The sequence below is a fragment of the Urocitellus parryii genome, unplaced genomic scaffold, assembly GCF_045843805.1.
Source record: "Urocitellus parryii isolate mUroPar1 unplaced genomic scaffold, mUroPar1.hap1 Scaffold_692, whole genome shotgun sequence".
NCBI lineage: Eukaryota > Metazoa > Chordata > Mammalia > Rodentia > Sciuridae > Urocitellus > Urocitellus parryii.
The window spans coordinates 1-103,683 of NW_027554131.1; the positions used below are offsets into that span (position 1 = coordinate 1).

Genomic DNA, 103,683 nt, shown 5'->3' on the forward strand with positions numbered 1-103,683 from the left:
GTTTACACTAGATTTAGTGCTAATGATGTGGGGCAGACCTCATGGTGGACTTCTTTTGACTTCCACGTTATTACCTAGAGTACAAGTCAGAGAAGGGACAGTCTTCTTCCCTTACGACTTTTGTAATTTTGGTTCCCTTTATCTTTGCAACCAGTATGCCTAATACTCAAAGATTCATGAGGTTATGATTAAAAATCTTCTGGTTTTGGCCCCATTCTCCTTTACAAATAGTTAGGGAAGTTCATCCCTTAGATTTACACCCAAACTTCGATTGTTCTAAAATTCTTTATTGCTTCTAGGTAGTAAAAACTTCTAGAGTCTCCATATACATGGTGCCAGTTATTAAAAATATCTAATTTATTGCTACTGTGTAGCAATTAAAATTTTAAACTTGAATGCAAGCTAATTCTTTCCCATCACCTGAGTTTGCTGCATTAAGAAATGTGGTCTCTCTCTTTCTTCATGATTGTGGAATATCAAACTCAATGGGAAAGGGCCAACAGATGCAAATATTAAAGGCTTAGATTCACTAAGCAGAATATTAAAAGGTGAAATGTAATATGAGCTAAGCAGGGAGAAGTTGTAAAAAGTTTCCCATGAAAAATTTTTTGAAAAAAAAAATCAAAGGAGCCAGGAGATGTAGGCTCAGGATGCTGAGGTGAGAAGATTGGGAGTTCAAAACCAGCCTCAGAAAAATCAAGGCACTGACCTGGGGTTGTAGCTCAGTGGCTGAGCCCTTGCTTCACATGCATGAGGCACTGGGTTCAATCCTCAGCACCACATAAAAAAATAAATAAAATAAAGATATTGTGTTCATCTACAACTAATTTTTTTTAATTTTAAAAAAATATTTTTTAAAAATCAAGGCACTAGTCTGTGAAACCTTGTCTCTAAAAAAAAAAAATACAAAATTGGACTAGTGATGTGACTCGTGGCATAGTTCCCTTGGAGAATTTTTGAAGCACTTACTTTTCACTATGATGTTATAAATAAGTCAGGGATTATTTATATGGTACGTAGATTACATGTTTTTGTTAAAAACAACTGTTTTTTAAAGTTTCTTTTTATAATTCATCAAATAATATTTTCAAAAATTATTTAACTTGTAACTGGGGTACTAGTTTCACAGCAATTTATTCAGTTTTCATATGATGATGATTCACCATAGGTCTCTTGAATATTCAATTATATAAAACAGTTATCAATTAATTTCAGTTAATATTTAAGAAATATTTGGACTTTGAAGACAAATGGCTACAGTCTTACTGATTTCATAAATTTTTCTCCTGATCCAAATCCTGAAGACGAAAAAAATAGAATTTATCTTTGTAAGGTAAATTCGATGAATTTTTTTTTTTTTGTATTTTGGGCCACACTACTAATTACTTGCTCTAGTCATATTTAATTAATTATACTCAATTATGAGACTTGAATAAATTTTTAAATAAGTAGTATAAACTGATTCAAATAGTTGCACTCAAATATTTATATTGCTTACCTATTTAAACACATTATTTTTGCAGCATAGTTAGTGATTAATTCCTTGTTAATTGAGTTTTCATGCTTTATAAATCCTCTCTGTTGAACATAATACGCAGTTTAAAGATAAACAAGGCCAGAAGAATTTGATTTATCAACCTTGACATGAACAAGATGTGGATTAGATTGGCACTAAATGCTTTCTCATGTTTGAAAAACTAACCACAGTCTTACATTAATTGTAATGCTAATGCACTTTATCCAGATTAGAATTTTAATTTGTTTACATGTTACATTGACAGGTTGCTTCAGAGATGGTCAACATTATGAAGAAGGATCAGTAATTAAGGAAAATTGCAACTCCTGGTAATGAATTTAAGTGACACAGAACAGAATTGTACTGTCTATGTATTTTTTTCTTCAAATAAAAGGAAGATTTTTTGAAACAAAACATACATTTAAATACAAATAGACAAAATTAAGTATGTATACACAAAGTCATATTCCATAAGGCATCATACACTTGTAAATTTTATAGGCCTATTTATTGAATGTTGAAAATATAATCATGCATGTATCTTTTAATACCTGAGCTTGATGTTTTGTTTTTGATAATGAGCCTTGATCATACAGCAGTTTTGCATTAGGTATGCATCTTAACAACAAAAATTTTAATATACTTCAGATTTTAATATACTACAGACAAGCTGTGTTTTTAGCATGACTATATAGAAAAACATGCTACTTTAAAAGGCTTAGACTATAGAGAAAATTTCTCCATACAAGGAAATCAAATCTACTTGCCAAATGATCCTGTTTTAAAACTTTAGTATCTATGTTGCCATATCATTTATTATTTGCTGAAGCAGAGGTTAAGAGCCCATTGAGTGGTTGCTAATACCTGTTTTATGATGTATTTAGCCAATAATCAAACAGCCATATGGTTAACATTAATCATGAAATTATGTTTTATATCTTTACAATGTACAACTCTTGATGTTAATTCTGAAACGTACTCTATAAAGGCCAGGCCACATTTGTAATTCTTGTATCTTTATAGCACATGCTCAGGACAGCAGTGGAGATGTTCCCAGCACACGTGCCTGGTTCGTCCAGAGTTAATTGAACATGTCAATAAAGGAGACTATGGGTGAGCTGAATCTTGCATTACCAGTTTCTTGGCCCTCCTAATTACTCCTCATATCTCAAACAATTTTTTTACTTACTCCTAAAAATGGTCATTATTCAAAAGAAAGAGTGGGGAAATTGGGAGTGGAGATAAAAGGTGTGTACACTTAGAATGCAAAAGGTGAATAATAAATAATTAAATTAAAATTAACAAATAAAAAAGAATGGTACAATCTAGTATTGAATCATTTAGGAAAGAGAAGTGTCATGGTGTGGGTGTGGGGAGTAGAGGAAGTATTACACTGAATAAGTATATAGGCAAAATTAGAATATTGGCAATATTGATTTATCACACTCATCATTTTCTTTCTGCTGCTGTATCACCAAGCTAATCCTGTGCTCAGCTATCCTAGATAGGACACAACCTTCATAGGACAGTATTCTATCTGGATGATACCTCAAATAACAAGTTAATTTAGACAGTCTCTCTAAAGTGACTGATATTTAGCCAATTCACTTATAGCTCATTCAAAAGACAGACTGAACCACTTTGCTAGTAATATAAAGATAGGAATGACTTACACTTAATCATCGGAAAAATTGTTTGATGCTCTTCCATAGATTAAAAATTAGGTGGCTTCACCACTTACATAGAGAGAATGAAGATGTAGGCACCAGCACAATACAGAACTGAGAGAGGGATAGGCTGGCCAATACCTGTCTCAAAATTTCTCCACTACCATTGATCAAATCTCTATATATTTCTATGCATCCCTTGATAACATCTTCCACACTCTGTACAAGGCTTCATATAAAAAGATCCATTGTCCAGCTGCTATAAAAGTGAAGTCATTCTGAGATGTTTGTTTTTAAAAATAGATATCTCATTCTCTTCTACACGTAAAACACTTTGTTTCCCAGCACAATGGGGACACTGAAGTTCAATGTGCCCAAAGTATTTTCCTGGAAGACAAAATACAGAAAGTCACTTTTGTTGATATTAACATTTAAAAATTCATTCTCCATTCTTCTCTGTGTTTGTGGTTAATATTTTAGGTGATAACTTGATTACTGTTAAGTATTTCTAGGAAAAACCAATTACGGTTTTCTGTGGCTAGGTGACATATAAATTTTCAAGGAACATGGTCTTGACAAATGAATTGAAAAGGTTCCTAAGAGGATTTAAATGCTGGACGTAACTAGCACATGCTTCCAAGAAACTGTGGTAGATAAGCCCATTGTTATAGAGTACATAAGAATCCACAGTAGAAAAAAAGTATAATTAGGAGCACAGAAGTTGAGAATTTATTGGGAATGTTGCCTTCCTTGGGAGAAGGAACATTTTTCCCCATTATTTGTTTATTTTGAGCATGTTTTAAGGTTTTTTGTTTTGTTTTGTTTTTGTTTTTGTTTTGTTTCGTGTTTGGTACCAGAGATTGAACTCAGGGGTACTTAATCACTGAGCCACATCCCAAGCCCTATTTTGTATTTTAGTGAGAGACAGGGTCTCAATGATTTCCAAAGAGTACATGACTTAAAAAGAGTAATAAGGGAAGGATATTTGAGGAAAAGGAAACATGCACAGACCAAAAAGAAAAAGTTAAAAGAAACAAGATATGAAGAAAAGGAATAAAAGTAAAATCATTCACTGGGAAACAAAAGTGGAAAATTTCTTATATTTAAAAGAAAGTTCTAATTTTCTGCTGTTTGTTATTCTCTATTCAGGAAGCTCAAATTGGTTTTGTGTGAAAAAATATTATTATATTATATTATTCAATATTTATTAGTGCTTTTTAAAATAACTTATAAACAAATATAAACCTTTGCTTTAAAATATTTCTTTCCCGAATCTAGGCAGTATTTTAGATTCCAGCCTTTATTGATTCCACATAATGTCTATCAGTGCTTATTTAGTCCCTGCATTATTTTTCAAGACAATCAATTAACATTAATAAAATGTGTTCATTTGTGGTATTGATGAGGATGCAATAATTTCTGTCTTGGAGCAGTTAATTTAGCTGAGGCGCCAACATGTCAAGCTCTTGTAAAAGGATTTCTAATGATAGGGCAGAATGTAGGACCAAATCAATGGCACAAATCATAATCTGCAAATTAGTAGAATAAAGGGAGACCCACAACTGTTTTTGTTATTTGCTCCATGCACGAAACCCTTCTGGAACTTAGCACTTTAAAAGCCACAAGCTTTTCATTTGTTCATGTCAGTAATTTGGAATGGACTCAACTGAGGCTCTTGCTGGTCTCTTCTGGGCTTGCTCATATATCTATTGACTTCTTTGGGAATTGAGGCTGAACTCTCAAAGATGGCCTTACTTCTGTTTTTGCCTGCTGGTGCTGGTTGCCATCTGTCTCCAGCTGGCTTGCTTTGGCTTCATCACATGAGGGCATTGTTCCAACAGGGTGTGGATGGAATCTGTGCAAGCTCTGTCTTGAAGCTTAAGCTTGACAGCTACACAACATCAATTCCATTGCTTTCTTTGGGCAAAGCAAGTGAGTAGGCCAATCCACATCTAAAGACTAGGCAAGTAGATTCTCTCTTGATGGAGAAAGCTACAAATAATTTGTGGCCATTTTGAATCTGTCAAGTGTCTAAACTTGATTTTTTTTTTAATGACTTCAAAATCTAGTATAGAGGACAATTTGGCCTAGATTTTGCATATGTTTCTCAAAATCAACATATGCCAAACTGAAGGGATCAACCTTGACCTATCCTTGGTGACTGTCATCTGCCTCCATCTGGCCAACCAAAATATTTGAGGTTAGCTCAATTCCCCCTCACCTTTTTTTTTTTTTAAACTATGTCACCACATCCTACTAATTCCCACATACAACATTTTAGTGCATTTCCTTATCACATATCGTTTGAAATGACCTGATTGTCTTTCTGTGTTCAGTTTGACTAAATTCCAGTCTATTCTTCATATTTTCATAGCTATCTTTCCAAAATAAAGCCTTGATTCTGCCACTTTTGTTCTTAAAAATCTTTCATTTCATTCCTTCTGAAAAACAATTATTCTTAGCATGAATGACTGTCTAGATGTAAAGGTTTTTCACTACCACACCTTTTATACCCTTTCTAGCCACCCCCCCCATCCCCTCTCATCATTTAACTTATCTGCCACTCCCTATGTGTGCAAACTAATTCCAAATCTTCATGCTTTGCTCAAGAGTTACCTCTGTTTAGAATAAATGTTCGCTTTTCTTCACATTTGGCCTCCAAATTCATTCTCATCCTTCCAGGCTAAGCATTAAATTCACTTTCTATGAAAATGTGCCAACTCCTTCAGGCAGAGTTATGTTTGAATCCTCTGTTCTGATCACATTTTGACCTACTGCTAATGAAGTTGCCATATTGAAATCATTTCTTTCTTTCTAGTCTTTGTCAGGGTACGAGCACCTCGAGGGTAGAGAAAGTTTTTCATTTTTGTGTTTCTGGTATTTACCAGATGAGATGACAGATAAGTTAAGAAGGTTCTATAAAAGCTAAATTGGATTAAGGAAAAGTGATAAGTCCAGATCAAGGAGAACAATGCAGGTTAATAGGGCCTTTAACAGTTTTTTGAAACTATATCACAGTAAAACACACATTTTATTTTGTGATCTAGTATACATACACATACAGGAACATAAAACGGTTCTTAAAAATAGGTTCGTAAAGTAGGGTTCCTCCCTTTTTGTGGGGGGCACTGGGGATTGAACTCAGGGCCACCCAACTACTGAGCCATATACTCAGCCCTATTTTTTTTTTTAATTTAGAGACAGAGTCTCACTGAGTTGCTTAGCATAAAAAGCCTTGCTTTTTGCTGAGGCTGGCTTTGAACTTGAAATCCTCCTGCCTCAGCCTCCCCAACCCCCAGTGTTACAGGCATGCACCATTGCACCCAGCTCCTCCCTATTTTTAATGAGATCTAATATTTCCTATTATTTTCCTATATTTATTTAGTTTTTGTGGCCCTGGGGATTGAATTCAGGGCCTTGTGTATGTTAGGCCAGTGTTCTACCACTGAGAGCTCTGCCATTGAGCTACCTCTCCAGCTGCCTTCTATTTTTATCTTATTTTTTAAAATGCTTATTCCTACTCACTCAATTGAGTGCTTAATGAAGTGACCCACAGATGTCTCTGGCCTGATACCTGCAAGCTGTTAGTGTAGGACAATGAAAACATACTTTACTGATTTCACAATTTTTTCCAAGGTGGATCCTGTTAGTCTCTCAAATAATTCCACAGTATCTAATATATTCAGGGGTTTTCTTATTGAAATTCCTTAGGTGGAAGAAGATTTTACTTTAAAATCATAGCTATAAGGTGGTTTAAAATTTATGACTTAATGGGCCTTATGAAAGAAGAGCATTAACTTGCCAGGCACATTATTAAAACTTGAGTGGCATTTATAATCATTTGTAAGAACCTATCACATTGTACATAATTTTGATTATAAACAAAACAGGATAAAATTTATACTTGACTTAAGTAGTAAAACTATCTTGCCCTTGAGTTGTAAATGATTCAAATAGGCAATGAATAAATTACTTTTAACTTTCTCATTTTTCATCTACTGTCATCTTTTAAAGAAATTTTGCTTTCAAATGTCAATATTAAATTTGGAAACAGTACATTTATTTTTTCTAAGAACACAACATATATCTAGAAAGAAATCTACGTTTTGTTACCAAACTTCACATCAGTTTATTTTATATTATTAGTAGTAATTAATAGTATTAAGGACTTTACACAAATTAACTCATTTAACAAAAGGTAGACCATTTCAACATCTAATTAATTATCACAGATGTAATTTTTTTAAAAAAGCAACCATTTTGCTTGCAATTTTTCATGGCACTTCTTTTTATTAGCAAATTTCTTTTCAAATCTAAATTATAAAGAAAACAGATACCTACTTAATCAGCAAGTGCATTTGAGTGTATGTGTGTATATATTTTCGTTTGTAAGGCAGATGGACAGCGCAGAACTACAGCCAATTCTGGGGAATGACTTTAGAAGAAGGTTTCAAATTTCGCCTTGGCACCTTGCCACCCAGCCCCATGCTTCTGAGCATGAATGAGATGACAGTAAGTGCTTTTCCTGATTCACATTTGTGCATGTGTTTGCATAGGGGTATTTCATATGTATGTCCAAAGCAATTCAAAGTAACTAAAATATTGAGTTGTAAGCCTTTGAAGTTACAAAAATACAATTTCTTTATATCAATTTGAAAATATTTTCCCAAAATGGTTGTTTTATCATACAAAAGTCTCATGTGAACTTTGAAAGTTCAATTACACATAATGTCCTTTAATAATGAAGGGGGGTTGCCTATAGTTTCACAGAAAAGCATATTTTTTTATGACAGGTTGTTCAGCTTGTCAGTGCTTTCTCAAGTCCTCACTCTTATTTTATTTTTAACTACAGAGTTATTCTGTGAGTTTATCTAAACTCTGTTTTGATGCCTGTTGGACTACTCAGTATCATATAAGATTGAAATAAATGCTGGCAACTTTAAACATGCTTGTTACGATGATTAACAAAATCTTCAAAATCTTCAAAATTTCCATTAAGAAAATACCTTCACTTTTTCAGAGTGACCTGGAAAACTTCTTTGTAAAATTGCCTGAGTGTCCAATAGACTTACGCTTTGTTCTTTGTATTGGTTTTTGTTTTCCTTTGTAAGATGTATTATTATCTGCTAATGGAGAAGCTGCATAAAGAAATTTCTATTTCTCTAGGTAAACTTCTCACTCAGAGAGCTGCAGCTCTCCACCCCAGTGTGTGGTGTTACCCATTACATGTACTTTCTAGTTGAGATGTTGATTCTATGCAATGCTGTCACTGATGCCCAGGGCGGGTGGGACTTCAGGCCACTGAGTGCAACTTCTCTAGTCTGCAATGAAGAAATCAGGCTCTGGCTGCCTAGATGCTCTCAGCATCTGGAGACAGCAGGGTTTTTGTTTGCAGCTGGATGAGTTGTAAACCCACTTGTGACTCATTAAACATTTCACCTGAACTTAATTTCACTGAATTTACAGAGCTTTGATCACCTGAATTATTGTTCTAATTCAAATTCTAGTAGCAAGATCTGTTAAATTATAATTAATCTCAAAGAAGATAATAATAACTGACTTTTACTGAGTGGTGTGTTAAGCTCTTTTATTCTTTATCTCATTTAATTTCCTTAGCCACTTGATGTCATCAGTACTATCATTACCCACATTTTAAAGACAAGCAAATTAAGATGTAGAGAGGTTAAGTCACAATGATAGTCAGAGAGGCTAAGAGCCATCACAGAATTAAATTGCAGATCCAGGACATCTACAAGGATCTGTTCCCCAAAATAGTCCTTAGCATTCCAGTAGAGTCAGTTAGCTTTGGCCGATTCAGATTCAAAGCAGCAAAAGAAAAAAGAAAAAAAAAAGCCTTTTCACCTCTAACCAGAGATAATTTTCTGAAATGATCAGTTTAAAGATATTTTTGGACCTTTGCTACAATCAGTAAGATAAAATCTTTGGCGTAATAGTTCAGATTCATGATCTTTTAGTGACCTAATTAAAAGATCAGTTGAAAAGAGTCATTTTTATTATAACAGTTTTATTTTCTCTTTTTTGTCCCCATCTGGGAAAAAAAGAAGCAGCATTGTTAAAGAAAATACTTACCCATTATAAGTTCTGTTCTTCCACTTTCTTTGTTTTGAGGGCCATGTTGGACTAAACATTTATTTAGGAGTTTCCTCAGTATTATTCATAACATTTCCCTTCTAAATTTTAATTTTTGTAGCTTGGAAGGATTTATAGTCTAGAGAAATGAAGTATATTTCTTTCTCAAGTTGCCATTCATTGTAGCAGAAAAAAATCTAATTCTAAATCATTTATTGGCTCCTAGGGATTTATTTGCTAAAAGGTTCTGTGTTGATATATAAGTGAAAATTCTTAATGATTAATACTTTAAGAAAATTTAAAATTGTTAGTGGTATAAATTAATGCATATGGTTGCCAAGTAATTCCAGGAAAGCAATAAGGAAATTCCTGGCCTCTGGGGAGTTCCATTAACTGCTAATGATGTGAGGCAAGAAAACAGCTTCTTATTTCTAGGGCATGGTGGCTTATGGACTGTTTCTGAGTGATGGAGTTGTCCTAATAACTGGTCAAATAAAATAAATCCCCAGAAATATGACAAGGTAATTCGGAGACTTTGGAGAGGCCTTTCTGGATGATAATTGTTTGGTTTAGATATGAGGTATCCTCCAAAAGCTCATCTGTGAGACAATGCAAGAATGTTCAGAGGTAAGATGATTAGATTATGAGAGTTGTACCCTAATCAATGGACTAATCTACTGATGTGGATTAAATGGCTGATAACTATTAATTAATAGACAGGTAGGGTACAGCTGGAGGAAGTAGGTCACTGAGGACATTTCTATGGTGTTTATACTCTGTCCCTGGTGAACAGAGCTTTCTCTCTTTGCTTCTTGTTTGCCATGTCCTGAGCTGCTGTCATCCACCATACCCTTTTCCCATGATGTTCTGTCTCATCTTCCACCTGGAGCTATGAAGTCATTGGATAGATTGAACCTCTGAAACCATGAGCCAAAATAAACTTGTCCTCCTCTATCATGTGTGAGGCACTGGGTTTGAGCCTCAGCACTGCAAAAACAAAGCTCCTTAGAGACAGTGTATTCAGTGCAGCCAGTATGCTTGGTTCTCATTCTGGCTGCTCCACTTGTTGCCTCTCTCTTCCTTCATAAAATGGGGACTGTGGTATTACCTAGCTCTTAGGGTTGTATGAGTTCCATGAAATTCTGGGTGAGCAGTGCTTATCAAAGTACTTAGGATACAGTTAGGCATTGTTTAGAAATAAGCATTGTTTCTCTCCCTTGTATTATTAACTTCTAGAGAAAAATAGGATTCTGAAACAGGTCAATTCTTCCAGAATTTAAGTATCCAAACCTTCATCATTTGTAGCATTTTATTTCATATAGAGAAGTGTAGGCATTGATTCATTGGTTCTGATGGAGATTACATATTTCTGATGAACCTGAAAATTTTTCTGTTATGCTCTCAGATCAAATCAAATCAACTCTGCATATGATTGTTTTTCAGACTAGCAAACAAGTACTTTTGAATTTGGAATATAGCTCTGAAAAGCCTCCCTGTGTTGTATTTCATTATAAATATTGAAAATATTTTGAATGAAAAAAGACTATTTTCACCCAGAAATGTGGAAATTAAAAGGTTACTTTTATATGTGGCTCAGTTTAAAAAATATAATAGGGTTTTTTATTATTATTGCTAACTCCTCAGAAAGAATAATTAGGTATTATATCTAAGGTGGAATGATTAAAAATTAAGACTAGCATGATATTTTAAGCCTATAGACCTATACTATGTCATGTGACTGGTGTAGGTAAAAATATTATAATTTTTTTAAGTTAACTAGCAAAACATGTTTTCTCAGTCACTCAGTATGAATGAGTTTAGTTGGATAAATTAATAAAGAAACATGTTATAATTTTTCTGTGGTTTGTTAGAAATTAAGATTAAATAACTTTATAAATAAATATACAATATTTATATAATATATAGCTATTATAAACTTTAAAAATCACCACCAATTTTTAGGTGAGAAATTTTTTTTAAAATCATTAAATCATTTGGATAATTTATCATTACCTAGATAACACATAGTTGATTAATTGGATTTATTTCTCTAGTAATTAGTTAAAATAGGAGAAATTTATTTATTTTTTCCTTACCTCTATGAAATATTTCAATGATGGCAAGTACTAAGACTTGAGAAATACCTTTGGAAAAGTCAAATCTTTCCAAGTTTAGGTTTTGACTAATCCTAGGTTATTGAAAACAAATTTTAATTATGAATAACTGACCAAATGAATATCTTCAACTTAACTCCAAGAATATGGACCCTGTGTAAATAGAAGCCTCTATAGAAACCAAAACATTGACTACAAAAGTAAAAAATACAGTTCTGTAATTATGTATTTTACATAACATTGGACAAAAATAACCATATTTTCCCATAAAATTGATCTTTGGCTCCCACATACATGCATATAAGGCATATGGGCTCAGAGTTCCAAAATACAGTCAGTGGCATTGGTGGAGGACATGGGCAGATTTGATAGAGTCCTTGTTTACATATATGTTCACTTAGCTCACCTCATAATCTTCTCATGTAGTTGAGAGAAAAGCCAAGGACAGAGGAGGATGACAGTTATTTTAACTGACATGGAATTAAGGATTTTAAAATTAAAAAATCATCAAAACATTTACTTATGTCTGTATCATCAAAACATTTACTTATGTCTCTCCAGTCTCTTTTCTGTTACCCCCCTTCTCAGAGTGGAACCCCAAACCCTTCATAACCTTTAGAAAAGACACATGCCACTTCACTCCTTGTTCACCTGCTCTTGTGGCAGAATGATTGTCTTGTGTCTCAAATCGGTTTTCCAGCTTTCAGTTTTGTCTTTCTATACTAGTCACAGTCAGATGAGTAGCACTGTGATATAATTGAACACGACTTGACCAACGCAGTGGGACTAAATTGATCACTGCAGGACAAATCTTCAAAAATAAATGTGAAAATTTATTTTTTCGTCTGTATGAACAAATACCTTGGGCTGATAAAAAGTAGATTCCTGAGGTGATCTCGTGTGTTGATTTAACAGTTACCTACTCTGGCTTTCCCATACCTGGGTCTGTCTTTTCCATATATACTGTTTCTTCCCAAAGTCTATTACACAAAACACTTGAGGCTTTGATCCGCTTCATAATATAAATGATAGGAAGTGAAAAGAAATAAAGTATTTTGTATTGGAAAAAATCATGAACATTATTTTCACTTTTTAGAGCCTCACATAATTTGGCATTTTGTAAAACCACATTGCAGAGAAGACAAATATCTATTTAATTTTCAAAAACAATTGTTCCTTAGAACTGTTTGATTAATCAGCTTCTTCATTTTTAATTACCTGTTAAAATCCCTCAGGGCTAGTGTTCTAAGAAACTCATTTTAGGAAATGTGGCTCATCCATTTTCAGATATATGCGTTCTTCACTTTTTAACACCTCTGAAATTGGAATGCTTTCTTAACATTTGATCATGTGATGGGGTCAATGAAAGATGGCATTACCCTAGTAGCTTTAATAATTCTGTGTGCTGTTTTGGTCATGACTGGGCTTAGCTGTGAGGCACAGAAACTGAAAGTGACAGTGACGTAAACAATGCAGACATTGATGTCTCACTAGCAAATCTAGAAGTGGGTTGTCCTACAATGGAATCGTACAATGGGGCTGAATATCCAGACTTCTTTCTTCTTTTTGCTCCATTGCACAGGGCCTTTATTTCCAAGGTCATATGAGGGTTCAACAAAATTGCTCCATGTCCATCTCTACTGCCCAAATTCCTGCCAGTAACAAAAATCAAAATATCCAGAAAAAAACAGTGAAAGTCAAGAGCCAGTCGTCTCTTAAAGAAACTTTTTATGGCTTTTTCATAAGCCTGAAAATGGTAATAATAGCAGAGAGGTGTGGGAAACAGTCATTTTGCTGTCTTTAGAAGAGGGGCTAGGACCTGCCATAGAACAATCACTGAGTATTGATATTTACAAGATCATTGAAAATTACTCTATATTTAGAAACCAGAGAAATATCAAAGGATAAGTCTTTAAATGTTAAGGCATGAAGGCAAATATCATTGAAGATGAGAGTTTCATTTAGCCACTAGCAACCAGAAAATTAGCCCTTTCTTTCTTAATATCAAATAGTTTAGAAAAAAAAATTCTTGATATTCATAGCCACTGACCTCAGACTGCAATCACAACAGAATTATATTTTCTGTTGCTTTATTTGAGTCTCAGATGTCTCTGATTATCCAATAAAAGTGGGACAAAAGTACAATTAGAGCTGGAGGGGGCAATCCACATAATGGATTGTGTATAGGTGTAGGCTCAACAGTAAGGATGTACAGAGTATATTCTGAGGTGGTTGATAAAATTGATCAGTTTGTCTCAAGCTGCTCTCTGATTGCATTCTCATTACTCCTTCAGAGATTTTACTTTAATAAGATGTGGGAGTTATTGGAGATTGTTTATCACTGTGCTTAATTCTCATATTTGTCCATAAGATCTTTAAATTCTAATTTTTAAATAAAAACATTAAAGAAAAGTAAACATTAAGTTTAACCACAAATTTGGCTAATACATACTTGAAAATATAATTAAATTATGATTGAACTTTTTTCAACGTGACAATATAAAGAATTAAAATTTCTCACATGGAAGAGTGGAAATTGTACTTAAAATTAAATTGATATTTTATTTGAAACACCAATTTTGGAATTTCTTTCACTCTTAGATGGTTCTTTTGATTCTTTTCCTTTATTAAATTATCATTTGACAAAAATACAAATTGTGTAAACTTTAAAAAAAATCTATCATTCATTGAAACCAGAGTTCTATTACCAGTTCCTAAAAGTTGTTATTTTGTAAGGCTTACCTTAATTTGTGAGTTATAAAAGCAATCTTATTTTTTAGAGGATTACAATATGTATGGAATAATGAAATATAAAATGTTCTCTGCATTTAGTATATTAGATTATCTGATATCATGAAAGAAAAAGAATCTCAAGATAATATGTGCCTGATCCACTTAAGTGCCAGAGGCTTATTTTTAGAAAACGCAATATTAAATGATTAGTAAAAATCTTTAAAAATTCAATATATGAACTTTATGAATTCATCTGGATTAGTGGATTCATAAATATGTTTTCAATAAAAATGTCATTTTGAGTGTTGTTTCTCTATGCCTTATTTTATTAAGAAGGATTACCCAGTCATACTTTTTATTTTTAAGGAATAAATCATAAAAGCAACAAATGCATGCTGATATAATAATTTAACTTAAAGTGCCTTCAGGGAAAATACATTTTTAAGAGATGAAATTTACCTGATATATATATCCTATTATTATTATCAGATTGATTGTCTCCCATGTGCAAAGCACTGTGGTAGTCTTTGTGGAAGTCACATTCTGAAGAACTTAATGCCACTGAAATGTGTATAGAGTAATAGTTATATCTTTATTGCTTCAGCAGAGCAGAAGGGATATATCCTAGGTGTTATTAAATTGGAATTCTAAAGTAATAAAATAATAACTGACGCTCCACTTATTTTTCTGGAAACTTGAGGCAACTTCATGATAAATGCCTAAATGCACACTGATTGGTTGATAATAAAAAAAAATGTGAAGGTATGTGTATTTCTACCCCATTTAGAAAGATACCTTGGAGACAGAGTTTTTATCTCTGAAACTACTCTACTCAGAGCAATAAATTTGTTCTCCTCCAACTTTGAAGTTCTATGTTATCGTCCATCTAATGGCATTAGAATCCCAAGTCACGTTTCTTTTTATAAAACTACTCTTTAAGTTATCATGCAGGGACTGTACTGTGATCCGATGATGTTCTTGGCACTTTATTCCATTATCTAAGTAGCAGTGTTTTTATTAATGGATGCAAGATTTAATAACTTTCTTATCAGGTGGTAATAGTTCTCTAAATCAAAACTGAGTGCTCCTGTTAATGTTCAAATTTATAAATTATTTTGGATGGATACCTTTTAAAGAGATATGTAAATTCTAAATCTTCCTGGCTTTAGACTTAGAAGCTATTATGTACTTGTCAGAAATAATTCCTTGGAAGATATCAGATCAGTAGCTTCACTTGTTCAATTTATAATCAGAAAATTTTTAAACAGGTAAAATTTTATCTTTTACAGACATTTTACTTCTGCTACAAGGTAGTATATCTCTGTATTTCTGATAAAGTAGAAAAATTATAGAAATGGAGAATGATTTTAAGAACTCTAAAACCTGGATATAGTCCCAGGAGTAAATCTTATTTAGCTTAGAGTCCTTAGCATGGCTTAGCTTTCAGAAATCAGTTACCTTATCCACAAAAAAGAGTCAACAATATTTGCTCTAATTATGCCACACAGGGCGGCTAAGAATATTTTAAAAAATAATGAATATTAAAAGACTTTGAAAAATTTTAAAATACTCTCAAAAATTTATGAGCAAGCACGTGTGTGTGTATGGGTGTGGACATGTAACCTAAGAAGAAAATTTAATAAACAAATCCTCATTTGGTTTGATTTCTGATTTTTTGGGAAGTGAAAGTCATCACTCTCTAGTACAGTTTAGAAGAGAATATGGTATGGTGCTACAGATTTTGTTTGAGATATAAACAAAAAAAATTTCATAACATTTAATGTGCAGTCTTGGAAAGACAACAATAAAGATTGACTCAGGCTTTTAATGTGGACTTTTTGCACATTTGGTATTACACACTTTTTAATCTCCAAAAATTTAATACACATCAACCAGTTCATTTTGGTTTAGTTTCCCAATAACTGGTGTAGAATTGATGTGTTCCTTGGGCTCCAAGTGTGTTAATAGGTAGTTGCTATAAGTGCATCATCTCAAAGCCAATTTCACCTCAGAATCACACTTACTCTCCAAAATGGGAGAGACAGAAAAGAAAACATTCTTTATGAGGACAAATTTAAATAACCTCATGTGGTCTTTCACATGGATGAACAAACTCTGATTCAAGATGACAGAAACTGTGGCTGAAATTTTGCACTGCATGGTAACTCAGAAAAAACATTCTATGTATTGTTCTTGTGATTTTGTATTATAATTCCACACACTGAATTGCCATTTTTAAACACAGAGTGAAGTAAAAATTCTATATAATTATACTTTATTCAGAAACTTGAATATACAAGAAAATCGAAAGACAATTATAAGCTTTATTAAAAGGCATGATATCTTCTTATAAAGGCTGTTGGGATACATTTGAGAAAATCTGATTTATCTGACTTTCTTTACTCTAGGCTTCTTTACCTGCCAAGACAGATCTTCCAGAGTTTTTTATTGCTTCTTATAAGTGGCCTGGATGGACTCATGGGCCATTGGATCAAAAAAATTGTGCTGCATCCTGGGCATTTTCCACCGCAAGTAATAGTCATTTTAATTACTTCCTCATAAACTCCCTTTTCACTCTAGAGCCTAAGAGGGTAATTAAAAAGGTTTTTAAATTAAAATATTTAAATATTAACATATGGTCAATTAAAATAAAACCATACTCTGGCAAGAGAAAACTATCTGAGGAATATAAGTTTTAGTCTAAAAATTGATCATTAACATCTAATTTTAGATACAGAACGAATTCAAAGTTTAACAAAGTAAAGTTGCCAGAATTTGTTCAATTTTTGAGAGTTAAAGCCAGATAATAAGAAGAGTATTAAGGTTCCTCTGCACCCATAGAATTATCTGTACTCCTGACATGAATATACACACCCTCACATAATTATTACATATTTTTTAGTAAGTTCACCATATATGTATGTATAAATGTGCATATATACATATATATATTTAGCTATTAGACTATTCTGAAGTAAAGCTTAGAATTAAATTATCAAATATGTTTTGTCTCATCTGAAATAAAAATAATTCTGACTCTAAAGTGATATAACTGATGTTTACATAAAATTAACTTACAGTTTTATATTAATGTTGATCCAAAAATGTAAAGAATGCTTCTTTTATAGCTACTTTAATAGAAGTTCATAAGTCCACTAAATAAGTTACTCAGGCTCACCCTAAGATTTTATGTCCAAAATTATCCTCAAAAAAGTACAGATTGTATTTCAGCAATTCAAAAAAAAAATTGACATGATGAGAACTGGACACTATCAAAGATCTTGAGTTCTAGGCTTTAGAGATAATTTCAAAAGAGTGCTCAAAAACAATTTAAAGCACTGAAAACATTACAAAGTAAATGCATAGGCTCTTGGAGCAGCGAGCTGTGAAGTAGGCTGACATCTTTGTCTATATGTCATTGCTTCATGGTATCAGTGAGTTACTCCAGAGATGCCCTTAGCAGAACTGGAGTGTTGGCCACGCTCACCTCTGGAAAGGCTGCATCTGTTAATTTAACATTGCTGCCCAGACCTCCTGTGTAAATGCTCTCTGGAGCTCTATTGTTTGTATTTACCAAGTTACGGACTTTTCTAAGACCTGTTTCAGATGGGTTGGGGAAGATTTAATCATTTACATCATTTGCCCACTTATATTCATGTGGTTAATGACTTACACCTCCAAGGTGATATATAACAACTTTGCCTTAAATTTAAGCTAGATTAGTATTTCTGGACATTTAAGGAAAGTTATTAGCAGTGAAAACTGAGAGAGACTTGCTAGGCTGATTTGGAGGCTGTCTTGGTATCTCTAGGTCACAGCTTCACAGATAGCCTTAGCACAGAGCCAAGTCTAGATTGTCCTCCCACCTAATTCAAATAGTTCCCACAAAGACTATTTGAAATTATTTTGTGGTTTCAGAGGACTCTGTTTTGTATTTCATGTAGTACGTATGGTAAATTGGATCTATTATATTTGTATGTGTGTGTTAAATTTTAAAAAAAATGAACTAAGTTCTAAAGATATACAGAAAATTGTATCCGGAGGTAGAAGTTGAAATAAGATAAATATTTTAAAGAGAAACTAAAAGCTACAACATGGAATAGAAGAAAAACTCAAAGTATGTACATATATAGAAAAAGTTATGTAACCAAATAAAATTCAAGCATTTGACAGAAGCTGAAGAGGTAAAGGTGTTGGAATGGTGGGAGTTATATGTGCCACAGAGTAAATTTGGAGACAGAATAAAACAAACAGGGAAAATAATAGTGTGTCTCAGAGGTAACATTCAATAAAATTTTCAAAAAGAGAGCAGAAAACAATAGACTAAACTGAGTTATTCTTAAATTTCCTGACCTTTTTCAAGCATTTCAGGTAAATTTGGATGAAACTTTCAGTGAGATCCAGAAATGTCTATATAACATAGAGCAACATATTGCATAACATTATGATTTAACACACTTACCTTTTAGTGGAAATCTAGACTGATGGGGCTTAAGGAAATTTTAGAGGTCCTCCTTTTCAATCCTCACATCTTATAAAGAGAGCCCAGTAGGTTAGGTGACTCACCTAGAGCCAAAACAGGAGACACGACTACTATTGACACCATGAAAGTGTACTTTGAACAAATTAAATTTCACTAATATTTAAAAATTTACATTCGACTCTGAATCCTTGCAGTGAATGTCAAAGCATCAAAGGATTTCTATTTTCTTTTATGATACAAGGAATTATTCCCTTGAGGATTTCAGAAATATTAGTATAGTGCCATTTACTCCTAATGAAATGTATCCTAGCATCCTCAATAGACAGAAATTGAGAAGGAAGTGGAGGTTATAGATTTAATACTTATTAAGCATATAAACTGTATTAGCACTTGCACTATGGAAAGGTACACATGCTGTAGTTACATAAAATTCATATACAGAGACACTTTTGTAAATGCATTATTTAAAATGAATTATTTTAGAAAAAAACTTAAATGAGTATTTTGAGGGGTTCCAGTGCACACATAATTTTTTTTTAGAAAGAGAGAGAGAGAATCTTTATTTATTTATTTATTTATTTATTTATTTATTTATTTATTTATTTATTTTGTAGATGGACACAACACAATGCCTTTTTTATTTTTATGTGGTGCTGAGAATTGAACCTGGGTCACGCCTGTGCTAGGAGAGCACTCTACCGCTGAGCCACAATCCCAGCCCCCACACATAATTCTGATGGGAAGAAAATTGACTTCCCCTGAGAAAAAGAATGAATACAAAAAAAAAAAAAAAAAAAAAGAAAAAAAGCTATCTGTTGGCTTTAACTAAAAGTGAGTAAGGGTTAGCCTGATAGTAAACATCAAAAATGATACTGTTATAGTTATCCAACAACAAAAAATCTGTTTTTAAAATACTACTCACCCTAATTTTTTCATGGTCGCATCATTTACAATATCATGAAATCATGTTCAGAATGATGACATGTAGATTTCTGCTACTAGTAGGTTAGTTTTTCTAGTCTATTATTCTATGAAGGCAGAATTATATATTTTTTTAATTCTTGCTCATTGTAATTTTTAAGGCTACCATGCTTTTGACCTAGTAGTGCTCAATAAGTGTATTGAGGGAGGGAATGAACTTATGGCTACTACAATGCCAAGGAATTTTTTAAACAGAATAGTCAATCATAAATGATCACTGTGTTTCTCAATATAACTAGTAACATTAATTAATAGCCATGATATTAATAATAGTTAAAACTGTATTATAAATTGTATAATACATATCACTAAGTATATGTAGTGTCGGACCGCCCTCTGACAGAGGTTGAGGAGAATCACTAGACCAGCTAGTGAGTGTCTCCAGGCTGAGCGAGAGGGTAAGTGTCCCGACCCAGCGTGGCCTGGCAAAAATCACACCGAGCCCGGAGTTGAGTCGCCGAGATGGCGCAGAAACTCAGTTTATTGTGGAGGGAGAGGACTTATATAGAGAGAGGAGAAGGGAGGTGGGGGCAAAGGTAAGGGCCAATCAGAGATCGGAGAGTCCCCCCGATAGGGGTAGCCTAGGCACCCCAGTTACAGAAACAGAGCCCCGTTACCCTAGTTACAGAAACAGTACCCCATTAGGTATGTGTGTCCCATTGCTGGGGAGTTATTCTTTGTGTTTGCGGAAGCCATATCTTGGGGCCGTTCAGGCACGTACATGGAAGCCATTTCTCAAGCTCTAACTGTCACATACATGGAGAATCACAAAATCAGAATCATAAGACTGGGGATTTCTTTCCCCAGCAATTGCACTTCGGTGGTCAGCAGAGGTCCCAACAATGTAGTATTATATATAATCTACATAATTACTGTAACTATATCATTGTGTGTCACTGACTAGTAATATTAATTAATTATAACAGTTAATGATAGTTTTAAGTATATTTAGCTAAAAACATACTCACTTTGTATATAAAAGTGATGTCTATGTTTACTGAAATAAGATTAAGATAATTATTTTCAACATATTACAAGCATAAAAGTGTGCTATGTAGCTTTAAGGTATTAGATAAATTTATAATAGTTTGAATTAGCTGAAGTATGTTCTCCTGGGTAGTTAAATTAGATATCAATTTAAAAAGAAAGGATTCAGTTTACTCCAATATATCAAATTAACATGGGTGAATTTTCAGTTAATATTTTTACAATCCATTTTCTTAATTTCTCCAATTTACTTACATTCATTTAAAAATGTATTTAACCATAATTACATGCAAGATACCATGTCAGAGATAGAAGTATAAGTAACATATTGGCCTCAAGAAAACTGGCACTTGACAGATTCCTTAATGACAGGTTCAAAAGTATACAGAACATGAAAGGAACAAGTTAGCAAAGCTTTCAGTTTCCTAAGTTAAAGGAGTAATATCAATAGAATACAAACATCATGACTGAAATTATGTTGTTGTTGAACTGACTGAAATACATAGATCTATAAATGACATTGGTTCTTAATCTCAAATAATGTACAATTTTGAAAACTAAGGTTCCAACAGAAAAGGATATGTGAATTACTAGAAGCATCATGTTGTGTACCATTTGAGTATTAATCAGTATTCTATTTGAAACAGGTGTGGCAGCTGACCGAATAGCAATTCAGTCTAAGGGTCGATACACAGCCAATCTGTCCCCTCAGAATTTGATCTCTTGCGGTCCTAAGAACCGTCATGGATGCAACAGTGGAAGCATTGATAGGGCCTGGTGGTACCTGAGAAAACGTGGGTAAATAGCTGCCCAACACGTGTTTCTAGGATTTTTATGAATGTTGTCTCAAGTGACAATAAGGAAAATGTTTTGAGATTTCTTTTTTTTTTATTTTTACAAAACACAAAAAAGAAGAAAAATCTAAAAGTATGACACACACACATATATAAATACAAATAAATTTTACTTTTCTATATATACTGTATGTGGTATTTTCTGAGATAAGAAGTCATTGGAAATAGTTATTAAAGAATGTGTATATTTTTATCTAAATTAACATAAATTTTTCTTTTGACGACTCAAACAAGCATTTTCTTCTTGCTGTTCTGCACCAAGTGGTTCCAGTGAGTTCCTTCAGAGGGAATGCAGTAATCAATGTTGCTGATTCCTCAATTGTGCCTTTTAGTTAGCTAGGTCAATGAATAGAGATAAAATTCGAGGAAAAATTATATTAAAAATCTCAGAAGAATAACACAAAAAAAGTAACTTAGAGTTGCTTCAGCTCATCAGTGCCATTACTGTGTTCATCCTAGTTGGTGAAAATTCTCAGGTTGCAAATCCTTACTCTCACAGCTGACACCAGTACAGCACCATGTGGCTACTGGAGAGCTGATCTGCTTCAGAGCTGATTATTTGGCTAAGGACTGCACCTGACAACTAGTAGAATGCGGAGTGACTCCCATTTTTCATCATCCAGTCAGTGGCCTTAACTTGTCATACAACAGTTAAATGTTATGAAAGAGGGAAAGTGTCAGATATTGATAGGTAGCATTAAATTGTTAACATTTTTTTTCATGTAATTTGCCTAATAAAATGGTGATTTGAATGGGCAGCTTGGGCTGAAATTTTCCTGGTATAGTAGAGTTTGACTGGCTTCTGTTTTATGCTATGATAAAGATAAAAGATTTTCGGGAGTTTCAAAATATAAATTATTATTGATATCAAATTAAATCTCATTGTATTAGTCTGCTTGTGCCCTCATAACCACATGTCAGAGTCTGGGTGACTTAAACAGGGATTATTTTGTCTCAAAGACTGCAAGGTCCAAGGTCAAAGTGCTGGATTATTCAGTAGGAGGCAGAGATTCTCTTCCTGGCTTGCAGGTGTTTACCTTCTTGAAGTGTCCTCACCTGGTGGTGAAAGAGCTCTGGTTATTTCCTTTTTCTTCTAAGGGCACAGAATCCCATCTATGAGGGTCCCACACTTAGGCTCTCATTTGAATTAATTATGTCTCAAAGGGCCTTACAACTCCAACATGTGAATTTTAGATTCACACAATTCAGTCTATACCACTCAGCATTTAATATCAATGTAAATGTGGCATATTTTATGCTTTGTTTTCATCATGTTTCTTGCTGAGATTTTCATACTCTGTTGGACACTGTCACATTTTTTTGAACCAATTTTAGTGGATTTTTTAACGGTCATTTCAGCACTAAATATATATAAAATCAATTATGTAGTTTCAGTTCCCTTATTATCCACCTTTGTATTCAATAGGATTATATTATATTTGGAATCAAATAATTTGCACTTTGCTAAGTTTACTTTCAAAATCAGAAATCAAAATATTTAAAAAAATTTTTTGTGCATTGTGTTTATCTCATAAGTTTCTACTTTAAATGTTATATAATTGTTATACTATTTCCCCCAAGTATCATGAACTACAGACATATAATCATTAAAGTCTTATGAAAGATAGTATCTGTAACTTACATAAAATATCAACAAATCATTAAAAAAACCCTTAAATGTACATAATTTTTCTGTAAATAACCAAAGTGATTGTCTTTTTATATCTAATTAGACTCTTATACATTATTATACATAATTATAATCTATATTTTAATATTACCACCAGCTTTATTAATGGCTACTTTTCATCCTCAGGTAATCCTATATTGAAGATAGAATTATTTATTAAAAATGGATTGAAATAAAATTTCAAAAATAATAATAAAGAAATAATACAGGGGTAGAGAGCAATGCAGTGTCATTGAGCTGCTATGTTGGAGTCAGTTGATATTTTTAAAATTATGCATGTAGTTAACCAGCAAAATTTATGAATGTTTAGTTAAGCAAAATTGAACATAGACAGAATATTATGGCATTTCCCTAAATACTACCTTTGTTTTTTGCTTATTTCTCATAGACTGGTATCTCATGCCTGCTATCCACTTTTTAAGGACCAAAATAGCACCAATAATATCTGTGCCATGGCTAGCAGGTCTGATGGGCGGGGAAAAAGGCATGCCACCAAGCCATGTCCCAACAACATAGAGAAGTCTAACAGGATTTACCAATGCTCTCCTGCATACAGAGTCTCTTCCAATGTAAGTCTAAATAGCAAGAACTAATAATGGCTGACATCCTCAAACATATATAGCTCTGTTGTTAATATTATTTAAAAACTTTAAAACTATTAAAAATGAAATATTATATTTTCAGATTTTTTTTCTTATACTGTCCATTAAAGACTTTGAGTACAGTTTCTGTTTTTTCCTAATATTAGTGTCAAAATGGGCTTAGTTTACAATATGACCAGGAAAATAAAGTTCTTAAATTATGTTTTATAGTGTGTGTGTGTGTGTGTATGTGTGTGTATGTATACAAACTTGATAAGTAAAGCTAAGTCAAACCTGCTTTCATTGAATTTTTTGTGGTGGTGCTAAATTTATCAATCCTTTACTCCCCAAGATAATGGAAGTGAGCATAGTCACAATAGGAAATAGTCTTAGATTCCAGTTTGTCATGTTAAAATCCTAGGCAAGTTTTATTCCATGATAGCAGTGTCACCTGGCCTTCTTGACTCCAAAATATCTGACTCCTCAGTGACTCACAGTAATCTCCAAAATACAGTCCAGTATTTTTACCATGGTAAACAGGTTTTCTATGAACTGAGTCTATTCTACTATTTTTATAGATTCATGTCCTGCCAGCATTTTTCCCTGTGCACCTGCACACAATGCTTCTGATGTATCTGTCTCTTTTCTCCAGATACATCACACTCATCCATGCATATGTAATTAGCTAGGTGATAATTTCTGTGACCCAAGGTGTTAACCCACTGTTCCATCTGGTGAAATGTTACACAAATGTCAAAGTCTAGAGCAAAATTTCATCATTTTTTAAGTTTTACTGGACTTCTAAGTGGGATTAATTTCCTTTTGTGGTTTGTCGCCATAACAATCTATGCTTCTCTCAATAATATCACTTATTATATAATAATGAAATTAGTTGTATGAATGTCTGTTTACACCACTGAGATATAAATACCTTGAGGATGGGTGCATAGTCAGTGTTTGTTTCTATCATAGTTTCTAGACTGTACTTTGTACTCAATATATACAGAAGGGAGGGAGGGAGGGAGGGACGGAGACAGGGAGGGAGGAAATTCCCTGCCTCCCTATTGAGGGTACAATGGGTAGCAACACAGAAATATTTGTACTGAAGCTGTACAATATTTGTACTGAAGCTGTTGTAAGAGTGGGAAACTTAAGGATCCAAGACTTTTGAACACTAGATTAACTTTTAAAGGTCCAACTTTGCTATTTGCCACTTAAATTATTTTTGGCCATTTACCTAACCCTTTTAAGTATTCAAATAATGGTTTTATTGTTTGAAGGGTTTCTTTCTCTATTTTTAATGACTCAAGAGAAATTTGAATCATAATTATTTAAAGTTGAGAACACCTTAGGCTTGCTTTATTACCATATGCATAAATTTCACATAATCAATCAAAAATAAAGATAAAAATTCAAACCAATAAAATAAAAATGTGAATTATTGAACACAGAAAATGGTTGTTGAGAACCTGTTTCTTGCCAACTCAAGCCAGGGGCAAGACAGCAGTAATCAATACAGCTCCTTCTTCTCCTCATGCATGAATGTTATAGTTTTGTACAATGAGTTTACTGCAGCTTTCCAAGATTAGAACTGCACTGCAGTAGTTTATATATTTATGTGTTTGTGGATTCATCAAATCTGGTTTGGTGTCAGAAATTGAAGGCAATGTCATCTTTGCATTGATTATGATGGTTTCTCACCTTGTTCTTTAGTTAGCAGTGTTTTTCAGCAATGGAGGATATATTTTATTCATAATGCTTATGGCAGAACTAAATCATAAGAATTAAAGGAATCGATGGTTCTATGGAGAAGAAAAATCACTAGCAATATCTTCACATTTTTATGAATGGATAGAAAGCTGTTTGGCTCTTGCTGTAGATGCAATGTGATTGTGTGCTCATTGTTGCCTGGTTTAACATTCTGCATTTCCCCCATCTCAGTACAAAAGAATGTCAAAAGAATAGAATGTTGAATAAATAAAACTGTGCATGCTTCTAAAATTGTACAATTGAAAATAAGTATAGGTGATGAAAAGAGAACAAAAGTAGAAATCTGCATGGAGTACAGTTATATAAATTCTTTAAATCCTATGGTAATGTGTTTTATAGTAGATAAAAAAGGCCTTACCTCTTTTGAGACTATTTGAACAGCATCAGGAAAAAAAAAATGGAACTTTAAAAAATGAAATAAAAAGTGGAAAACTTAAAAAGTTATATTTGACTTTGGAATATGAATTTAATTTTAGTATCTACCAAGTGCTAGTGAAATTAGCCCTTTTTTAATATAATCCATGTCAAACTAAGATAGACTAGCACTGTTTATCATTATCAGACTATATACATTTAGTCCCAATTAGAAAATCTTCAATTCACATCCTTTGGAAAAGAACTTTAAAGTGTTCACCCTGAACTGTCCAATTCCTTCTACAAAGTGGCATACAATATAGAAAAGAAATAGTGCAGGTGAGGGCATGAAGGAGAGTTTTAGGAAGCATCAGTTCTACTTTTTAAATAATACAACACTGGCTTAGCTCTGTAGAGCAGAGAGGATGAAATCCTGTCAGAGTATTCTTCTGCCAGGATTTTGCTTTTTGTTCAAACTCTGCAAGGAAAGGTTTGTATTTATTTGTAAGGGTTAAGGAAAATTGCTTTAAGCCCAATTTGCTATACTCACCTTTCTCTGCTAGCTTAATTGGGATTTTGAGAAGGTTGTGGTGAAGTACAACATTAGTGGAGAAATAGCAATCATTGATCTACTGCAGTGGCCCTTCCCTGCAAGGGGCTCCATTTCTGGTAACAGTGCCTTTGTTGAATAAGGCTTGAGTGGCATTTAAAGGTATAATGTGTAGTCAAGTAATGTTCTAAGTAAGTAAAACTTGTTTATAAGAGAATAGGAAAGTATTATAATCAATCAATTAAGTAGAAAAGAAAATTATGAGGGAATTAAACAATCTCTTCATAGATTTAGCTCCTTGAAATTTATTCATTCATTGTTTTGGTAGAATTTCTGGAGACTTTTAAAGATGATTTTTTTAAAACTCTGCCATTCTCCTGTTGGGTTTTATTTTAGCCATAATGCAAGTCCATGAGGATTTCTTTCACTATAAGACAGGGATATATAGACATGTTACCAGCACAAATGAAGAATCAGAAAAATATCGAAAATTTCGGACACATGCAGTCAAACTTACTGGGTAAGGCAGTTCCTTTTTCTTTTTTTAAATTAATTTTTTAAAATTTATAGATGGCAGTGTAATGCATTACAATCCTTATTACTTATATACAGCACATTTTTTCATATCTCTTGTTTTATACAAAGTATATTCACACCATTTGTGTCTTCATACATGTACTTTGGATAATAATGTCCATCCCATTCCACTATCATTTCTAACCCCATACCCCCTCCCTTCACCTCCAACCCCTCTGCCTTATCTAGATTTTATCTATTCCTTCCATGCTTCCCCATTCTACCCAACTATGAATCAGCCTACTTATATCAGAGAAAACATTCCTCATTTGTTTTTTGGGGATTGGCTAAATTCACTTAGCATTATCTTCTCTAACTCCATTCATTTACCTGCTAATGCCATGATTTTGTCCTTTTTTATTGCTGAGAAATATTCCATTGTGTATATATGCCACATTATTTTTTTATCCATTCATCCATTGAAGGGCATCTAGGTTGGTTCCACAGTTTAGCTATTGTGAATTGTGCTGCTATAAACATTGATGTGGCTGTGTCCCTGTAGTATGTTGTTTTTAAGTCCTTTGGGTGTAGACCGAGGAGAGAGAGAGCTGGGTCAAATGGTGGTTCCATTCCCAATTTTCCAAGAAATCTCCATACTGCTTTCCATATTGGCTGCCCCAATTTGCAGCCCCACCAGCAGTGTATGAATGGACCCTTTCCCCCACATCCTTGCCAGCACTTATTGTTATTTGTATGCATAATAGCTGCCATTCTGACTGGAGTGAGGTGAAATCTTAGAGTAATTTTGATTTGCATTTCTCTAATTACTTAAAGTCTTCTTAAATTCTTAAAAGCTTTGTTATTTAGAAGCTATTGGTACATTTATGGAAAATGAAACTGAACATAATAATACTTAAGGTATTTAGATACTGGAATTCCCCTTTGTGAGAGAGATTATTTTACCAATTGAAAAATTATCCAAACCTGGCCATTATTTTGTCATTATTTTAAAAAGAGTGGAATAAATCAGACATAATTTTCCTATGTTCAAATGTGAATACATGACCAGTGAAATTTCACATTATGTACAACCAAAAGAATGGGATCCTAATTAGAATAGGTTATTCTCCCTGTGTATATATTATGTCAAGAAAATACACTCTACTATCATGTATATCTAAGAATAAATTAAAAAAGAAGATCATGGAAGCCTAACTCAATATTCTAGGAAAGATGATCATCTCCTGCTTCCCACTTGTGAATATGTTCTTAAGAATCTGTTCTAAGGATAAGGGAATGGATTTCCCTTTGAAATATATTATTGGAGTAAATTCTTATATCTGACATAATCAAGGAGAAGGTGCAATTCTGAAGTGTATTATAATCAAGGGAGAAAATTTTTAATGGAGTTACAAATGTTAGTTATTAAGTAGCAAGAGAGGGTAAGGTCATCTTTAGCTTGATATAAGGTTTTTAAAAATATTTATATGAGAATTGAGGAAATTGCAGTGATCAAATTTGAAAGTAAAATATATTCACCTATGCAAGGGCAAGAAACAAAGTTTATAATTTTGTTTGGTGGTTGGGTCTCAGGGATAAATAATTTCACAAATAGGGCCTGAAAGACAGACCATTATAAAACCAATTCACCCCACCCCCCAAAAAAACACTTCCCCACTGAACCTTCTCAGTCTCATTCTGATTGTGTCTCAGTTTGCAAATTTGTTCTCAAAATATCTCACTCTAATTCGAAGAAAATGTTACAGAAAAGTTTTGTTTGTTTCCATCCAAAACTCTCTCTCTCTTCATCTTTCCTTTTTTGTAAATAATTTCATTCTTAGTTGAGCTTGTCATTCCCCCAAAATTTACTAAGCCTGCAGAAAACAACCTCACCTACAACAAAATTGTTATCTTCTACTGATTTTGGAAACCTGATTATAATTCTAAGGTATATTGACAATCTATCCGTCAGGTGTCTCCTTAACCCTCAGTTCTCACTTATTTAAAATACTCCAGTCTTTCAATTACAGAATTATCACATGTCTTTAATCAAGGATCCAAAAATCTATGACTTGTCTTGATTCAGGAATGTGAAAATATATGTCTTAGAATTGAAAAATACAGTACTTCATGTAGGATATTGATTTAAAAAACAAAAGCTAGGAGAAAAGATATGTGATATATGATTTTGCCATCTAGAGATAACCTCTATTGAAAATTTGGAATACTTTTATCTATATCCTAGTTAAATAACAATAAGGAAAATAAAGACAACAGAAAGAAAGAAAGGAAAAAAGAAAAAGAAAGAAAGAAAAAGAAAAAATTTTCATGTGAAAATAGGGTACTAGAGTATTAAAATTTTATAAGAAGGAAATTTTTGCTAATGTTTTCATTAGCAATATATAAAAATGGTAGCTTTTCAACATTCTTTCAAGTGATGGGTGTTTCCCTTTTTCATTTTATTAGGTCTATTCTGCATAGTCACACCATTTTAGAGTCCTATGGCAGTTCCTGGTACCTAGCTTTCTTAAGTTGAATGGAACAAGTGCATTTAACTAAATATATATATTTTAGTTATACATGACAGTAGAATATATTTTGATATATTTATACAAGAATGGAATATATCTTCTTCCTGCATTCTTTATAGAAATTTAATCACAAATATGTGCATTTCATCTCTAGCACTTCCTATTTTTCTACACATAACACTCTTCTCCTGTGACCCCAACATTTCTTCATATGCTTGCAATGTGTTATTATTCCATTTACCTTCAGCGCTATTTTTTTCTCTTCTCCTTCATGCCCACATAGTCTTCCTTACCTGGTTAAAATCCTACAGTGAATCTTCACTCTCCCCTTCCACACATGCCCTGGACTCTTGTCCCTTGTTTGACATAAATTAGCTTCCAGACTTCAATTCTGGATTCAATTTGAATCAATCTGTTTTGTACCTGCATCTGATCATATTTGATAAAACTTGCAACTATGTTGATTCACTTTAATTTATAATGACACATTTCAAGTAGGTGTCTAATACTATCGGTTAATCATGTTCTGAATGACTATTTTGTTTATTCTCCTACTCTTTAGGTGATTATCTCACAACTTGTTCTTTTTCCTTGAATCTCCCAACACCTCCCCGCCTCTTGTTCTTCATGATAACCTCGTGTTCTATTTCCCTGAAAAGACTGAAGCAATCAGAAAACACTTCCTGGAAACATAAATGCCACCACCAGTACATACTCCCTCATAATCATTCTTCTACCTTTTACATAATTGATCCATCCTCACTCCAGTCTGAATTTTTCTTTGCATATTGTACCCTAGTCCCTCTCAGCTATGCAGAGACAATTTCTCCTTTTTCTTCTCTGTAATCAGTTTTATTTATGTTATTACATGCTGGTGTTTCTTAGATTAGAAGAAGAAAAAGCTCCTTTTCTTTTGACTTCACCTTTTCCGTACTTCATTTATTCTCTTCTTACAGCAAACACCTTGCAAGATTAGCCTGTACTCACTTTCTTTTAACACTTCTCCAATTCTTTGTTAAACCTCCCAATTACTTTCTCACTATCCCTTATTTTCCTCTTCTCAAACAATTATTTCGAGGTTCTCAATGGCCTACACCTTGTTAAAAATCCAGATTTTAACAGGTTCCAGAGTTGCCCATCCCCCCATATGGTTTTTCCTTGTTGTCTACAACTTCTCAGTGTCTTTTGCTAATGCAATATTTTTTCTTTTCCTATATATCTGTGCTTCACAGTGCTGGGATGCCCTGGTCTTGGGTCTTTGTCCTTCCCTCCTTTCTGTCCTTACTCATATAATCTGGTGAATTTATCAGTTCCAAACTCATCCTGGCTTTAAGCACCATATAGAAGCTAGCACCAACTGAATTATATTTCTAACCAGGACTTGTCTCCTGAATTCCAAATTTACATGTTCCCAGGTCTATTTAATATCTCAAACCTGCATGCACATTATTAGGGAAAGAGATGCTTCAAACTTAGCACTTCTAAAACAGAACTCCCAATTATCCCTTTATCCTTGTGAAATAGCATCATTTTTTTCCATTTTAGTCGATGACAACTCCATATTTCCCTATGCTCTGGTGAGAAACCCTGGAGTTGTCCTTTATTCTTTTCCTCACAACTAACTTTTAACTTTTGATTCCAGAAGCCAACCATTTTTTCCCTCTGAACCTCCACTGCGGTGCCTGAGTCACCATTAGTCAATATTTTGTACCTGGATTTCTGAAGTCACTTCTAGCAGGTCTTTCTTCATTTACCTCTTCCCTCTGGCAGTCTATTTTCAACATAGAAACAATGATTTTCCTGTTAAAACTTTACTCAGGTCTTGTCACTCCTTTGCTCAGAACACTACATGATTTCCCATTTCCTTCAGTGTAAAAGTCAAGATTTTTACCATGGTCTACATGATCTGAGAACCTACTCCCACCCGCATCAACTTTATGATCTCAGCTTCTACTCCCCTGTAACTTGTTCTGCCTACTTTAGTAGTTCTGTACCGTGTCAGCAACACCCACCTCACTCAGGATCTTACTTAAAATGCTCTCCTACCGTATATTCAATTCCTTAGTTTCTCTGCCTCCATCTCACCTCTGCTCAGATCTCACTTCTCAGTATAGCCCTCTCTCTGAATTTCCTATTTAATCTGCTACTTTTTCTCTGCTCCAGCAATCCTGAACTCCTTCACTTGCACTATTTTTCTAAATGGTCACATAGTCATCGCTTTCTAACACAGTGTATAATTTAATTATCTTTTAACGTTGATCATTTACCATCTATCTCTAGTACTAGAATGAAGCTCCAAAGAGCAGATGTTTTTACTTACTCACAGATGTTGCCAAATCACCTAATGCATGGGGGAAACCATAATATACTTAATGCTTTTTCTATTCAACAAATTAATTTTTTTAGCTTGTATTTTGTGATAGTTCTCCTTTGTTTTTATTCATCTTTAAGTAGGGTAACTATTTCTTCAAAAGTAGAGTAGGTAGTAGTTGGAAAGAGCTGATGAACTCCTCAGCTTTGATTCAAGGTTGTATATGTTGAACCCAAACTCAACAGATGGACCCTTGCTTTTGTTCTGGAAATATTTGGTCCTTCATTATAACTCGGAAGGCTTGGTGGGACTTATAATAACCCTCCTGCAGGAATCTGCTGCCATGTGCTATTCTTTGCCTTCCTTTTCACTTCACCCTGTGTCCTCTTTCAGTCATTACCTCTGAAAGGCTGGTTGGGACTCTTTTGGTGCAACCAGCTTCCCTGTGATTTCTTTCTCAATTAGCCAACATGGGTAGTGCAAATGGGTTATGGCATCTCATTGTCATAGCCTGAAAATGGTCCTTGAGAATAGCTTGAAAAGAATTTCTGGAATGTCTTACATATTTTAATGGGAGAATTTTTTTCTCTTTAGGTCCAGAGGTAGAGGGAGAGGATAGTGGTGAGTGCCATCTCTCACCACCAATTCTTATTTTTTGGTACAGTACAAAATGAGTTTTTCTATTATTTCTCAAAGTTAGGTTTTATGATTATGTCTGCTGCATGATTCATTAAAGATAGAAACAAAAGATATTGAGGATTTGAAACTTGTTTCATTTTTCGGCTCTTAATTGATCAGTGACTTTTCAGGAAGATAAATGGAATGAAACTTCTTCATACTGTGACTGGTACCTGAAAATTCAACTCTACTTTGATTTCATTTTTTATCAGTCTGAAAGTTGCATTTTTCCAAACTCCTGATATATGTTTCATAATTAATTTTTGTTTTCTCAGTAATGTTCTTAATCTAGAAAATAATTTCCACTAAACATTAGGTGATGGATATAATTTTTCCTATCATTCCACAAATTCTCTAAATTACAACACTGACATGGAGCCTCTCTTGGTTTATTCAAACCCAAACCGATCCTTGGTCATCTCTACCACCTATGTAGTCATGCTAGTCATATTTTCTTCACTCTACTCTTATATTCATTAATGCTGAGTTTGAAAATGATATAAATCTGTTTGCATTTAATCTCTCTGCCATTGTTTCTATATTCCTCGTATCCAGTGTATCAATTGTAGTAGTGTTTTTTACATTTACTTTCAAAAACTCCTAGAAAATTGGGATCTTTATAAATTTGCCTCACAACATGACAATTAATGAGGCTAACCTTGTCAGTAGGGAAATCGCTTTGGGGGGATATATCTAGTTTTTTTCAAATTTTTTTTTTTTGTCACCTGGGCACTGTTATGTGCTCCAGAGCAGTAGATTTTCATTTATTTTCCCATTAACAATTCCATATTTGGTAATTACTGCATTCAGGAAATTAATGCATCAGTGAATTAGAGCATAATCAAATAGCTCAAGGAGGTTAATGTTCCTTATCAAAGAACTTAGTATACTCCTATGAAGTGCCTGACAAATTTATCTCAACAAATTGTTTTCTGCCCTTTCTGGAGAAGACAAAGCTATTAGGTTTGAACTTGGGAAGAAAAAAGGAGATGAATTTAAGCTTTTATCAAGTGCCCAACACTGGGGAACACAAGGAGGATTAATATTTAGCCTTAATCTTAAGGAGTTTAGAGAATGAGGCAGATACATCCACAACTGATTCCACCATAAGTTGATACAGCTTTATGCTCTGGGTATATATTCCCACATCCATAAAGCACAGGATGGGGGTAAACTGCACAGGATGCAAACTTGTAATTCCTGGCTTACTCCTTATTGCCATCCTTTCTCTTTTCTCCAAAACCTCTGTCCATCCTAATTATAGATGCTATATTTATAGAAGCATTTAATTGAATAAAAACCCACATATTTTGAGACTTTTATACACTAATATGAAGAAAATATTATTTATTAAACTGTTTTAATTGTAAGACATGAAAAAATTTGTTTTATAATCAACATTTGAAAAGCTCATCAAAGCTGCTATTCCCTATATTATGATCATATCCTACATCTTTATGCCCATCACAATCTATTCTATGTTCCTGTCCATCCAACATTCTGAGTTTTACTTAACCACCAAGTCTGAAGTTGATAAAGTATTGCATAAGTTCCTTTTGTTTTGCATATGATTCTCAAGAATCCCTGCTGGAATTCAAATGAGTAAATTCAGCAGGTCAAAATTTTAGAATATTAAGGGATGTAATTGGGATAAACATTGACTTTTCTTTATATTGTGATCCCTGCTCATGGAATAGAGTTGAAAATTACTCCACATGTCACTAAGAAAGAAAAATAAAATAATTTAAAGACTATTTTCATCATGTTAAATAATGTTTTATTCAGTAAGTATTGAGTATGTATGTGTGTGTCAGGTATTGTTTTAGGGACTGGGGTAAGTCCATGAATAAAATAGACAAACATCCTGGTCGTAATCAAATTTATATGCTACTGATTGATGTGTATTTTTTTTATTTTTAAAAAATTTATACATGACAGCGAAATACATTACAATTCTTATTACACATGTAGATGACAGCAAAATGCATTACAATTCTTATTACACATGTAGACCACAATTTTTCATATCTCTGGTTGTATACAAAGTATATTCACACCAATTAATGTCTTCATACCTGTACTTTGGGTAATAATGATCATCACATTCCACCATCATTTCTAACCTTATACCCCCTCCAATCCCCTCCCACTCCTCTGCCCTATCTAGAGTTCCTCTATTCCTCCCATGTTCCTGCTCTGTATCCCACTATGAATCAGCCTCCTTATATCAAAGAAAACATTTGGCATTTGGTTTTTTGGGATTGGCTAATTTCACTTCTCTAACTCCATTCATTTACCTGAAAATGCCATGATTTTATTCTCTTTTATTGCTGAGTAATAATCCACTGTGTATATATGCCACATTTTTTTATTTATTCATCTATTGAAGGGCATCTAGATTGGTTCCACAGTTTAGCTGTTGTGAATTATGCTGCTGTAAACATTGATGTGGCTGTGTCCCTGTAGTATGCTGTTTTTCAGTCCTTTGCGTATAAACTGAGGAGAGAGATACCTGGGTCAAATGGTGATTCCATTCCCAATTTTCCGAGATGTGTAACTTGAAAACTATGTTATTTTATAATGGCCAAAGTCCTTATACTGAAATTTATGTGTATTTCTAAAATATTAACTTTTTTTGATGTTCATCTATTTTACATATGAATACTGAATAGTTACTCAAGGAGAGAGGAGACCAACTATTGTGAGGTGTAGGCCAGAAGGTAAACAAATGTTAGAAAAGCCAAAGAATAACAAAGAAATATTTCCAAGTATAATTTGGATAATGATTACAGTTTTAAAAAAATTTGAATCAAATACCCCCAGCAAATACATTAAAAAATACTGTTGCAAAATGATATAAATTGGTTATGTTTCCAATAATTACTGTGAAGAAATCTGGTTTAAGTGAATCATCAAAATGTGAATCAGAAATTTATGTAAACTTTGATATAAATCCATTATATGACTTCAAATTGGGCATAATAGAATGATTTCTAAGTCATTCTTTTTTGTATGCCCAACAAATATTAAAAGCTAATCCACAGTGTTCCTGGTACAATGCTGAGTACTAGACACTAAATAAAAACACATAAAAATGTGAAATTATGAGACCTTTTATAAAGGAAAGATAAAAAGAAATAAAGTTTGAGCTGAGATTTTTTGAATTGCATAAAAACAAAGGGAACAGATGGTTTCAAGGCCCTGAGACTATAATGTAGACATTTTGTGAACAAGTTTGTGTTTGCTGAAACTCAGGAGGCAAAAATTTGGAGGCCATTATAAAGATTTCAGTGAAGGATATTAAGTATTTGATTAATAATCTAAGGAATAACAGGAAGTTATTAAACTTTTTAGGTAGGAAGGTGGCTTGAACTTTATTGCATTTTAAAAATATTACTCCGACTATAAAAAGTGTAATAAAAAGAGGTAACTTTTGATACCCTAAATAACTAATAATATTTTGGGCTGAGTAAAATGGTGAAAAAGTTTGGGACATATGGATAGAGCAAGAAATAGTTAAGAAGAAAAGCTAGTGGACATCATGTGAGGCTATAATGGAGCATGATAAGGGAAGAGTCTAAGATGGTTCACCCTTAGAATCATAGTTTCATAAATTGGATGAGGAGTGGTGTCCACATACAAGGTGATAGGGAAGGAGTGCACTATTGGGCCTGATGACTTGAGGATTACTTTGAGACATGAGATGAGGACTGGGGATGTAGTTCAGTGGTAAAGCTCCTACCTAGCACGCATGAAGTCTTGGTTTAGATTCCCAGCACCCCCATTCCAAACACAAGTGAATGACAGAACAAGCAGATAGATACATTTGATCTCAAGGCCAGGGGATATAAGGTTTAAAGATGGATGAGATTAAACAGAATCATAGTTGAGATCAAGTCATGAGAAAATCCAGTATTTAATGATGGACCACAAAATGATGTGTGCAGAAGACAGAGTAGCAGAGGCCAGGAAAGTTACAGAAAAGAATAATAGAAAGAAAAGTAGTCAGTGTGAGATTTCTTTGAAATCTGCAAGGCTGTAAGGGTTGGAATTCAAAGAGTATGTGTAGAAATGGACCCTGTAAGGGACTATGTGGTGACTCTTCTGTACTGGGATAGAAGGTGAGGTTAGATGACAAAGTCTTAGCATTTAGGATGAGGTATATTGATGAAGATTCCTATCACATTGTGTCATTTATCTATCCAGGAAGTAAAAGCTGAGGTTACCTGTAGAAGGAAGAGGTGGTGAGAGGTATGCTTTGTCAGAATTTTGCTGAAATAAAGAGGATTTTCAGTGGCCATCTAGATGTTCAGGAGAGGGAGGAGACCAGAGGAACCCCAAGGCCTGCCATGCAGTGGCAGCAGTGCCACTCTGCCCTCTGGTGTGTGCTTTCTGCAGTGGGGCCAACTGTGCAGCTGGACATGAAAAGACAGGGAATTGAGTTCATCCAATACTGATGGTTTTCTAGCTGGCTGCCTTAAAGAGTCAGAAAAAAAGTGGCTAGGACACAGAAGTTGATGTGCTACTAAAATGACAGAAAGCTTAATAAGGTATAAAAGGAGAGGATTTAGGGATTTAGAGAAAATAGAAAAATAATTGGGCTAGAGGCTGTAGTAATTCTAGTCTTTTTGATTTTATTTAATATCCTTTTCTTATTGGTGTTGTTTTTTAAAATATTTATGAGAAAAATAATCAGGCAATAATAAGTAAGTAATATTTTACAGGATGAGGAGACGGCCTTATTGCGTGACTGAAAGCCATGATTGTCTACAGTAGGTTCCTAATCATGTTGTCATACTACTTTGTTACCATAAACCTTTGATTGATTGATCCATCATATCTATCTTCATCATCCATCTGTCATCATCCATGTATCTATCTATAAAAATACTTGCCCCCTAAAATAGCATCAAACTAATACTTTATAACTGAAGTTCCGATGATGTATTTCCCCACATTTTCTACAGACATAAATCTCAAGGATTCAGGGAGCAGAAGGCATTAATAAGGGTGATTACACAATTATCTGACACAGTTTATTAGGGCCAACACTTGTTCTTCCCCATTCATCATTTTCCCCCTCTGTCTTTTTGAATAATAACTTAATACTAAGCCTGCATTTCCCTGCTATGCTATGTTTAACCACTGGCAAATTGGTAAAATTTGAGCAGATGTTTTAATTAGATGTTTATGATGCACAAGGAAGTCTAAGACAGCTGAATGAACACTTTTACTATGCTTATTTAGCAAATGCAAATGAATGTGTGATGATTAGTATAGACAATGCAAAACATTTAATTTGAGTACTGTGGTGTCTTTCAACTGCACATACTTAGTACTTTCCTACACTTTTCTTCCTAATGGGAGGTATGCATAGCTAATTAAGCTCCCTTACTAAACATTCTTGAGAGAAAACTGGTTTGAAATATATTTGTTTTATTTGAAGTTTTGTATTTTTGCATCATGCATTTGAAACCTATATAAAATAGTATATTAAATGAAATATAAATTTTATGTAGATATATATATTTAAAATAATGATTATTATTGTATGATGTAAAAAAGTAACAAAGTCGATCTTTGACTTTATTGAATTTAAAGTTCTTATTTTCATAATTTACAAGATATCCCATAAATTCAAGAACTTTTGCAATATACAATATTGCTAAGATTCAGATGTGAATCATGAGTTCTTTGGTTGGCAAACAGGTTGTAAGCAGGTCACCTAACACAATTTCTCTTCATTTGCTTGGTTATTTATCTTCCCACATGCAGTGATTCACAGAAGAAAAATTTAAAGCCTTTAGTTTTAGCTAATCAAAAGACCATATTGAGAGTAAATTGAGAAAAGAAAAATAAATTTGAGTATTGTTATATGCAGAAATATGCTATTGTACATGTTAAAACATTAAAAATAATCTTTTCTTTAGGCTTATTAAATTGCCCAAAACTTCTAGAACTCACCAATTGGAATAGAAGAGTAATTGTTCTTTTCCCCTTTAAGTTGGATGTTTCCAAGGTTTAATCCTCAACTGTGTGTTCATTCTTGATTCAAGATAGATTGTCTTTACAGTAATCAAGAAGTATGCATGTAATTCTGTTTTTCTCAAGTATTGTTCATGCACAGCAAGTTGCACAACAGATGTGTCATTTATTGATATGGAGATCATAAATATAGAAGGAGAACCAAGAGTTTAATTTAGATATATTGAGTTTGAGATTTGGGGAGGTATCCAAATGAAAATATCAGGTAAACAACTATGTATATTCTTTGGAGTAAAAAACATTGAACTTTTAGCAACCAAAGCCAAACCACTGAAAAATGGTCAGCATTTCGATGGCAGTAAAGTTGTGGAAGTGGAGGATGGCCCATGGGAAAGAACATGGAAATATAAAGGGAGAGTTCAGGACCAAAGCTTGAAGAAACCCTACATCTAGAGGTCAAGTGAAGAAAGTGTATGTAGCTGACAAAGCGAACTGAGGAGAAATGGCCAGTCAGGGAAAGAAGAAAACCAGATGATTTTATGTTACTCACTCCTGGGAGAAAAAGTGTTCTGAAAATGTAGGAACGGTTAGTAGTGTGTAATCATACTGAGAAGCCAAGTAAAAAAGGAACTGGAAAATGTTCTTTGAGCCTGCTGACATGGAAGTCTGCAGAAAAATAAAGAAAAATGACAGCTCTTCTTACTAAACCTTTGAATTTGTATGTGTTGTTATAACTGTATATGAAAATTACTTTATTTATACCTTAAATCCTGAAAAATTCAATTTTTTATATGGGTTTTTTTGACACTCACATATTTCCATATTGTGTGTATTGATCTTACTTGATGGAAGGGGAAGGAAAAAAAAAAACTATTGTTATAATTATATAAAGGCTAAGAAAATTTTTTGGCTATTATGTTGAATGGCTTCCAAAAATATTTGAACCTTCGTGGAGGGTGAAAAAAGATGTGATCATTTAATTCACGTAGATACTTCTCACATTGATTTTCAACTCAAACTTTTAATAAATTTTATTGAGCAATGATGTTAGGTATTGTTAGGTGCTAGAAATACAGAGGTGAATAATATGAAGAGCCTTAATAAATAATATAAAAGAAAATAAACTATGACCCATTGACTTGATGCAGCTATCAGTCAGTCACCTAGAGAAGTCATTGGGAGGTCCCCTAGGGCTGCTGGGATCTCTTGATGTGAAGGTACTGACATGAAAGTAGATGTGGAGTGGGACATTGAACTGATAAATGGGTTTTATTTTTGTTGTATTTGAGTGATGATTGAATCCTCTCTTGTCTGTCAGTACTGAATCAAATTGACAGGACAGTTTATGTTCCACTTGTTTTCTCTTGTTTGACTTTGTTCTTTCACTGATTTGTTATCTCTAACAAGGACCAGCTGTGTTCTACTCTGTCACCCCTATTACTATGAACTAACTGTCTTTGACACGGTACAACACAACTAAACAAAAAAGCAACCATTGCAAAAGGAAAAAGGTTTATTTTAATTTAGGGAAAGGTATGGTAGGAGTGTTATAAAAGTCATTCTTAGAAAAATATGGTTTACAAAACTGTGTGTGTGTGTGTGTGTGAGAGAGAGAGAGAGAGGAGAGAGAGAGAGAGAGAGAGAGAGAGAGAGAGAGAGAGAGAGAGAGAGAGAGATCTTTTTGCTCCAGGTTAAGAGCTGACTAATCTTGATTGTGAAGAAATGCTATACAGCAGAAAATAGGAGGGAACTGGAGTCAAGCTCAGATTTAAATGTAGTTGTGTCCTCTCTGGGTGATCCCTGGGAGGTTACTTACTCTCTACATCTCAGTTTTCTCAGCAGTTCCATTGATATCATAATGCTTTCCTCACTGCCTTGTGGTGAGAATTAGATGGGATAGTAAATCTGTCACATCATAGGCTGCTCATTATACACTTAAAAAAAATTTGAATTCATGCTTTCTCCATGTTTTTTCTTTAGTACTTCTATTTTCATTCAAGATTATTTTTAAAAGTACAAAATAGAAGTGATTTTAATTATTGTATTAATGAGGACTTATCTATGATATGATATTCTTTTACATTTTTTTCAATTTATCATTTATTTATGTATTTATTGTCTAGCTTACTATGAGAATGTAGGTAGATAGGTAAGGACAATAATGAAAAGAAAAATGTGACTATAGGAGGAAATTTTTTCTTTGGGAAATTCGATGTAATTTCTCATGATCTTTTTTATATAACTTTATTTTATTTATTTACTTCTATGTGGTGCTGAGGATTGAACCCAGTGTCTCACATATGCTAGGCAAGTGCTCTACCACTGAGCCACAACACCTGTCTCTTTCATGATCTTAGATAATATGATTCTATTTGTAGCCCCAGCCTCTCACCATATCACCAGCTTTATCTTCCTATGACCAACTGCAACCCTCTTCCTTCCAAACTCTTATCACTTCTCTATGAGTTCATGAGGCCAACTCCTTACACTATTTCATGCTCATGTTAGATGTGTCCTCATTTCTCAGAGTCATTTTCTACAAATTATTGAAAACCCATTGTACTTTTCTTCCTTATTATAGCCAGAAATGTTTTCACTCTTTCCTTCCTTCCTCAGTTCCTACTTTTGATTGCTGTGCTATTACTTGCTTCTCAGACACCTGTGAGAATTTAGCCATTTGACCACACAGTCTTGGAATGGTACTACTCTTTTGGGGCCTCATTCCCTCTTCTGTGAAATAAAAAAATTAGATTACAGTCAGATTAATTGTGTGGGTTATATGGTCTTACTGTATTCAATTATGCCATCATCAGACATAATATTTAAATGAATGAGGATAGATTCCATAAAATATTATTTAGGAAAGCTAGACATTGGGCCAGATATAGGCTGTAAGCCATAGTTAGCCAAATCACAGAGTACACTATAACCTCTGAGCCTCCTTCTAGTGCTAAGATTCTTTGAGCCATGTCTAGTCCTAATATAAACGGGCTAAAGTTCTGCATTACAGAAGCTCTTCAGAAGACATTACCCTAGTTAATTATCATTAATTGTGATTTATTCTATTGAACATTTCCTGGAGTATACCATGATCTCTGAGTCTCCTTCCAGTGCTACAATTCTATAAGAATATAAAAAACGTAATTAATATTCCTAACATCAAAAGGCTGAAGTGCTTCTTTAATGATTCTCTTGGTAAGGTACCACTTAAGGTGATACTTAAGGTATCACCTTTCATCAATTTTCTCTATATTTCTTTTGATAGGACAAATTACAGATGATATGAAACGTGAAGTTTTTGCTTCTTGATGTATTAGATATGGCAGAACATTTAATATGTAGGCACTCCAGAGTGTTGGTTGGATGATTAATTAATATTAGATATACATAATAACTTGCAATATTTTATGCAAAAACAATCTTTCCAAAATCTACATCTGCTTCTCAAATCTATGATAGAATTTGTATTTTCTTGGCAGAACATACCAATAAATGAACTCAATCTTAGAGTTAGTGAACTTTGGTTTGATTTATGTTTTACTTAAGTAGAAAATAAATTTTGGGGTGCAAGGAATGCTCTCATTTCTCTTTTCTTTCCTGTGAAGTCTATTTCCATTCATCTTTGATCTAGCATTAATTAGCACTTTTTGATAGCTCCTTATCATTTTCAACACTGCCACACTCACTAGGCATGAACAGCTTTTAAAATGAAGTTTCTAAGCATCTCTGGTAGAATATTCATAAGGAAATAAAAGCCTGAATATCTCTGCCTCATTCTTACTGCAGTTATCTTTAAAATCTTTATGCACAGGGAGCTGAGATTCTATCTTCAGTCTTACCTCTGAAAGCAAAATATTATGTCCAGAGTATTATATTATTGTTATTGACCCAAAGCCTGTCTCTTTATACTTATTTCCTATGTAACATTAATTTCCTTAATAAAAAGTGTTGCGGTTTGACATCAAGCTCTCTGGTGTATTTCTTCCCTATTTACTCCAAAATTTCCTGTTCAGTTAGACTCTACTACATAAATTTTCTTTATGTGTACATTATCTATAGACTTTGTGTTTATCTGTTTGAGTCTATATTTGCTAATACAGAATTGGCCTACAAAGAAAACATAAATTGAAATTCTTGTTTTCAAGTCTATTGGGCATGTGCTAGGACCCCAGAAATAGCATATTTTCAGAGACATTGCAACAGTTTTGTCTGGGTGATTCTGCTACAAAGTGATATACCTACTGTAGAAATAAAATAAAACTTTTTTTCCCTTATTCTTACAACTTCAGATTCTTGGATGTGAGATTTACTGTAAGGATCTCAATACTTAAGCAATGTGATTTTGATACATAAGTTGGAAAAAATAATTATTCTCATTACAAAAGAATTTTTCACTGTGCAGAATGTCTCTTTCTGAATTTCTTTTAACAGTCAACTTTCCTTGGTTCTTTGATGAATTCCCTTAGCTGAATTCCTTGTCAGTGATCCTGAAATGCCTCCATTTAAAGGTTAATATGTAAAACCACCACCACTAGAAAGAACTCAACAGAAGGTGAAGCAAATTTTTAATTTCAGTCTTTGGCAATGTTAAGACATCCTGATTGTCAGGAACATGTCTCTGTGCAAGGTGAAGTTCACCTCAACTACTGCACATTAGACAGACCTACTAATTTCACCTTGAAACTTTGGGTAGCCCTTGATGCTTTCTTCTCCTTTCTTGCCCATGTAAACTAATCAACAAATTCCATCACTTTTATTTCCTAAGTATTTCTTAAATGTTTGGCTTTTTCTTCATTCACATTGCCAACATACTTTAATTTACCAGTTCAATATCTATTTAGAGACAAATGTTGAGAGTCACTATTCTAGTGTTGGGAATAAAGCTGTCAAAAGAATAAACAATATTTGCTATAAGGGTTTTATAGTCTTAAGCAGAACTTCTTTACTTTTTGCTTGAACTACATATTCCTCCTTTGCTTCTATTCTCCCCTTCCCCAAATCCATGCTTCACACTAATACCAGAGTTGCCCTTCTCAAAGCACTTCTGGATTGTGTTCCATCCCATAGCTGGGTGACTCTTACTCACAAGATTGTAAGCTCTGAGCTTGGTGGCCCTGGATGTTCTTTCCAGTTGAGTTACACAGCTCTTCTCACTTCACTTCCTGCTTCTGCCATTGTTGCTCCACACAGGACCAAGTGCTGCTCCTAAAACATTCTGAGATGGGGTTTTGCATGCCTCTCTTATGACTTTGCACCTATCATTCCTCAAATTCTACACTCCCATTTCAATCCAAAAAGCTTCTACTCAGATCTGTGAAGGAAGTTATCTTTGCCATCAGCACAGTTCGTATATTCATCTACACCTGTGGACATTTATAAAACATGCTTGTGTGAATTCTAATTATTTGTATTTGTGTTTATTTTCTATTTCCCAGCATCACTCTCATGAGATACTCTGCTTCTTGAAGGGAAAATATGTATCTTTTCTGGAATAAATTATACTTTGTTGAATAAAGGCAGAAATTAATGGATAAAATTCATAAGACATTCTGTGTTCCCTTCTAAGGGATATGTATGGGAATGTAAATATTATTTCAATAAAATTTTATCTTCAGCTATCTCTTATGTTTAATCTTACTATCACCGGGTATATGGGCCTCGATGGTAAAATCTACAAAAATCAAAGGGGAGAAAAATCTATCTTTTAAAATCTCACCCCAATTAATTATTCTGTTCTGATCATTTTACTATCTAGACATAGCTTAAAATGGGATTTTAAGAAGTTTAGTATCACTTAATGTTGTTGTCTAAAAATGTCTCTTTTAAAGGGAATGGGCATAAAAACATCAATAACCTTAGAAATACAAAACCTTATATCATTCTTTTTAGGTACTGTAAGGCTTTACTTGAGGAACTTCAAGGAAAAGTCTTTCCTTAAAGGCTTTTCATATTATAAAATAGAATTCTGTTTTTTAGGTATTCAAAAGTGAGGAGCAAGATAAAACCTGATGGACACAGGCACTGAGGTGATGTACCTGCATCTAAGTGCAGGGGGAAAAGAGGGCCAGAAGACACTCCTGGAATGTGGTACATGGGCTAAGACCTGCCCAGATTTTTTTCAAAACCAGCTTTTCCCAAAGCGTTCCTCAATTTTGAGAGAAAGGATATATTAATAAATCTTGAATAGTTGAAAACATTGAACTTGATGAGGTAGAAAAAATTAAAAAAAATAGTATAAAATTCAAATTAATTGGATTCCCTTCAGGCAAGAAAAGTCAGTGTTAAGATCTCTCAAGCTGGTGAACCTACTTAGCAAGGTTATGGAAATAATCTCAGTCAAATAAGGTGCTAGTCTATCTGAACTCGTTTGTATACAATTCTTAAAATTAGTAGGTATATATAAAGAGAAATAGTTATTTTTTATATCGAATATAAATGTAACAAAAAAAATTATGTCCACAAAGATAGTCATTGATTTAAAAGTGGAGATTGGGGAAATATATGTGTATTTCTAGAATTTTCAGCCCAATGGTATAAATGTCAGTAAAAGTCCACAATTCAGAAACATACATAAGTATATTAAGAAAAAATGTTTTCCACAGATTAAGAAAATATAAATTTTCTTCTAAAGTGAATAAGCAATCTTGTTTTGCACTAGTCAAGCTTATTTGAATAAAGGTTTGAACCACATAAATTTTTCTATAATACCAAAAGGAAATCATTTAGGACAAAGTGACTTTTCCTAGTCTTTCAGAGCATGGGATATTTAGAAAACCATCCACAGGTTTATTTCTTTACAACACCCCAATGTAATTCTGAGATACTTGTTTACCATCTTAGGAACTGTCTTCAGAAGATGAGAGACAGAAGTGATAGTCGAGGGTCGTAGTGCAAATGTTAAACTCTGTGATGAATGGATCTTGCTTGTCATTTCACCCAGATACTATAACATAGGTGAACTGAACAATGTCTTCTATAGTGATATTTTTTTCTGTTTGTGGTATGTTTTTCCTATTTGAATTTTGCATAATGGTTAACACTCTTTTTTTTAAATGTTTCTTTTACAAGCAAATCTCTAAAACTATTAAATTCATTCAACTGCCTTACTTTCCTTTTCTTCTCTCACTTCTAGTTGAATATTTGACTAACTTATTTTGTTGTCCATTTTGAAAAGGTTTATAATAATCTGAATCCTGATGTTCTTTCTTAGTTTAAAATGAGTGTATTGTTCAATAAATGCTGGTGAGAATACAAGAAAAAGGGAACCCACATGGTCATTGGGATGTAAATTATTACAGCTCCTATGGAAAGTGGTATGGTGATTATTTTAAAAACAAAAAAAAAATGAAAGTACTGTATGCTATACACTCCTCAGAATCTATCCAAAAGAATTGAAGAATTATTTTGAAATATATGCGTTCCCATGTTATAGCAACAATATCCATAATAATCAAATTATGGAACCCATATAGGTGTTCATCAACAGATGAATGGTTAAAGAAAACGTGGTATGTATAAAAAAGAATTATTATTCTGCCATAAAAAACAAGATTATGTGATTTTCAGGGAAATGGACAGAACTTGAGAGCATTATGTTAAGGGAAATAAGCAAGACTCAGAGAAGTGTGTATGTTTTCTTTTGTTGATGAAAGCTAGAGAGAAAAAAAAAGTGGAGGGATTTTGTGAAAATAGAAGGAAAACCAGTAGAATAGAGCAAGAAAATTGGAGAGGCAGGAGGAGAGAGAAAGGGGGAAATACTGGGGAATAGAATTGCCCAAATTGTCATAGGCATGCACAAATATGACATAACAAAACTCACTATTTTGCATAAATTATATGCATGAATAAAAAGTTTTAAAAATAAAATTATTTTAAAAATAAATTAGTTTTATAAGCACTTTAAAGTTATAATAAACATGCTTCTGGAAAAGAGTTGATAGATTTGTAAGATAGGAATTATTGCAGTATTTTACATCATCAAAAATATTTTTAGATAATCACAATGAATTATATGGAAACATAATGAATATGTTGGCATGTGGAAAGAAGTTCATATTTCTTAAAAGCCCCTGAACTAAGACAATTTATTTCACATAGAACTTATTTATTAATCCTAAAATTAAAAAAAAAATTACACAAGTATGTTACAAAATACTTCTTCCCCTTTGTGATGAAATGTTTTGTTTAATTTGTTGATAGAGGAATTATGTCTGGTTTTCATGTTGCTGAATCTTAAGCCCATATGATATTGTGACTCTTCATCCCTTAAATATTATCTCAATATTTTTTAGGGTCCCTGGGATTATATCAAATGGTTATATTTGTAAATGCAGCACTTATTCTATGGTATATTTTTCTTGTTCATTTTTTTCCTCTTTCCTCTATTAAATACTATTTTGTCCTCTTGTACTTCACTCTCGGTACACTAGAGTTCAAGAAGTTTGAACAGTCTTACAAGGAGGGAAAGAAACATTGATCACTTTTGGTTTATCCTTTATTTGAGTGTTATTAAAAGTGTTCCACAAAATACAGTATTTAGTGAAATAGCTCTTTTAGTTTCTAATGACAAGTCTTTGAGTCCTTTCCCAAGTCCTACCTTAGTCAAGTCCAATGTGGGAGCTGAGCTTGGACAGCTCTGAGTGATAGACAAGAAATTGGAGTCTCAGTTGCTATTCTTCCCTTTAGACCAAGGCTTCATAATTGGGCCAAGCTTGTCTTGCTTGGATAGCTGTTTCTTAATTGAGAGATCTTTCTTAGTAGGAGTCTTCATAGTGGTTTAAGCAGGACTTTCCATAACTTCTTACCGTTTTTGTTGGAATCTCAGATAATATGAGGTCTCTGCCCTGTGTGTATAATCTCAGCACTGAATGATTCTGTAGATGGTTCTGATTTAGCCTTGGATTTTATATTTTATGCAAATGGCTTTGTATGAGATCACCTGGAAAGATCATCCAGATCATCTGAAAAGAAAGTTTGACTAGTAAAGATCTTGGAAATTATATTGAAAGTTGTTTTATAAATAAATAGAAAATAAGTAATTGAAGATTTCAGATGTGGTCTACTAATTCAAATAGGCAATGGGCTTTGAACATTTGGGGGCACTTATATTATGATTGATCAAATTTTTTCCAGTGGTAATGAGTTTTTAAAGAAAAGTTGCAAAAATGTAAATCACTTATAAAACTATGAATTGGTTTTGAAAATTGAACCAAACCCGACTTACACAAGCTGCCCAGAACATTTTGAACAGTGTAGTAAAGCACAAAAAGAAATGTGATCAGTGCAGTTACCACTCTGTATCAGAAACAAGACAAAAGAAATTTGTGCAAAGTTTGTCTTTAGAGTTTTCCCATCCTATCACTTTTTTGTCTATTTTGCTTTTATGATAAAGGATTCAGAAGACCTCCTGTCATCTTTAGAAAGTAACTTTTTGCTATAATACCATCTTTCTATTCCAAATTCCATCAAAGACATACTTCAGCAAACTGACATATTGAAAAATACATTTTAAGTGTATCTCTTTTTTTATTGGTTGTTCAAAACATTACAAAGCTCTTGACATATCATATTTCATACATTAGATTCAAGTTGGTTATGAACTCCCAATTTTACCCCAAATACAGATTGCATAATCACATCGGTTACACATCCACATTTTTACATAATGCCCTATTAGTAACTGTTGTATTCTGCTACCTTTCCTATCCTCTACTATCCCCCCTCCCCTCCCCTCCCATCTTCACTCTCTACCCCATCTACTGTAATTCATTTCTCTCCTTGTTTATTTTCCCTAGGAATGGTTGTAGTGTAATGGTGGGTCATAGTTTAGTGCAAAGGAACTCTGATGATGGGATTTGGGATATTAAGAATAGGTAATGAGATGACAAATGGCAGAATTAATTATATTCTCACAATACTTCAAACTCCATGAAAGTGGTACTCAATGTGCTTTCTCTATTAAAACCAGTGTTGTTTAGGACATACTGCAGTTGGAGATTACATAAGGAAAAGAGCAATATAATATGTTAACAAGAACATTGGGTTCCTGGCCCAACATTTCCTACTATGTGATTTTGGACAAATGTCCATTAACTCTGTTAATAGAATTAAATATTAAAAGTTTAGGTTCCTTATGAACTGTTATATGCTACACTGACAATGGACCAGTACTGTCAGGCATGAAGGGAAGGTACATCCCAGTAACTTGGGAAGTTAATGCAGAAGGATCCCAAGTTGAGCCAGCTTAGCAAAAAACACTTTTTCAAAATAAAAAGGATCAGTGGTAAAGCACCCAAGTTCAATTCCCAGTACCTGGAAAAAACAAAAAGGAAATGAATTAATACTGGAAACATAAGTTTCAATAGTCACACATATATACTGATGGATATATAAATTTGGCATATTACCAGTTAATTAAAGAATACATGAATATAAATATTTTATATAAAGTTCCTAATCTACAATTATCTACATTTCCATTATGATTTTCATCAGTAGTGTTGAAGATTTCTTTTTGTTTATTTCTTTTAGGATAGCATTTCAGAGGGCTAGATAGAGAGGGGGCAATATTTAAGTACTTGAAAATCACTGTACCCCATTGCCTTAGGACATCTCTCTTTTGGTCAATGAATTATATTTCAAAGTATTTGGATATAGATGAATCTTCTATGTGCACATAAATGATGTTAGAATAAAGAGGAAAGTTATACAAAGACTTTCCATAAGGCAATGATAACATCTTCATTTAAAACAGAGTGGGGCAAATGAAAGTTAAATGACAATAAACTGCATACAAAGAAAACATTCATAACAACACTAATGCCTATTATTATTATTTGTAGATGGGGCATACTGAGAGGAGCACAACAGAAGAAAGAAAAATTTTGGGTATGTAACTTTTATTAATTGAATTTCTGCTGTGAAGTGTAGACTGTTGGGTCCCTCTGCTCTCTGCTTTGTATTATATAGTCACAGCCTAATCTCTGTTCTGTTTTTCATAACTTTGGAGTCTTCTCTAGCACAAAGTTCACTGCAGTCATCTACACTATGAGGGTTTTCCTCAACTCTTCTTATTTCAAATCGTACAAGAAGAATCAATATTTTGTTTTCAAATTGAAAATCATTAGGACAATTCTTTGTTCATTGTAATATATGTTAAAATAATGCTTAAGCTTTTTCATATATGCATATGCATATGCCAATCAACTTGATTTTTTATATTATATCATATATAGTATATAGTACGATATATCCATATATATTTTCTAGAAGTTAAAAAAATATTTTGCTAATTATAACACACACTTATATTTTTATTAAGGAATAACCAATCTCTAGCCTCAAAAATAGCATAAAATATAGGTAAGAAGTAACTTGAAAAATATTGGAATGTGATACTGCAAGCATTCATTTAATTATGAATTTGGACAATTTTCTCAAGTCTTTATTTACTTTCATTGCAGAAATAGTATAAAGTCTAAGTAATGTTACTTGTCAATAGCTGCAAGTGTAATTCTCTAACAACTTGTAATACACAGTACAAAGTGTGTTGTAGCTTACAAAACACTAGGTATCAGTATGCATACTCACCAGAATAACTTGGTAGATTTCATAATAAAGTAATTTCTATAATTAATCCCTTAAGTATGTGACCATACCTTACAATTGTCTGGTTGATATATAAAGTTATTATGTTTTAAGTATAAAGATTCTTTAAACAAAAACTGAGATTTTAAAAATATTTTTCTCACTAAAATAAAACTTTTAGTAGATAACAATTAATGTCTAATGGTTAATATAAATGATTATAAAAAAGATACAATATTTGACTAATGTATCGTCTGACAATTTCTAACCAGAGCCTATAGGTGTTGTATATGTACCCCACCCGCCACTACACATCTGTGTTCATGCTCACTGTGATTTATTTATTACATACCTACACACCGCCCTTTTCAATCATTTTTTTGTGGCTACTATCAATTCTGAAGTACTATTTATCAAGCATTTTTCAAAGAAAACTTTACTTCATTGCCGCAAACTGCCCGGTCCCGGGCCGGCTGAGTCCCGCTCCTGCTGCCGAACACTGCCTGCGGCACCCCTGCTGAGCGATTCCCTGCTGAGCTGTCAGTGCACGCGGGCTTGCAATCTTGCAACCCGGTTGGGCACAAGAACACAAGCCAGTCAAACTGAGACAAAGTTTTATTTAGAGAGAGGCCGTGTGCGTCCCCTAACAGGTGGGTCCGCCACGTGTGTGTTCTACCTGAGCCGGGGGGGGGGGGGGGGGGTTCCCCTTCCCCCAGAACACCCTCCTACCATCCTTTCCCAACCAATGGGAACTCTCCCATTACAAGAGTGACATGAGTAACCTGAGTCCTGAAAATGGGCCCAGCTAGACAGCATGAGTCCAATTACCATATGAATGTGAATTGCTGGCTGGCGGTCATAAAATCCAAAGGTGCCTGTATCAATATTTTTGCTGTGGCTCCTAACATCTGCCCCCTACTGTTTAAATAAACAACAGGCAAATGTGGCTAGGGACCGTGCCTGTTAGGTATGTCCAATTCACATATGGTTCTTACCCGTCATGGGAAAACTGACCTTATTGCGTCAGTCTCCTGGCTTAGGTTGATACCACTGTAACCGAATCATACCCGTCACTGACTACCGGTCCAGTATATAGCCATACCTGTGTAATAGGCCTATGCACCAGTGGGGGGGTGAGGTTCTTGCCTCACCTCTGTTGGCCCCCAAATTTAACCTTGGTTCCAGTGGGGGGGTGAGGTTCTTGCCTCACCTCTGTTGGCCCCCAAAATCAGACCATCACTAGCAGAAGGGAGAAAGACGCAGAATTGCCACGACACCAAGCCAATTGACGGCTCCTTTGGAAACACTGGTGACACATCGGCTAAGATATTTAGCACTACCAGTTCGCTGTATCAACAAATAGAGCACAATGCATACAGGTGATACATAGTCCAGGCAAGTTGTGTAAGCAGTTCAAAGTGGAGGAGTCTATCAATATGTCCATTTCCTCCCAAGGTAAATTAAGTCCTTGATTGAGCAGTTCAAATTGGAGGAGTCTATCAATATGTCCATTTCCTCCCAAAGTAAATTAAGTCCTTGATTGAGCAGTCTTATTGAGTTATTTTGATTGATGTATCAATTTATACAGTTTATAGTGATAGCTATCATAAAAGTTGTAGTTTGGTCTTAGTCTTCACTGGCACTGGGATGGAGATGGGAATTATGGCCATGTTGCTAAAGAGACATTATCCTGAACAGAATTATGAAATATAATGAAAAGGAAAGGTGAAAGTAAACAAACATATCTGTTAACCACCTTTAAAAACAAAATTTAATAACAGCTGTTTACCTAAAGTAAATTAAACCATATAAGTCACGTGACTAAATTTTTTTTTTTGAATACTTGTATCTATATATACATGAGCGCTCCTTATAAATGAAATATGGACATACACACATACAGACATACAACACAAAACAGCATACATAACATAGAACATATAAGACAATAGTAAATAAAGGCCTTGTAGCTATAGCTAGGTGAAATCTCCATTGCAATGTTTAAAAACTTTACAGTTAAAATAAATAAATAAATAAAACACAGTCAAAAAAAAATAAAACTGATCAGAAAAACATTAACCTAGGTTTGTATGAGCTTAAAAAATAAGGTAAAATAAAATAAAATAAAATAAAATAGAACTTTATGATGTGGGAAAAATGCAAATAATAAAATAGATATTGAAAAAGGCACCGTGGTAAATCACTGTCACAGATGCAAGAATAGCCAGGCTGGAACTCTGGATATCAGCTGTTATGGATTTGAGTCAAATCATCTTCTTTTTCTGTAGAAATTGTTTTAGTTAATCTCTCTGGAATCCAAATTGGTTGCTGTTCCTCCTGTGGAAAAACACAGACGGAGCCCCGACTCCAGACTATTACTGGGTCCGGACCTTTCCATTGTCCTGTTAGAATATCTTTCCAAAGTACCTTAGGCTTCTGTACATTTTTCGGATACATATGTCTTTCCGCAGCACTAAGTCCTGATGAATCCAAATTTAGAAAGTTTAGAGTAAAAAGGGTTATTTTAAGTTTATCTTTGGGGCATATATACCCCTTACTAATTCCCTCCCTTTGCTTTAATAAGTACATTTTTATAGTTTGATGAGCTCTTTCAACTATGCCTTGTCCCTGTGGGTTGTATGGGATTCCTGTTATATGAGTAATGCCAAATGATGAGCAAAATTGTTTAAAAGACTTGGAGATGTAACCAGGACCGTTATCGGTTTTTAACTGTTTAGGAACACCCACAGTGGCAAAATTTTGTAAGCAATGAGCTATAACATCTTTAGTTTTTTCTCCGGGATGAAGGGAGCCCATCAAAAATCCAGAAGAAGTATCAACTGTAACATGTAAATATTTTAATTTTCCAAATTCTGGCAAGTGTGTGACGTCCATCTGCCAAATATGGTTAGGTATCAGTCCTCTAGGATTGACTCCAAGATTAACTTGTGGCAAAAATGTCACACAATTTTGACATTGTTTTATTATATGTCTGGTTTGTTCTTTAGTTATTTTAAAATGTTTTTGTAAAGTATTAGCATTGACATGGAACCTTTTATGAAAATTTATAGCTTCTTCTATTGTGGAGAAAATATGTATGTCATGTGTAGATTTATCTGCTAGTTCATTACCCAAACTAAGGGCTCCAGGCAATCCTGTATGTGCTCTGATATGTCCTATAAAGAATGGATCCTTTCTATCCCAGATTAGACTTTGTATAGCAGAAAACAAAGAGAAAACAGTAGAGGAAGGAGAAATCCTACCAGCATCTTCAAGAGATACAATAGCATTAACTACATACTGACTATCAGAAAATAAATTAAATGTAGAATCTTTGAACATCATAAAAGCTTGCAATACTGCATTGAGCTCTACCTTTTGAGCTGATTGTTTGGGTACTAAAAATGTAAAAGTTTGATCAGGAGTAACTACTGCTGCTGTACCATTATTTGACCCATCAGTGAATATATATGGAGCATTTATGATAGGGGTTTTTCTTGTCATTTTTGGAAAAACTACAGGATGCTTAGACCAAAAGGACAACAAAGGATTAGATGGCAAGTGATTATCAAATGCAACACTAGATTTACACATGATTATTGCCCAAGTATTTAACTCATTAGCTAACTCATCAATTTGATCCATAGTATATGGAGTAATAATTTTATTGGGAGAAATCCCAAACACTCCTTTTGCTGCTTTTATTCCTTTGAGTATTAATTGCCCTACAGCCTCAGGATATCTAGTAAGAATAGTATTAGGAGAATAAGATAAATGTATCCATAATAATGGACCTTCTTGCCAAAATACCCCTGTAGGAATATTTTTTGTCGGTAATACAATAAATAATAAAGGCAAACTTATATCAATTCTATCCAAATGCATATTTTCCATATATGTTTCAATGATTTTTAATGCCTTTCTAGCTTCAGGCGTTAACATGCGGGGTGAATTTGGATCTGATGGACCTTTTAAAATATCAAATAAAGGTCCTAATTCTCCTGTTGGTATGCCTAGATAAGGCCTTATCCAATTTATATCTCCCAATAACTTTTGAAAGTCATTAAGTGATTTGAGTTGATCTACTCGTATTTGAATTTTTGGTGGACGGACCATGGTTGAGGATAATAGAACTCCTAAATAATTAATTGGAAGATTTAATTGTACTTTATCTATTGCTATCTCTAGATTATAATTTTTTAATAAGTTTGTAAGCGTGGCATAACATTCTAGCAATGTGTTTTTATCTTTATGTGCCATTAACACATCATCCATATAGTGAAATATCTGTAGTTCAGGGTTTTGATTTCTAAGTGGCTGGATTGCTTTATCAACATAAATTTGGCACAAAGTTGGGCTGTTAGCCATCCCTTGAGGGAGTACTTTACATTCATATCTCTGATCAGGACCTTCATGATTCAGTGCAGGGATAGTAAATGCAAAATGTGGACTATCCTCGGGGTGAATTGGAATTGAGAAGAAACAATCTTTAATATCTATAGCTAGAACATGCCACGTTTTTGGTAGAGCAGACAGTTGGGGAATCCCTGATTGAGCAGGTCCCATAATAACCATCTCATTATTAATGGCTCTTAAATCTTGTAATAATCTCCATTTACCAGATTTCTTTTTAATAACAAAAATGGGAGTATTATGGGGAGATACGGAAGGTTGTATATGTCCTTCCGCTAATTGCTGTTTGACCAGATCATGGGCTACTTGTATCTTTTCTTTAGTTAGGGGCCACTGAGGAACCCACACTGGTCTTTCTGATTTCCAAGTAATTTTGATTGTCTCAGTGGCCCTTTTTGAAAACCCAATCCATGTTTATCTATCTCTTGATCTACTTGAATTGGTGCTGTTATATCTTGTTCTTGATCTCTTAATCTCTTTTCTTTTTTAAAGCCTTGTTTTGCCCTAGTAGTGGGCGCGTTAGGATTGACGTTATTTGTTAATGTCAATCCTAATTGATCTAGGAAGTCTCGTCCCCATAAATTTATGGGGAGATGGTCCAATACATAGGGCTGTATAGTTCCTTCACATCCTTCAGGATCCCTCCAATCTAATACCATTGCACTTCTATGGGGATTAGTTGCCACTCCTAGGCCTCTAAGCGTTTGTGTCGCTTGCTGTAATGGCCAATGTTTAGGCCATTCCTGGCGAGATATGATGCTGAGGTCAGCGCCTGTGTCCAGCAGTCCATTAAAATCATGCCCTTGAATATTTAATTTTAGCATAGGGCGAGAATCTAAATTTAAAGATAGCATAGCCCAATCTACACCTGTGGAGCCTAATCCCTTGGAACCTCTTTCTACATTACAACTGGAAAATTTATCATGTAGGCTTGGTATTATTAATAACTGTGCTATTCTATCTCCTGATGAAATTACTGATATACCTCTTGGAGAACTAGCTATGATTTTTATTTCACCCTCATAATCGGGATCAATTACCCCAGGACTTATCATAAGTCCTTTAAGTGTAGAAGAACTGCGTCCTAATAATAAGCCTACTGTTCCCTGGGGAAGAGGTCCTTTTACTCCTGTGGGAATGATTTGAACTCCCATCTCTGGAGTTAATACTGCTCTGGCAGAGGCACAGATGTCCAACCCTGCGCTCCCTCTAGTCTGTCTGATGAGGGATCTGATGGATAATGTGTCCTGGGCACCACCTTGATGGTGCTGCTGGGTTCCTCCATTGCCCCGTATATTTGTGGTTTGGGGCCCCGGGGCATTGGGCCCTCCAATTCGTTTTTTGACAACGGGGCCTGATGCCTTTCTCCACGATATCGTGATAATGGAATACCCTCTATGGTGGTTTGAGAATGGCATTCATTAGCCCAATGTCTCCCTCTATGGCATCGTGGGCAAATACCCGGGATTCTACTCTTTTGATACTTAGCTTTGTTAAACCCTCCTCCTATGGGGCAATTTCTTTTAAAATGCCCTTCTTGATTGCAATTATAGCATGTTTTTGGCTTGGTACTTAAAGCCTGTTTTACTTCAGCTGCCATGACTTGTCCTTGTTCATTAATGTCTCTACATAATTTAATATATGTGTTTAAATCTTCCTGTTTCCACGGTCTAATGACCTCTTTGCAGCAACGATTTGCTTGATCGTAAGCCAGCTGTTTTATAAATGGCATTGCCTGTTCTGTATTTTCAAATGTCTCAGAGGCTGCTTCAATAAGTCTAGCTACAAAGTCAGCGTAGGGCTCATTAACTCCTTGTATTATCTTAGATTTTGACCTTGAAAATCCCCTTGTCCCTTCAAAGTTTTCCATGCCTTAATTGCATTTATAGCGATCTGAGCGTATACGCCAGGATCATATCTGAGCTGTTGCATTTGCTCTTGAAATTCCTCTTTTCCCAGTAACATTTTGAGGTCTCGTTCAGGGTAACCTGCTTCTGCATTTCGCCTAGCTGTCTCCTTGCAAAATTCCTCATTGGCAATTTTCCATAATAAATACTGTCCTCTATTTAGCACAGAATTACACACATTAGCCCAATCTGCTGGTGTTAAGTTCCAGCCGGTAATAGATTCGACCATACTGACTGTGAAGGGAGCGGCCGGGCCGTAGGCTGCTACAGCTTCCTTTAATTGCTTTATTATTTTGAAATCTAAGGCACGGTAAACTCGTTCTTTTTCTTCTCCCTGCTCAACTACAGGGCATGCTAGTTTTTGGGGTCCCGCCTCAGGATTCCGTTCATCATCTATGGAGGCAGGTAAAGCTGTTGGTTGAAGAATGCCCTCTGGTGGTGGAACGGAGTTAGTAGCAGCCTCCCTATCTGACGACCGTTTTTTCCCTGAGCTTGCCTTGTTCAAATTTTCTTCTATCTGACTAGCTTGAGAGACCTTTTGTTTTGCTTGACCTAATATGTTTTCTGCCATGGCCTGTACCTCTAACAATTTACTTAACAGTTTTTCGGTTTGTTTTTTACTAGATTCTAATCTACTATAAAGGTAACGTAACCCAATAAGATAGGATAGAAGAAAGCCAAAACAGAATGAAACAGAAACGGAGAGGAGGAAAATGATTATGTCAATTTTCTCTCTCTCAGGGCCGAATAACTTCAAACCTTGAGTTAACCATTTATCCCAACTCGTCTGGAAAAATTGTAAGGCTAGAGAGCCTGAAATAAGAGCAGAATAAATCAAAACAGAAATACCCATTCTGTCGCCTTTCCTTAGGGGCGAGCGATATTACTCACCTTTAAATTTTGGGCGTTCCCGGTACAGGGCCACCAAAATGCCGCAAACTGCCCGGTCCCGGGCCGGCTGAGTCCCGCTCCTGCTGCCGAACACTGCCTGCGGCACCCCTGCTGAGCGATTCCCTGCTGAGCTGTCAGTGCACGCGGGCTTGCAATCTTGCAACCCGGTTGGGCACAAGAACACAAGCCAGTCAAACTGAGACAAAGTTTTATTTAGAGAGAGGCCGTGTGCGTCCCCTAACAGGTGGGTCCGCCACGTGTGTGTTCTACCTGAGCCGGGGGGGTTTCCCCTTCCCCCGGAACACCCTCCTACCATCCTTTCCCAACCAATGGGAACTCTCCCATTACAAGAGTGACATGAGTAACCTGAGTCCTGAAAATGGGCCCAGCTAGACAGCATGAGTCCAATTACCATATGAATGTGAATTGCTGGCTGGCGGTCATAAAATCCAAAGGTGCCTGTATCAATATTTTTGCTGTGGCTCCTAACACTTCATGGGGTGAAAGCAGGATTTCCTTCTGCTGTGATTCTTTTGGGTAAATTGTTGAATGTAAGTTGCAGGAATATAAAAATCAGACAGAAATTTGCAATAAGTTTTTACGTCGCACATTTTGGCTGGATTCTTCCTCTATTACACTGTATACTCATGTATACTCATCTTGGATTAGGGGCATGTTTGCCTAATTCAGCAATGTATCCCAAGGGCAAAATTAGGGTGACACACAGTGAGAATATGAACAATAGTCATTGAGTGAGTGAATAGTTTTGTGCACTTGGGAAAAGTTAGTCCATTCATTAATGTAATCTTAGTTTATTGTAAAACTTAAGAGTGATTTAATGAAAATATGAAATCTGTAAGTTTTATAGAACTGTTGTATAAAAAAGTTGTAAAATGTCTGAGATGTTATCCTACACATGTACACACACACACACACACACACACACACAGAACACCTGGATCAGAAGCAAAGCATTTGTAATTGATAGTAGAACCAGATCAGTAGGAAGAAGAGCATCACAGCATTGCATTGTGGGTACCCACACAATAGTCATGTAAGTGATGTGATGAGAGCCGATGAAAGTACTATATGAAGCTAGCAGTATGTGTCCTGTAACTGAGGGACAGAGAACAATGGATTATCTCCAGTTGTATACTGAAGAAAGATAGTTTCCTCCTTTCCCAAAGTAAAAGAACAAAACGTTTATTCTATTAAGATGTGATGGAAAGGATCCTGTGTTCTCACCCTCACCTTTAGAAACATAAATATGTCTTTCTGAGAGCTAGATAAACTCCAGATAATGTGTGCAAATACTGGGTTTCCTCCCTTCTGACATGTAAATACTGAGGGAGATAATGTTCCAGTACTTCTGGCACCTTGGGGCTTAATTTAGGACCTTGTTTGTGCTCACTTTAGCTCTCTAGAGGAGATAAGGAGTTTCAATATCTCTTCAGATCAGATTAGTTAACTAGACAAATGGCTCTAGATTTAATTCCCCTGGCATGCAGAGAGTAAATATTTCTAAGACAAGTGAAAGCAAACATTCCTTATTTTTATATTATATACATTTTGTTTGTCATGATTCTAGGACTTTTTGCAAGAGCACTAAGAAACTCAGGCAAGTTTTATTTTCCCACTTATACACAAATGTTTCAAAATATTTACAAATAGACCTACAAAATAGGCTTTTTATTATAATACAATAATTGGATGGTTTCTATTGCTGAATAAAATATAATAAATAACAACAAGCTATAAATTCCACTAAATAGGAAGATAATAACAGCATAGTTTTCCAAACTTGTGTTTTAAAAGAAATGAGAGATATGAATCTGGAGTTTTTCTGTCTTGGGAGAGTTTAGTAGGTCGGGGCTTAAGCTGAGAATTGGGTTTGTAACAGGCTGAGAAAACTTCTAAGAGAAAGAAAATCCAGCTGGATGGGAATCCAGAGGAACCCCAAACACACAGCCATTTCTTCCCATAGACTATTTACTGAGAGAATAGAGTGAGGAGCTAAGGAGAAGGAATGGAAAGGCAGGGAGAAATCTCCTGCAGCATCACAGAGCCTGGGAACAGATTTACCTGAAGAACCTAGAAAAAAACATACTTATAAAACATTTAAAACCAACTATGGACAAAAGCTTCTCTCCTGTCCTAACCTCATTGAATTCCTGATGATACAGATATGGTGATTTATCCCTTGAAATATGTACCTGGAAGAAAATGCTAGCCTTCTTTTCATTAATAATAATAATAATAATAATAATAATAATAATAATAATAATTTAAAAGCAGTCTTTAAGCTGTCATAAATATTCTAGTATAAATTTTAAAATTATGAGACAAATGAAGAAGAAAAATGTGACCAATGTTGAAGATTAAAAACAATCAAAAGTAATAGATGATATTTTTGATGTTTTGATGTGGGCTTTAAAATAATAACATAATAAAAAATTAAGGGAAATATAAATGAAAAGATAGAGACGTTGATCAATAAAAAATTAAATCAAATAAATTCTTTGTCAGTGGCGCATGCCAGTAATCTACAGTGACTCAGGGGGCTAAGGTAGGAAGATTGCGAGTTGAAAACCAGCCTCAGCAATTAGGGAGGACTTAAGTAATTTAGTGAGATCCTGTCTCAAAAGTTAAAAAGGGCTGGGGATGTGATTCAGAGGTTAAGCACTCCTGGGTTCAATTCTTGGTACCAAAATTAATTAATTAATTAATTAAATTTAAATGAATTCTTGAATTTGTGAATGTCATGTTCCATAGTATGGGTTAAATAGCAGAGAGAATTAATGCTCCTAAATAAGGTTCAATGAGATATAACCATACTATATTAAACAGAAGAAAATGTAATACAATGAAGAACAAAATAAATCCAGAACAATGTGAAAATATAGGTTGGACGCAATCAAATTCTTTAAAATGGCATATAATTATAGTCCCAGAAGGACAATACAAAGAAGGAGACAGAATTAATATTTGAATCCCTACTAGCAAAGTTTTTTTTTTAAACCAAAGATATCACACAAAGGATTCAAGAAGCTCCATAAACTCCAAGCAAGAGAAGTAAAGAAAATTGTGCTCCAAAATGTCTCAATCAAATATTTCAAAATAAAAGATAAAGAGTAAAAATTTAAAATATCCCAATTTAAAAAATATAATGCTTTACCTTTCAAAAAGCAACCTTAACCTGTAATCCCAGCAGCTCGGGAAGCTGAAGCAGGAGGATTGCAAGTTCAAAGCCAGCCTCAGCAAAAGCTAGGCCCTAAGTGACTCAGTGAAACCCTGTCTCTAAATAAAATACAACATAGGGCTGAGGATGTGGCTCAGTGGTCCATGGCCCTGAGTTCAATCTTTAAACAACAACAACAACAACAACAACAACAACAACAAAACCTTAGAAATGATAAGGGACATTTCAACAGGAAAAAAAAAAAAAACAAACAATATGACCAGGCTGAAGTACATCAATGACACTGATGATGATAATGATGATGAAGTTATACCTGTCTTCCTAGAATTTTATATCTGGTGACAGTTTTCTTCAACATAAAATCAAAATTAAAACATTTAGAAACAAAAGCTGAAATAACAGTTTCAAAAATTACAAATCAAAACTTACAGAACAAAAGTGAAATAGATACAATATTTTAACACACTCAGTCTCTCATAGAAAAAGCAACTAATATCTAAATAAAGATATAGAAGATTGGAAAAATAATTAGATATTTTATGTAAACAGAAACCACAACAGAGTTTTTCTCTTAAAGTGTACTTTAAATATTTGCCAATATTGACCATGTGCTAGGCTATAAGGCAAGTTTGATTAATTAAAATATTGAAATTTTACAGAGCATGCCATGTCAAACTTTGTTATTTAGCTAAAGCATTATGAAATTTAATAGAAATATGTGTGTGTTAGAAAAGAAGAAATATTCACATTGGTGTATTTTAAAAAAAGAGATTTAAATATTGATTTTATAAGCTAAAACAAATTCAAGATAGAATGAAAGACATAATAAAGTTAAGAATAGACATTCATGAGAAAGAAAGCAGACATGTAATACAGAAAATCAACAAAATAGGGTTGATTCTTTGAAAAGATTAAATTCTTAGGAAAACTAAAAACGAAACAGAGAGAAATCAAATTAACCCAGAGATGGAAAAAAGTACTACTATATACTCATAAATAGTAAGTAGATAATAAGAAGATATTATGAAACAGTTATGATGATCTCTTTGAAAATATAAATAAAATTGCTCACTAAATTCTTTGGAAAACAACGTATCAAAATTTTACGAAATTAAAATAGAAAGCATTAACAATTATGGGTTGATGTAAAAAAAGACTCCATTCTATCTAACAATCATGTAAATAAACTCAGACTCAACATACTTTACTGGCAAATTTTTCCATACGTCTGGAAACAAATAAAACCAATTTTATATCTAGAGCAACAGAAAATAAGGAAGAGTCCCTGACTCTTTTTATGAACCAGCATAACACCAATATCAAACTTGAAAAGGACAGTACAAAAGAGGAAAATTACAAGTTGATATTTCTTAGGAGCACAGAATTGCAAACAAAATACTGCACTGAGAAAAATATTAAAAGAATACTATGTTTTGTCAAATGAGATTTATCTCTAGAATGCAAAGATAGCTTTAAATATTGAAATTTATATATATGACCACATAATCACAAAGAGGGGCAAAGACATATTTATCATAATTGATGCATACAATGAATTAATAATAAAAGTCAGCACTTTAATTAGTTTTCTATTGTTTAAAGAATGATCACAGATATAGAAGCTTGCAATATCATGCATTTATCATCCCAGAGATCCATGGGTCAGAAGTCCAGTCAACTTAGCTGGGTCTTGTACTCAGAGTGTTACAAGGGTAAAATCAGAGTGTTGACTGGGGGCTTTTTCCATCTGGAGCTTGAGGTCCACTTCTAAGCTACACGTTATAGGTAGAATCCAGTTCTTATGGTAATGGGATCAAGACCTCATTTACTTGCTGGCTGAGACTACTCTCAGATCCTGGAGGATGATCGAAGTTCCTTTCATGTGGTCCCTTTATAGATATTCTCACAAGTCCTCTCACAAAGCAGCAGGTTACGTCTTCTAGAACATTAGGGAAAATGTAGTTTCTGACTTCAAGTTGGATTTTTCAAAGGCTTACCAAATTTTGGTTAGGCATGTGCAGAATAATCTCCCTTTTGGTTAAGTCACAGTTAATTTGGGGGGGAATTTGAATCATATCTTCAACTTTGCAATAACATAATATAATCACAAAAGTACATTCCATTGTATTATACAAATCCTGTTCACACCAAAGTGAGAGAGACCATACTGGTAATTTACACCAGGGACAGGAATTTCAGGGCCCATCTTAAAATTCTGTATACTACAGAACCCATTCATGATCTAGGATTTTAGCCAATTGAAAATAGAATGGAACTTCCTTTATCTTATAGTCTATAAAAACTCTACAAACTAATATCACAATTAATTATAAAACACTAAATGCTTTTATCATTGCAAAGTAAAGTATGGACATTCATTATTATCACCTCCATCAGTATTTCACTGGAGTTTCAACCTAATGGAATTAAGCAAGGAAAAGAAATAAAGGAAAAGTTTGATGAGAAATATAACTGACATTATTTGCAGATGATATGATTATATATGTGAAAAATGCAAAAATAATATAGAAATAAATTATTGGGAATAAGAAGCATATTTAGAAAGGTTTCTGGATATTAGGTAAATACATAAAAATAAATTTTATTTTTCTATAGTAGCAAGAAACAATTGTAAATCAAAATAAAAAAAATAAACACTATCTAAAATTACATAACTACTTAAAATTCTAGGAAATACTCGAATGAAATTTGTCTAAGATTTTTACTCTGTTGAGAGAAATAAAAAAAAAGACTAGGGTAGATAGAAGGAAGACACCATGTTCATAATTGAGAGTTCTATATTAACATGTTCCTTTTCACCAAGTCATCTATAAATTTAAAGAAATCTTAACCTAAGTTGACCTCAGTGAAGATGAATAAAGTTGGAAGATTTAGACTACCAGAATTCAAGGTTTAATGTAAAACCTCAGTAATTAAGAAGACATTCTATCAACACATTAGTAGAGAAACGGGCTGATGTAATAAAATAAATAATGCAGATTTGAAGCACAAAATATAGTCACTTCTTTAACAACAAACACCATTGTATCTCAAATGAGAAAAGAGATAATTTTTAGTAAATAATGCTGGTACAGGAATCTGCAAAATATTTGTTGGTACACAGTTTGCCAGCTGGTAAATACATTACGCTTTTAGGTCACACATAGTCTCTGTCACATATTTGACTTTAAAAAAAATAAACTCTTTAAAATATAAATAAATGAAAATTATTCTTAGCTCATGAGGTATACTGAAACAGGCCACTGGCCAGGTTGACCTATGAGCCAACTTAACCCATGCCTTTCTACAGAAATTTTATATATGTGAAAGAAACTAACCAGTTTTCCTACTTTAGAATATGTACTGAAAAACAATTTGGGGTGGATAATATTACCTAAATGGTTTTGCAAATTAATAAAGTCTCTCAAAGGAAACATAGGCAAATACATTAATGGTATTTATTAGACAATCCTCTCACAAACTGGACACAAAATGAATTAACTTTATAAAAAAGGGTTATCAGACTTTATCAAAATAAGAACACCTATTCCAAATACAGAATTTTGAAATAGAAAAGGTAAGCATAGACAAGAGAAAATCTGTATGTCCACTTACCTACCTACCTAGAAAGATATCCAGCAAGAATTCACATATAGAATATATGGAAATTCTTACAAGTATGTAGGAAGATCCAAAAGAATTAAATAGAAATTAGACAAAAGTTCTGAACAGGAATTTTATAAAAGAGGAAATCCAAATGGCCAACATATGAAAAGATGGTCAACTTTATTAGTTACCAGGGAAATGCCAATGAAAAACACAGATATCTCTATACAAACACTACATTGGTAAAATTTAAAAGATTGATAATACCAAGTGTGAGGGTAGAGCATAACAAGAACTCACATACTATTGATGAATATGAAGATGGTGTATTTATATTTATTGTTTATCAATAGGAGAAAGGATAAGAAATCTGTGATACAGTCACACAATGAAAATATACAACAATGAAATGAATGAAATGCGTGGACATTCCAAAATATGGATGAATCTCAGAGACATTTTTGAGGCATAAAAGAGTACATACTGCATTATTCAGTACTATAAAGACCAAGGAGAGGTACAAGTGATAGGAAGGAGGAGGGTAGATGATGATAGGAAGGTAACATGGTAGACCTGGGCACTATAAACTATTTATATCTTGACATGAGTGGAGATTACACAGGCATAAACTTCATGAACATGGGTATGAATTCACTAAACTGTACACTCGAGATTAATGCACTTCATACATGTGACTACACTACAACTCAGTGCAAAAGTGTTTATAATGAAATACAAATTCAGGCTTTTGAAAGAAATGAACAAAACAGTTAAGTAAAGGGAAGAGATGAGAGTATGAAGGATAAGATGAATAAATGAAATATATGTCTTGAGATGCCTTTTATTAGTGCTAAATTACAAAGTCACATTCTTTATCATTATGTTTACTTTTTTGCAAATCCATGGCTAGCTCTCAGTAGCACAAAATTGCTTAAAAAAACCTTCTGATACCCTTCCCAGACTCGCCAAAGACATAATGATAAATTTTGGATGTCAATAATCTCCAGTTTCAAGAATTGAATAATCTTAATATTCTTAAAATTTTATCTTAGGTTGTGACTATTTTTATTTTACTTCCTGGCCTTTGGAAATATGTATATTGGTACTGACTAGAAAATATGGAAATTGTAATTTAGTTTAATTCATTGTTGCTAAAGCTCTCACACACTTTGATGTTGTCCCATTTCCAGCTATTCAAAGTCCATTTCATCTTTGAAGTGGTAAATTGAATTCATAATTTTAGACACATCTTTGCAAGTGTTCCATAAGGTGTCAGGGCTGATTAAGGAGGCAAAGAGTCAAATCTTAAAAAAGAAATATTGATGGTAATCTGCTCTTTCTTAAAGCAAATTTTGTCATGACAATTTTTGAAGTTGAATGGATCTGTCCTCTCTTGTGTGGTAAGAAATAGAGAAAGCTCAAAGCACCAGCATATGCCTTGAAAATATCAGTGTAGATTGTGCCCTAGACCATTATTCCATTTTAGGCCTAGTGCAAAGTGAATATGAGTCAGTGTGGCAGCTGTTGTAAAGTCTCTGATTTACTGGGCTTGTCTGTTTCATTAAGCTATGGTCAGCTAACTCCCTCTGGTACGTTTCTTTGGCCTCCATGATATTCTCCATAATGTCTTGGCTCCAACATGTACTTATTCACTCAAGCTTTAAATCCACGAGATATTTTGGACCTATCCCAACTCTCTAACCATCATCATAGTTTAAAAAGAAAAAGAATAAAAGAAAAAAATGCTAATTCCTTTTGATTTTACCTTCTGAAGTTTTCTCAAATACTTTCTCTATTTTCCCTGCCCCAATTTGCTTACCCATCTGAAGCATTATAGGCATTTGCAAGCTAGTCTCCCTGCTCTGTCTCTCTCTTAAATCCATCTACCTCATATCATATAGGACAATGTAGTAAAAACATAAATTGCCCATCTTCCTCCTCTGTTGGGGAGAACTCATGACTTCACATCATCTTTACCACTGTCTCTGAGTATCAATGTCCTTACCTCCCCTTTTTGCCTCATAACTGACTTCCGCCTTAGGATCTAATTATAACAAGCTCATTACCTCAATTCACTACTTCATGCTGCTTCATGCTTTTGTACTTGTGTTTTTATTGGTTCCCTTCCCCAGAACCTCCCTTTCTCCTTTTTTAATCTGGTGAATTTATGTTTAGGCTTTACTGTGCATCTCAAGTGGCAATTCTTCCACAAGGATTTTCTGAACTATCTAAATAATTGAGATGTATTTACACTGATTTCCATAGCACTTAATGCTCATTTCTTCCTTACCACTAGCCTTATGTTGCCCATCCTTTATCAGATTATAAACTCTCTGAACACAGAATCATATTTCTTTGGTCTTCCAGTGCCTAGTACATGATTGTGGAGACTTCTGTATCTATAGTTTGTGTGTCATCCTCTGATGTAGCATTTCAAACTCTCAAGCATGTGTTAAGTCACACCAGCTCTAGATTCTGCCAACTTACACACATATGCCCATATTGATAAAGCATAAGTAATAAAACTGATTATTATTTTGGCAACATTTAGGTTCTTAGCTATTATCATCTATAATGCCAAAGGCAGTTAAAGATACATATGAGTTTCCTGTGTTTTTATAGATAGAATTTAAAGATACCAAGGTATTAAACTCACCATTCTCAATTTTTGTTTTTCTTTAGATTGCTGCCAATTCCTGGGGAAAGTCATGGGGAGAGAATGGCTATTTTAGGATTCTTCATGGAGTAAATGAATCTGACATTGAAAAGTTGATCATCGCAGCTTGGGGCCAACTGACAAGTTCAGATTAACCATAACATATTAAATTTCCATAAGGCCATGCATTTAAGTAACTTCTTAAATTGAAGTTTCACAATGTGGAACTTTGTGTCTTCACCCTATATATATATAATTTTGCCTGTTTGCTTGCTTTACCTCAGGCTCTATACTTTTGCTTTCTTTATATTACTGAGTATATGAAAACATTAATAAAGGCATCAGCATGGCTAATTGCCTTTAAAGTTCTTAGGTTGTCTTTATTCTTCTCTCATGATAATGTCCCTTTGTCTTTATAAGCAAGATGACTAGATCTGTCTTAAAAGTCATTGCACTCATTTACAAAGACGATATGGCTGCTTTCCTGGACCAAAGAAGATTTCAGACAACAAAAAGCAAATTGGAAACTCATCAATATGTCATATCTATGACTTTCCTTTTTTCAACTAAATAAGCCTTTCTTAATCCAAACTTGATTATGTTTTGCTGATAGCAATGGAAATAGATTATTATTTGTTTCTATCAATAAGCTAACATCTTGTTTCTCTTCGTTTACCTAAACGTGCAATCTAGTCACAAGAGAAAAGCAACCACGCACAGAAAATAGCTACTATTCACAGTCCTATGGAGTGGTCTCCAAGGTAGAGAATATATTGAGTAAGGAAATAGAAGCACAGTGTGGACACACATACACCCTTACTTTTGGAAGCAAGTATACTTTGCGCAGCTTATTAAAATTAGCTGTAAAACTATATTTAGAAAGATAACATATTTACCCTGAAAACAGCAACATGATACCATGACTCAGAAAAATAAATACACTTTTATCACAAGTGTTTCACAGTTCACTGCTTGAGATTTTTAAAAGTAAGCTAAATTGGCACTAATTTGCATCTAATTGTGATTTTATTTCTCTATAGTTAGACAAGCAAAAATAGCAACAAACAAAAACATAATAATGGTTAGGAAAGGATATAATCTCTTAATAATTCACTGCCATCTAAATGGCAAACTAGTAAATAAAGAAGTAAGGCTGGTCTGTAAGTGAGCACAGCCATTTGTAGTCAATGGCAGTACAATCAAGACCTGAATTTCTGAGCATTATATCATCTTAATTTTCAGTGCGGGGATTTTTATGTTGTTTGTCCAAAGTTACCCTGATTAGATAAGCCAGACATGCTGAAAATGGGAGGAAGCAGAGAAGAAAAGTGATGGTTGCAATTGTTCTTTTCATTAATCATTGAAGTTTTATCAGAAGTATCTATTCACTCTGTTCTCTCACAGAAAACTTACAGGAGGGCAATTCACCTTGTCAGCATTGGCCAACATTCCCCAGAAGACTGAGAAATAATTTGTTTTTTCTCAGTCTGGGTTCCTGTAGAAACAGCCCCTATAAAAAGGTTTTGTGTACAAATAATTTGTTTGGAAGAGAAGACAGTGGGGAGTGACTATCTGTCATTGTTAGTGATAAAGGGTGCATCCACAGGTAAAATCCACCCTGGGCAACTCATTCGTATCTCACTGGGGACTGTTAATTACATTTCATAGATCTATGCCACCCAAGGAAAGGGCTGTTCTGGGGTTCATGAATTCTCCTGTTTTCAAGCATGGCAAAAGAGTGGGGCAAAATACATTCCAGTCTCTCTCCCTCCCTTTCTTCCTTCCTTCCTTCCCCCCCCCCTCTCTCTCTCTCTCTCTCTCTCTCTCTCTCTCTCTCACACACACACACACACACACACACACCAAACAAATAAAAGCAAGTCCTGGTCCTTGCACCATGTCAGACTGAGGTCCACTGAAATAGTACAAGTGAGGCAAGTAGGCAGGGCTTTGAATGGGTAGTAAAGCACTTTAAAAATATTCTTCAGATGTTGAAAACCATGGAAGTAACAAATTTATAATACCAAAATCACCAGATGACTAACATTCCTTTTAAAAGCACTTATGGGATTAAGTGACTCCACTTCCGTCTGTTATTCAACTGGATAAAGGTATTAAAATCAAGTTTTACATTGTGGCTTGTGGGCCCTTATTATGCATTTTAAAATTCCCTACCTTTCTAATGATTCCAAATAAGGAGAAAACTGTACCCAAAAAAGAAGAAAAAAGAAAGAAATCAAATTCCACCATAGTAAACCTCATAGAAAAGCACAGAAGTGTGTTTATCTAGCAATTACAGAACAAGAACTGAAAGGTATTGAAACTAACTGGGCCAGGAGTGTACCAGTGGGATCAGAATAGTGTTATTCCTGAAGTCTGTTGAGTCAGAGCCTTTCCTTCTATAATGTCGCTTCTCATTTTTGCAACTTTCTTTCTTTCTCTATTTCTTCCTCTCTTCTTCCCTCCATCTGTCCCTCCCTCCCTCCTTCTCTCTGTCTCTCTCTCTCTCTCTCTGTCTCTCTCTGTTTTGAAGTACTGATAAAATCCAGAGCCTTACACATGCCAGGCAAGCACTTTTCAACTGAACCACATCCCCAGCCCCTACCCAGCTCTTTTATAAAAGTATTTCTTGCTATGTTGTCCAGACTGCCTCAAATCCTCCCTCCTCAGCCTTCTGAATAGCTGACATTACAGGTGTACACCACCCCACTTGGCTTAATTTTTGTAACTTTAAAGATCATGTTTGGTTCTATTTATCATGCAAGAACCTTGAGACAACTTTCAGATGTTGGCATTGGCATATTCCTTGACCCAACCTAGGAGCTGAAGAACTATGGGTAGATATCTATATGGTCTTCTCCTGAGCTGTGACTTTGGGGGCCTGCAAGTGGTCCCTGTTCACTTCAGTCTAGACTAGGCAATGAAAGGAACAATACATTTGGTGTATGTCATTTCCAGTCTCTAATTTACATTAATGGGATTTTATCATTTCATATCATGAGAACTGGAGAGAAACACCGTCCATAAAGATAATTTGATTTATCCAGGACAACATGTCTCAGATTGGATGACACTGTGAACATTAAGACCTGGTTTTCTTCCTGTTTAGTCAGAAATATGTGACAGTTACATGTTTTTATGGGGTGTAGTTTAAACTAGTTACTATATAAAGGTTTTGTTGGGGAAAGATGAAATACTACTCTTGTAAGACATTGAGTTAATGATTAGCCACTCCCCTGAACAAATAATAACGCTTTCTTCAGGAATCACTAAGAAATATGCAAAAGGAAAACATAGAAAAGACCTTAAAGTCGGGGATCCTGCATGCTGGTTTCACTGCATTTACATCTTATCTCATTTGATTCTAAACAATGAAAAAGGTTTCTTCAGTTTTTAAAATACACATTTACAAATTCTTTTAATCATGTATAAATTGGAATGACGTTCATTAGTTGGGGTACAACCAGTATAAAGGAAATTTTTCTCAGTATTTCCAATAGAGGGAATATAGAGAAAGCAATTGGTTACCAGGGTTGGTCAATCAGCCCAGAGGCGAGCAGCAGTGGGAAGCTGCTTTCATTCCTAGAGTGAAGGACAAAATGAAGATAAAGGTGAGTTGCTGGAATCTGTGGGCTGGGTTTTTCACAGCAGTATCTGTAAACATGACCGAACAGTTCGGTCTGGTGGAGCCATGGAATGACATGGGGCTGTCAAATTTGCCACTTTGAGACAGAAATGGAGGCGAAATAGAGGCTTCTCCATACTGCACATTTTCTAAACTGTCATCAAAAACTTGCATTGAGCTATTGAAAGGCAAGCATAAAAGAGGTTATGAAATCAAGCAGTCAGGGTCGGCTCCCATACTTTACCAGATACAGAGTACAGTGAGGACAAGATAAATCACAGGGTAAACATGGAAAACAAACTGTTGATTGATCTCATATAGATATTAGAAATTAAGGCTATATAAAGGAATAGCTTATCAGTGGTTGACAGTTTATGAATTCAGTCCCTTAGTTCATACATGTGTCTTAAGTAATGTAATGCCTGAGTAATGTAATGCTTGTTGTTACACGATTTTATTCTCTTGACATATGGGGAATAAATTATAATCTGTACACGGAGAGTTTTGTAGTCAACTTTCTTTGCCAATGTTTCACAGGACTTAATATGATGTCTACCACCATTTCCTGTCAGAAAGATTATGATCATCTGTCTCAGGACATTTATTTTTCTTTGGATGGAGGTTGATTGTATTTTTTTTTTTTCTTTTGTGGTACTAGGGATGAGTTTATGTCCTACCTCATGGTAGGCAAGTGCTCTACTCTGAGCTATATCTCCAACCCTTTTTTATTTTGGGGAGAGTGTCTTGATCAGTCACTGTGGCTAGTCATGTACTTGTGACCTCCCTGTCTCAGACTCCCAGGTAGCTGGGATTACAGGTGTGCAATACCATCCCTGGCTCCATTTTCAAAGATAATGAAAGGGAGAAAAAGAAAGTATAATGTCATAGCAACCATTTTATAAAATGTTTCAGGAGAGTAAAACATCATTCTTTCAGGTGCCATTGTACCAAAATGGGAACTGATAAAGGATTACAGAAGTATCCTCTCCAGAGATGTCCATGAAAGTGTGGGAAATCAGCCTAACACCATCAAGAATGGAGTGATTAAATTATGTGGAAAAGCTTCACATGTTCAACTGTGAATATTATTGTGCACAATTTTAATAAAATATATAATGGAAATGTTTAAAAATCCATTAACAAGTAAATTTAGCCAAGTAGGATTTCTCACCACCAGTAGAAGCCCCATTAGTTAGGAAATGAACAGCAATAATTATTCCCTCTGTCTACAGCCCCCATCTCCCACACCCTCTAAGGTAAGCAGTTTAGTTCGATCTTTCCCAAGATGTGGTCCATGAAAGACTTGTCTTCTGAGACTCTAAAGAAAAAGTTGTAGAGACTATAATACCTTTAATACTTTATCTGCCGGAAAGAGCCACACTCCATAGTTAGGCTGCTGAGGAATCCAGGAGTAAAGTTTAGCTCCAGCAGTTTTTCTGCACTCACTCACTTTAATCATGCACTCTGTGGTGATCAATATGTTCAGTTACACACAGTAGTTCCACATATGACCTCAGACCCTTTTATGTGGAAGAATTCCATTAAGCATGTTATACTCACAATATTTCTGCAGTGTGGTAGCTACCATGCCAGGTGCTATGCTTACAGCAGGCAACTACCAAGACAGTCCCTGTCCAGTCTTACTCACTAATTACTCTTTTCTTTTTGGGAGATACTGGCCTAGATGCAGTTAGAATAGAAAGTTCCTTAATGAGTATTTAGGGAGACACTGGAATACTCTAACCTCTGAGTCTTAATATAGCAGGGAGCATTTATGATTTTCTAAAAATTACCTTTGGTTCCACTATCAAAATACAGCCTTAAATAAAAGTACCTTAGGTCTGAGCTGCTACAAAGTTTCTTATGACAATGCATTGGTGTATAAGGTTACAGATAGAACTGTATTCATTTCCGTAAAAGAATATTTTCCATTTAGACCCAGGAATCATTTATATAAATAAGTTACCTCAAGGATTTATTCTTTGTAAATCTTAGACCCTAGACTTGCCTGGTTTTAGTGAGCCATTGTGGAGGGCCATATCAGCTGCAGTTCCACAGTAATCATTTTCATTGCTTCCCAATGTCCTTGTATTAGAAATGAGAAGGCCAGAGAAAACTTTTAAAGATGGGTTTATGGTTGGGAGACCGATATTCTTATTACCAAACTCATCAAGTTAGACAATGTTTTGTATGCGAATCATACTTCAATAAAGTAGTTTCAAAAGGAAAAGATTCACTTTAGTTGTAAAAACCCATTGTATAGTAATCCTATAACATTTTAAACTTAGCAAACTTCATATTAGCCAATATTATTTTATATTATCTTTTATAGCAGTCTCCTAAATGTATTATGTTTTTGATATATAGTAGAATATTTGCAACAAGTGCATAACTACTGAAACATAAAAATAAAGTGAATGTTTGACAAATAAAAGAAAAACACTAAAAATATGATTTTATCTACCTGGGCACTCCACTTACTATTCTTAATGCCTTATTTCAGCCCCAGAGGGAACCACAATCCCGAGATTTGTTTATCAGTTTAGATAGTTTTATTATATATTCATGACACTTAAACAATATATTGTCTAATATTGTATGATTTTTACTTTTTAAAAATTGTAGTCATACTGTATATAATTTTCTGCAGCCTTCCAAGATTTATCCATGTTGTTGTGTGTAACAGCAATTAATTCATTATGCTGTTCCATGCCAGTGAATATTTAGCATAAGTCTAGATTTATTGGCTGTAGTGAAAAATATCATCATAATAGCTCGTGGCTTGTGACTAATTTCTTGAGTGTAGTGGTTCTAAAATATGGTTCTGGGATCAGAAGAATTAACACATTTTATCCTATAATCCCAAATATGAAATACCTTTACAAATATAAATTAAATAAATAATATACCACTTGTGGTAACTTTGAAATGTCATTTGAATATTTATTATGCTTGCAAAATTGAAAACTTGGGACTTATTGAAGAATAGCATCCATGCACTTGATAAAAATGCAAATTCATAGGTCCCCCCACTAAACTACTGCATCAGAATCTTTGATGGGGGCGGTCCAGAAAACTTTCATAAATCTGCCAGGTCATTTATGCATTTTAATATTTGAGAATAACTGCTTTGATGGGTATGTGTGTGGGTATTGTATATATTATAAAACCATCAGGTTTGAGACATCTAATTGTTAACTTTATAAGACAACGACAGATTGCTCTTTATTCATAGTCTTAGAGCAATATATGAATTTCCATTAATCCTCATTCTTGTCAACACATGGCATTTTCAATTTCCTAATGTTTTCCATTATTTTAGCTATAAAATAATATACCATTATGCTTGTAGTAGGAAGAGAGAGAGAAAAAAAATGAGCACTATTTTGGATGGTCTTACTATGTATGCTGTTTTGTTATCTGCTATTTTCATTTATCAATCTCTTTCTGTATCAATAAACTTTTATACCCAGTCTGTGTTTAAATTTCCTTATGTATCCCCAACATATTCAAGACTGCTTCTTTGCCAATTTTTGATGCAAACTATAATGATGTATTTCATTTATATGGTCTTATCACTTTAAAAGCTTTATTGGTACATACTAAATATAAAGAATAGTGGGTTTCATATGCATACATTCAGGCAATATAATTTGATGAAGAGGAGGTTTGGGGAAGTGAAGTCAATCAAATTAGTCATACCACTTTGAGGGATCTTTCCTTTATTTTTCTATTTTAGTATATTATAGTTACAAATAATCCTGGGGTTCATTCTGACATATTCATAAATGCATATAACACTGTTTTCTCCAATTCAGTCCCCAGATATTTATGGCACTAATTGTTAAGTGTTAAGACCAGTCATCATGTGCCTGGAGTTTTTTCTTCTTCATGTGTTTTTGGATCATTAATAGGGATCCAATTTTTATCAAATGAACTTTTCTCAAATCGAAAGAGATAATTACATATTTTTGTTTTATTCTATTAATGTGGTAAATCATACTTGCATTTTCTATGTTGATAATCTCTTTCCTTTTCAGAATTAGGCCAACTTGGACATAGAATATAATTTTATAAATCTGTAAAACACCTTTTTGATTGTGTTGAGGATTTCTACATCTCAGTGCATGAGATTCTCCTATAGATTTCTTTTTTTATTATATTCTATCCTTGACAGATTTTAATAGTAAGACTATTCTGATTTCGTTGAGTTGGAAGAATTTCCCCTTTTTTGTTCAATTATTTTGGAGAGAGGGTATAAGATTATAATTTATTTGTCAATAGTATAATACAATATGTATTAAAAGTAAACATTAAATGAGTATATTTATATTTTTCCTGAATTACTTTGAAGTAATTCATATATAGAAATATATTCACTTATTATCTATGGTATTAGTATATATAGTATTATTAATATTGGTACAATCTTTCTTAATTTATTTCTCAGTTTTCCTTCTAACATTATTTATTCTTTATGCATTCTCTCTGTATTTGTTACTTTCTGGAACAAGCTCATTAAATACTTATCCATTCATTTTCTCTTTCAAAGAAATTGGTACGGTTTTATTGATACTCTTTATGGACTTTTGTTTCAGCTCCCATCTTGATTATTTTCTTTCAAAATTTTTGCACTTATTCTGACAATTTATTCCTGGCTTCTTAAGTTGGACTCAATTCATTAAACTTGAGCTTTTTTTTCTAAGTTAGGCATTTATGTAGTGTGCTCTGTATAAGATACTTTTCACTATAATCTTTGTATCTTTTGGCTGTTTAAAAGTTTAATTAGTCAATTTTCTTAAAAGCACAATTGAGTAATTAAACCTGGAGAAAAGTTGTGTCAATTCAACTATATGTATTTCTTTTTTTAATTTTAATTTTTAAAATTTATTTATTTATTCTTATTTGTTATATATGACAGCAGAATATATATGGTTGTACACAGAGTCACACCATTTGTGTCTTTTTTTTTTTTAGAACCTCCGTTTCTTTATTGAAATAATCTTTGCTTCCTGTATTTGCTTATGTAGCTCTTTATCAAAATGATCTTTTGCTACCTGTATTTGTTCTCTTACATAATCCTTTAATTCACAGAACATTTTAATTATGTACATCCTGAACTCCTTCCCTGACATTTCTTCCCTGACATGTGCTGGCCATGGATTCTAAAAATGTAGTATCTTGTTTGTTTGGGGCACTTTCTTCTCTTGTTTTTTTCATATTGTTCATGTGTCTTCCCTTCTAGTACTGCAAATCTGAGGTGTTAGATTCTATGCCCTATAGTCTCATAGTGTCTCTGCAGGGTTCCAATGCCTCTCCTTTAAGGGAGAGAACAATATTAACAGATCCCAATACAAACAAGCTTTACACCAAAAGCTTCTATTAAGATGTTTATGGTTTTGTCACAATATACAGAAATGGTGATTTCACTTATTATCTACAATATAAACAGTAGGCTTGCAAAAGGGTCTATAGTGTCTGATGGTGGTTACAAGGAGTAAACTCGGGATGGGGTGTAGGATGAGATGTTAAGGAGGTAGTAGGTGAGGATATAGAGTTTTTAGATCTTAGGAAACGTGAAAGAGAAATCTCAAGAAGTTGGCTAGTAGCAAGAGAAAAGAGAGAAAGTGTTTGGGGGCAGACAAGTAAGTGGGAATACAATAGAGTGTACAAAAAACAAACGTAAAAATTAGGACAAATAAAAAATGTAAAATAGGAGGTAAAAGAATTCACAGCACGACTGTAATATAAAATTCAGACATCCCAGTTTACAGTAGCCTAATCCATGAAAAGGACTTTGTTTCACAAATGTTGGGAATGTGACCACAGGAGAAAAAAGAGAGAAAAGAAAGAGAGAGAGAGAGAGAGAGAGAGAGAGAGAGAGAGAGAGAGAGAGAGAGAGAGAGAGAGAAAAGAAAAAAAATCTCGGAGGAAAATACAAGGATTGTTTTAGTTGGAGTTCGTATGTTTCGTGTTTCCCTTCAGAGAAAGAAAAGAAAAAAAAAAGTGAGTGAGAGAGAGGAAAATAAAAATCTCAAAGAAAAATACAAAGATTTTTGTTGTTGTTGTTGTTGTTGGAATTCATTATCTTCCCTGCTTCCCTTATCATCCAATAGGTGGGTTTGTTTGTTTGCTGGTATCTCCACCCTCAGGATGGTGAAAGTTATTAGAGTGGGAAGGTTGGTCTTGGGGGCGGAGCTCCTAGAGGTCCCAAAGGGAGAGTGCACCTCAAGGATCTCATTTGGGTCCCGCTCTTAGGATGTGGGTGCCTGGTCTTATCTCCTTATATCGCCTCCAGACCTCACAATTCCTGGTCTCTAATTCAGTCTCTAAACTGTATCTCACTCACCCGATCCCTTTCTACTTTCCAATCAGGAACCTCTATCTCTGGAAGTCTTGTGGACTGTGCTCTGGGGGCTGTGAACCTATCACAGAGAGCTGTTTTGTATTGGGCAGTTCAGGACCAGGCTTTTAGAGCTATTGACTGGCTGCAAGCACTGTGCCATGTTAGTGGCTGCAGGGGAGAGGGGAGAGTTGGGGACTATAGGTACTTTGATACTGCTTCTAGGCCCCAGCCTGTGTCCTAAACTGGGATTTGTCTGAACTAAAGATTGCGACAAAGGTGTCCCAAGATGGAGGCTCCTGCTTTCAGAGATGGGGTATTGGGTCAGGTGGGGCCAGGTGGTGGCACTGGGCAGCATGTTCAGAGATGCAGCTCTGTGGTGTGCAATGTTGTGGCTGGAAGCTGTCTCCAGACCCTGTCCGATGTCTCCTGGTACAGGCTTCCGCATGTAGGGGACTATGGAAGTGGTTGCAGTGTCCCCAAATTGAGGCGATTGTGCTAGCCCCACATTGGTAGATGAGGGTGCACACAGGAGTGGCAGTCAGATGTTCTGTGAGTGGGCAGTGGCCAGGATTCCTGTGTGTGTGGGCAGCCAGGGGTCTTGTGCAAGCTGATGGCAGTGGTCCTGCTTGGCAGGAGGTCCTGTGAGGGTGAGTGGCTGGGGGTCCTTCGCTGATGCTGAGATCTAGGGACCTGCGCAGACACAGTGGCTAGGATTCTTGTGTGGAAGCAGCTGTTGGGGGTCCTCTAATAACTCTCAGAGAAATAGTATTCCCACTACTTAAATTCCAGGTCAGGGAGCAACAGAATGCAGCCTCCCTCTGGCCCACCATCCTGGATCTACAACTCCATGTATTTCATGTAGTCCTCAGATAATACCTCTCAGTAAGTTTACAAATACAGTGTAAAAATAATTCAATAACATAAAAAGCAGTGATTTGATTACTTAATTTCATTGATGTATTTTGCTCTGAAAGAAACCTGTTTTATTTATTTAAGTCTCTGATATGTATTTGAAACTAGAAAATTCACAGTGGGATAGCTCTTGAATGTGTTTACTCATGAAAAGCCATGTTTCCAAGGGTAGTTCACTATCTGTGGCCAGATGGTTGAATAGTAGTTTATGAAGTTAAGGTGACAATGTTCTCTCTCTCTTTTATTTTTATTAGTTATTGATGGACCTTTCTTTATTTATTTATTGGTTGGTTTGTTTGTTTTTGTTTATATGTAGTGCTGAGAATTGAACCCAGTGCCTCATACATGCCAGGCAGGCATTCTACTGTTGAGCTACAAACCCAGTCCCAATGTTCTCTTTTTTAAGAACTGTAAGATATAGGTCTTTTTTTTTCTTTTTTTAAAAACTTTTTTCCTTAGCGAACTAGGTTCCCACAGAGACAAAAGAAGAAGAATAGCAAAAAATCATCTGAAATGTAAATGACTTTGGCATTTACTGTTCCAGATTCTGCAGCATGTTATATTTCTTTTGAAGCTATTTTAGTATTTTGCTATGTTAATTCTCAGTTATGTTTCCAGAACGAGGAAATTTGGCCAAAGGAAGTAAGTTTATTCTTAACTTTGCAATCATTGCATATAATTGCCATTTACAATCTCTTTAGTGTTTAATGAACTCTGTCTAATTTTTGCTTTTGTTCATGATTTAACATGGCATGAGATAGATTTCTTTGGAAAAAATATTATTTTAGATTTGAGAAGCTCCATGTGTAGATCAGGCCACATTTTGATTATTTGGCAGAATATTTCATTTACTTGCATGCATATGAACAGTGCTGAGAAGGATTATGGAATGATTTAGATGTAGACAGAGTGAAGCAATAAGATTAGCATTTTTCCTATTCTAATCCAGTGTTAAAAGCACCTGTGAAATACAATAAGACTCCTTATGTGTATTTAATTACCAGGAAACGTAGCTTTGGAATTTTAGGGAAGTGACTAAACTTCTGTTACTTGTTTATTTTATTGTTCAACTCAATTAATATATTAATTGTGTTAACATTTATTGGCTTTTGGTATGTCCTGAGTGATATGATAAATACAGTTCATAAAATTTCTCACTTAATTTGGGAGGTGTTCCATGCAGCTGAAGAAGATATAGTTTCATCAGCACATAGACTATAGCACCACTAATGACAGAGCTTTCTTCCATCATAACATAGTGCCAAATGCATATATATATATATATATACACACACACATATGTATGTATATATGTGCAGACAGAGAGTAGAGAGAAAGAAAAACTATGTTTATCATGTATATTCCTTTCATTGTTCATAGAAATCCTGAGAAAGGAGATTTATATCCTCAATAATTCTTAGTGTAGTTTTTGTTGTAGGCAGATGTTTAATATACTTTCTCTGATGAATATCCAGTATTTTAAAGCTCCAATAATATAAATGAACCGTTGCAAAGTTTTGGTGTGCATTCCAATATTTAGTCAAAATTTTTCCTTAAAAGTAATGTCTGAAGAATGAGATAATCATGATTAATCCCAAGGAAACAAATAAAAGTTGAGTTTTAATAGCTCCTGGAATTTTATAGAGCCTTACATGATGAAAATTTGTCGTGAGCCATCCATGGGCTGCACGTGGGCCACCACACATTGAGCCTAGTGGATAGGAATATCTGGTGTCTGGGAATGACCAGTGGACATCTCCTCTGGTTAACTACCCTGACACATTATGAATTCCTAGGCCCCTCTGCCCCATCCCACACAGCACCTGAGATGGGTGTAACCTGCTAAGATGCCAATCACCCTGCTGACTGAAAGACTTCATAAAGCAAGACTCTGCCCTTGAAACCTTATCTCTGCCTTTGATGTACCCCCTTAAATAAACCACTGGAGCCATCTTTCCTTTGTCTAGTTCTAGCACTTGTGTGAAATGGATCTATCAGGGTCTCTGCTTTTTGTAAATATGACTCTTTGTCTTTTGTTCTTCAGTAATTATTTTAGACTTCAGGTGGCTTACACCGTCCTGGGCAGAAAGAAACTCCCCCTACAATGAGAAGCAGGCCATGGTTCCCTATACAAATACATAGAAATTGTTTAATAAAAATTTAGGTAGCTCATTCCTGGCTTACATACATACTTCTTGTTGATGACACTCTATATATCCTTTTGAAATCTGGACATGAATAAAATGTCTAATGATGAGTACTATCAAAACTGAACACTTTTGATATTTTGGGTTTAACAAATGATGAATTACAAATGTGTGATTTTTTAAAAAAAAGAAATGGGGAAATAAACTTCTGAACTGCCATGCTTCCTGGTTTATATACACACTAAGTAAAATAGCAGAACAGCATGAGCTCTGCCTTTTGACTTTGTAATGCTCTGTATGAAATCTAATTTAGACTTGGGAAAAATTATATCATCTCCAGAGCAAGCTTTGTACTTAAAGCATTAATGAGAAATGAAGGACTTTTCAGTGAAGTGTAAAGAAAAGATTCTTAAAAAGGGGGCAAAATAAAAGATGAAAAGGCTTTGATTCTGGCTCTGTGGGGGAATTGAGAACTCATGCAAGGAAGGCATTCTTATTGTGTTAATTAACTAGCAGGATCATCAAAATTCTTCTGCCCTTCTCTGCACCACTCTCCCATGTCCTCCCACCTTGCTTTCTGGAAATGAATCTAGACTTCTGTGATTGGAGTCACTTGAAAATTAGTTAATCAGATAGTGAAAATATCCAAAAATAACAGATTCTCCACTTATTATGGGCATCTTCCAAAATAGGGTGCTGGAATGTATATAAGTAAGTGAGATATTACTACTGTCCCTACATTATTACCATTTGAACTCTGCCAATGAACTCTTCAAAACCAAACTGAGATAGAGAAGCAGAGAAAAAAATATATGTTGAAATTAAATATTACTTTAATGGTAAATCAAAATAATTATGTGTATCTATTTCTTAAGACATCAAACACCAGTGAACTAATGCTTTATACTACTGAATATTTTGTAGAGTTTGACATGTAAAATTGGTAAACCTATTTGAAAAACTACTTTGGAATAAAATACCTTTATATATAAGTTGTGTGGATATTTTCTTCCTACAGCATCAAATGTGGCCATAATGCCATATACTTTCATGGGACATTTCTTAAGTAAAATTTAAATTATTAAATGATGCTGCCATCAAATGAAATTTCCTTTTTTTGAAACTTTAAAATACATGGATAAATTTAAAAAAAAAACAATTATGCAGGAAAAAGAAGATGGATCACAGACTGGATTAATTAGCAACAGCAAAATAGCATGCCTTTATTGATGAAGAATATTTTCTAAAATAACCTACTAGAATTAATTGAATTCAATAAAGTTTTACAAAGAAAGTGAAAGCTGAAAAGTATATATTAAAGGTAAATAAAGTTTAGTATTATATTTTAAATCCATAGAAATTGAGTTTTGAAAGCCTAGACAGCAGTATACCTCATTAATGATCTTACCATCAGACAGATTCATTTCAGCTAATCCCAATGATACTTCAACTTTTAAAATCACAGGTTTAGAAATCTGCTTTGATTACTTCTAAAACAACTACAACTAAGATATTTGAACACTTAAACTTTACAACTTAAAAATAAACTTTCCTCAGAACTTTTTTCTAGGGAAGTACCTGAGAATAAATGAGCTATGGGCCATTTGCACAAAAACAAAGTAAAACAAACAAAAACTTGGAGAATGATTAGTATTTAATTTTTTTCTTCTAGATTTTCTATATATGTTTACAAATAATTTTTTCACAGATGTAATGATGTCATATCACTCAGATATGCTTCAAATAATTTGAACATTTCCTTCACATTTTGATAGGCCTCCGTATTTGAATTCTCTCTTAATTGAATGCTAGACGGAGGCCCCTTCTCATTAAGATCAGACAGAAGATTTAGTTTCCTCCAATGTGGTGCAACCTTCCTACACTTTGATTTATAATTTCATTGTATAATGGAACAGGCCCACCATGGAAAATGCACTTAAACTGTCTTGAGACTTGATTTTTAATGAACATCAGTGACAAATCCCTAATTGAGCCAGTTCAGTATGGAATTTCTCAAGCTGGCAGTTTGAAATGTGACAGCATTTCAAATTCTGACCCTCAATTATGGTATGATGCCCAAAGTTCTTCTGGAATTATAAGGGTCATAAAGAGTCTTCTCAATCCAGTTCTGTAGCAGGAGATATTTGTTCCTAGTACTGGAGTCTGAGGTCCAGTGATTCTCTGAGATTTCAATGTGGACTAATATATTCCTTTCTACATGAACCTTAAACTAGCTAAGTTTTATACTGTTGACAGAAACTAAGAAGTCAGAACAATATGAAGAAGTGAGACATTCTGACAGATGGTTGCATATTTAACTGTATTATAATTGATTTTTATTTTCCCCAGTGCTATGTAAGTGCATATGTTGAGATTAATTGGATTGGTTTTAAAAACTGAACATCAACAGGGATGCCAAGGTGATTCATGTATTTTACAATGTAATCTACTCTAAAGAACTTACCTCTGCTCTATCAAGGACTTGTATATTGTGTATTTATTTGCCTCTTCTGTTGGATTGGTATGATACCTTTTAATGTTGATTTTTATCATAGATATGGATCCAAAAGAATATGCTAGAAGGGGAAATAAACCATAATTATAATAGCATAGGTTCAATATTACCATGAAAGTTAAAAAGAAATGAGATTTCATAAGATATTTGTTTAGGAATTATAAATGTCCATCTTATTCTTGCTTCATGTTTTTGGTTGAGTTACTTAAACTCACTGGAACTCAGTGTGCTCATCTATAAAAATAAGAATGATAACTCATTTATTTTCTATCTATTGGGACATTCTGATGAGAATTGGCTTTCAAAATATTTGGCATCAAAAAGTAATATAAATTATCCTTGTGTTTGAGCAGAATATCTTCCACAAAACAAATGTCTCTATTTCAAAACCAAAACAAGAAATGAATTGCTAGAAAACTGAGGGCAAATATTCCATATTGTCTTTTAAAATGTAAATAATTTTTGAAGGTGAAGGGACATGATCTGACCTCAATAAAAAATATAAATTATTTGGAAAATATACTTGAATGTAAGAATTGATTAGAATAAGATTATTTAGCTTATTAGGGAAAAAAAAACCCTGTACCAATAAAACAATGTGGAAAAGAGAAAACCAAAAACTCAAAAAAGAAAAGCCTAGGGAGTTAAAAAAATACACACACACACACACACACACACACACATTTGGTTAATAAGTATATATGAGGTAAAATGTGACTTTTTTTTTTTGCTGTGGTACTGGGTACTGGGGATTGAACTCAGGGCACTTGACCACTGAACCACATCCCCAGCCCTATTTTGTATTTATTTAGAGACAGGGTCTCACTGAGTTTCTTGGCGCCTTGCTTTTTTTGCTGAGGCTGGCTTTGAACTCAAGATCTTCCTGTCTCAGCCTCAGAGCTCCTGGGATTTAAAGCAAGCAGCACTGTGCGGGCAAAATGTGATGTTTTGATCCATGTGCATGCTGGGTAGTGGTGGTGATCAACTAGGAAAATTATCATATCATAACCATAAACTTTGATCATTCCTTGTGGTTAATACATACAAATTCCTCTACTGTTCATTTCAGTTTTGACCTCTTAAACAAAAAATAGAAATTATAATTGATAATCTTTTATTTGCTGATTTATTTTTCTGCCATAAGAATTAAAATCTTCTGCAACCTGTACATTCAGAAAAAATGAGAAATTATACTCCATTTGATTCAAATGTATGATATGTCAAGATCATTGTACTGTCATGTGCAACTAATTAAAACAAATTAAAAAAAATACTCCTCAAAAAAAAGAAAAAAAGAAAAAAAAGTTAAAATCTTCATATTTTTATGTGGTTCCAGGGACATTATCCTGTTTATGGATACAATTTATCTTTAAGGACTGAGAAGCTCCCAGGATTAATCAAGAGCAAGACCCCAGGGATAAGTAGTCTCACACACCAGGCAGGAGAAATCAATTTTCCTTTGATGGTCACTTCCTCATAGATGCATCAAAAAATTGTCTATACTTTAAAAAAATAAACAAATTAAAGTAACTTCAGTTATGCTCTATTATGAATCTTGTGAATGTTGGATGGATCAGGGAAAGTGGAAATGGAAAGAAATTTTTAAAAATTCATTCCTTAAAAATTTAAGGACAAGAAAAGCTCTGTGACATAAATAAAAAGATGAAAAATAAAGTTGAATTAATAGTAAATTTAAAATTATACCTAAAATTTAAGGTCTCTAAAAATTAAGATCTCCATTAAATAAAGAGAGAAAAAAGAAAATGACAGGAGGTAAGGTAAGAAAAGGAAAGATATTGTAGAAAGGAAGTTAGAAAAAGATAAAAGTGAAGAAAATGTAGCTTAATACCAGTAGAATGGTAAAGGCTTAGGTGTGTGATTAAGATAATGGGGAATTCATCAAAATTTCGGTACTCTGACTCAAGTCCTTTCATTGCTTTTTATTCATTCTATTCAAAAAAACATTTATTGATGACTGTGCTAAGTACTCATTGCGAAGATGGACAAAACACCACTGCTGACCACAAATTTTGTACAAATAAATGTCCAGAACAAAATTCTCTTTGTCCATGAAGGAAGAAGCAATAATTTTTCAGGGTAGCATAGGTTTTATCAAAATAGTCTCTCCATGGAGGGAACAGGCAAACAGACATTGATTGAAAAGTTGGAGTTCTTTACACTCAGAAATGCAACGAAGAGGAACTAACAAATGAAAAACATGGCACAAAGAACAGTTACCAGAACAAGCAAGTTATTTATCTATGCTCATCTTTGCCCAGGCTGCCTCTACCTACCCTCTTGTTTTTGCATCTATGAGGATTTGACTACATTTTTTGCCAATTTATTGAAATTCATGGGGAGACTATAGGATCAAATATTTGAAGGTGAATCTTTTTCATAATTCATCAATTCTCCTCATTCCCTAGCCACTAAGAACCTCATCTGAATATTCAAGTACATCTTTTTTAGGTCCTATAGGGATAGGGTGGATAAGAACTCTGTCAAAAACCACTACATTGTTCTTATAAAAAATGTTCATATCTAGTGACATACCTTGTACAGTGATATATTTCATCATAAATATATGTTATCAGATACAATTCTACTGGTCACTAAGATTACCCATGTTAATGTAATATCACCTGTTCCCATTCGCTATTTTTCAGTTTTTAATATGAAGGCATAAATGTTTAACAGAACATCTGAAAGGATATATGAGCCCATAGTACATCTCACCTTCTCATCTGTCTAGTTCTTGGGCAAATTCCCTCTGCTATTCCTTATAGTAGATCCCTCAAATCCTGTTCCAGGTCTCTGTATTCTTGAATCCTTCCTCTTTCGCCAGATATTTATTGGATGTAGCAACACCTATTGGGCTAGAAAAGAACCAAATTCAACCTTGTTTCTGTTGGCAAAAGAAAAGCACAGAAGTTTATCCCCACTGAGATACTTGTTAACAAGGAGTAGCTTGTTGCCTCCAGAGGTTTTCATCTATTATCCAAATACTCTTTCTTTTCCATCTCTCATATATTCTATACTTAAAATCCAATAAAGAAAGTTCTTGGTAACACAGTACACCTAAATTATACTTACTTAGGAATATAGGCCTTTTATGTGTTCTTGATATGAAATGTATTATCATCATTTGAAATTATAAATTTCTTCCTGCCTAAAAATTGCTTTTCTAACTTTAAGACACCAGAAACAGTTCAATAAGTGCTATTAACATGCATAAAAATATTCTTCATTTTATGTAACTGGGTAGACACTATCCATTAGAGAACAAAACTAAATGGACATTGATTACCCATAAATGTGGGGAAGGAGAACAGCATGCAATTCTGTTTGCCCTTTGATGGAGCTCTATTTCTCACAGGGCTCAGGCTTTATATGGAGCTAAAAGGTCCACACAGTTGATAAGACCTTCAGCACAAAAGGATAAAGTGGAGGCAGTTAGCTCCCTGTAGACAAGAGAAACCACAATCAGGCCCACAAGTACTAATCACCATGACTTTGGCAATCACTAACTCTGAAATAGGAAAAATGGCTGAGTCCCATTTAAAATTGAATGTTGAAAGACAATGATGGCTTTTGGTCAGTACATTATCAAAGCATAGTCCACTCACAGAATTAAATCCTCTTAAACTAAAAAGTCCTAAGAAACTTCCAATGTTTCTCTGATATAATTTTAAGGCAATTAGATGAATCATTGGAATCATTTGTCCATATATTTTTTCCCAATGGTGAACAATTAAGTTACAATAAACTCTACAACAAGCTTGTCTTTACAATTTAGAATAAAATACATATGGTTATGCCATGGATTGGATTACAATAGGATTGATTTGATAACATTTGCTTTGCTAATAAATAATGCAATTTGTTTTTCTTTACTTTATTCAAGGAAAGATGTCTCATATGACTTGAATATAGCTGAAAAAATGAGGGATAATTATAAAGTTTGAAAGATTACTAGAAACATGGACAAAGTCTGAAAATTGCAGCTGAGGAAAATCTTAGATTGCTGTTCAATACATTTCTCAAAGTCAAGTGATTTAGTTTTATTTCTTCTTTTTAATAATAAATGCCATGGTGTTTTTATTTAGAATGAGTGACCTATTGAGAGAGCTGTGGCTGTATAATAATTTTCATTATTAAGTTTCTCCTTGTTGAGAAAGAGAAAAGGCAGACTATAGAGTGGGGACGATAGAGTCTTCAGAGAGAGCCCCAGATTCACAAATCTAACAATAAAGTAGGCACCTAGAGCTGGGGCAGGCCCAGATGAGATCCAGTGCTGCATCCTTGTCCTAAGAAGAGAGGTTCTTTACAACATCAGAGGATACTGAAGGAATTAAAAAGTGACTTCAGATTTCAATCAGCTCATGTTCAGTTTTGGGTTCCTGATGTTTTATTTTCTTTTAGCATCAAAGTATAATATGAATATTTATTTTTACTATAAAAATTGGCTGCAGTGGTTGGTTCTTGGTAATCAAGATACATATTTGGTTTGAGAAGTTTGAGGATAAAATTTTAATTCATATTCATTTATCCTTGAGAAAATTGCTGTTTTCTTTGAAATACTTCTAATTTGAGCACATTTATAAGGAAATCGAAAGCTTTCATGGTTTAAGAATACTTTGCCTGTCAGGGATATGACTCTAGTGGAAAGATACTGATTTGACACATCTGATTGCATATTCATGAAGCATCCATAGTGAGCCACATAATATTTTAGAAAAAAACATTATAACTAAAATTATAATTGGATTTTTTTAAACAAGGATTTAATTTCCCTAACAGAAAAATATGGGTCAAGATATTTAAATTACTAAAACTTATTATAAAAAATCATTGAAGGTAAATTATTTATTTAATCATTTCATGTGGACATGCCCAGAAACATGACATTAAAATTTTGTCATGATATATAATACAGTAGATTTATGAAGATATGTCCAGGCAATAGTATGCTGGCTTTTTTCAAAAATGCCTTGTGTTTTCTCACCTTTGTGAGGTCATCTTCTTCTTCTTTTTTTAAAATTTCATTGCCCAGATTTCCTTCTATTTTTATTAGTGAAATCTGCTTATCCTGCAAGACTAGGCTAGGCTTCCCACAGCAAGCCCTTCCTGAGTATTGCTCACAAGAAACCTTCCCCTTTGCTTTGCATCACCTTGGATCCTATCCTGTCTTATTTTATGACACCTGATATATATTTGCAAATCCCATATTCTTTCATAATAAGCTTCTTTGAAGACAGAACAAATGTCCTATTCATCCTTGATTCTTTTATTGTCCTCCCACATAATTGATATAAAAATATTTATTATGTAAATTAACACACCATAAAATTATTTTAACAATTAAATAACAGTTGTTGTTAGAAGAATATTTGTCATTTTAAAACTAATAATTTGAATGTTACAACACTGACCAATATTTCACCTGTGTAAAATAGGATGTCTTTGCAAAAAGACTCATTTTGCTAAATTATGTTTCATTCTAAAACGTAGTGACACTTACTATTCCCATGTCCATTTCAATTTACTTTTTTTCTTCTCACTTTTTGTTTATATCAAATTTTTTTAAAAAAAATTATCTATACTCATGGTTTCTACTATATCAAAATATTTAGTTGCCAATTCCCTGCAATGTGGCTTTCAATCTGACAGTTCCACCATTAGCTAGATATTTCACCCTATGCACATTAAGTCAAAACATGAAAAATAAGTAAACAAAACAACAACATCAACAAAACCCAGAAAACAAAAACACAACGTTGCCTAAAAACTTCAATGGTGGAAGAAACAACTTATAACCTACAAATGCTAGAGTTCTACAACTAGGGGGGAAATACTTTTAAATGGAGTTAAAGACACTTTAGAGAAATAAAAGTTAGTATGTTATTGCATATCCACACTGAAGAAAATGCTAAAGTCTATACACTTCAGAAATAATAAAAATAATTTAGTATAACAAACCCAAGTATATCTGTTATCCTAATTAATTTCATTGGCCTAAACTCTTTCATTAAATATAAACAAACATATTTGATGGCTTGCCATTTATTTAACAGCTATATTATACAAGAAAATATTAATATTAAAGCAAATATGATTTGAATGTAGAGATATATGTTATCCCTGAACTATACAGTAAAGAATTAAAACCATAATTAATCATATCTTAATATGAGTAGGGTACATACTGGCTCTTACGGAACTATGACCAGAATGGGTCCTAGACAATGGCAATGGAACCTGTTATGGTTTGAATGTGAGGTGTCCCCCTGAAACTCACATGTGAAATAATGCAAGACGGTTTAGAGAAGAAATTATTGGTTATAACTTTAACCTAATCAGGGAATTAATCCCCTGATAAAAATTAACTGAGTGGTAATGAAGTGGTAGGCTGTGGCTGGAGGAGGTGGGAATTGGGTGTGGATTTGGAGTTTATATGTGTATCTGGCAAGTGGAGACTCACTCACTACTTGATCTGCCACACTCTCCTGTCTCACCTTGAGCCTTGAGAAATGGAACTGGCCTTCTATGGACTAAGACCTCTGAAACCATGAGCCCTCAAATAAACTTTTCCTCCTTTAAAATTGTTCTGGTCAAAAGTTTTAGTCACAGCAGCGAAAAAGCTGAGTAAAACAGAACCATTCCTGTGGCTTCATGTACCCCAAATCACATTATGTATCTTTTGTAAAACAGGGTAAAGCAAACATCATGAAGTTTCTTTGAGGCAGGAAAAAAAAAACTACAGTATAGCCTAAAAGATGAATGTAGCACTTTCCTCAACTGCAGGTCTAGAACTGACTCTTTACTTTTGTATCTCCTCTATCTTTCAAGATAGCCAACTGGAATACAGATGTTGGATTTTAAAAAAGAAAGATTTTAGAGGAAGAATTAGGCTAGAAAATGTGATCATATTCAGCTGTATATAAACCTCTATAAAATAAAAGGTCTTAGAGTTCTTGAATAAAAATCTTCTATCTGAAATGGGAGCTCAATGATGGATGCATGTAGTTCTATTTGGTTACAGTTGAAAGCACAAATATGACAGCCCTGTTTTGAGAGCTTCTGCTTTTGTCTGATGCAAAAAAAATATTTGATTCTTGCTGGAATGATTGCACAAATAACAGAACAATATTGTAATCCAGCATGAAAAATCTTATTTTCCTATAGAGGTGATTGAAAGAGAAAATATGGGCCATCCTTGGAAAAATATAGATAGGTGATCTTTAATTTAACTCCTGCTTTTTATCTTCCTTCTATCATTTTAATGTGTACAGAGTGTTCTTTGCACTCACTTGAGGTTTCAGTCATGTCCAGTGAATACTTTCTTATCAATATAATGAAGTCTGCTTTAAAAAAAATACACCCTGAACCTTCATTTGATGTGTCTTTTAAATTACTTTCATTTCCTTTGAATTTTATGACTCTCATTTATGTACTTTGTTTTTTCAAAACCTTCTCTTTACAAAAATAATTTTAATTTTGACCAAGTGCTAAATTAAATTTTAAATTTATTTAGGTCTGAGCAAAAGGTTACTTCCTCAGAGAGTTTTCCTTGACAACTCCATTCATAGTAGCCCCTTATGCTCAGGTCAATTTCTTATTTCCATAGACTTTATCACAATACTTCTATATAAATATAAATCTATACTTCAATGTAAATATAAATGTATGTTAAATATAAATGTTTATACCAATTAATTTCATTTGATTTTCCTCCTATAAGGATGTCAATTTCTTGAGATTAACAGCATTGTCTTTTTTGGCCATTTTTTTATCCTCAAAACAATAGGCATTGCTTGATACACACTAGGTATTTATGAATTAATGAAAATTTTATATATTGGGTAAATTAGTATTTATGGAAGATTTATTGTCATTGTATATAAATATTCTATTTTAAATTATACTGTTTAGACAACTTTTTATAGAATTTCTTTGGATGAAGCCTCCTTAGGTTATAAAGTAATATATTTCAATTAGAAATTGGTTCATCTGAACCTAGTATTCTTAGAATTTATAGAAATATATTTGTTTGTAAGGATGTCAGTATTTTCTCTATGCATGGTCTAGGTTAGTGGTTCACTGTTGGAGGATTTTCATGGAATAGGTCTTGATGTGAAGTAAGATGGTCCATCTGATAAAAATGTTATCTAACTTGTGGTTGAAATTTTAAAAAAGTATATCATCTTTTATCTTTTTAAGTCCTTGGAAGGAAATGAGGAAAGTAATCAAATAACTGAAATAAAATTTATTTTGTAGAAAGCATATGGAAATTTAAGGGTCTTTCCCAAAATATAAAGATTTAGAATCCTGCAGTGAATAAAGTTGTTGATTTATTGGAGAAAGTGAACTCTTGATTAAGACAAGAAGGCACTGGAAGAAGAGGAGAACATAAATTCAGAAATGCATAATGATTTTGAAAAAAGAGATACCAAAGAAAAAATAACAGCTATACATATCCAAAAGTAGTCCTAAATAAGAAGCAGGTGCAGCAGTACCTCTAAATTTTAGTCTTGGACCTTTTAACTGTATTGATGTTCAAGTACCATTTTTATGTATTTAAATGTGAATAAATTCATAGAAACATATGACCTATAAATACTAAAGAATGAAGAAAAAAATCTGAAGGTACAAATGACAAGTAAACAGATTGAATCAGTATTTACAAATATTCAAAGTCCAGGACTTTTCATGGATAAATTCTACAAACATTTAAAGAAGGATGAATTTGATCCTTCTCGTTTTTTATCCTGAAATTGATAAGAAGAGAACATTTTCAAACTCATTTTAAGAGGTAAGCTTTACCCTATGCCAAAATTAGATAAGGACACTAAAGAAATTAAAACTATAAGTCAATATTCCTAAAAAAATACTACAAGCTTTTCCTCTAAGATCAAAAATGAGAGAAAGATTGTCCTCTCATCTCTTTTAATCCTCAATATACTGGACATTCTAGTCAGAGCAATTGGGCAAGAGAAAAAACAGAAGACATACAAATTAGAAAAGAAAAAGCAAAATTATCTCTGTTTGCAGAGTATTTGATTGTATATATAGATTATAAACTACATATAAAAATTCTATGAAAAAACTCTTAGAACTAACAAACAAAGTCACTTTTCAGGACACAAAATTAGCACAAAAGAAATCAACTGTGTTTCTATAGACTTTCTATGAAATATTTGAAAAATAAATTAAGAAAATATATCATTTATAGCATCATAAAAATACTTAGGAATCAATTTAACGAAGGAAGTAAACTAAAAACTATAAAAACTAAAAACTATAAAACACAAATGAGATAAATTGAAGATAAATTGAAGATATGAGTGAATGGAAAGGTAGTCTGTGTTTATGGATCAGAAGACTCAATGTTGTCAAAATGCCCATCGTATTCAAAGTAATTTATAGATTCAATAAGAATTCCAATGTGATTTTAAAATTTTTTTATATTCATTCTAATTTGTTATATATGACAGCAGAATGCATTACAATTCATATTACACAAATAGAGCACAATTTTTCATATCTCTGGTTGTATACAAAGTGTATTCATACCATTTGTGTCTTCATACATGTACTTAGGGTAATGATGTCCATCTCATTCCACCATCTTTTCTACCCCCATACGCCCTCCCTTCCCTTCCACCCCTTTGCTCTATCTAATCCTCCCATGCTCCCCATTCCAACCCCATTATGAATCACACTCCTTATATCAGAGAAAACATTTGGCATTTGGTTTTGTGGGATTGGCTAACTTCACTTAGCATTATATTCTCCAACTCCATCCATTTACCTGAAAATACCAGGATTTTATTCTATTTTATTGCTGAGTAATATGCCATTGTGCATATGTATCAGATTTTCTTTATCCATTCAACTACTGGAGGGCATCTAGGTCGGTTCCACAGTTTAGCTATTGTGAATTGTGCTGCTATAAACATTGATGTGGCTCTATCACTGTATTATGCTGTTTTTAAGTCCTTTGGGTATAGACCAAGGAGTGGGATAGCTGGGTTGAATGGTGCTTCCATTCCCAATTTTCCAAGAAATCTCCATCCTGATTTCCATATTGGCTGCACCAATTTGTAGTCCCACTAGCAGTGTATGAATGTGCCTTTTTCCCCACATCCTTGCCAGCATTTATTGTTGTTTGTATTCTTAATAGCTGCCATTCTGACTGGAGTGAGATGAAATCTTAGTTTTGATTTACATTTCTCTAACTGCTAGAGATGTTGAACATTTTTTCATATATTTGTGGGATGATTGAGTATGATTATCTGACAAGTGTCTGTTCAGTTCCTCAGCCCATTTATTGATTGGGTTATTTGTTTTTTGGTGTTTAGCTTTTTGAGTTCTTTATATACCCTAGAGATTAGTCTTCTATCTGATATGCAAATGGTAAAAACTTGCTGTCAAGACGTAGTCGCTCTATTAACTTCACTGATTGTTTCTTTTTCTGAGAAGAAGCTTTTCAGTTTGAATCCATCCAATTTATTGATTCTTAATTTTAATTCTTGTGCTATAGGAGCCGTTAACGAAGTCAGGGCCTAGTCTGGCGTGATGGAGATCTGGGCCTACTTTTTCTTCCATTAGGTGCCAAGTTGCTGGTTTAATTCCTAGTCCTTTATCCACTTTGAATTGAGTTTTGTACATGGTGAGAGACAGGGGTTTGATTTCATTTTTTGCATATGGATTTCCAGTTTTTCCAGCACCATTTGTTGAAAAGGCTATCTTTTCTCCAATGTATGTTTTTAGCACCTTTGTCTAATATAAGAGAACTGTAATTATGTGGCTTAGTCTCTGTGTCCTCTATTCTGTACTATTGGATACAATTTTGGTGCTAATACCATGCTTTTTTTTGGTTACTATTGCTCTGTAGTATAGTTTAAGGTCTGGTATAGTGATGCCACCTGCTTCACTCTTCTTGCTAAGGATTGCTTTGGCTATTTTCGGTCTCTTATTTTTCCAGATGAATTTAATGATTGCCTTTTCTATTTCTATAAGAAATGTCATTGGGGGCTGGGGATGTGGCTCAAGTGGTAACGTGCTCACCTGGTATGTGTGGGGTGCTGGGTTCGATCCTCAGCACCACATAAAAATGACATAAAGATGTTGTGTCCACCGAAAACTGAAAAATAAATATTTAAAAAATTCTCTCTCTCTCTGTCTCTCCTCTCTCTCTCTCTTTTTTTTAAAAAAGAAATGTCATTGGGATTTTGATTGATATTGCATTAAATCAGTGTACTGCTTTTGATAGTATGTCTATTTTAACAATATTAATTATGCCTATCCAAGAACATGGTAGATCTTTCATCTTCTAAGATCTTTTTAAAATTCTTTCTTTAGTGTTCTATAGTTTTCATTATAGAGGTCTTTCACCACTATTGTTAGGTTGATTCCCAAGTATTTTAATTTTTTTGAGGTTATTGTAAATGGAGTAGTTTTCCTCATTTCCCTTTAAGAGGATTTGTTACTGATATACAGAAATGTCTTTGATTTTTGAGTGTTGATTTTGTATCCTGCTTCTTTGTTGAATTCATTTACTAGTTCCTGAAATTTTTCTGGTGGAATTTTTTGGGTCTGATAGGTATAGAATACTATCATCAGCAAATAGTGCTCATTTGAGTTCTTCTTTTCCTATCTGTATGCCTTTAATTTCTTTCATCTGTCTAATTACTATGGCCAGTGTTTCAAGAACTATGTTAAATAGAAGTGGTGAAAAAGTGAATTCTGTCCTGTTCCAGTTTTTAGAAGGAATGCTTTCAATTTTTCTTCATTTAGAATGATGTTGGCCTGGGGCTTAGCATAGATAGCTTTTATGATTTTGAGGTATGTTCCTGTTATTCCTATGTTTTCTAGTGTTTTGAACATGAATAGGTGCTGTATTTTGTCAAATGCTTTTTGCATCTATTGAGATGATAATATAATTCTTATCTTTAAGTCAATTGATGTGATGAATTTCATTTATTGATTTCCATATGTTGAATTAAACTTGCATCCCTAGAATGAAACCCACTTGATCATGGTACACTATCTTTTTGATATTTTTTTGTATTTGATTTGTCAGAAATTATTGAGAAATTTTGCATCTATGTTTGTGATGGGGACTGAAGAGCTCTGTAAGACAAAAGAAGAGACATAGGGGATCCAAAGCTTGGTGCAGCTAAGGACAGTTATTATTGGCAAGCACAGCTTTTTATAGTTTACAGTGTGTTCCCAACCATGGAATGAAACCTTGAGGTTAGGAAGTCAAATACCAAAATATCTTTTTTAAAACAATGCTACATTTACATTTATTTCCTTAATCTATGTCCTAGATCTATACTAGCAGCTAAGCATAAACTAACTGGAACATTCTTCAAATAACTTCACCATAAGGGAAAAAAAATGAAGCAAATCCACAGTTTCAAGAGAAACTGATGGCAAGCTAACCACAAAAACTGAGCATGTCCTGAGAACAGACTGCTGTTCTTTCTTGCTATGGCCTGCCAAGAGCTCCGAGGACATTAACTCCTTAAGATCTGCAGATCCACTATAGTCCGCAAGATCTCAGACAACTCCATCATATGTTCATTAGAGATATTGATCTGAAGTTTTCTTTCTTTGATGTGATTTTGGAATCATGTTGATACTGGTCCCATAGAATGAGTTTGAAAGTGCTCCCTCTTTTTCTATTTCATGAAATAATTTGAAGGGTATAGTTATTAGTTCTTCTTTAAAGATCTTGTAGAACTCGGCTGTGTATCCATCCAGTCCTGGGCTTTTCTTGATTGGTGGGTTTCTGATGGCATCTTCTATTTTATTGCTTGAAATTGATCTGTTTAAATTGTGTATATCATCCTGATTCAATTTGGACAAATCATATGACTCTAGAAATTTGTTGATGCCTTCAATATTTTCTATTTTATTGGAGTACAATTTTCAAAATAATTTCTAATTATCTTCTGTATTTCTGTAGTGTCTCTTGTGATATTTCCTTTTTCTTCACATATGTTAGTGATTTGAGTTTTCTCTCTCCTCTTTGTTAGCATGGCTAAGGGCCTATCAATTTTATTTATTTTTTCAAAGAACCAATTTTTTGTTCTGTCAATTGTTTTCAATTTTTTGTTTGTTTAATTTCATTGATTTCAGCTCTGATTTTAATTATTTCCTATCTTCTACTGCTTTTGCTATTGATTTTTTTCTTCTTTTTCTAGGGCTTTGAGATATAATGTTATGTCATTTATTTGCTGACTTTTTCTTCTTTTAAGAAATGAACTCCATGCAATGAACTTTTCTCTTAGTACTGCCTTGATAGTGTCCCAGAGATTTTAATATATTGTATCAGTGTACTCATTTACCTCTAAGAATTTTTAAATCTCCTCCTTGATGTCTTTTGCAACCCATTGTTCATTTATTATTTAGTTCATTATTTAGTCTCCAAGTGTTGGAGTAGTTTTTATTTATTTATTTATTTATTTTAAAAAATATGTTGTTGTAGTTGTAGTTGGAAACAATACCTCTATTTTATTAATTTTATTTTTATGTGGTGCTGAGGATCAAACTCAGCACCCCACACATACTAGGTGAACACTTTACTGCTGAGCCACAACCCAGCCCCTATTTTTTATTTTATCACTGATTTCTAATTTTATTCCATTATGATCTGATAAAATGCAGGGTAGTATCTCTACTTTTTTGTATTTGTTAAGAATTACTTTGTGGCATAATATATGGTCTATTTTAGAGAAGGTTTCATGTGCTGCTGAGAAGAAAGTGTATTCTCTCATTGAAGAATGAAATATTCTATATATGTCTATTAAGTCTAAGTTATTGATTGTATTATTTAGTTCTTGAGTTTCTTTTTTCAGCTTTTGTTTGAAAGATTTATCCAGTGGTGAAATAGGTGTGTTAAAGTCACCCAAAATTATCGTGTTGTGATCAGTTTGACTCTTGAAATTGAGAAGAATTTGTTTGATGAACATAGATGCTCCATTGTGTGGGTCATATATATTTATAATTGCTATGTCTTGATGATGTATGGTGCCCTTGACCAGTTTGTAATGTCCATCTTTATCCCTGTTGATTAACTTTAGCTTGAAGTCTACTTTATTTGATACGAGGATGGAAACCCCTGCTTGTTTCTGTAGTCCATGTGAGCGGTATGATTTTTCCCAATCTTTCACTTCAGTCTGTGTATGTCTTTTCCTATGAGATGAGTCTCCTGGAAGCAGCATATTGTTGGGTCTTTTTTTAATCCAATCTGCTAGCCTATGTCTTTTGATCGATGAGTTTAGGCCATTAACATTCAGGGTTATTATTGAGAGTTGATTTGTATTCCCACCCATTTTTGTTATTTAACTTAACTTGGTTTCTCCTTTGATTAGTTTTTCCTTTAGTGTAATATCTCCCTCTGCTGATTTTTATTATTGTTTTTTTATTTCCTCTTCATGGAACATTTTGCCAAGGATGTTCTGTAGTAAACGTTTTCTAGCTGTAAATTCTTTTAAGTTTTGTTTATTATAGAAGATTTTTACTTCACCATTAAATCTAAAGCTTAATTTTGCTAATACAAGATTCCTGCTTGGCATCCATTTTCTCTCAGAGCTTGATATGTGTTGTTCTAGAATCTTCTAGCTTTCAGGATCTGATTTGAAAAATCTGCCTATAACCTAATTGGTTTCTTCCTATATATAATCTGATTTCTTTCTCTCATGGTTGTTAATATTCTCTCCTTATTCTGTATGTTAGGCATTTTCATTATAATGTGACTTGGTGTGAATCTGTTGTGATCTTATACATTTGGAATCCTCTAAGCCTCTTGAATTTGGTTTTCCAATTTGTACATTCTTTTCAAGATTATATATTTTGTCCTGTCTTCCAATAGTCTAATCTGTTGGTGATGCTTTCCATTGAACTTTTAATTTGGTTTATTGTCTCTTTAATTTCAATTATTTCTGTATTTATTTTTTAGAACCTCTATCTCCCTATTGAAATAATCTTTTGCTTCCTGTATTTGTTTATGTAGCTCTTTGTCAAAATGACCTTTTGCTGTCTGTATTTGCTCTCTTATATCATCCTTTAATTCACAGAACATTTAAATTATGTACATCCTGAACTCATTCTCTGTAATTTCTTCTGCTGTGCTGGCCATGGATTCTAATAATGTGGTATCTTAATTTGGGGGGACACCTTTTTTCCCTTGTCTTTTCATGTTGCTTGTGTGTCTTCCCTTCTAGCACTGTGGATCTGAGGCGTTACTATTTCTACCCTATAGGCTCATAGTGCCCCTGTAGGGATCCAATACCTCTCCTTTGAGGTGAAGGACAATGTTAACAAATCCCAGTATAAACAACATACACCCTAAAAACAAATGTTTGTTACTATGATGTTTTACAGTTTGGTCACAATGTACAGAAATGGTGAATTCAATTATTACAATATACTCAGTAGGTTTATAAAAGGGTTTACAGTTTCTGATGGTAGGAAGATATGCTGAGGAGGTAGTAGGTGACAATATTGAGTTATATTGTATCTTAGCAAGTGTGAAAGAGAAATTTAAAGAAGAATGTTAGTAGCAGGAGAATAGAAAGGAAGTCATTTTGGGTAGACAAATAAGTTGGAAGACAGTAGAGTACAAAAAGCAAACACACTTATATATTAAGAAAAATAAAAAATGTTAAAATAGTAACAATTGGAGGAAAAAAAGAATATTCAATGAAACTATAATATTACTATTCAGACATCCAATTCCTCAAAATTCTAATTTATGCAAAGTACTTGGTTTCAAATACCTTGGGGATGTGAGGGTGGGAGAATAAAGAGGGAGCAGGAAAAAAGAAATCTCAAAGGAAGAAATAAGGATTGTTTTGGTTGGAGATCAGTATCTTTCCTGTTTCCCTTCTCATCTGATAGGTTGGGTCATCTGTTGTTAGCTGGTATCTCCACCCTCAGGATGGTGAAGGTGACCAGGGTGGGAGGGTTGGTCCTGTGTGGAGGGCACCTGGAAGTGAGGTGTAGCACCCCTGGTTTCTGAAGGGAAATTCACCTCAAGGATCTCTTTTTGGGCCCTCTCATATGATGTGAGAGCCTAGTCTTATCTCCTTATCTCACCTAAAGACCTCCAAGTTTCTGGTCTCTATGTTAGTATCTAAACTGTATCACACTCACCCTCTCCCTTACTACTTCTTAATAAGGGACCTCTCTCTCTGAGGGTCTCGAGTGTGATGCTTTGGGAGTGTTGCACACCTGCTGCTAAGAGCTGTTTTGTGTTGGACAGTCACCATCCCAGGTTAGCGGCTTCTGAGGAAAGGGGGGAGTTAGAAACTCCAGTTTGTAATGTCCATCTTTATCCCTGGGTACCTGGCTAGCCAGAGTTCAAACTGGGAGTTGACTCCACTAAAGATGGTGATGAAGGTGACTCAAGATGGAAGTGGCTGCTTTCAGCAATGGGGTGTCGGGTCAGGTGGGGAGAGCCAAGAGATGGTGTGGGGAGGTGTGTTCAGAGGTGCGTTCTGTGGTGTGCAGTGTTGTGGCTGTAGGCTCAGAGCCTGTGCAATATCTCCTGGTGCGGGCAGGACACCTAGCATTGCAGACTATCTCTGTTGCTGCAAAGTCCCAATATGGCGGCAACCAAGGGAGCCCCACATTGGTAGATGGGGATCCACATGGAAGTGGTGTTTGGAGTTCCTGCATGTGGGTAGCTGCCCAGTGTGCTGCGTGGGGTGAGGTCTGGAATTTCTGCTGTGGTACGTGGCTGAAAATATTGTGCGGGTGCTGATGCTGATGGTCCTGCTCGGGCACCCAGTAGTCCCGCATGGGTGAGTAGTTGGGAAACCTACTCTGACACTGAGGCCTGGAGCCCTGCATGGGCACAGTGGCTGTGATTCCTGCACAGGAGCAGGAATATTGCTTGCAGAGAAGCAGTATTCTCACGAGACCCAGGTCATGGAGGGACACAGAATGCTCCCTTTTTCTGGCCTGCCATCTTGGATCTCTCCCAATGTTATTTTTTTCTTAAATTTTATTTTTTTTATTGGTTGTTCAAAACATTGCAAAGCTCTCGACATATCATATTTCATACATTAGATTCAAGTGGGTTATGAACTCCCATTTTTACCCCAAATACAGATTGCAGAATCTCATCGGTTACACATCTACATTTTTCCAATGTCATTTTTAACAGAAATAGTAGAAGCAATTTAAGATTTATTTAGCATAGAAAATCCTACATAGCTAAAGTAATCTTGAGCAAAAAAAGCAAATATGAAGGCATCACAGGAACTGATTTTAAAGGAACTATAAAGCTATAATAATTAATATGTTATGACACTGTCATAAAAAAGACCCATAGTCCATTCAACAGGAGAGAAACCTCAGAATTATGACCACACAATATGAAACAGGGAAAGAGCAATCTCTTCAATAAATGTTCTTGGGAAAAATGGATATACACAGTGGAAAAGAAAATAAAGAAAAGAAATTGCATACTATTCTCAACAATTAAAACTTGATTGAACCCTTAAATTTAATGTCTAAAACCATAGAATTATTAGGATAAAAACACAGAGGGGAGCTCTATAACAGTGGTCCTGTCAATGATTTTTTTAAGATATGTCTCAGAAAACGCAGGCAACAAAAGCAAAAATAAACCAGTTGGAATACACCAAACTGAAACGTTTCTTCACAGCAAGGAAAATAATCCACAGACTGGAAAATTAGCCAGTAAAATGGAAGAAAATACTTTCAAGCTATATATCCAATTAGGAATTGATATTCAAATTTGGGCAGAGACTTTTTAAAAATTTTTTTATTAGTTGCTCAAAACATTACAATGATCTTGACATATCATACATTTGATTCAAATGGGGTATGGATACTTATTTTTCCATGTGTACAGATTGCAGGATCACATTGGTTATACAGCCACATGGGCAGAGACTCTTAATGAACATTTCTTAAAAGAGGACATATAAATGCCCAACAAATATATGAAAAGGCACCCGATTTCATAATCATCCAAGAAAGACAAATTAAAATCAGGAAGTGATAACAGCTTATATCCATTAGGATATCTATTTTCAAACTGTCAAAATCTAACAGGTGTTTTCAAGGTTTTTGTAAAAAAACAAATACCAAAAATACCCCTACAACCTTTATATATTGTTGGTGAATATGTAAATAGGTAAATCAGAAATGTTAAAAAATGGCATAAAATCTCCTAAAAAAGTAAAAACAGAACTACCATATGATTCAGTAATCATTCATATACATAGTTATCTATCTGTATCTATATCTATATATATTATATATATAAAGAGAATGAGACTAGAATAGCAAAAAAAAAATCTGTTCCCCATGTTCCTTGCATCTTTATTCACAATAGTGAATATTTGAAATCAAATTGTCTATTTACATAAAAGTGGATAAAAATATGGTATAAATACAGTAAAAAATATTATTCAGCTACAAATAAAGAAAAATACCGCCTTTACAACAGCATGGATGAACCTTGAGGACATTAAGTGAGATAAGCCAGACAAAGAAAAATATTGCATGATCTCACTTCAGTCTAAAGTTTAGAAATGTCAAATTCATAAAAATTGATAGCAGAAGGGTGTTTACCAGGGCTCAGGGGATAGCACAAATAGGGAAGCGTTGGTCAAAAGGTACAAATTTGCAATCTCAAAATGCATGACTTATGGAGACATAATGTGTGGCATGGAGACTATGGTTAATAATTATTGGATGCTTAAAATTTGCTAAGAAATATGTCTTAAGTATTTGAAATTCATGTGAGGTGATGGGTATATGATGTGGCAGTCATTTCATAAGATATGCATATATCAAAATGTTATGTTGCACATGTTGAATATAAATAATTTTTGCTAACTACACCTCAAAAAAGCTGAAATACAAACAGAAACTTCACAGAACACACACACACACAATGTGGATATTATTCTATTTCAAGATTCATGTAAAGAAATAATTTTTCATTAAAAATTGTGGACATGATCCTTTATAAATTTTATTTTGCAATCTCTACTGTTATAATAAAAAATACCTTAAAAGATAAGTAGATGTATTATGACAAAAAGCTGTGCAGGAAAGGAAGATGGTGGAGTACAGGAAGCTTTCAGGCTGTGCTGTTTTGCGAGATCAAAGCAGCAGGTTTCATCTCAGCCAGGTGGGTGATGGAGGGATTTCACTACAATTGAATATTAGACACTAAAATCAGTTTTTGCATTCAGAAATTTGGGGACAATAAACAAAGAAGAAAGAATACATTGGAGCTAATGCACAGCTCCACAGGTGCCAGGATGTGGATACACCACAGGCAGAGGAAGAGGAATCACAGTCTTGATTCACGTGATACCTGCTATAAAAGAAATGCTGCCTAATCTTATAGCTGATCCAGAGGCTGAAGAGCATACTGATACCAGAATCGTGTGCTCTATATCTCAACTGGACAAGGAGAGCAGAAGTGGCAGCTGTTATTGGGAAAGCATGCTGCTAAGGCATGTGTAAAACCGAGGAGATCTGGAAAAAAAAAAACAAACCAAAGCAAACACAGCCAGAATATCCTGGCAGGCACTTATCTAGTGATCTAGGCTTGGCATGGTGGAATGTGAGAACAACAGGTGAAGAGTAGACCATAAGCAGGGGGATTCCAGTTAGAAGGGCAAGGAGAGCCCTGCTTGCTTCTTTTTTGTGTTGGGTGTCCAATTCAACCAGCTGGAGCAGGCCAGGAGTCCAGGTGTGAAGACACTCAGGAACTAAGCCAGGGAAAGCTGTGCTCATGGGCAGCACTGAGTGGAATATCTGCACCCTCTACCCCACAATTGGATTTCAGGGGGAGACTCCTGAGCCTGGGAGTGAGCAAACTGGTCTAACTGGACAAAATGACATTGCTTCCTAAACCATCATACCTCACAGTGGTGAGAAGGGAAGCTAAAGTTTATATCAAACAGCTTCGATCTTATGCCACTCTAACTGGCAGCTCAGACAGCAAAATGAAAATTAGAAGGGGTTAACACCCCTCACCCCTTGCTCTATAAGCAATAATTCAGGAAGAATTGAAAAGAAAAACTGTTGGGAATATACAGTGACCATGCAATCTGGTCAAGGAGGTCCTGGAATGAACTATTCCAAGCCCTAGATAAAAGGGACTCACAGCTAAGTTTAATAAAAACAGCAAAGCTCAATTTCAAATTTCCAGAGAAATAAAATCTTTACACAGAAGACTAAAGTAAAAGAATCCATAAGTACCATGCTATCACTGTAAAGAATACACAAAGAAAAACTACATGCAGAGGAACTATACTAAATGAAAATCAAGACAGAATAAAGTATAGCAAAAACCCAAAATGGCTAGAAACCACAAATGCATATAAATACTATCATTGCATGTTAATGGTCTCAACTCCCCAATTTAAAGACACAGATTGGCATAATGGATCAAAAAACATGATTCAACTATAGGCTGCTTACAAGAGATTCATCTTATAAGGCAAAGACAACCACAGGCTGAAGGTAAAAGGATGACAAAATATATTCCCGGAATACGATCCAAGAAAATAAAGAGGAGTAGCTATTTTCGGATCTGATAAAGCAAAAATAAATCAGAGGAGACAAAGACGGTCACTACATCCTAGTAAAGGAAATAATCCAACAAGAAGCTATAACCATAGTAAACACTTATGTCCCAAATATTAACACATACAAGTACATGAAAAAAATACTCCATGACACTAAATTCCACATAGGCTCCAACACAATAATACTGAAGGATTTCAATGGAACTTTATAACCAATAGATAGGTCATCAAAACATAAAATTAGCTAGGTGTGGTGGTTTAGGCCTATAATCCCAGGAGCTCAGGAGGCTGAGGCAGGAGGATCACAAGTTCAAAGCCAGCTTCAGAAAAAGCAAGGCACTAAGCAACTCAGTTAGACCCTGTCTCTAACTTAAATACAAAATAGGGTTGGGGAAGTGGCTCAGTGGTTGAGTGCTGCTGGGTTCAATTCCTGGTACCTGCCCCTCCTCCCAACAAGAGCATAAAATCAGTAAAGATATCTTCAATATAACAACACTATAAATCAAATGGTTCCTAACAGATATCTACAGAATATTTCACCCCCAAAACTGAGTTTACCTTCTTCTCAACCTGGCATGAAACTTTATTCAAAATAGATGCTATTCTAGACGACTAAGAAAATCCTTACCAAATACAAAAAAAAATAAAAAATAAAAATAAAAAGGTGTAATTCCATGTATCCTATCAGATCTTAATGGAATGAAGCTAGAAATCAACAGCAAGAAAAATAATAGAAAGCACAACAACACATGGTGATTTTATAAAAAAAGAAAGAACAAATGAGAATAGAAATTAAGTAATTTTAAAAATAATGAAAACAGAGATACAACATATCAAAATCTTTGAGACAGTAAGAAAGCAGTTCTAAGAGGAAAATTTATAGCACTGAGTG

General features: G+C 34.2%; 1 protein-coding gene across 1 annotated transcript; it reads left to right on the top strand.

Annotated features, from left to right (window-relative positions):
- Window positions 1-1,781: 1,781 nt before the first annotated feature.
- On the top strand, window positions 1,782-66,804 carry LOC144252937 (tubulointerstitial nephritis antigen-like; the record flags this gene model as incomplete). The annotated part of the gene is made up of 10 exons (XM_077794959.1): window positions 1,782-1,845; window positions 2,540-2,629; window positions 7,581-7,695; window positions 16,529-16,652; window positions 21,219-21,369; window positions 23,504-23,688; window positions 24,722-24,766; window positions 26,767-26,890; window positions 49,233-49,278; window positions 66,676-66,804. Coding segments are annotated over 10 exons (1,073 nt in total), but the record flags the coding sequence as incomplete, so codon positions are not given.
- Window positions 66,805-103,683: the final 36,879 nt, after the last annotated feature.